The 144179-nt window shown below is 46.7% G+C and overlaps 1 protein-coding gene and 1 long non-coding RNA gene across 7 annotated transcripts; one reads left to right on the top strand and one right to left on the bottom strand.

The window, feature by feature from the left end:
* The first annotated feature begins 2350 nt into the window (after positions 1-2350).
* Positions 2351-46831, top strand: XPNPEP1 (X-prolyl aminopeptidase 1). 6 transcript variants are annotated; one of them, XM_043551141.1, is made up of 23 exons: positions 2602-2620; positions 6515-6614; positions 7534-7684; positions 10375-10499; positions 15177-15246; positions 15845-15908; positions 17620-17724; positions 18054-18146; positions 18544-18687; positions 19165-19260; positions 21644-21725; positions 23212-23422; positions 29022-29111; positions 33181-33231; positions 34754-34812; positions 35693-35770; positions 36678-36749; positions 39294-39354; positions 41565-41634; positions 43337-43510; positions 44440-44516; positions 45413-45511; positions 46278-46831. In XM_043551141.1, exons 4-23 carry the CDS (start codon positions 10447-10449, stop codon positions 46404-46406), a joined length of 1878 nt encoding a protein of 625 aa, XP_043407076.1. In that variant the 5' UTR covers positions 2602-2620; positions 6515-6614; positions 7534-7684; positions 10375-10446; the 3' UTR covers positions 46407-46831. The 6 variants fall into 6 exon arrangements, with proteins under 6 accessions (XP_037760025.2, XP_043407076.1, XP_043407077.1 ...); XM_043551140.1 differs by lacking the exon at positions 2602-2620 and adding an exon at positions 2652-2690; XM_043551143.1 differs by lacking the exons at positions 2602-2620; positions 15177-15246 and adding an exon at positions 2645-2690.
* Positions 46487-58178, bottom strand: LOC122466562. The gene is made up of 3 exons (XR_006292180.1): positions 58097-58178; positions 57092-57228; positions 46487-47638 (listed from the first exon to the last, which is right to left on the bottom strand). It is a non-coding gene; the product is annotated as an uncharacterized LOC122466562 (long non-coding RNA).
* Positions 58179-144179: the final 86001 nt, after the last annotated feature.

Here is a 144179-nt window from a genome sequence, read left to right on the forward strand (position 1 = left end):
GGTACAGATAGCCTTGGCCTAACTTGTTAACCCATAAGCCTTACCTCTGTTTATAGGACTGCAACAGAGGGAGGAGATGAGAGGAAAGGCAGAGAGTAGACACAGTAGCCTGTCATGGGCTGACAGATTTAGAAGAGAGGGGTGAACAGCCATGGGGCACCAATTTCATCAATCCACCTCCTCTGCTTCCCCCACACTAGGAGGTTCTTGCTATTCATCTCCCCTCCCCATGGCTCTTTGTCCTCCCTCAACCCTTCTTTCTGCCTGTCTAATAAAGTCAAAGCAGCTGCATGGCCACTGCCAACAGCCCCAACACATCAGGGTGGTAAAGGCAGCATGGCCTAGTAGTGGATAGAGCACTTGATGGGGTTTCTGGTGACCTGGGTTCTATTCCTGGCTCTGCCATGAGCCTACTGGGTGACGCTGGGCAAGTCACTTCCCTCTCTGTGCCTTAGCATCCCCATTTGTAAAATGGGGAGAATGATACTGATCCCTTATTGGTTAAAGCTAGGTGCTTTGCTGGATCGGGACCAGGATGCTCTCAGGAACTGGCAGGATTGAGCACCTATTGAGAAAGCATTGGGGACACCTCCCACGAAGTCAGTGTGGCTCGAGACTTATTGGTATTGACTTCAGTGGAATTACTTGCATGTTTAAAGTGCCTTGAGAGCTACCAATGAAAGTGCTGTATGGGAACTAGGTATTGTTATCTGGCTGCCAGAAAGATGCCACAGACAAGGTAGTAAGCATTGTTTCCTGAGACTCAGAAATGATGAAGTCAGCAGTGGCTGTTACGGGCCCATGCAGCCTGTGTATCAGCATTCCCCTAACTGCTCCTGAGCATGGCTCTCCAGGGTACAGGTAAACAACAGCACAGCCAGGGTGTGCTCTCCATCCCAGGTGTGCATGCTCACTCCACCAGGCCGTGGCTGCAATGATGTACAGTTTATTTAGCAGCATGCAAACAAGGGGTTAAACCCTCCGGTGTGGCACAGAGATGCTTGCAGGTGTCTCGTTAAAAACATGCTAACTGTGTGCAACTAAAGGGAAGCACAGAGGACGGGGATGAGGTGCTTCTGGTAAGAAAACAGGTTGACACTGTTGAACTCAAGTGAAAGGGAACGAAGAGAAGCTGAAAGTTGGTTTGTTTGTTGTGGCTTTTGTTAACAACAGCTGCGGTGTGTTCCTCAGTCATTCGCATCCCCATGAAACAATCACTAGGGAGATCAGGCTGAGGGAGAGGGAGAATTCAGCTAACCCGAGGTTCTAGATCCAGTCGGTCCCTACTGATCTTATCCACTACATAGGATCAAGGCCAGAATGTGTACTCTTCGCTTACTTTCCAGCCGGCACTTGACTCAGAGTTCCTACTCTCTAATGGGACAAAACCCAGCCATCGTAATGTGGTCTATTCACAACACACAGCGAGAGGATGGTACTTCAGAGGTCCCCTAAGTGAGTTGAAGACCCAAGCATGAGGTTGTCCTGTTAAAATCCAGATGGCCCTGGAAACTCTGACATGGATGGCCAGGATTGATTTAGGCATCAATCTAGCAAGGGTGCTGAGCTCTCAACCCACAGTGACTTTAGGGGACATGTCCCTTGCACTTTGTGAATAGGTGCTCAATTCTGCAAGTGGCTCACAGCATTCTGGTCCTGATCCAGCAAAGCACCCGAGCAAATGTCTTTAAGCAAGTGAATATTCACGTTGAGTACAAAGAGCCCTAAGGTAGGAACTTTGGGACCTGGACATGAGGTATGGTATAGGGACATGAATTCAGCCATAAATCAGTTAGAAACCCAGTTCCCAGTCCTTCACACACAACACTGCAGTTCACAACACTGCAGCACAGGGCCTCCAGGCTCCAAGAATTTACAGAATGGAGGCACAAGGGCTCAAGAGAAATTCAAGGCGCAGGCCGGGAGAAGCTGCATGGGGGAAAGAAGCTGAAGAGGCAGCAGGAGACAAGGGGTAGAAAGAAGGGTTTTCCGGGAGGATGGTCTGCCAGTCTTTCTAATGGCCCCCAAATTATGGTGACTCTGCTTTGACCTTAATCCACCCCTGCAACCATTGCTCATGGCAATTTCTCTGTGGATTGCTGTAACACTAAGTTTGGCAGAACTGGACATCTTTACTGAAAATTAACGTTCGTGATATTCTTGGATTTGGGGGGGGGGCGGGGCTGGGACCCCAGATTAACTCACAGCCACTATTTCTCTCCGCCCAGGACTAGCTGCATGCATGAAAATAATTTGAAGTACCAATACGGACGGCTGCTGGCCCTAACTCAACAGGTCTCTTTGGAACAGCCCTGCTGCTCTTTTTAGAGAGAGGGAGACGACCGCCATGAACAGCTGCACCGCCCAGGGGCGGCCTTGCTAACGCCGTCTTGTGCAAGCAGCTGGCCCAGCCCCGCGCCCTGCCTCGCGCCACGCCTCCCACGCCATGAATGGAGCCTGCCCGACGCCTCCTGACGTCAGCAGCGGGCAGAAAGCGGCGGCGGCTCTGGTGACGTCACTGCAAGGGGCTCGCTCCACCCCTGGCTTCCGCCCGGGCTGGCCACGTGGCCTGGGACGTCAATTTTGCAGGGCAGCCTCCAGGAAGCGGCGACAATCTCAGGTGGGGCAATTGCGGGGCACAAAGCCCAGCCGCATCCTGGGCACGCAGGAGGCAGGGCACCTTCCGCCAGGTGCACAGAGGGGGAGCTCCTTCACTGAGAGGGCTGCAGGGCTGGGCAGGGCAGGGCAGGGCAGGGCAGGGCAGGGGGGGAGAACCTGATGGTGCTAAATAGGGTGACAAAGGTAACAATCAGACAAGATCCAGTGCAGGGCGATGTGTGCAAAAAGCCCCAGGGGTGCTGCCCTGTGGGGGTGTTTTCGGCTTGTCAGGTTTGCCCAGCTGGCTAGATAAATCCAGCTTCTGGGTGTCTTGCCCAAACAGAGCCTACTTCAGACTGCTGCATTTCAGGCTCATTTGCCCAGACACCGAGGAACAGGAAAGCGGAGCCGAAGCATGAAGTCTAGATGTATGGGAGTCAGATCCTGCGGGGCTAAAGAAAGCAGACGCTGTGCCTCGGGAAGTCTGGACACCCTCTGTGTATAGGGTTTATGTGAGGGAGGGGAAGGGGGTGTTGTAACAGTTGCTGGTAACGTTGTCAGTTTCAGCTCTAGCCTTTTTTTTGGTTTAGCAACGTCCTGTAGACCAGAAAAGGGGTTTCAGATTTTTGTCTTTTAAAAGAGATTGCTACATTTTATTAATATATAGCCCCTTTTAATAGCAAAGTTTTAGACAGCACGTCTGCGTATCGGTATGAAAGTATATTTTAGGCGTAGTTGGGCAATCTGGCACCAATGACCACACATCGCTGATATGTATATTTTGTAAGCTTAGTGCTAGATATCGATTTTCTCTAAAGGGCTATAGTCAGTGCAGATCCCAGGTATGTCCTGCCCCCATGGAAGAATAGCAGCCTTCCATTTAGATTATGACAAACACTATCCCTGAGGCTCAGCTATCATGAGGATGAATGTGGTGTGAATTATTAATTATTATTATTTATTTACTATTTGTATTGCCATAATGCCTCGGAACCCCAGTCATGGAGCAAGGCTGTACACAGAACAAAAAAACAGAATATCTAGGGCAGGGGTGGGCAAACATTTTGGCCCAAGGACCACACCTGGAGGGAAATTGCATGCGGGGTCATGAATGTAGGTCTGGGGCAGGGGATTGGGGTACAGGAGGGAGTGCAGGGTGTGGGAGGGGGTGCAGTGTGCAGGAAGGTGCTCAGGGCAAGGGGTTGTGATGCAGGAGGGGTGTGGCGTGTGAGAGGGGGCTCAGAGCATGGGGTTGGGGTGCGGAAGGGGTGCGGGCTCCAGCCCGGCACCGTTTACCTGGAGCGGCTCCGGGTTGGCAGCAACATGCACTGGGGCCTGGGGGAAGCAGGGCAGAGGGCCTGCAGGTACACCTCCCGCAGCTCCCATTGGGGGTGTACCCGCAAGTGAGGGCAGTGTGCGGAGTGGGGAACTGCGGCCAATGGGAGCTTCGGGGCAGGTACCCACAGGCGACAGCAGTGCACGGAGCCCTCTGCCCCTCCTCCCCCAGGGGCCGCAGGGACATGGTGCTGGCCGCTTCTGCGAGCGGCCCGGGGCCCGCGGCGCTATGGGAGTGGCAGTCCCGCAGGCCAGATCCAAAGCCCTGATGGGCTGGATCTGGCTCGCGGGTCGTAGTTTGCCCACCCCTCATCTAGGGCATGGAATAAATACACCATTTGAACTGACAATGGTAATAGTCCCAGAATTATTATTTTTAGACAGTGTCTGCCTTGGAATGTGAATGTCAATATTTTGTGTGCATTTCATTTTTTTATAACCCACAGATTATACCATGTCTTATCAACAATCCTAACCCTCTTCCATGTCCCAGCTACTCACAGCTATTCATTAACAGAATATTGCTACTCAGAAAAAAAATATGGTTTTTAAACTGGTAAAAGCAGGCTGTCATTTGTTTTTAATTTCATAGTCATTGGCATAAAACAATAATAAAAGGTAAATAGCATGGTGTACATTTTCAAAAGTGACTAGTGGTTTTGGGGTGCCTAAATTTTTGGGTGCACAACTTGGGATGGGGGGGGGCTGGAACAATTTTTACAGAGGGGGTGCTTGGAAGCCCTGCATTTGGTTGCTATTATTACTTCAAGCCAGGGTGGAGGGAAGTGCTGCACCCCTAGTTCCAGTGCCCCTGCTTGAGATGGTTTAAAGAAGCCTGGTTTTCAGAGGGCTGGTGGTCAGTGCTTTCTGAAAATCTGGCCCCTGTAAGGGGTCTTAAGCAGGGCACCCCAGAATCACTTATCACTTTTGAAAATTTAGGCTCACGTCTAACCTATGTGCTATCCTGTAGACACATGAACTTATCCTCTGCTTCTACAAACCTTTACTCATGGGCTCAACATTAAGCCTGTGAACAGTCACTGACTTCAATGAAATTACTTGCATGTTTAAAGTTGAGCCTGCACAAAACGTCTACAGGATCAGAGCCACAGTGACAGAACTTCCTGCTGTGTCATGTGCATTTGTGCAAACAGATACTGTTACGTTTTGTCTTGCACACAGAAAATACTTGGTAAATCAGAATTGCTGAATAGAAATTAAAAACAAATCTTCAGTAATATTAGATTTATTACATAACCCATATATTGGGGCTAGACATGCAAGATTGCAATCCAAACATTACCTGCTTAATGTGGTAGGATAAGTTATCTTGTCTCTCATTTTATGAATAGTGTCCTGGTGCTGTCAGTTGACAGAATGGGCTTAAGATAGGAAAAGTCTATAGATGACTTGACCAAGCATAATATTAGACTAAAATCTTTTATGACAGGAAAATATGATTTGTCCCAATTTTCTTTGTTCCTTTCATCCAAAATGAGTTATTTCCAAAATAAAGCTGTATGCTATAACCCTCTATAGAAGACAAGCATCGGATCTGCTATTTTTCTGCACAGAAACTTGCTTTGTATGTTTAAGCTGTCAGTGCATGTCTACACACACATTCTAAACAAGAGCAGGCTTCATAAAGAGAAATCTGCTGCTGAGCATAGATTAGAGATACAGGCTTAGTATTTTCATAAAAGAGGTGTGTCTATTTGATTATTTAAATTAGAAGAATGCACACTGCATTGGGCACTAGGAAGTCCTGAGATCTAGTCCTGACTGCCACTGACTCGCTGACTGGCCCTACTGAGGTTACTGCAACTCTGCCTCAGTTTCTCCACTGTAAAACGGGGAAGGGAACACTAATCTACCTCATGGGCTTGCTGTGAAGCTTAATGTCTATACAATGCTTTGAATGTGTAAAGCTCTATATGAATGCCGAGGATTAAACTATTATAGCTTGATGACTGAATACATTATCTGTGGGGTCACTGACATTACATGCTGCCCCAGCAGTATACTGTACAGTGTATCCATCAACAGATTAACACAAGAGAAGTATGAGAGAGCTAGCACAGGGTATGTCATACTTTTCATAGGGTCGAGACCATCTTAATAGAGCTCATGTGTCACGGATGTGAACTTCCTTCCTTCCTCACAGTCACATAACATCTACGTAATAACTACAGCAGTTACTTACGTGGAGAAAAGGAGTATTGAAAAAAGTGTTGAAGCTGAGACTGAAATTCAGTGGGTGTTGCGTGTCTTTGTTTCACTAAACTCCTTTGAAAATCCCAGTCTTAATGTATTTTTTAGCTGCTTTTCTTGCAGTATAATAGAAGCTGGATGTAAAGAGGATGCATCTTCTGAGCTTCCAACTGTCCATGGACCACCATTAAGTGCTATGCAGACCACCAGTGTGCATGGACCACAGTATGAGCATCTCTGGTCTAGAATCTTAGGTGGAAGTTTCCTGTACTGTGACATTCGTGCCTTCAAAGCTATGCATTGTGGGATAAGAAAGTTTACTGTGGCCAAAGTCTGGAAGACCATTAATGTTTGCCCTTTGCTTTCTCAGGCAACGCTGAGCTTATTAAGGGAGAGCAAAGGGCCAACTGGTATTTGTTCCATCAAAGGCAAGAGGAATCAGAACTTGAGGGGAAAGCTACAGAGAGCAGGTAATGTGGCTACAGTTATTTGATGGCTTTGAAATGTCAAGGCGGAGGATTCGGTTGCATCTTTCACTAGTGGGACAATTACTTTAATTTCAGTGCTGCTTGGTTTTAATCACTGAGTGAGTAAATAATTATAGAGAAGTGATTTTAACTTAACACATGATTATATTTACTGCTGAGGGGAAAGGTCAGCTATACTCTTAAAAATAGAGTGACCAGGTTAAGTGACCCCCCAAGGAAACAAAGAAAAGAATTCTACGGGAAACCTTGGGGATACTTTAAAATAGTTACTTAGAAAGCAGGAGTTACTGATGGCATCCTTAATATGGGTTTTACTGCTAATAGATCTCAGAGTTTCTAATATTGCAGTGCAGACTTTATTAGGGTCGTGCTTGGGGACAGTCCTTCCTGCCTTCTTCAGAATCTTTCGCTTGTCACTTTGGGGATTCATTAGCAGTTAATCAAACCCTTGTTCTTTGCTTCTGTAATCAGTGTACCACATCAGTTTCTATTTCAGGCTCGTGGGGACAAAGCACATTCCTAGAAAGGGAACTGTGTCCTTACGAGTTAAGGGAAGGGTTTTCTTTCTTTTTCTAACTGACCGTCAGATAGATGTCCACAAGAAGACAGAAACAATCATCAGTGAAGGGAAATGATCAGCTCATTACATGAGACAGAAAAGAGTGATCAGAATAAGATCGCTGTACACCACCGCGTAGAAACAGTATATAGCTTTGGAAGCTTGCTGTGGAAATAGCTAGAGGGTGAAATTCTGGCCCCATTGAAAGTCAGTAGGGTTTTTGCCATTGGCTTTGTTGGGGCCAGGATTTCACCCATGGTGCGTATTAGCATTTGGGGTTTGTTTTCTCCTTTTTTCTTCAGAAATATATTTGTAGAATAAAAATACTATGCTCTGCTGCAGACAGGCAGAAGAACAGCTCATAAGGACCACATGTGGCTTGTCCCTATTGGTTAGGAGAGCAAGGATGATCATGTGATTAAGACGTTGGAGTGAGTTCAGAAGTTCTTGGGTCAAGTCCTGACTCAGCCACAGACTTCCTGTGTGACCTCTGGTAAATTACTGAATCTCAAATCTCTCTCTGTAAAGTGGAGATGATACTATTTTATTTCTCCCACCCTTTTTTTCCCTGTCTTTCTATGTAGCCTGTAAGCTCTTTAGGGCAGGGACTATCTCCTCTTATGTGTTTGTGCCGTGACAAGCATGGGTCCCCGAACTCAGCTGGGGCTTCTAAGTGCTACTGCAGTAGAAATTGTACATTAAAATAATAAGTGTTTGGGACTTTTAAAAGTAGATCGGGTAGACAAAAATGTGACTAACTAAGACCCATCTCTTGTGTGCCATTATTTTCCACTACCGGCCCTAGGGAGATGCACTGTGTGAACTAACTGAAGTTCGAGACAGAAATGTCCTATGCAGAATTCTACGTCTGTGTCTGTTTCATAGGTCAGGTCTACACTACCCACTCACTTCTCTATAACTACGTTGCTCAGTGGTGTAAAAAATCCACACCTCGAAGCAATGTAGTTATACCAACCTTAACCCCCTGCCCTGTGTAGACAAAGCTATGTCGGTCGGAGAGTTTCTCCCACTTGGGCTGCCATTGTCCGGTTTTCGACCAGAACACCCGGTCGAAAAGGGACCCTAGGAGCTCTGGTCAGCACCGCTGATTGGGCCGTTAAAAGTCCAGTTAGGTGGTGCAGTGGGGCTGGTAGGCAAGTCCCTACCTGACTCTGCGCAGGTCCTTGGAAACAGCGACATGTCCCTCCGGCTCGGGGATGGTCACGGGGGTTCTGCGTGCTGACCCTGCCCTGAGCGCTGGCTCCGCAGCTCCCATTGGTTGGGAACCATGGCCAATGGGAGCTGAGGGGGTTGTGCCTGTGGGAGGGGGCAGCACACAGAGCCACCTGGCCACCCCTGAGCTGGAGGGACATGACACTGCTTCCCAGGATCCACCTGAGGTAAACGCTGGGCTCACCCCCTCCTAACCCCGTGACCCAGCCCTGAGGCTCCTCCTGTACCCAAACTCTGTCCCGGAGCCCACACCTCTCTCCCCACTGCGCCCCAACCCCTTACCCCAGCTCTGAGTCCCCTTCCACACTCCGAACCCCTCAGCCCCAGCCTGGAGCCCCCTCTTGCATCCCAAACCCCTTATCCCTGGCCCCACCCCAGAGCCTGCACCCCCGACTGGAGCCCTCACCCCCTCCCAAACCCGTGCCCCATCACTGGAGCCCCCTCCCACACCTCAAACCCCTCATCCTTGGCCCCAGTCCAGAGCCCACACCCCCGACCGAACCCCAACCCCCTACCTCAGCCTGGTGAAAATGAGCAAGTGAGTGAAGGTGGGGGAGAGCGAGCCACAGAGGGATGGAGTGAGCGGGGAGCAGGGCCTTGGGGCGGGGGGCGGGGCAAGGATGTTCAGTTTTCTGTGATTCGAAAATTGGAAACCCTACCTCCTGCCCACGTAGCTACTGCCTCTCGTGGAGGTGGACTTATTAAGCTGACGGGAGAGCTCTTCACCAGAAGTGCTGCAGCGTCACCGATGCAAGCCTATAGTGTGGACCTGCCCACAGGTTTCAAGGCCAGAAAGGACCCTTATGATCACCGGGTCTCACCTTTTGCCTAACACAGGCCAGAGAACCTCACCCAGGAATCTCGGCATCAAGCCCGTAACTTCTGCCTGAGCTATGTTTGTTTTTGCTAACAATAAAACAGGTGGGGATTCACGGCATGACAAATGCTCAAGACAAGTTGGCAATGGGGCCTTCTGGGCCAGAAGGGATGGGTGCCCACGGTACAAAAAAATCCTGAGCTATTTGTTTATTGGATGATAAATCTTCTTTTCAAAATGTCCTTTAATAGGGATGCCCGAAATAGAATGTGAGGGTAAATAACGCACCAACGTGAGTGCCTTGGCGGATAACCTTTTCATATTGAATGGTCTGTACCCTCATCTGCTTCTTGACTGGGACCGTCAAGACATCGTCTCCCATCCCCCCCTTTGCCCCTTTCTTGTCCTGTTATCCCCATTTGAGACCTTGTATGGCAGCCACTGTGCTTCTGGTTAAGGAAAGACTAGACAGGATTTCCTTCACGGTCCAATGCCATGCGAACTGTGATGATCACCACTGCGCTGCAGCTCAAGCCAGAAAACTGCACTCTTAAGGGTATGGTTATAGCTAATGGGCAGAGCAACTCAGGGCAGTCAGTGCTCCTGTAGAATATAAACTACAGTGTCTGTGCACAGCAGAGTGAGGTAAGGACTAAGGGCTCATTCCTGCATATGTAACAAACCGTGGCTGCGTGCAGACACCACGACCCACAATGGGAATTGAACCTGGGAACTTTGACATCAGAACTGCAGAAGTCTACCACTGGAGCTAAAGGAGAAGCTAAAAAGGGCTTGGTGCCAGCCGCTAGGCGTGCAGATCATACATGCTAGGCCAGTGTATCGCACAATTACACATGAGTAACTTAATGATGTGAGAAAAAATTTGCATAAGTGTTTGCAAGATCTGCCCTAATGGATTAAGCCTCATCTCTCAACCTTAACATTTCCCCAAATGGGAAACAACAAGGAAAACAAGAGGGCAAGAAGCTGGAAACCAGAATTCTGGGGCCTTATCCTTGCCCTGTTGACACCAAAGTTTTGCCACTGAGTTCAATGGGAAATGGATCAGGCCCTTACAATCCACAGGGGCTGGTGCAGACATATTAACACAGGGTGCTGAATTTGTATTGCAGGTAGGAATATGAGTCCCAAGATTACTACAGAGCTGCTCAGGCAGCTGCGACAGGTGATGAAGACCTCCAAGTATGTCACAGAGCCCATCCAAGCCTATATCGTGCCATCTGGAGATGCACACCAGGTAGAGATTTCAGTATTAAGGATGTTTCCTTCTAGAGGAAAAGTAAAAGTCCGTAGATGGCTGTGGTTACTTTTTGGTTTGCTTGTTTCAATAATTCCAATATAAAAGCTTTGGTGAGCTGGGGAATGATGCAAAGGGGTGCTGTAGGCGGGGTTTCTAGAGTCTTTTTTTCTGATGGTCAGTGTTTATTTTCCTGTAGGAAGTCAACATTGCTGGTTCTACTTTCTCCAGGGAAGCCCATGGCCTACAGAGGGGAGAGTACCAGAGAAATGGCTGCTCCCATCCTGGCCCTTCTAATATATTTTCCAGAGCTAGAGAGCCCTAACCTGCAGCCCTCACATGGAGGGGCTTCTGGGGTGGCCGTGGGGAGGGCAGCATGCTGCAGAGGCCCAGGTCCCCTCCCATCTGCAGACCTGGGATCCCTGTGTGCCCAGAGTTACTCCTCTCTGCGCCAGTCAGAGAAGGTGACCCTAGGGCCCGCTGCGTGGGCGTTTAATTATCATGCTTGCTGCAATCCTTGGCTCTCTCCAGAATATTAAGATTGTCTTGATCTGCTGTAGTTGTTTAGCCCAAGGCAACTTTAAAATGTTGAACCCCCTCTTGCCTGCATAAATGTGTGTATGCGGTATCCTCAGTCTTCACCCAAGCTCTGCTTAGAGGACGTCAGAGTTCCTGGGGGACAGAGGGGATCGTCTTCCCTCAGCCATTTTCAGAGGTAGAGGGCCTGACCTCTCTCACCTTCCCACAGTTGGGGTTGGAATTTACCCCTGTGCAAAGTGGGTGTGAAATGCTCCCACATCAAAGTGTTTCACACCCTTTTTGCACAGGTGCACGTGACGACACAAGGTGCAAGGCAGTGGTGAACGTGGCCGTGCCCTGGGAAAACGCGCTTCACACGTTTCCCTTCAAATAGATCAGCTCCGCAGTTCTGTGCGGTGGGTGAGGGGCTCCCCTGCAGCTGCAACAGTTTGCGCCGTTCGTGCCTGAAGCTACCTCTCTGTCCGTATGTAACTCCAGTTACATTTTGCTACCCTGGAACTGTGGTCACGTGAGTTAAGGAATGTGACCTGCAGGATTCCAGATTTTTTTTTTCCTTCTCTTTTGGTCTTTGCTACAGTGAATGCAGTAATGCAAACAACCCTGCATCCCTGCTTCCTGTTGGGCAAGTTCATCAGGTTTCTACAGAGAATGAAACAGTCTGAATGGAATTGATTAATGAAAATGGCTAATTATACAGCTTCATGACTCACATGTGTCATGGTGGGCTGCCTCTGCCAAGGTCTTGTCAGCAGTGGGGAATTGCCCCAATTTCAGCCATTGGTGAGCTTCACCAGTACAAACCCCCAGGATAGACCAGGTAAACCACCATGAGGTACAATTTCCAACAGCACGGTATATCCTGACATTAAGCAGGGGTTCACAACATCCATGCAACTACTAGCTTTGCTATTCTACATTCGGGACTCACACCTGTGCAGCACCACCAGTGACTGAAATAGAAGCAAATCAGTAATTTGGACAAGGCCTAAGATGGGGGGGAATTTTATTCCATTTCTTGGTTGCTCAAAGTACCTGCATTTTGCTGACGTTTTAGGGCCCTGATACTGTGACATGCTGAATGCCCTAACTCTCCTGGGCGTTAGTGTGAATCGAGGTCTCTCAGTAGGTTGCAGCAACTCGTCCATGTAAGCTCTAAGATCCCTGCAGGGCTTTTAATGTCAGGTTCCCTGCCAAGGCTAAAATGTTTTCTTTTCCCCCATTGTATTATAGACCTAATCAGAATCCCTAGCTTTCCAGGTTTATTTGTCCTTTCAGTTCCATAGACGTAGAAGCACAGAAGCATATAAACAGAGGGCTGGAAGGAACCTCAAGTCCATCCACCTGCACTGGTCCCCCCTAGACTACCCCGGACGTGTTTGTCTAACCTATGCTTAAAAACGTCCAACACCAGGGATTCCACAGCCTGTTCCAGCGCTTAACTATTTTATAGTTAGAAAGCATTTTTTTAATATTGAACCTAAATCTCCTTTGCAGCAAACTAAGCTGATTATTTCTTGTCCTACCTCCATGGACTTGGTGAACAATTGATAACCATCCTCTTTATAAGAATCTTTTATGTATTTGAAGACTGTTATCCAATCTCCACTCAGCTTTCTCTTCTCTAGACTAAACTTGCCCAGTTCTTTCAACCTTTCCTTGTAAGTCATATTTTCCAAACCTGTTATAACATTTATTGCTCTTTTGGGCTGTCTTCAGTTTACTCATCTCTTTCTTAAAGTGTGGTGCCCAAAACTGGACACAGTACTCCAGCTGAGGCCTCACCAGTGCCGAATAGAGCACAGTTACCTCCTGTGTTTTACACACGATACTCCTGTTAATACATCCCAGAATGCTATTTGCCTTTTTCACAACAGCATCACATTGCAGAGCTCTTAAACAGAACCATCTTTTCCTAGAATCTTGGAATCCAATTTATATCCTTTCCAGAGACTGCCAATATCCTGGATTGGTGTCTGTTTTAGTCAGTGCTGAATAATGGCTGCGCTACTTACATTGATTTCCTACAGTGTATTACACACTGAGCCTGATTTGTATCTCTAAACCAGTGATAGGAAGTCAGAGGGAATGGAAGGGCATCTTGTGAGCAAGGTAGCACAGTGAGGTCCAATCACTTCAGAGGGGTCTCCCACAGCTAGTAAATGTCTGCCCAGCTCATACCCGCACATTTGGGTTGACTGGATCGCCACCCTCTGCTCCGGACTGGAACAGCATGTGTGGTTGTTTAGGACTGATGAATGGGCAGAATTGTGGAGCAATGGAGGAGAGGAATTTTACACAGCATCCACCTGACCTATTCCAGCTCTGACCAGTGCAGGTATTATTACTGATGTGGGTCCTGATGCACCTGCCAAGTAAGTGGCAGGGTTTGTTTGAAATGCTCAGAGGATCAAGGTCACCCCTGTAAAATCAGTGGGCCACCCACCTAATTGCTGCTGTACATTACAGCTGGAATGCACCTGCAGTGCTGCTGAATGCACTCAGCACAATAGATCTGAGTGTTAAAGGGCCCGACCTTGCAAACATTTATTCAGGTGAGTAACACCATTAACTTCAAAGAAGTTAAGCAAAGAAGGCTCACTTGATTGAGGGCTTGCAGGATGGGGCCCTAAAATTCCACAGGTTTGGACAGCAGCCCAGCAGATGTGGTGGGGAGCAGCTTTAGGGTCTGCACGGGGATAAAATCCAGTCCAGTTGCAAGAGGAGCTCCAATTAGATGGGTTGTTTCGACCGTGCAGTGGCTCAGCATTCACAGGTGCACAGTGCTAATTTCAGCACATGATTGATTATCACAAAACACTGGGTAATCTTAGCACAGTAGGGATTGCTGTACGGAACAGGAGATGAACTGCTGCTCAGATACTGTGATGATGTGGCTCTGTAAGAACCTAAACAGATAGCTACAAAGGGCTTTTGCTTAAGTCATCTTCCTTCCCATGCTGCTCAAAGCCACTAATTGTACTTTAAGGCCCTTCTATCCCTTTGCTTAGTTTCAACTCTCCCCCGCTTTAAATGTTTCCTGCATGTTTCCCTGTATGGGACGCTGTCAGGGAAGATTTTTTCCTCAAATTAAGATTCTTATTTTTTTAAATAAGGTTTTACCAAAGCTAAGACCAAGAGAAATATTCCCATGGGTGAGGGGTTTTAGAAAAATCACTGTTGTTTTTTATAAAGCCATTAAATCTCCCTCTGTTGTGTTTGTCACCCAGACATTGCAGTATTATGTTAGTGCGTAAGACCCTGAAATTGAAATTAACTAGATAATACCTGCCCATGTAAGTGAAACAGACTCACGTCTTTCCTCATTGTGGGAGCTGAGAGAAAGGGAAGAGAAGTAAACTAAAAATGGGTGGGATCTTCAGAAGTGTGTCTGACTTAAAAGCACTGCAAGTAAGGGGATGGATGCTTCTAAATCACTCAGGTGGCTTTGGAGCTGCCCCATATGAATAGAGAGGAATATATCCAGATTTTTAAAAAATCTTTTCTGTTTAATAACTAATGTTTGAAGCATAGTACAGGATTTAAAAAAATAAACATATGGGCAGATTCCAGCCAGCTCACTGATCACCTTCCATTCTGCTGCACGCTCTGGAAGCTAGACACAATAGAGGATCGGGCCCATGACATTTAGTTTGACAATAACCCTTCAGTGTTTCTGATTTGTTCATGGCTATTCAATGCTACAGCAGAATCAAGGAGGCAGGGAATAATCCCATGCTGATTTGCAGACTTTTTTCTTGGATCATTTGCCTGGTACTCTGTTGAGCCAAGGCTATTTAGGCTGGCCAGGATTAAGCTGATTTGCTGACTTGTGCTGATAATTAGAGGCAAGTTTAGCAATCCTGACCTTCGATCTTGGTTGAACAAGATCCCAGAACAGGGCGTGTTGGCCATTTCAAAACGCAGGGACACCTTGGCTAACAATTTTTCTTCTTCCATTTTTGGCAACAGATTGTGGACGTTGGGAGTTTCTGTGTCCCCAGCCTATTCAGTCATTTAGGGTTTTTGTTGAGACTGACAACAAAGGTGCTTATTAAGATGGTTTTATGATATGGATACTTTGATCTTGACAGAAGTTACCCATCTCTCTCCCTTCCCCCTCCCAATTGTTTCACGTAGGGAAGTAAGCATTCATCCAATGGTAACCAATAACTTCTGGTTACGTCTGACCTGGGCTGGATTTGAACAGGTAAAGTAGAAGTAAAAGACTTGGTATCTAATTACAAAATCTCCTAAAGGCTTATAAGTTTTATGGCCTAACAACCTTGACAGTCTCCTTTTTAATGGCATTGTTGTAGAGGAGAAATTCTAAATGGGCTTCTTGTAAACTCCAGTTGGAGGACATCAATAAATATCGTGGCATTTAAAGATTTAATGGACCGTATACTTTAGTTTCCAAGATCAAGGAATGCCTGTGTGTTCTCTTCTTCTCACTTTGCAGCTTCAAAGGCAGGATCTGTTTGTTGCCAAATGGGAAGCTGAGTGTGAAATAAATATCAGCAAATTGCAGCACTTCACTGTTTACAGAAGTTGGTGGGAGAAAAGTTCTGGAGGTTTAAAAAAAACAGGCAGATATAAATACAAAATAATCACATATACTTAAATGTCCCAAAGGAACAATTTTTAAACACTTGTTAGGACTTCCAAAGGAGCACAGCCCGATCTTATAACTTGTTTGTTTCTCTTGACAGCGTCCTTCAAGAGAAACAAAGCTTTTCAATGTACTTGTCATCAGTTGCTTTTGTTGTTGCTGATGTAAATAATTAGCTGCGTCTTCTGTATTCCAGAGCGAGAACATCGCGCCCTGTGATTGCAGACGGGCATTCATCTCTGGATTTGATGGCTCTGCAGGTACTGTTGTCTGAACGCATATTTCCCCTGAAAAGAAGTGATCTGATTCGCAACGTGTATGCTGGATGGAATGAGAAACCTAACCAAAATGTTTGGACTGTTCCCTTCCCATTTCAGCATCTGCAGAATTATGTGGTGGCTGCCAGCTGAAAATTATGTAAGATCGATGTAGTAACGGGCTTTCACAAATGACTGACCCCTGAACAAACCTCCCATAAAGCAAAATCCTGTTAACTGTTTAATGCGGTGCTCGCAGCCTACTTTTATGTCGTCTAACGTGAGGCCACTATGAACAGATTGTACGTTGCCCAACAGAGCTGGGATTAATGGTAAACAATGTTTGTCAGCCGCTTTCAATCATCTTAGAATGAAGCCAGTGCCAAAAATACTGAACTGTGAAGCTGAGTTTATGGAAAAGTTTGCTTATCTCACAGAGGCACGGGATGTTCTTTTGGCTGAAGCAGAGGACTGGAAGTTGGGAAGGCAGATTTCTGTCCCAGGCTCTGCAACATACTTGCTGTGAAATTGCGGACGAGTCACTCAGCCTTCCTATGCCTCCCATCTCCCACCTGGAAATCAGGGTTAATGTCAAATACTGACTTCCCCACAGGATGCTGTGAGGCTTCGTGGGTCAATTGCTGTAAAGTGCCTTGAGAGCCTCCTGTGGAAAACACTCTATTCGGAAATGCAGAGCAGCGCTGTTCTAGAACACGAATGCTGCATTCCAGCCTTCCTTTCTTCAGCCTGGCGCCTCACCCTGCGGTCAGAAGAGCGGTGGTTCCACCGTCAGACCTTGGCAGGATTTGCCCTGGCTTGGGCTCAAGCGGTGTTTGCTGAATACAAGCTCTGTTTTTAAATGGGTTCTGGCTCCGACAGCGTCAGCGTGTGTTTGGCCAGTGGAGATGAGGCTGAACCGGAGTTTGTGAGCTGTGCTGCAGTAAGATAGACCGCAGTCATTGTAAGAGAGAAAATAGGTCATGTGGTATGACGCTGGGACTCAGGAGATCTGGGTTCAATTCTTGGCTCTGCCACAGACACCCTAGGTGGCCTTGTGCAAATCACTAGATCCCTCTGGTCCTGAGTCAGCAAGTTACGTAAGCACATGCCTGACTTAACCATGTGAGTAGTCCCACTGATGTCAGTTCCCACTGCTTATGTAGCTGGCTGAACCAGGGCCGGTGTGCCTCAGTTTCCCACTGTAAAATGGGGATAATAATGCTTCCCTTCTCTGACGCTGTCTTTTCTGTTTAGATTGTAAACTCCTTGGGGCAGGGACTGACTCTGTTGTGCAGTTCCCAGTGCAATGGGGCCCTGGTCTCAGTTGGGGCTTCTGTGTGTTTCTCTAGTAATGATAATTTGTAAGCCAGGCTTCAGCTCCTCCACGCTGACTGGCTGAGCTGTGTTTAAACTGAGTTAGTCTGAGGAGATTTAAAAGCAAGTTCAGCAAACCTGGTTCCTGGTGTAGAATGGCCTGGCCAGAACTGCAAAGGAGTTTGCCTCTTAGTTGTGGGGAACAATTAGTATCTCCATTAACACCCAAGTGACGTTAGAACTGTGACCTGAGCCTTCATACGGACTGTCCGGCATCTGTGTATATTTCAGCCAAACCCTGTGCCATCCATGTAACTGTGATGCATCCAATACCTCTGTATCTGCCCCTCTGTGTTCCGATGAACTACAAACCTACTTATCCCTTTTGCTTCCTGGCCAGGTACTGCCATTATAACCGAGCAAAAAGCAGCTATGTGGACGGATGGACGCTACTTCCTGCAGGCAGCACAGCAAATGGATAGCAACTGGACGCTCATGAAAATGGGTGGGTGGCCGCCCAAGATATTGCTCCACTAATATACAGAGAACTAAATAGCAGGGTATGGGAGTGCTCTATGCACTCAGGTTAATTGACTGCCAGGGCCTGGGAATGAACTAAGATCACTATAGTGCCTTTTAAAAGGAAAACCAAAAAGGAATAGGAGGATCGGCATCTGCACAAGATGCTGCTGCTTTAAGATACGTCAGGGCACTTGCATTTGAGTGTGACTTATATGTTAGTGTGTGCTGTAATTTAAGGGTCTGTGTGAAACCTCTTCTGCATGGTTTTTTCTTTGCTCTTGGAACTACATTTTACCCCTTTTCCACATCCAGGTCTGAAGGATACGCCAACGCAGGAGGACTGGCTAGTGAGTGTGCTCCCAGAGGGCTCGAAAGTTGGAGTGGACCCTTTCATTATTCCAGCTGGTTAGTTTATTTTATGCTTTCCAGGTTGGGTGATGAGATTCTGCCTACCCAAATTCCCCACGCTGTTTCAAATAGGCTTTCCATGTTACAGCCTATTACTGCTACACGGCTAAGAGAGTTCCTCTTTAGCTCAAGCATTAGAGGCCTGTGCTTTTGGTGCTGTAGATCTCTGGGTCATTTCCCACTGGTGACTGTGATACCTCTGTTGGAGTGTCACTATGGCTTGTTACATCTGGATGTTGCTTTTTTTCTTCTTCTCCTTCCCATCTTTGAGACCAAGTGGAAAGGGGCAGGGGTGGAGGAGAAAGCTTAGACTTTTCCAGCATCCCCAGCACAGAGGGAATTCCTGGTTTCAGACATTTGTGGCCAGTGCTCTTAGCTCTCTCCCCTTTGGCAGATCAATGGAAGAGGATGTCTAAAGCACTGAAAAGTGCCGGCCATGTTCTTGTGCCAGTCAAAGAGAACCTGATCGATGCAATCTGGGTAGATCGCCCCCAGCGACCCTGCAAACCTCTAATGACCCTGGACCTGAGTTACACAGGTTAGTGGGATCTGGTCCTGAATTGAGTGGATTCATTTTCATGCCTCTCTTCTTTCTTCCTTTCCCTTACATAGTGACAGGAGAAATATAACTGCAGCCCAGCATTATGTGCTGTTTGATTAAATTAAGGATCTAATTAGCCTCTGCTTATTCTCTTCAATGATTTTTTTGTTTTGGAAACCAGATATAAGCATTGATTGTGCCTAGATACTACAGTGATGGGTTTGTAATAAATACACAGATGTATGTTCCTGGAAAAAGGAGAAAAAGCCTGAAGCTGGTGGTGTATGTCATAAAGGAGCAGTAAGGAAGACAAGCCAGAGATTGCGTGTTTGGCTTCAAGGAAATTCTAGCCTCATTACATTAGGGCTTCATGGCTGTACATCTCTGCTGTTAGTCACTAAATTAGGCGGTGATAGCATTTGCAACTAAAGAATCAAACCCATCCACAGTCAGCAAATGTATTGTATTTCACAGGGATTGGCTGGAAAGAGAAGATTGCAGCTCTGCGTGCAAAAATGGTTGAGAGAAAAGTCCTCTGGTTTGTGGTTACAGCCCTGGATGAGGTAGCTTGTAAGTATCCTGGCTGGGTGGGTTGTCAGAACTCCCTGTCAGTACAATAGAACTTTCTCTCGTGGCTGGGAAATGGGAAATCTACCCCGTGCCAAGAGGCACGTGGTACACCCGAGGGGTTTGTTATAAGTCGATTAACTTGTATCAGAAGCAGCTATGGGACAGGGTCAGGAGCAGTCTCCATTCTTTACTAAGAGCCAGATTTTGGTCTCATTTACACCTGTGTAAATCCAGAGCAATAGACCAGATTTAGGCCCAGTGTATACAACAAATCACAACACTTGAAAAACAGAAGAAGAGAAGGAAAAGGAAGGCGATGTATAAAACCGAGGCAGCTTGAGGAAAGAATTGACAGACGAAATGTTCTAGCGTATAATATCCTTACACCACCAGCTCCAGGAAGCTGAAGGTTGTTTTAAGCTGTGATGCCTTGCCATCACTGAAGCAGTACTGTATGTGGCTCTGGGTACACAAATAGACACAACACCGTTTCGTATGCAGCATTTGTGGTTTCTAAGCACGTACGTGTGTGTGCTCGTGATTTCCACAAGCCTAGTTCTAGTTTTCATACTTATTAAAAGGAGCCCCCCGATCTCCTTTCCCCACAGTCTGCAAACTCCCGTCGTAAAACAAGACTGCAATGGACCTCATCCTAGTCCCCACCTGTTTCCATTTGCACTGGACAGGCAGCCAAGGGAGCTTAAAGAACCCGCAGGGGAGTCTCCAAGTAGCAAAACCAATGTAGCCAGCTCTAAGCCCTGTGATTCTGGCCTCCTGCCCCAGCATAGTAGGCATTCCCAGGGTGGGTGCAGGTCAGGCGAGAGCTAATGGAATGGCCCCAGGGCGCTGTTGGTCTGGCTCAAGATAGATATTATCTGGATTGCTCTAAACCTCAGAGTAGGTCCAGATGACCCATTGTTGACCATACCAGAGGTGCTGCATCAGTGGGGCTGCGCCTGTGTAGGAGAGCAGGCCAGGCTTGGGTGTGTGATTAGGGTAGGCTGTAGAATCCGCATCACCTGCTCCAGAGTGTAAATGATCTTGACAAATTCCCAGCTTCAGTTTGGAAATCAGTAACTTGGCGCCAGCAACGTGGCATAGTCAGGGCCCTTTGTATTCACTCCTAGCATTGTGAAACCAAGCGCAGAGCTACGAAAGGAATACATCCAATAGCAGCAAACGGGGACTCTTCTCTGGCGAGACCTGCATTAGCAGAGATGGCGGCCTTCTGTCCTTATCTGTACAGACACCAAGGCGTGCACGCCACTTTACAGACACAATGCTTGTTCCCGGCTCTCAGGTGGTTACAGTCTAAGTACACCTACCAGTGCAAGGGGTGACCATGAACAAAGGGCTGAGGAGGGGCTAAGGACAGCGAGAGAGATGCTTATTGCTAGGTGTACATCTGGTGCCCCTTTCCTTTACTATAGAAGGAAAAACCCTTTCATCTTATATTTAGCCACTAGATGTTGCTCTATTAAAATCTGAAGGGGCATCTGGAGGGAGGGTTGAAGAGGAGGCCACGGTATGGAGACCCTAATTTTGCTCAGCAGGCAGATTTCTACAGCCCCTTCCTGGAAGCCCCGTATGGGTCCTTGTAGCTTGGGAGAAGCAGGGTCTTTCCCAGGAAGTGTGCACGTACCCCACGACTGTCTTGCCTGATGTCACGTGGCCCAGTGGACCCAGCCCCAGACTGAAATGCCAGCATTGCAGGTCGCGCTTCCACCTCCGCGGCTGGCTCGCCGCATCACCGGGAGCCGCTCTTCCACCCGAATGTTTCCAAGAGTGAGTCCCTGGGTTTCGGAGGGCTCAGCTTGACTCCTGAAACCTGGCGCTCAGAGAGGCCCAGCGCCCGCTGCGCCGCTTGGCGTCCTCCTGAGTTGTGAGCGACCTGCGCGTTTGACAAGCAAGGCCACGAGCCGAGGAGCCACAACCAAAGGCCGTTTTGTAATGTTTTGGCCTTAGCTTCTCTGTGCCTCCCTTCCCCCAGGGGTCCCATGGCTGACAGGGCTCTGTGAGAGCAAAGTACGAAAACTTGAGCACTCTGTGGAGAGCGAGAGGTGATCTGCTGTCCCGCTGCAGAGACTGGGAAAGTCACTGCCTTGCCATTCTGGCGTCCCCATGGTAGTCTAGCTACGGAGCCCGAGCCCGAAGAGATTTTTCTGGCACCATTGAGTACTCACAGGTTTGGTGCCATCTTGTGGAGAAAGCAAATTACTGCCAGTAAAGCTCTGGGGAATTGCAACAGCTGGACTCTGGCTTAAAGCCCTGGTGTGAACCTGCTTTCGAGCCAACTGAATTTGGTTTTGTTTTTCTTTTCTAATACTGTTGAATTTAAATGATGAAACAAGACTGTGATTCTGGGCTCTCTTTTCTTTCCTAGGGCTGTTGAACCTCCGAGGCTCAGACGTTGAATACAATCCAGTATTTTTTGCTTACGCTGTCATAGGAACCGACACAATCAGGTCTTTACCTTGCCCCTTCTTTATCGTTACCAAGTGTTGCACTGACTTTCCAGGCATGTTTCCTGCCAGAGACTGGCTCTTGCATTGTTTGTGTCCTTTTAAACTGCATGTACCTCGGCCATATTAATGTCCTTTCCTAGCATTTTGGTATTCCATGATAATCCATTTCTCTCCCCCCGCTCTCATCATTGTGGTGGTGGAGTCAAGAGCTTTCGGTTCTGTTCCCAGCTCTGCTACTGTGTGACCTTGGGCAAGTCCTTTCACCTCTTCGTGCTTCAGTTTGCCCCTTTGTAAAATTGGGACCATGTAAAATGCTTTGAGATCTTTGTACCAAAGGTGCTATACGGAGCTGCTGATGAATTTGCATCAGCAGTGGGGCAGACGCTGGAGAACTTTATCCATTGAGGGATTTTTGAGGGGTTAACTTAGCTGAAGATTCACTTCGAAACCACAAGTGACGGTTGCTGCTGTGCTCTGGGATTTTGGGGCTTTGGGTGCCAAAGATCCTTCTCTTTTTGTTTAGTGCAACAAGCTTTGGTAGGGTACAAGAATCGAGGCACATGAAGGTACTAGCCAAACGTGTGTGACCTAGTGGGTAGAACACAGGCCTGGGAGTTCTGTTCTCAGCTGTGTGATGACTAAGGGTAATATCTGTCATGGATATTTTTAGTAAAAGTCACGGACAGGTCACGGGCAATAAAGAAAAATTCACGGAAGCCGTGACCTGTCCCTGACTTTTACTAAAAATATCTAGGACAAAATGGGGATCTGTGGGTCCCCACCCCCCCTGCAGCGGGGCAGCTGTGCAGTGGCTAGGAGTTCCGGAGGCCCCTCCGGGGGTTGGGTGTTAGAGCTCCAGGGTCCCCCGCCACCCATGGCTGGGAGCTGCGGGGCTACCCGCCACCTGCAGCAGCTAGGGGATTGTGGGGTACTCCTGCTGCATGCAGCTCAGGGGGTCCCCTGCCACTTACAGGGGACGGGAGCCACGGGGTACACCCACTGCCATTAGCAGCTGGGGGGTTGCGGGGTACCCCTGCTGCCTGTGGCTCTGGGGGTCCCCTGTGGGGGATGGGAGCTGTGGGGTACCCCCATCACTTACAGCAACTTGGAGCTCTGGGGGCTGCCAGAGGTGGCAGGGGACCCTGCAGCTCCCGAGCACCACAGGCTGAAGTCACGGAGGTGGTTGGAAGTCACGGATTCCGTGACCTCCGTGACTAAATTGTAGCCTTAGTGATGACATGCCCCCTTCTGTATAACTGAGGGTAACTACCTCCCAGGGTGGTTGTGAGGCTTAATTTCAATGCAGGGTACAAAGTGCAGGGAGATCCTTGGATAAAACGGTCTGGATCAGTGCACAGTGTTGTTCTTAATAATATCCTCTCTCCTTTAAATGTGATTAGAACAGTGTGATTTCCACCCCTTCCCACTTCCGTCAGGCGGAAACACAAGTCACACCCACGTGCTCTCTGCTGATACATTTCTGCAGGCTGTTTATCAGTGGCGACCGCATGGCAGACCCGTCCACGAGGGAACATCTGCTGCTTGATTCCGCCCTGGAGGCTGAGTTTAAAATCCAGGTGGTGCCGTACGAATCTGTCCTGACGGAGCTGCAGGCCATCTGTGCGGGTCTCTCCCCCAAGGAGAAAGTGTGGCTCAGTGACAAAGCCAGCTATGCCCTGACGGAGGCCGTCCCCAAGGTTGGTGTGTCCTGGCAGGGAAAAGGACTCCTCCTTCAAACCCAGTCCTGTGATGAGTGTTTTTAATTAGGGTACCTGCTCAGCTTCCCATCAGTGCTGGGTGCTGCAGGGTGGCTTTGACGAGAATGCCAGACTATCAGAGCGTTGTTTAATGGGGGGGTAGCTGTCCCCAGGGCAAGCATTCCAGCTTGTTAAGCCGATTTACCCTAAGAATTCTCGGATTCAGGGTAAGACAAGAACAGGGGAGGCAGAGGGCTGGGGAGATATGCGTAAACTAGGGTCACTGCGCGTGGATCTTGAGCATGTCCCATGCATGGCATAGATTAAATACACCCAATTGTTCAGGTGTAGATAGAACCCGGGGGGTGGGGGGGGCTGTGCTTGGTGGGAGGATCTGAAGATGGCTCCCCTTATTTGTTTCAGTGGCTTGTGGTAGAGGGGCAAAAAGCAGATAGTCAGGAGATGCAAGAGCCAAGGTAGACCACGTTCGTGTCCACTCGGCGAGGAATATTATGAGGACGCAGATTGCATGAAATGGCTGCTTATCCCTGTGATGGGTTAGCATGACTGCACAGGGACACTGTTGATATCAGAATTGTTTTGTTTCCTTTGTACTTGACACACCTCAGTATTGTGCTTGTAAATGTGTTTTCTGGGACTCCTTAAGAAGGCCCTATCCCACACTGCCCACTGTTCTGATACAGAGTATAACAGTCCTTTCTAAACAGGAGGCACTTATTCAAAGCAAACATACCTAAAATATGCTCTAGGGATTATTTTTGGGAAGTTCTATGGCCTGTGTTATACAGGAGGTCAAACTAGCTGATTACAGTGGTTCCTTCTGGCCTCGGAATCTATGAAAAAAAGCTATAACTACAGACAAATTAGCAGGCTTCCACACATCTTGAGTTCCAGCTGTGTCTCCCTAGTTCACCAATCTGTGCACACTCTGGAACTCCACCACAGAGAGACATCTAATGGCTAAATAATACACTGCAAGTAAACATTACACTCAGCACTGTTGTTGAGAGCAAGGACTTTTGGGCAATTTCCAAATCTGAATGTGCCACAAGGGATGGGGTTAGGAGGACCAGATGTATTAATGCAGTCACAATGGTTCTGGCTTCTCGTTCGCAGAGGAGAAGTGGTTGCACTCTGTCCCAGTTCAGCTGGACCTCAGCTGAAGGACCTTGTCACAGATGTCATAACCAACCAGTACAAAGAGTGGATGTAAAAAGCTCGGGAGAACACATGAATCAGGGATAGAATGGGACATGTTTTGTAGCTTTACCCGGTTGGATTAATTACAGTAAGGGACCTTTGGGGCCTAAGCTACTGGGTGAAGATTTAAAGAAGAGTAATTTTCATGATGGTGACAGATATCAATATAGGACATCTAGGACCTGGATCTTCAGAGAGGCTGAGCACCTACATTTCCACAGAGCTAGGGCAGCTTCCTCCACTCCACCCTTTGGAGGTGTTTCAAACCTGTCAGAGGGTACTTCAGTCCTCTACAGGCCCAAGAAATCCTTGGTCCCCTTTCCTGAGTCTGCAAGCAAGGGTGCCTATGGGGAAGGGCAATTTGCCATGTAGGCTTTTGCCCATCAGTACTGGAAGACACCCGCAGCTCACTGCACATAGGCCACCAAACAGCCACTAATGGCAACAGTGAGGAGCCATTATGGATTTGTGCTAGTGACCAAGAGTGGAAAAGTCTCCATTGCCACCCCATCCCAACCTTTGCGTTCCTTTAAAACGACCGTTCTCATGCTGTCCCTTATTAAGGCTGTCACTGGGGCAGGCTGTGGCCCTGTCCACGTCAGATTAAGAGGTGCTAGAATAATCAGCTGGGTGGAAGGGTCACTCGTGGAGGGCTTGGGTGAAACCTGGGATGGGGTTTTCGGAAGTGCTCCGTGCTGGCCTCTCTCTGCTCCCATTGAAGTCAATGGTAAAACTCCCCTTGTTTCCCAGCACTTCAGAACAGGCTTGGGACACAGCAGCAGAGTGGTCAGGGAAGCTGTCGCTGTTGTGTGGCTAGAGAGGTGCTCAGAATCACTGAGGTGGGCCCTACGCTGGGCATCGTTCACCAGCATAATCACTTGATTTTAAAAACCAATTGTGTAGTCGTCTAGGTCCTAGCCACCCCCTTCCTGTAACTAATCCCACGGGATAATCTACAAGGCAGCTCTACACTGACCACTGTGTCGCTGAGCCGTTGTGCTCAACAACTACCATTTTGGATGGAGGTCATTTTTAATCCTTGTCCTGCAGCCGCTCTCTGCTGTGGGTAGTTCCTAGTGACTCTAAAGGGACTACCCAGTGTAGTGAGCATTTGCAGGGTAGGGCTTAAAGTTGCAGTTTGGCTGAGAGACCAGGGTTGAAGGCCCTTTTCCTGCAAAAAGTGCCATGGGATTTTTAAGAACGGCCTAGGTTTTATGTCTTCCGAAAGAAACCTCTCCAGCTGCAAAGGCCGTTTATATATCCCCCTGTTGTCTATTTAGTTATATAGACAAGCTAATATCTGCCCTGTTCAACATGCCAGTTACCGCGGCCAAGAGAACAGGTATTGTGTATTATTTTTTCTCTAACAATGACGTTTGATTATGTATGTTGGCTGCCTCTCTGCTCCTCGTGCATTAGGACAGATGGGGAGATTGTAAAGCTTTATCATTTACACAGCAACAAATCTCTTCGATATATGATGGAGCTCTTTGTATCTTTCTGCCAACTCTTAAGAAACATGTGTGCTTTGCCTGATACAAAAACAAATCATCGGGATGTAGAACATGTGTAACCCAGATAAATCTCTCTGCCTCTTTCCTTAGTCAAACCTGGCCTCCCGACAGCATCAGATGCATTGTTCTGTGCCTGTTGCTGCTGCCCTGAAAAACTGCTGCAAAGTACTAAAACTCACTCCAACACCTCTTCTTAGAATAATTGGGGCTATTCATTTTGGGCATGAGAAGCAAGGGGTCAGCTCTTCATCTGGGGCAAACCAGGGTAGCTCTGTTGACTTCAGTGAAAATATCTTCTGCCAAATAGGGGAGCAGAACCTCAGCGTGGATAAATTGAAATGGCTCAGTTGAAATCTGTAGCAGGGTGCCATCCCAGAGCACCTCCCCAGGGCCTGGCATGGCCCTGCAGGCAGCTTGCCTTCAGTTTCCCCCTTTAGTTCTTTGCAATGATTGAGACTCAGGCCACAGTATGCAGGCCTTTTCGTGGGGCTTTCATTCGTTCTCTTCCAAATACAGAGACTTTAACCCCTTTGGGCCCATCCCTCTTCTCCTTCGGTCAGGAGTCCCATAGCCCTCCTTCTGGGGCCTGGGTGATCGTTTAGGCAGGCTTCTCCTCCTGGGCTGAGGAGTCCCACAGCGTCCCTTCTCGGGGATGTTCTCATTCCAGTCAGCTGCAGCCTTAAACCAGCTGGCCTCTTTTTCTCACTGGGTTGGAAGCGGTCAGTAGGCAGCACTGGTTCCCCTGCCGGTGTCTCCCCTGTTATCAGAGAGGAGGCAGCATATATATGCTGCCCTCCTTCCCAGGGCTTGTCCTGGTTGGCTGGGAGAGAGGGGATCCTTGCCCCACCCTGCACTACAAGGGTCCTGGTCCCTTAAAGAAACAGTATCCTGGATTTTCCCTTAGCATTAGCTGTTCCCGTAGGACAAACCACCTCTCTCCCAGTACCTGCCTCTGCCCTTCCATAGGCCTTTGTCCACTCCAAAATCCCAGGAACCTTAAAGGGACATGCCTTGGAACAGGGGTTGGCTGAACCCTAATCTGTACTCCACTTAAAGGGAACAGCCCCCTGTTGGAAAGGCAGTGCAGTTATGGTACTTTATACAGCTCAGGCTCTGGCCCGTAATAAGTAATTTAGGATGATTATTATTGATTATTAACTTACATTATCTTAGCGCCTAGAGGCCTCAGCTGAGATCAGGGCCCCGTTGTGCTAGGCGCAGCGCAAACGTATAGTGAGAGACAGCCCCTGCCCTGAAGAGCGTACAGGCAAAGAGTGGGAAGGGGAAAAAGAGTTAAGTGACTTGCTCAAGGTCAGTCTTCAGGTGTCTGGCAGAACTGGCCATAGAAACCAGGCCTCCTGAGTCCCAGTCCTATATGACTTATATCAGCCGAACGTCCAAGCAAGGGTACGGTAAAGCTCACTTGTGCACTGTGTAGATTTATCCCGCTCCTCTATCAAAGCCACATATTGCTGGTGTAGGCCGGAGTCCAACATAGTATATAACAAAGACCCTGCAAACCCTGTATTGATTTGCTTGCAAACGTGCATAAATATACTTTTATAGGAAGATAAATATACCCCGACGACATATCTAAAAATGTCAGCTGACGTACTGCATAGATTGGAGACTCTCCTGACTGATAAATGTAATTTCAGAGGAGCATTCGGCACTTTATTTCCTCAGAATGCAGCAGTCGTTCTCCTGCTACTGTAAAGTGTTCGGAAATGGTAAATCATCTAGTGGTCAGAGCAGAGGACTGGGAGTCAGGAGACCTGGGTTTTATTCTTAGCTCTGCTACTGGCTTGCTGTGAGACTTCAGGCAAGTCAGAATTTTTTAAAGGCTCCATTAGTCCCGGGTGCCCAGCTAGACTCTTATTTTCTACTATGTCCAAGCATAGATCTGACACAGTGGAGACTGGCAGTGGGAGGGAACTGGTTGTGGATCCCTGATTCAGAGCCATCCAGCCCTGGCACAAGTGAGATCTGCAGAGGGGCCGTCTTTACTTGGCATCAGTGTAAAGTCCCTTGGGGTCGTTGTGCCAGTGGAGGATTGATCAAAACAGAGCTCTCCTCTGCCACATCACCTCTGGGGTTGCCAGCGCTCCAGGACTGTCCTACCGTCTCCAGGTATCAAAGATTAATCTTGAGTTAAACATGATGTTGTGATGAAATCTCCAGGAATATGCCCAACCAAAATTGGCAACCCTAACCCCCTCTCTCTTCTAGTCTCCCTCAACATGCCTTCCCCTTCCCTTTCTCTGAGGATGGGTGGCGGCTGGGCTAGGAGGCGATGGAGCCACCTCCATCAGTCTTATGCCAGTGGAAAGTTCTGCCCAAGGGGGATTCTCCAGTGGCCACCTCTGTCTGCTTTAAGGCCACTTTATGGCACATGACCAGAGAGTCGAACTGTTAGGGCCTGATTTTTAGGAAATGCAACTCACCATAGACTTCAGTTAGAGCAGCGAGTGCTCAGCCCCTCTGAAAATCAACTCCTACCTGTCTCAACTGGCGCACCCCAGATTATAGGCGATCGTTGAAAATTTGGGCCTAAACCTCTTTGTGCCTTAGTTTTCCAGTGTGCAGCTCCAGGCTAACCGTTCTGACATACTGCATGTGGCCATCATGGCTCTTAGTTCGTTCCCTGAGTTATAATGAAGGCGGTAAACTCAGAACAGGGACCATTCCTCTGCTGTGTTCTGGCCAGCGCCTAGCAAACCAGCAGCAGTCGGCACAGAACAAGACCGTTCGCCGAAGGCTATTGTGGAAGTACAAACTGTGGTGATGTGAAAGTCCAAGATGTTCAACATGCAAGATCGTGCAGTTTGTATAATCAGGATGTAACCCCTGCCTCTGTGCTCTAGGCTCACCGCTACCTCACCCCGTATACGCCCATATGCATCGCGAAAGCCGTGAAGAACACAGCCGAAGCAGAAGGCATGAGACGAGCACATGTAAGTGACGCACCGAGTGCATTTCAGATAATCTCCCAGAGCTGGGGATTATGTTTCCCTTTCAGGGTTGGGGGAGTGTTTCAATTGGACTCATGTCTCGGATTAAGAAGCAAATAATACTTTGGATGTTTTCTTTCCTAAGCAGACCTTCTGTCACACACCTGCTGCTATTAACTGGGTCTTCTGCCTATTTGGTGCTCCCTTTAAAGATTTCTGAATCCTTCCTGTGCGCTCAGACATTGCTTGGGGCACAAACAAGGCTTTGCCACCCCTTTCTATCATGCTCTTTGCTGCAATGGCTGCCTTGGTGCATTTCTATACCCTGACTTTTTACAAGGACCGGGTGTTGGCTGATCGCCCAACCCCCAGCTCGGAAGAGCAGTGCACTGCTTGTTGTCTGCTCCCTTCCCTTTGGCCTGGGGCACCCTACCAGCTGTTGAAATCCCCACGGGATAGCTCGCAGGGTCATTGGAACACACAAGCCTTCCCTCCACATTTAAAGCCCCAGTGAAGGCTTTAAAGCTATGAATAACATGTATAGTGGTGTTAGTCACCATACATGTTCTCAGGGGGAAATATACAGCGTTCCAAACCCATATTTAGCAGGTGAGCCTGCAAAGCAGAGATTGTCCCTTTGCTAGGTCTATACTATGCCAGTGCAATGTGGCCCTGATCTGTACTGGGGTCTTAAGGGACTGCTGCTGTATAACCAGAAACTACTAATATCATGGGGTAGAAATAAGGAACCAAAAGTATATCCCTAAACCATAGTAGTGAATACCCTGGCTGAGAGTTTTATAAGGGACTAATCATTTTGGATGCCTCCATTTTTGGGTGGCCAAGTTGACGCACCTGAAATGGGGCTGATTGTCCGAAAGTGCTGGGTTCCCCGCCTTGGAAAAAATGAGGCCCCCTTTAAGGTGTCTCATGCTGGGCCCTTAAAATTGCAGGAGCTGCTTTGGAAAATCGTGGGCTCTTGTTTCTCCAGTTCGCCCTCTCATCTATAACCATCAGGCATCGGGCATCAATCTACTTTATTTTATGCCACTTTGGGCTCCGGGACCCCAAGCTGTCATGCCATCCAGGATGGACTTGGAGCATCCATGCCCATTGTATTATTCTTATTTCCAGCAGTGTCCACAATGTGCTAGGCACCCTCCAGACATAGCTATACTTGCTGTACACACTGCCAGGCAGTCCCACGGCCTTCACATCTATTTCACATTTGCAAACAGGGTATAGTATTCCGATGTAACTCTTCATGGGTTTGGTCTGTCAAGGTGCTAATATCTTCCTGAGAGGTAGGGAGCCCTCATCTCTCAGCTCAGAAGGGGTGCTCAACACCTGACAGAAGCAGGCCATGTAAGCATGTGGAACCTGCTAACACAAAATGGCTCTCGATCCCCCTCCAGTGGCTAATCCATCTATGCAGGTTTATGAATCTGCTACTGCCTTTGAGCTACAGCATGTGACTCCTTTCTCTCAGGCAACAGAAGACCATTTTAGATCCAGAGGTCCTCTGTTATATCCTTGCTACTGATAAACTATCCAGGGTGGTTGCAAAGGGACTCAGAATGCAGTCACTTCAATGGGAAGAGCAGGAGTGGGGTGACATATACCCGAACATCAAAAGAGAACAATAAAGGAGCATCTAGAGCAGGGGCATGAGACCAAGAACACCTGTGTTCTAGTCACATCATTGCCGCTGACTCCTCTTGCTAGTCTTGCATGTATCACTTCATCTCTCTGTGCCTCATCTTACCTATCAGAAAATGGGGATAAATATACTCAGGCCCATACTTCACAGCACGCATGTTGCACGGCATAGGTAGTATTTGCCAAAGGCTTCACAATCCTTGGCAATAAGACCCTATCCAGCTGCAAAGCTTTATTAACGTTTATTTTACTGATCTGGCATATTTAATCAAAGAATGTAATCAGAAAAATGTGAATTATAATTGTGAATTGTTTAAGAACCACTTTGCCAGATGCCCAAAAAGCCACAATTGAGGAAGAAGGTTGTATTGGTTAAAAATTTGACCTGGTTTAGAGGGGAAGTGAAGGCAGCTATACAAAAAATAATATGTAACAAATGGAATAAAGAGGAAGTTGATAGTAATGATAATAAATCAGAAGTAGGAATTATAGAAAATTGATAAGGGGAGCAATGGGATACAAAAGAGACACCTGTGGCCAGCAGAGTTAAGGACAATAATAATGAGTTTAATTACATTAGAAACAAAAATAATCCTATCAATTGTATTGGTCCAATACTGGAAAAAATGGTAGAATTATTATAATCATGCAGAAAAGTTAGATGTGCTCAATAAGTATTTCTATTCTATACTTAAAAAAAAAGATGTTGTAGTCATATTATATGATAACACGCTTTCCATTACACTAATATCTCAGGAGGATGTTAAACAGTAGCTAATAAAGTTAGATATTTTTAAATCAGCAGGTCTGGCTGTCTAGCATCCAAGAGTTTTAGAAGAGCTGCCAGAGGAGCTCACTGGACCATTAATGTTGATTTTCAATAAGTCTTGGAACACTGGAGAAGTTCCAGAAGACTGTGAGAAAGCTAATGTGCCAATATTTTAAAACCTGGGTAATTATAGGCCTGTCAGTCTGACATCGATCCCGGGCAAGATACTAGAGTGGCTGATATGGGACTCAATTAATAGAGAATTAAGGGAGAATAACATAATTAATGCCAATCAACATGCATTTATGCAAAATAGATCCTGTTTAACTTATCTTTTTTTGATGAGATTACAATTTTGGTTGATAAAAATAATAGAGTAGATGTAATGTACTTAGACACCTGTAATGCATTTAACTTGGTATCACACGATATTTTGATTAAAAAACTAGAAAAATATACAATTAATAAGGTACTTATTAAAAGGATTAAAAGTTGGCTAACTGATAAGTCTCAAAATGTAATTGTAAATGGGGAATCATTGACAAAGGGGTGTGTCTGTAGTGTGGTCCTATAGGGATCAGTTCTTGGCCCTCTGCAATTTACATTTTTTTTAATGACTTGGAAGAAAACATAAAATCATCACTGATAAAATTTGCAGATGACCCAAAAATTGGAGGCGTGGTAAATAATGAAGAGGACAGGTCACTGATACAGAGTGATCTGGATCACTTGGGAAACTGGGCACAAGCAAACAATATGCATTGTAATATGGCTGAATGTAAATGTATACATCTAGGATCAAAGAATGTAAGCCATATTTACAGGACGGGGAACTCTAGCCTCGGAACAAATGACTCTGAAAAAGATTTGGGGGTTGTGGTGAGTAATAAACTGAACCTAAGCACCCAATGCAATGCTGTGGCCAAAAGGGGTAATATGATCCTGGGATGCATAAACACCCTTGAGTGGGTGTAGAGAGGTTATTTTCCCTCTGCATTTGGCATTGGTGTGACCGCTGCTGGAATACTGTATCCACAGTTCAAGAAGGATTTTGAGAAATTGGAGAGGGTTCAGAGAAGAGCCATGAGACTGATTAAAGGATTAGAAAATATGCCTTACTGCAATAGACTCAGGAAGCTCCGTCTGTTTAGCTTAACAACATAACGGGCTCTTCAGTCTGACAGAGAAAGGTATAACGTGTTCCAATGGCTTTAAAATTCAGACTGGAAATAAGGTGTAAATTTTTAACAGAGTGCGTAATTAACCATTGGAACAATTTACCAAGGATCATGGTGGATTCTTCATTGCTGACAATTTTCAAATCAAGATTGGATGGTTTTCTACAAGATCTGCTCTAGGAATTATTTTGGGGAAGCTCTATGGCCTGTGTTATACAGGAGGTCAGACTAGATAATCACAGTGGTCTCTTCTGGCCTTGGAATCTATGAATGAATTTCTGGTGCTTGCATTAATCAGAGAAGTTAGAGGCTAGACAGACTGCTTAGATCTCTTACCTCATCTCCCTGCCAGTGTGCCCTGTGTTAATATCTGCTTGTCTTTGAATAAAAAAGACTGTTTCCATTGCAGCTTTATAAATCTTACGTGCACTCAATTACTTTTTCTTTTTTACCCATTTTAATATAGATTAAAGATGCTGTCGCTCTGTGTGAGCTCTTTAATTGGCTAGAGAAAGAGGTATAGTATTGATTTTTCATGTTTTAATGTAGAGATTTTATTGCATAATAACATTTTTCATTAGCATAAGCTTTTCAATACTATGAATATTCTCTTGATCAGTTCTGCTAGGAGAGGAAGAAAAAGCGCCCATTTTTCTCTGATTTTGAGGCTGTGGTTTGGATTCTGGTTTCCATCAAAGGAATGAGCTTTGTGAATCATGCTCACATTTATTAAATGCGGTCAAAAGGCAGATTAAGCAAACTCGCCTGAGGGGGTGAGGAAGGATCTGTCCAGGTCTAATATTGGAGGTACTATCTGCCTGCTGACTTGGTGTAGTAGATCGTAGAATAGTGTTGTATGTTACCATGCAGTGCTACAGAGACATGCTGAAGATAATCTGTATTGCCCAGTGGCTAGGGCAGTTTAGGTGTCTAAGTCCCACTGACTTAACCTGTCTGGGTGCTTTTGTGAATCCTACTAGGTGCCTCTCTGCATCTTTAGATACCTAAGGACCTTTGTAAACCTGGCCCTAGGTCATGTGACTGGTTTCCTGCTCTGCCATTTGCCCACGGTGTGACCTTCGGCAAATCTCTGCATCTGTGTCTCCATTTCCCCCTCACCAAAATGGTTAAAATAAAAGTGACCTTATTTTTTGTGAAGTGCTTTGAGATCTGTGTCTAAAGGCACTATCTGAGCATGGGTAGCTTTTATATATAAGTATTGTATGTTTTAATAATATTTCCATATGTGTTTTATTAGCACCTTAGATGCAAATAAGTATTAGTGCTAAAAATACAGATTATGGAAATGGAAAGAACTGGTTAAATCTGGTTTGATTTTCACCATTATTTGTTCTGAATTTGTACTTTTCAGCAGAGTGTCCGATCCCGGAAAGGGCTGCTGCCATGTGTGGCATTATTCCTATGCATAGTCTCATTGAAGTCAAGACATGCTGCAGTAGCTGTTTGCACATCTGGGGCCTAAAACTCTCTGATTCTGCACTGGTCAGTTTCACTTCCTGGCTCTGGCACTCTTAACACAATGCTGCTGAGTTTGGGTTTCTATCACTGCAGGGGGACAGTGAAATAAAACCCCAAAATGTGAATGTCCCTGTAAGATAAGGTTGTGTAAAGGCTAAAGATAGAGCCTCTTTCATAGCTTACTGGTTTCCTTTGCTAGTTGGCTTCCGAGGCGCCAACTTCTCCAGTTCCTGGGAGGTGCTTGATCCCTGCTCTGCCCTTTCCCCCAGGACCCCACCTCCACCCCGCCTCTTCCTGGCCCTGCTCCTCCCCCTCCTGTCCCCAGTGCCTCCTGCATGCCACTGAACAGCTGATCGTGGCGGGCGGGAAGTGCTGGGAGGGAGGGGGATGAGCTGATTGGCAGGGCTGCTGGCAGGTGGGAGGAGCTGATCTGCGGGGCTCCGATGGGTGCTGAGCACCCACTGTTTTTTTTTTTTTCTGTGGGTCCTTCAGCCCTGGAGCACCCACTGAGTCGGGGCCTATGGTTGGCCTGATAACTTAGCCCAGATCTTGTCCATTAGGTTGTGAAGGGATCTGTTACTGAAATATCAGCTGCGGACAAAGCAGAGGAGTTTCGCAGGTAAAAAAATAAAACCAAAACCTCCATCAGGGCGTTTTCTGGGTGGCTTTTTGATTCATATTCTGTGTTAATTTACCCTTTCCCCGATGCATGTTATCTGAGAACAAGCCGCTTTCCTAGGGTTGTATTTGGGCACTAGAAAAAGAGGGTTTGTGTCTGCTGGGTTAGGATCTCTTGGGAGGAGCAACTCTTGTCTTGCTGGATCCCATTCGCCACCTCTCCCGGCCTTCCTCTGCTGCTGGTTACAGGCTTTTCCCTTTGGCGGGCTGATCATGACACTTGCATGGGGAGGCAGGAGGCTCTTGTGAACTTGCAAGATGGAGATGATGATGCTTCCCCAATTCACAGGGGAGTTGTGAAGGGAAATTCATTAGGGCTGGATTCTCCATGCTCCTAAGGCCAAGTTGTGCCTCATAAGCAAGATGAGCATAGTGGAGAATCGGGGCCATTAATGTCTGCAAGGTGCTTGGATACTGCAGGGATGGTGCTATACAAATGTCTGAAAATAAATAACGAGTAAGAAGCGGGTGTGGTGTCTGAGGGCAGAGATTTGGAGCTGGTGAGGATGTTGGCTCCCTAGAAGGTGTGGAGGCCAGGCGATTTGGGAGAAGGCAGGACTCCAGCTAGATGGGAGGATAGGGCTGAACTTACTTGACTCCTGTCTCACGCTAAATCCACCTCTAAGCTTGTCCTGATGGCTGCGGGACTGAACTGATCTTTCTGTGGAGTGGAAGGGTTTGGGTGAGGTGAAATGGAGGCAGGGAAGAGGTTGGGAGGCTAACTAGAGACTGTTTTATTATCTGAGCTGTGCTGGTGACACCCACCTGCTCTGGTGCGTGTCTCTCGCTCACATGTGCGTGTTCACGGTGTTTCCTTTCAGCCAACAGAACGGTTTTGTCGACTTGAGCTTTGCTACGATTTCGAGTACGGGTCCAAACGGTGCCATCATTCACTACAAGTAAGAGAAGCGCAGCCCCTGTGCTCTTCAGCAAACGCATATACATTGCTTCCCCACGGAGCTACAGCCGAGGACAGAAGACTGAGATTATTTGGTTTAGACAAGGAAAAATATATCCCTTTCGCTCACCTTTTTGCTTTATATTGGCCCAGCTTCCTTCCCCAGCAGATACGAATCCCAGTGCACCACTTGGGATGCTGGCGCTTTGATGCCAATGTTGTACCAGGACTTCATGGCCAGCAGAGGACCATCCCATGTGGTGGCTGGTTCAGCCTATACAGCTGACTCCACTCCAGTGTTGGAGTTGGAATAGGAGGTGAAGGCAATCGATAATTTAACCGAGAGCCTGGATCAGTCGTCATGGCTGTGCTGGGGCAGTGAAGAGGTTCTCTGCTTCCACCATAGCATCTCCCAAACCTCAGTCTGCAGAGTTTCTTCTGAGGGGAGAATGGGTTGGCCCATCCTGGCTGCCTCCTCCCGGTGGATGATTTGGATTTCTTGTGTTATGAGGAAATTGCTAGTTATTTTGCAGCCCGGGATGGTTCCTGACGGCAGACAGGGAAGAAGTGGTGTGTGTGTGCGTGTGGTTCATTCTGACTACTCAGGAGTGTGGGGAGATGGGTTACCTGAAGTGTCTAGGAACTTCTTCCTTCTGAAGAGGGGAAGGAATGGGGGAGGCAGGGGAACTGTGCTGAAATGGGGCCGGGGGCGTATGTTGAAGAATGGGCAGAGTGGAGGAATACGCTCATCCACATCCCACGGCTCAGGCGCTGTGCAAATTCCAGCATTCAGGGAAGAAGTTGGAGCCGACCGATCTGAACTTGCGCTTGCTGTTGTCGTTCAACAGCCGCATTGGGCCAGAAGTGTTAAAATGACAGAACAAACAATTTTTCATTTAATTCAATAGGCCGGTTCCTGAGACCAACAGGGCTTTGTCTGGGAATGAGATCTACCTCCTGGATTCTGGCGCTCAGTACAAGTAAGTGGAAGGAGGGTTGCTGTAATTCTTGTTTCAATTAGAATAAAAAAACTTTTAGGGTGTAATCTGTAGGGCGGGAATCTCCATTGCTTTGGTGAAGCTTCCAAAGGGCTAGATTTGGTGCTGACTAAACAACTTGATGAGCTCTTATTTTTAAAGAACACCTGTCATGCAGGTCTTGTCTCTGTGTCCTGAGCATAGCAGTTGGTGGGAAATTGCACAAGAATGTTTAAAAATAAAATAGTTTCTAGGCCACACACTTTGACTTTAGCTGGGGTCACTGGACTGTGACAGGAATAGGTGGCTTTGCTGGCATTCGTAAAGGGGCAAAGGTTTCAGTGGGCTGTTATCATTATTAGGGCTCACTGATATGACAGTTTACAGAACTGTCATCAGGTTGCCGCCCCCTGGGCACCGCGTCAAGGCTGGGCCCAGTGCTGCTGATGCTCTGCCTCCGTGTCCCTGATGCTCTGGTGGCTTATGGCTCGGCCCTCTGGCTGGGTCACTGTGAAAGTTCAGCCCTCCCCTCCCTTTCTGGATAGCAGAGTTTAATGTCACATTCCCCAGAGGAGTTAGAATCCCAGCTGGGGAGACCCCCTGAGGTTATCCATCCACCTGACCTCTGGGCTCAGCTTTCAGACCCCTCCCTTCCCCTCAGATGGGGCACCTCTGCCCTGACCTAGCTTAACAACCATCGGCAGGTCCCTGATGAACCCAAACAGTGCGATGTCTGGCCTGTCTTCTCTCCAGGGAGGTTCTGACTGGCCACAGCCCCACTCAGTTCTTGGCTTCAGTAGACTCTTCTCCCCAGGTGAGAGTGGCTGGACTGCCCTCTTTCCTAGCCAGCAGCAACCGAGCAAGCTCTCCCCTTTCCAGCCCCTTTCTGCAGCGCAGGTCGGGTGGATTGTGCTCTCCACAGCTCGTTAACCCTCCCCAGTCCATGTGGGATTTATGTACCCCATCACAAGAATGGACAAAGAGGGATTCCCTGCCCAGAAGATCTTGCAATTGAAAGGCAGGATGGTGCCTGAACAAGCTGGCTGTGCCAGGTCAGGAGCAGACCAGGGAGGGAGATGTGACTCATAGTTACAACTAATCTTTGATTCCCCTGTAGGCCCAGCGAGGATGTCATCTACTAATGCTCTTGGCCAGCAGCAGGTTACTTCACCCTCCAAGCTGTCTCAGCTCAGCTAGCTGGTGCCCTGGGGTCAGAATCAAATCCCTGTCCATTCCCCACTCCCATGCGTGGGAGGGTGGGGTTACAGCCCTGCCCACCTGCCCCTACACTTCAACTAGTGATACAGATAGCCTGCGCAACAGAGTAAGGACATGCTGGGCAAGTAACCATGCTGCCCACTGTTAAGATGATGCCAACAGAGGGCTGTGTCCAGGACAAGGGCAGTACTATTGTGTATTCACTTTGAAACCTAGTGTTTGCCTCTCGATGACCCATGGAGTCATGGAGATTGAATTCCTGTCTGATCCCTAGAGGTAGCTCAGGTATGAGCCATACTATTGGGGAAGCTTAGTGCATGCTGTACTTGTTTGATAGATCAAATTGGTGGCCTACGGCTCTGTGGCTGTTACACCAGGACCTTTCACAAGCCCTAACTAAATACATTAAAGGCGTTTTGTTCAGCAAGGGAGTGGGGTGGACCTGATCTCTCCTTTGAGAGGAATTGTCTCTTTGGCGCTTTGGCTATTGTTAGCAGTCATTTATAAAGGGCTTTGAAAAGGAAGCACGTGAACATACTTTGATATGATTTTTACAAGTTCTTCTCTCCCCCCCGCCCCCGCAGCAGACTAATTAAAAATTCCTTTAGAGTCACAGTGAAAAGCAGCCCCTTGAATAAAATATGAGTTAGACATTGATGATATTTCGCACGGTACTGGGGCAGAGATGCTGAGTTTGCCACTGCTGAGAAGTTAAATTCTGAATGCTTTAGGAGTCCGACCTTTGTGGGCCAGGGTCAAATGTATGCGTACGGATTGACAGTTCAGAAATAACTAGTGACTTGGGGTTGAATGCCAAACTGGAGATACCTTATGGGGTCTCATATTCAGAGAGCAGGACTTCAGTGCTTTCTGAAAGATCAGGGTCCTTTGAGGGTCTCAAACTGGGCAGCCCCAATCATTACTCACTTCCGAGTATTTATCCCGGGGTTAAAGGGGATTTACGTGTCTTTTTGCAGCCATTAGCTATCACTTATGCATCTGTTTTTGCATGCAGTTGTGGATTTAGTCTGCTTCAAAACCACCCTTGATACCAATGACATGTAATGGTTCCTTCTCAGTACTACTGAGCAGCATTTGAATGTCCATCAACACTGTTCCATACCGGGCATCAGTATGTTCAGGAACTCATTGATAAGGTCAGATGGGACCACTATGATCATCTAGTGTGACCTCCTGCATAAATCGGGGTGTAGAACGCTTTGATTCAGTTACTGGAAGTGACTAGCATTGCAGCTTTATTGTTGGGGTAAGATGTATTCTCTACATTTGAGCTTGCGTTCTGTGACTTCATTTGCTCTTGTTTCGAAGGGATGGTACGACGGATGTGACTCGGACCATGCATTTCGGCACCCCGTCGGCTTACGAAAAGGTAATTGGACATCTTGTGTTTCGAGAGCAGGCTCAGGGCATTAGAGATATTTTAATGATCGTTACTTTTTGAGGAAAAAGAAAAAGGTAAAAATGATACGAGTGGTAGAAAGCTACCTAGTAACTGTGGAATCAAAGTAGCTCACTTGGTACCATCCATTTGCTAAAAAAATCGGTGAGGATTCTTAGATTCCAAGGCCAGAAAGGACCATTGTGATCATCTCATCTGACCTCCTGTATAGGCCAGAGGACTCCCCCGAAACAATCCCTGGTTAAAAAGGAAGCTGTCAGGATTCAGAGCTCCAAAATGTAACCTAAGAAAATATAAAGAATAGCACCTTCCCCATCTCAGAATCCACACTTCCCACCTGGAAAACGATCTGGCTTCCCCCGTAAAAGTTCAGTGGCAATGTGCCGAAAGCTCAAACCACCTTGCTGGGTAACAGAGCCTACTATCACAAAGCTCACATGGTAAGGCAGGGCATCAAGGGCTTGTCTAACAAAGGAGTCGCACTGGTTTCACTTACATCGGTTTAAAAATCAGCTCTCTGTGTGGATGCTGTTACAGCACATCCTCAGCAGAGCACCCCCTTTCAGCATGGTGTGGCCCAGTAGCCACGCAGCCTCAGGTTCCTAGCGGGGCTTCCCCTGCTCCGCCCAGCCTCCAGCGCCTTTTGGGGTGCAGAGATTTAGGCCTGGCCTATACCGGAAAATGAGGTCAATTTAACGACGTCGCTCAGAGGTGTGAAAAATCCACGCCCCTGAGCGGTGTAGGTAAGCCGACCTAAGTCCCCGGGGAGACAGCTCTAGGTACAAGTGCCTGGCCTTAGCCAGCCTTCTGTCCCACATCTGCTCTCTCTCTCTGCCTGTTCCTTCCCCAGCTGAGCCTGGCTCTAAACCCCTCTCTGGAAGCCTGACTCCTGCCCCAGGTGTCTCCATTTGGGCTGCCTAAGTTTTCTGGAGCTCATTAACCCCTTCCTGCCATCCATGGAGGCTTGGGTCCCCCATTGCAGAGGCTCTTATATTGGTTTCAAACTGGCATACGCTGTTATGAGCCAGTTTTAAACTGATATCAGAGAATTCACAGTGGGATTTCAGCGATGCCACTAAATCTGTTTAAAATCCCATCGTTAGTTAAAATGAATGCAATTTTGCATTTATACCAGGCCTGTCTGTCTAGGTACTTTCAGTAGAGCTCCTGTTTTATGAACTATTGAGACGTTCATATAATCAAAAAGTTCATAAAATAGAACATCTTAAAATTACAGTGGGTACGGTGCATAAATTGCCATATGGGTGCAATGCATCACATCTTGCCTTTCAAACCACTAGAAAGCTATTTCCAACAGGCTGAAGGCATAGGACTGTCAAGGGATGTCGACTTGTTCTTGGACATCATTTTCTGTTATGAGGTTTATTTTTTGCCTGCTGTTGGGAAAAATGGTTTGTATAACTGGTGGTTCGTAAGACTGGTGTCCACCTGGCATTCGGTTTAGAAGGCTTCAGTCCAGTCATTATTGGGGCCCTACGAAATTCACGGTCGTGAAAAATGCGTCACGGACCGTGAAATCGGATTTCTCCTGTGAAATCTGGTCTTCTGTATAGGGTAAAAGTATACAAAAGTACACAGTATTTCTGAAACTGGAGGTCTTGACCCAAAAGGGGGTCACAAGGCTATTGTGGTGCGGTTATGGTACTGCCACCCTTACTTTTGCGATGCTGCTGGTGACGGTGCTGCCTTCAGAGCGTGGCACCTGTCCAGCAGCCACGGCTCTCCAGCTGCCCAGCTCTGAAAGCAGCGCGGAAGTAAGGTCAGCAATACTGCAACCCCACCACAATAGCCTTGCGACCCTCTTTTGGGTTGGGACCCTCCGTATGAGAAACCCTGAGTCTTAACGGCTTTACATGTTTATATTTTACATTTACATTTGCCATTTTATATTTGTTACAACACCGTGAAATTTAAGATTTTTAAAATGCGATGTCCGTGCAATTTACAAAAATGGACCATAAATTTGGTAGGGCCCTCGTCATTATTGATTCTCTCAGTCTGTATCTTTGTTCTCATGCTTTGCTTTAGCATCACCTACTTTATGGGTCTTAGCTGAGCCTCCGTAACGCTCTGCTGACCTAGAACATGCAATCCTGTTTTCAAAGCGAAGAAGGAGGTTGCTTTTTATCTTCACGTTACTCGGTGCTTTTCATTGGCAGGAATGCTTCACCTACGTCCTGAAAGGTCATATCGCTGTGAGTGCAGCCGTCTTCCCTAACGGAACCAAAGGTTGGTCGCTTGCTTTGTCTCACTTCGTTCTGCAGCAGATGGCTCAGACGACTGAGGTGTTTAGAGAATCATGTGACCATTTACAAGAATATTATGCTTGACAGATACAAATGAAGTCGGCAGACATGGAAGTTTTGTCTTTAATTGTGTTTCTTTGTATAACCATTACACTGCGTCATATTTATTGATCCTGCTCCTTTAACACCATTTGGCAATGAAACTCTTGGACTGGAGTGAAGGGAATTTGTATTTCTCTCTCACTCCAGTTCCACGGGTGTAATATTTTTATTGCTGAGTTGGATAGCAACAAATCACTGGCCACCTAGAACTTTACAGTTGTCTGGGTACTGTATAACGTGGCCACAGCCTGAGCAAGCAGAGATCTCACATCGCCTGCATCAAAAGCAGAGGTGTTCATCTCAAGCTAAAGGAGAATCTCTTGTGGGTGTTAGCAGTATAGGGCCAATGACACACAAATAAGATATTCTGATTCCATCCTGTAGAGGGCAGTGGCACACACACATAGCAGCCAGTTCCTTGCAGTGTTGTTCTGTCCCACATAAGATACTCAACAAAGATGTCTCTTTTTCAGTTAGGCTCAGTTTGCATTTCTGATGCATTGCAAATACAGGCCAGATTTTCACACCTGGATGCTGACATTGGGCAGTCAAGCCCCAGATTCTGGTGCTCTAGGGAACTATTAGGCATGTGTGTACCAGGGTGAGGGAAGGCCATTTTGTCCTCTTAATCCCATCCCCAATTCTTCTGCCTCCAGTATACCTACAGTAACCACCTCTGCAGATGAGCATTCTGCAGGGGCATTCAGTCTCTGGATACTCTACTGAGAGAGCCAGGGGCTGGTGCGGGTTGTTTTTATGAGGCAGACACTGTTCTGAAAGGCCAGAGGATGTCGACCCTGGAATTCTGTAGCTGGGAAGAGACTTGGCTTGCTACCCTTGATGCTGTGGGTGGTGGTCTCACTGCCCTGAGACACTCTCTCCTAGTTCACAGTAGGCTCTTTATATATACCTGGTCCAGCTCCCACTGGGCTGCCGCAAAGATCTTTCACAATTAAATTACCTCAAATGCAAAAAGCCTTGATTGCAAAAGTCCTTCCTCCCAGTGTTCTTTTGGGGGTAGTTTCTAGCTATCTTCCCAAGCCTGGGAAGGGCACTCCGGGTCACCCCTTTTCCTCCCAGTATTGAAGGTCTATGGCAGACATGCCCTTTGTATTGTCACCTCCGCATAATGAGAACAGGGAACATTTTGTCTCCCTCTCCAGGGTTTTTGTCTTGATTGGTTGGGTGACTGATTGACTGGGAGAGAGGGGAGCCTTACCCGACCCCGCCAGTAAAAGCTCACCTCGGGCTCTTAAGTAAATAGTCATCTCTTCTCCCCAAGACTCAGTCTTCCTCCAGGACCATTTCCTTTCTCCTCACATCAGCTGTCCCACAGGGTCTTTGTTTGGTTGAGTCTACTGTATTTGGAACGGGATAGCCTGGACCCCCATTCCTCTTTTTCCTTAAAGAGCCACTATACCCCATTACAGGTCTGTTTTATAACTTGCACCAAGCCGGTGACTTGGTTCTCCCTTTCATTTATGCTCTGGTGTCCCGTGGTAAGATCTGCAGGTGCGATCGTCAAAGACTGACTTTGTGCAGCTGGAGCCCTCTCTAAATGTCTCTCTTTCGCCGGCTTGCAGGTCACCTTCTGGATTCCTTTGCCCGCTCTGCATTGTGGGACTGTGGTTTGGATTATCTTCATGGCACAGGACATGGAGTTGGGTGTTTCCTTAATGTGCATGAGGGTCCGTGTGGCATCAGCTACAAAACCTTTGCCGATGAACCCCTAGAAGCCGGCATGATCATTTCTGATGGTATTTAGTGTCCTTGGCTATATTCTGTAGTCAGATGAAGACCGCTGTGTTAACAAGCTGCTTATGGAACAAATCTGAAAAGCGATGAGGGTGGGGGGATGTTTCCTGCCTTTCCATTTGCCAAGTAATTCCTTGTTTAAGATATCTAGAGAGAGACCAAATCCCATTATACCTGGAGTCAGGTGTCTTAAGACCCCATCTTTCTATTGTGATACTACAGGCCTAATTCTGCTCTCACTTCCTCCTGGTTTACACCAATGTAACTGTTAAAGTCAATGGAGCTATTGCTGGCAAAGCAGGTCGAGAGGCAAACCAGAGCCTCAGACATATTTTCCCATTCTTCAGCGGAAGGATGGTCTTATAGCGACCACATAGGAATGGGCAGCAGGACTTGTAGGACCTAATCCACGGACTGTCTGTATGTCCTTGGGGCAATTGTTTAACCTTTCTATGCCTCAGTTTCCCCCGTGGGAAAATATGGGGATAATAATACTTAGCTACCCTGTGTACGGGGGCGGGGGCGGGGGGTTTGTGAGACTAAATTCATTCAAGTTTGTGAAGTTGAGATCCTTACATGGAGGGCACTGTGTACAATGGGCACCCCTTAAAACAGACTGGGATGTTTTGGCCTGTGGTAACTGGATTAGTAGTGTTGGCAGAATTCCGGTGATTCAAACAGATGTGACACACAGTTTGTATTCTTCTCTTGAGGTTGGAAGGTGACTCCCTAAACTGGGGCAGCCTGTCACCTTGCTTGGGCTGTGCATGCAGATTAGACGGAATGGGAAATTTGTTGCCCTCCGTGGGTGCCAGATGTCCAGACTATTTAGCTATGCAGATGAACTAAAGCCCCAGGAGGAAATTCACCTGCTGTGTTAAGTGGCTGTGCTACCTGGCAGGGATTGACTGATTATTGTCTGTCTCTGCAGAGCCTGGGTATTATGAAGATGAGTCTTTTGGGATCCGCATAGAAAATGTGGTACTCGTGGTCCCTGCCAAAACCAAGGTGAGTGACTTCTGAGCATGCTCAAGAAGCACCTTATCATTTCTTGGTGAGCTGGTGGTTGTAAAAACACGAATGTCTAATGGATTTTGAATGAAAAGCCTGGAACTGGAAGCAGGTCAATATTGCAGGCAGTTGTATCCACAGGTCTAGTTTTCCCACGGGGCTGGGTTACTGCACTTGCAAATGTTTCACTCAGGGAAAACGTATGAGGACTTTTCTCTGAAAGGAGACTGAGTCCCAATCTCTTCCTGTAAACAGATATAATGAGGACAATGCTGGTGCTGCTGTGATCTGCACAGCTCACTAGAAAAGATCAGGCAAGGTTAAAATCTGTGCAGCAGAATCCTCCTAAGTGTCCTCTCTCTGCTCTGGAGATCCAGGGCTCGAGTCTCTGCATTCCAGCCTCTTTGTGTCACTGCGGGGTTGTAAAGCTAATGGGTCCCTCCGCAGCTGGATTTTCCTAGGCATGGCAGGGTCTCCAGCTGGAGTAGAGCCAATATAGTCGCTTCAACACCCACACCTGCCTGTTTGGGGGGATTATGCGTTCATTAAACACAGGTGCTTTCAAAAAGGAACATTTAATTGTCTGCTAAATATCTTAGGGTGAAATGTCACTAGAATGCCAAAATAAGCAATTCCAGGTAGCTGCCCCTCTACAAGACGATCTCAGATTTGGGCTTCAGGGATCTGATCTGAAGCCCAAATGTGGACTTCCATTGACTTCAGTGGACTTTACGTCAGGCCCTTCCACATTTGGAACGCCAGCCAAATGTTTTCCCTTCTGAACCATGCGTAAGCCATGCCAAGCACCGGGGTTGCACATGTTGTACAGAACACTCCTATCCAGCTGGAGCAGTTTCCAATGACTAAGGATGTCTTTCCTCGTTCCTTTGCAGTACAACTTCTGTAACAGAGGGAGCCTGACTTTTGAGCCACTAACCCTGGTTCCGATCCAGACTAAAATGATCAGTGTCCCTTTACTGACACAAAAAGAGGTAAGGGAAGTAGCGATGGAGGGGAGTGGACTCATTCTAAAGGGCCAAAGGATCCTGATCTCCCCTTCATCTCTCAGTAGGGCTACCTTCCTGCTGGTGGTGATTTCACTTTGGCAGCTCACCTAAACTAATCTCTGCTTGACTCTCCTCTTATTCCCTACGCTACCAGCCCTATCATGTTGCTACCTACTTCGTTTCCTTTGCTTCGTCCTTCTATCATGTTGCCCCCCCACCTAGAGTAGCCCTCCCCATCTCTTTTCCAATACTTGCCCTCTCTCCTCTTCCTTCCTACCCTCTCCTGACCAATAGCCCCACCCACGTTCCCTTTTCTGCATGCATGTTGCATGCAGTATCTTCATTGGCTGTCAGGCCCAAAATGGTAGCCCATATCTAGGTGTATAGTCCCGTTCAGGGCAGTGTATGTAATGACTCCAGGGCTCTCAGGCCCAAGTATTAAAAAGTGGCCACTGACTTTGTTGGAGACACTCATTTTTAGAGATGCTAAAGTAGCCACGAATCCAACTGAAGGCAAAGAGCATCAGCACCTCTGAAAATCAGGTCCTAGGTGCCTCAGTTTTGACACCCACAATTACAAGCCATTCCTGAATATATGGGCCTGGCCCTTTTCCCTTCTGCTCTCATGGCCCGGTCAGTTCCCCACTGAGAGCTGACGATGTTGCCCATGCAAAGTGCAGGATGAACAGATCAACCTCCGCTCCCCCTCTTCTTGATTTGCATTAAACGTTGCTCCTGTCCCTTTCTCTAGTGCGACTGGGTGAACGATTACCACCGGAAATGCAGGGAGGTGATTGGAGCAGAACTGAAGAGCCAAGGACGACACGAGGCTCTCCAATGGCTCATCAGGGAGACAGAACCCATCACAAAAATGCATTAAAACCAACTTTTTACATGGTGACAGAATCATTCAACCGTAAAATCCTCTATTCCCCCGCCCCTCGTTTTGAAAAATGAATGTGGATTGAGGAAGAGCCTTTGAGAACCATTTGGAAATAGGGGAGGAAGGGGGCTTTTTGTTTAGCTTTTCTTTTATGGGGGGACAGGAGCGTTCCATCTGTGAACAAATTTTCTGATAATGAGCAAATCTCAAAAGTGAAGTCTTCTGCTTTTGCAATCTGGGCCTTGCTGAAACAATCACTCGAGGAGACAATAACTGGAGTGTTTTATACATTTTGATTTATCACTGTGAAAACCCAGTGGTTTTACATTCTTGGGTTCCAGTTGCCAATACACTGCTGATGTTAACTGTTATGCTTATGAGCCTGTGTTTCTGATCAGCTAATAAAAGCTTCAGAGCCCTGATTTGGTCTGTTGCCTTCAGTCTCTCTGGTCTGTCAGTGATGTAATGGATTTAATTGGCCTTTAAACTCAGAGCCAACCCCAGTCCTCACCCACCACGGGCACACCTGGCTTGAAATACATAGACACACCTTTCCCTTGGAGTTGGGGCAGGTGTTAAGAAACATCATAGGAGTATTCTACTTTGTGGCAGATCTCTGCACAGCATTGCAAACAAAACCCTATGGAGGTGTGTGAATGCAAAAGGCCACAGCTGAACCGCCTGCCCGTAGGCTATAGTATTGGTCTGTCTACTTATATGGTGCCAATCAATGCAGTATATAAGAGCAGAGTGTCATGGAATCATAGCCCTTCCTGTGGTAGGTGTTTAAAGCAAACAGCTAAGGTGGACACAAACCAAACAGGCTTTCACAATACGTTGTGTTCCTAGCTCAAGTTCCAGCTCAGTCTGCCTTTGTTTACCAGGGACTTGCTCTGTCTGGATCTCAGTACAACACACAGACATTTAGTGGCTAAACAATAGACTGCAAATAAACATTATGCACAAGTGCCCTGCACCCTGCCTCAGTGATGGAGAAAAAAATCCCATTGCTCAGTGTTTCTTCCAATGAAAGCAGAGTTAGGCTCATAATGTGTAATGATATTGTCACACCGTCTTCACTAAAGCACTTGAATTAACAGTCCAGCCTCTCGATGGAAACAAATTCTGAAACCTCTTAGAAACTGCAGGAAAACCAAGAGTTTTTCCAGCCAAGCCGTAGGTCTGATGTTGACGAGATGCTGCCAAGCCCTTGTAGCGCAAATGTATTTCTGTAATTTTTTTAAAAGTGAAAACAGTAATTAAGCCACATTAAATGACATAAGGTTGTTTAAATATTCCTCAGCAGTGCTGGAAACCTAAATGCGGTGCAGGTGCCTGAGAACCTGCAAGTGAAACTGACTAGAAATAGGCAATGAAACCAACCAGTCTCATCATTACACAATCCAAGCTGAGGAAAAAAACCCAAAGTGAAAAACATTAAAAATCTGAGTGGCTGGCTTTTTCAAATTCACTTTATCCAAGGCATAAAAACTCAGATGCGTGGTTTTTTTTTCAAGTATTACTTTTATCTTGATTGTATCCCTGTAAGGTTGTGATAATATTTCAGTGCAAATCAGTGTTGTTTTTTTCTTGTGTGCACAGTTTTAGTGGCATTATAATCCTGGGTGAGAAATGTCTTGCTTGCCTTTACTGGGTGCTTCTTTGCCAAATACCTGACATGTGATAGGACATGTTCAAAGTTCATACAAGTGCTTTCTCAACAAATCATCACATGGAAACGAATCTGTGTTAATTGCCATCCAAATTAACTTGTGCACAGCTGGGAATGAATGATGAGAGAGGTACCTGTTCCATGCCTGCAGCCATACTGCCTCGGGTTGTGATCTTGTCTGATCTCAGAAACTAAGCAGGGTCAATAATTGGATGAGACACTTTTAGGGAAATCCCAGCTGTGGAAAGCAATGACCTTGCTAGCTGAATTAGGTATCATGTATGGAGACAGGCTGCTGCTGAATGACTAAAGACTGAGATGTAAAATGAAGATCCTAGGCACTTGTAATTGTTAAACCTCCCAAAAATAAGGCAGTTCAAGGCCTTGGAGTCCTGCTCAGATTCCAATCTGCATTAGCTACTTCCTGCCAACTCCTTGGCTTCAATTGATCACACTCTTCTTCTTTACTTTGTCTCTTATGCTCCACGAGTAGAAAGACAGACACAGGAGCCCTGATAGCAGACTACCAAAGGTTAAATATAGTAGCCAAGAGTGAGGCATGTCCCCTGTCCTGCATTGATGGGAAGCTGTCCCTCTTGCGTGGTTGCTGTTAGATACCAAACGTAGGGGACAGCAGGGAGAAGTGAAGTCTTCTAGCTGGAGCTGGCAGAAAAATGCCAATTGGCTTTTCATGGGGAAATTTTTAAATACTTCAGGGTTTTTTCCTTAAAGTTCCCACAATTTCCCCCCAGTTTTCAGAGAAAACTCAAAAATGAATTTTTTTTCTGGTTTTTGCTTTTCAGTTTCTGCTCCTCCCCCCTTTTCCAGTGTCACAATGTAAAAGGGGAAAAAAGGAAGAGCAGGGAGTGGGAAACAGAGGGAAGGAAGAGAAAAGGCAAGAACCTTCCCCCAAACTCTGAAAAACAATTAAATAGTTTTGTTTGTCTATCAAAAAACCTCCCCAAAAAGGAAAATTTCACATGGAAATTTCATTGCAAATTTTCCTTGGGGAGGTACGAAAAAGGCTAATTTTGGTAGAAAAATTTGAGGGCAAATTTTCAACCAGCTCTATTTCTGAATGCATTTTCTACCACTTTGGGCATATGATCATTTAAGATCATGCCACAAGGCCAACTTCTGTTATAGTCGAGCATGTTACTGCAAGAGTTATGGTGGGAATAAACCTGCTGTTCTGATGATATCATTATATTGACTCCCCGCTGTGACATCAATCTCAGGACGCCCAGAACTGTGGGCCTCTGTGTTACCCTCTGCCATCTCAAGGGAGCGCTTTGTTGCTGCTAAGCTCTAAGTCAGCTTCCTGTCTGCCTTGCCAGCAAACTCTTCAAGACTCTGTCAGTCTAAAGGTGGCCTTCCTGGTAACAATCAGTGAGCCAGAGTTCCCCAGAGACATCTCCCTGCTGCGTCTAGTCCTTCTCACTGGCTGTGCACAGAAATGATGATTAAGTTTGCTGCATCCAAAGAGACCGAGCACTTGTCAGCCTATAAGGTTAGCTGAAGGCTTGCATGTTCTAATACACAACATTGAGACGGTTTTGTAATAAAACAAGAATCAGTTTGTTAACAAAGAATAGAGATTTAGGTGATATTAAGCAAGAATAAAAGACAGGTATGGTTAAAAATCAACCAAAGCACACTCTCTAGTGACTAAAATTTTATCTTAGAAAGTTGCAATCTTTGCCTAAAGAGTTTTCTTACTGACATCAAGTTACCAGTATCCCTAGCTCGTCAGACTAGGGGATCCAACTTTCATAGGCTCAGTGTCCCCTCAGTGCTGCATAACTAAAAGGTCCTTTTGTTCCCCTTATTTTACCCAAAATCAAATGTCTCTGCTGCAAGTGTCAGTAAGGCTTCCTAGGGTGCAGATTCTGTCCCCTAGAGTGAGTGTTAAGCTGTCTTCGCTGTAACCTATAGGTATAAATAGGTAAGTTATAGGTACAGATTAAGGCAGTAATGCAAAAAGCCTATGGGTCCCAAGCCTGTAAAGACAATAGCTTAGCCAAACTAACTAAGGACAAAGGCCTAATGACTTGACATGAGTCACTCATGTATGACTCTAGAGCACGCCGTGAGGTTATAAGTCAGTGTTGCTAAACTGCTGACCGGTAACCACAAGTTGTCATCTGGTATCAGCTTTAGCTGAGTTAAGTTAGGAACCTCAGCAGATGTCTGACCCCAAGCATACCATAGTAACTAACTGCCGTATATGCTAATAAGCTTGAGGTGAAAGGCCCAGTGACCTGTGGGTAAGGTTAAGATTCTGTCATGGGTATTTTTAGTAAAAGTCAGGGACAGGTCGTGGGCAATAAACAAAAATTCACAGAAGCTTGTAATCTGTCCCCAATTTTTACTAAAAATAGCCTGGGAACGGGGGGAAACAAATAGAGCCCTGCCGGGGGCTTGCAGCTGCTCCTACGGCGGAGGCTGGCCACTGCTGCTCCAGCCCCAGGAGTGCTGACCCAACCCCAGCTGCTGCTTGAGCCCTGGGGTCAGTGCTCTGGCAGCCCCAGGGCTGACAGCTGCTCCTGCCCTGCCCCAGAAGAAGTCATGGAGGGCCTGGAAAGGCACGGAATCCATGACCTCCATGACAGAATCGTATCCTTACCTATGGGAGAAGGTCACCCCAACACAAGTTGGGTGATGAAATGAAGAAAAGGAAAAGGGGCTGAACCCCCTGCTGACTATGCATTTGGCATAGTGGGGGTCAGTGTAACACATTATAAAAGCTGTGTCCTAGCCTGCGTGCCTGGGGAGACGCCAGGATGCCGACCACTGGTGGTAATGAGAACGATGATTAACACATCAGGTTTTTCCACAAGGGATGGTGTGAGTACATGGATGCTCAGATGCGGGACATTTTGACCATTCTGTATTATCTGTCTACTTTTCTGGGTTGGTATGTTTGTGCTTTTGCTACCTGTGATAATAAAACTATTACAAGGCCAGAACACCTTGCCTAAGTGTGATTGTCTCTCTTGTGCACACGGGGTCCTTGTCATAACTCGAATACTGCTGGGTCTCATCACGAGACAGAACCCTGCCAAACTACGGAGTGTTAATTAGCCTTTCTAATTCATCACGATAACTAGTACACAACCAGTATATTAGCCAGCATCTTCCCCATGTGTTTAGCTTGATGGCTTTACGTAAGGGCACTTTCATTGTCCTCTGCCAGTAGTCAAGCTGGTCGGACAGGTGCATACACCTTCCTTTGTCTAGGGCCGGCTGGCTTTATGCACCGCTGCTCACACCCATTTCCAGCACACATCTAGAGGTCTTCGTACACAACCAGCACATATAGACCACAACGATGTCTGGGACCAGCGTGTCCCCAGTTTACACATGGTACCTTACATGACACCTTGGAGCTACATATGATGACAAGAGCGTGTTGGGGCTATGAGTGTGTTGGGCCTGATGTGAGTTACAGTACTGGGGCGGGGGGACGCTCTGCCAGCTGGCATTGAGGGGATCTCAGTGTCACACCCATTGAAGTCAGTGGGTAGTTTTGCTTAGCCACTGATAGGACCAAAAGGCTCAAGCTTTTGGGGCCAGCTCCTCAGCCGGTGTAAACTGGGGCAACACCATCTCAATGGTGCAATCCCAGTTGACATCATCTGAGGCGCTGGCGCCCTGTGCGTACAAGTAGTGCTACTGGAATAGTAAGAGTATGAGCAAGCTGGAGGCATTCTCCAACTGCATTTGGGGGCTGTCAAGTTTTTTGTTGCCCTTCCCGTAAAAATGTTACACGAGGAGCCGGTGCTTATTTTTCCCCTAGGAAAATCCTCAATCAAAAATCATGACCGGAGCTTGGGCACTGAATAGTGGCAGCATGCCCATCGCTAGCCAAGGTTTTCCAGACAAATAGACCATTTCTCCTTGAGTGGGAAGCTTCGTGTTCATTTATCACAGGCAGAGAGCTCCGACAGCCTGGAAGTGTTTGAGTAGCTGTCTCCTATGAAATCCTGCCCTCTGCTCACTCTTATCTTAAGTGTTCCTGGCAGTGGCGAAATTCAGTTGTTTTGGAGCTTAAATGGCTCAGAACTCGTCTGCAATGGGAACTCCAATATTTGCTCACGTGACTATTAAATCTGTCACGTCCCAAGGCAGCAGTTGGCCCTACTTTTGATTTAAGCAGACCAGGCCTCAAAAAACCAAATGCGTCCAAGAATAGTGGGATTTAGGAGCTCCTTGGCAAATCCACCTAAGTCAGTTTGGCATTTAGGCTGAAAAAGATAAATTAGCTGAGAACACCCTATACAGTTGGAGAGCCAGGCTACAAAATGGCAGCATCCCAAAGAACAGGAAAGATGGAGAGGCTGGCTTCCCCACTTTATATACAATAGTTGCTCTGCCTGACCAGTTTACTGACTAGTGAACCTCTTATAGGGACTAGCCCAAAGGCGATCATAACTTGTTGCCTTCATATGGGGCAAATTCCTTCTCTAAATTACATGGAGCTGTGAGGGGCTTCCCATATACAGGGCATACCACAGGGACTGTTTTTGAAGCATCCCAGGGGTTGTTAGCAGGGGGTTGAATGAGGAGGTGCTGATGCACAGGGTTTCCATGGAACTGGGAGAGTGGGGCACCACTGGATAACAGGAGAGCTGTAGACTTGAGCAGGGTGGTTTCAGTTTTTTTTAATTTAAATGCACTAATGAACTCAGTATAACGAGCAGTGGTACATTCCAGCTTGGTGCTTACATGGCCCCATTCACCATAGTACATGAGCACCTCATAATCATTAAAGGCTGTTTATCCTCACAATTCCCCCACCAAGACCATTACCTCCATCTTACAAACAGGGAACCAAAGCAGAGGGTGACTTGACCAGGGCCATACAGTGAGTCTGCAGCTGAGCCAGGAATTGAACCCAACTCTCTTGAGGCCTGGACCAGGGTTCTTTCCATGAGCTGATCCTTCCTACTCTAATGTAATCTCCTCTAATGCCTTTCTATGCAGACGGCAACAAAGGGAAGTGATAGGCTTCTGGGGGATCTAAGGGCAACACTGTGTAGTGCTGTATATGAGATCAGGCACATTTCCTTGCTCTCAGGGCATGAAGAGGCTGGGGAATCTGCTGAGGTACTTAAATGAAGATGCCCATTGGTAGCTCCTAAGCATGTTTTACATGATAAGGACAAAACTCCCCATGGCTTTGGTTTTAATAGAAGTTACTGTAGTAATAAGAGAAAAATGAAATAAGAGGGCATAAAAATGAACTGTGTTGATGTTTAATTAAGTTGCCTATTAACAGTTGTGTACTGGCCTGGAAGGATTTTAATGCAACAATTAAAATAAGGAGCTATTTTCTCGGCTTTCCGTCTTCTCTGGGGATGCCCGCAAGAACAGCAGGCTGCTCAGATCAAGAAGCATTTGTTTTCTTCTATCCAGCTTGTTAAAATTATTCTAAATTTGGCATGCAGCAGATGCACACAGATAAAAGCCAGCCAAGACATTTCTCTCCTGCAAATTTAGGCATAAAAACAAGGACTCATTTTATCGTAGTCTAGGAGGCAAGAGTTTAATGCAGTCCTGGCTCTTTAAAATGCCTCCTGTTTTTACAGGAACTCAGTGTTATTCAGTGGAATTCACCCTGCAAGATGAAAGGAATTTTAAAGGGCCAGGACCGTAAGATGCACAGTGAAGAACACCATCAACCTCAGCCTGGTCCAGTCCACACAAGAGATCCACTTCCTGGACACTACAGTGCTAATAAACGATGGTCACATAAACACCACCCTATACCGGAAACCTACTGACCGCTATTCCTACCTACATGCCTCCAACTTTCACCCTGACCACGCCACACGATCCATTGTCTACAGCCAACCTCTGCGATACAACCGCATTTGCTCCAACCCCTCAGACAGAGACAGACACCTACAAGATCTCTATCAAGCATTCTTACAACTACAATACCCACCTGCGGAAGTGAAGAAACAGATTGATAGAGGCAGAAGAGTTCCCAGAAGTCACCTACTACAGGATAGGCCTAACAAAGAAAATAACAGAACGCCACTAGCCGTCACCTTCAGCCCCCAACTAAAACCCCTCCAACGCATTATTAAGGATCTACAACCTATCCTGAAGGATGACCCAACACTCTCACAAATCTTGGGAGACAGGACAGTCCTTGCCTACAGACAGCCCCCCAACCTGAGCAAATACTCACCAGCAACCACATACCACACAACAGAACCACTAACCCAGGAACCTATCCTTGCAACAAAGCCCATTGCCAACCGTGTCCACATATCTATTCAGGGGACACCATCACAGGGCCTAATAACATCAGCCACACTATCAGAGGCTCGTTCACCTGCACATCCACCATTGTGATCTATGCCATCATGTGCCAGCAATGCCCCTCTGCCATGTACATTGGTCAAACTGGACAGTCTCTACATAAAAGAGTAAATGGACACAAATCAGATGTCAAGAATTATAACATTCATAAACCAGTTGGAGAACACTTCAATCTCTCTGGTCACGCGATTACAGACATGAAAGTCGCTATTTTACAACAAAAAAAACTACAAATCCAGACTCCAGCGAGAAACTGCTGAATTGGAATTCATTTGCAAATTGGATACAATTAACTTAGGCTTGAATAGAGACTGGGAGTGGCTTAGTCATTATGCAAGGTAGCCTATTTCCCCTTGTTTTTTCCTACCCCCCGCCCCCAGACGTTCTTGTTAAACCCTGGATTTGTGCTGGAAATGGCCCATCTTGATTATCATACACAATGTAAGGAGAGTGGTCACTTTGGATAAGCTATTACCAGCAGGAGAGTGAGTTTGTGTGTGTGTGGGGAGGGGGGGGGGCGGGTTAGAGAAAACCTGGATTTGTGCTGGAAATGGCCCACCTTGATTATCATACACATTGTAAGGAGAGTGATCACTTTAGATAAGCTATTACCAGCAGGAGAGTGGGGTGGGAGGAGGTATTTTTTCATGCTTTTTGTGTGTATATAATAAGATCTTCTATACTTTCCACAGTATGCATCCGATGAAGTGAGCTGTAGCTCACGAAAGCTTATGCTCAAATAAATTGGTTAGTCTCTAAGGTGCCACAAGTCCTCCTTTTCTTTTTGTAGGGAAAATTGTTAAGGATTTTGAAAAAAACCCAAAACACTGTAGATGGGAAAAATCAAGGCCGCATCATAGGCATGTTAATGAAGAATTAAGACTTTAATTGACGGTTGGGATATGGTGATATCTAGGACATTGCAATGAACTGGGGTGTGTGTGTGTTTAGTCATGTGCACCATTCCTCTCTGTTGAATGGAATGTCAAAAGTGTGGCTATGCAGGATTGTTGTAGCTGTGTCAGTCCCAGGATATTAGAGCGACCAGGTGAGGGGGAGGTAATATCTATTTGTGGGCCAACTTCTGTTGGTTAGAGAGACAAGGTTTCAAGCTTACACAGAGCTCGTCTTCAGGCTGTCAGCGCCCCCATTAAAAGTGGAGTAGAGCTGCAACCTTATCTCATTTGGTTAAAGGACTGTGGGGTTTTTTTTGGAGCCAAAGGTCAATTTTGATCCTTATTTTTATTTATTGATCATGGACCAGGATCCCATGGTGCTAGGTGCTGTACAAACACAAGGAGCTTGCCTAAGTGTTATAATATTACATGTATGCAGTTCACCAACGAGCTTACGTACACGGCTATGGCTTAGTAAGGACATACTGTGTGACTGCATTGAGACATCAGTAATGATCGATAATGCAGGGACGCAGTCTATGTCTAGCCAGGCACTTGTAATGCACGGTGATGGCACGGTGCTGATAGAATGACTTTTGAAAGACAGTCCCAGGCCTCCTCACCCACTTGACGGAACCAGAAGTGTGGCTTTGGCCTTGTCGGTGGAGTAGATTAGCTCAGATTTCGGCAGCTGGGGGCGCTGCAAAGGGGCACAACACAAGTGTAGACAAGGAACACTGCGATGTGTAATGGTGGCAATTCCCCTGGGCTCTGGCAGAGGAAACTCATCCTTACATTAGGGGTCTGAACTGAAGCAGTTACACAAGTAGCTGATCACCGATGACTGAAATCAGGGCTAAACCATGGTATAGACAAGACTTGAGCTTGTAAACCATTTTCTTGTGTTACAACCATATACACGTAAAAAACCAGAATATAAGGACCTGTAACTTTATGACAACCTAGACAAATTAGAGGATTGGGCCAAAAGAAATCTGATGAGGTTCAACAAAGACAAGTGCAGAGTCCTGCACTTAGGACGGAAGAATCCTAGGCACTGCTACAGGCTGGGGATTGACTGGCTAAGCAGCAGTTCTGCAGAAAAGGACCTGGGGGTTCCAGTGGACAAGAAGCTGGATATGAGTCAACAGTGTGCCCTTGTTGCCAAGAAGGCTAATGGCATTTTGGGCTGTATAAGTAGGAGCATTGCCAGCAGATTGAGGGACGTGATCATTCCCCTCTATTCGGCATTGGGGAGGCCTCATGTGGAGTACTGTGTCCAGTTTTGGGCCCTACACTACAAGAAGGATGTGGAAAAATTGGAAAGAGTCCAGCGGAGGGCAACAAAAATGACTAGGGGGCTGGAGCACCTGATTTATGAAGGCTCAGGGAACTGGGATTATTTAGTCTGCAGAAGAGAAAAATGAGGGGGGATTTGATAGCAGCTTTCAACTACCTGAAAGAGGGTTCCAAAGAGGATGGATCTAGACTGTTCTCAGTGGTAGCAGATGACAGAACAAGGATTAATGGTCTCAAGTTGCAGTGGGGGAGGTTTAGGCTTGATATTAGGAAAAACTTTTTCACTAGGAGGGTGGTGAAGCACTGGAATGGGTTACCTAGGGAGGTGGTAGAATCTCCTTCCTTCGAGGTTTTTACAGTCAGGCTTGACAAAGGCCTGGCTGGGATGATTTAGTTGGTCTTGGTCCTGCTTTGAGCAGGGGATTGGATTAGATGGCCTCCTGAGGTCCCTCCCAACCCTGATATTCTATGACAACACTCACCTCACTCATGTTACAGAAGAACAAAAATAAACAAATATTTGTTTTTGGAGGAACCTTTGTGCTGATTTGATTTTCTGAGTTAGCGTTGGACTTTGCAATCTTACTCCATTAAAAAACGGGAACTTCAGTCAGGTGATCTGTTTAAAATGAACACAGAAGCCATACAATCATTCTCAACCCAAGAAGAGAAAAATATCCACAGTCTCAATTCACGCATCTGTGAGCCATGCCTTCCCCATTTGCTTAAAAAGGCAAAGCATCTAACACTATAACTCCCTAAATATTCTATAGCCCAAGATCCTTCTGATGTTTGAATTACTCCAGAAATGAAACTAGCAAATGGAATTTTTTAAAAAAATGTGACAGAGCACAATGATTTCTGAATCACGCTTTATAAATAGCCAGCACTCTCGCCTGGGTCTGAACTAGATAATGAAGTAATTTAGTCAGCAGATGGCACTCTTTGTTTCAATGTTAACTGCAGATGGGCTTTGATAAGAAAGTGGGTCAGCTGTTGAAATGTGTTTTTCTACCTTAAATCCTAGAGCACGGATCCGCTTTCAGGGGATTTGCTGGCAGTCATTAGTACCAAGTGAACTCTTAGGCGTGCGCCCTCTCTATGGGCCCACCTGCCCAGTCCTACAGACATGTCCTGCTTTTCACCATACCACTGAAGTCTCATGGTAGTGAGTGAGCACTGTGCTGGGTAAGGGGGGTGTTGTGGGACCGGGCCGCACATTGTATATCTGGGCCATGATGTCCTAACCTACCCTCACACTACAATGCGGTTTCACTCCAGGACCTCGGAACATTGTTGTAACAGGGTAACAGTGGCTGGGGTGGCTCCCTGCCTCAGCTGTCCCTATTCAGGATTCCTTCAATAAATTCCATCAGCCCAGAGTCCTTAAAACATTTCCCTTCCGCGTCAAAGGTATTTATAGACTTCAAACCAAAAGCTGTCCTGGGGATTCCTCCCTGCGTTTGGCCAGCCACTCCCTGCCCTACCTGGCTGGAGTCTTCTGGGCCGTGAAGTCTCAAACTCTCCTGCAGCCTTCTGCTTTCTGTAGCTCCCTTTGCTACAGCTTCCCCTCTGGCTCTTTACAGAGATCATCTGGCCTCTACGAGGCCTCATCACAAGGCAATTAATGAGGCACAGGTGGGCTGGACCATTCCCTCTTAAAGGGAACTGACTAGTCCACCCTCTGACAGTCAGGATACAAAAGGCCTAACACAACGACATTGCACCAGCGCTGATGTTAATCGTGGTATACTTTATGTTTCACAAGTGTTCCCTGCAGGATACTGGAAATGGCTCATCCAAGCTTGGACAAGATACAAGGTAGAAGGTGATCCTAGCCCTGGTAAAAAGTCCATGGTCCAGCCAAGGAGGCCTCTGTATATATGTGGAAACAATCAGCACATGCTGAGAAAGACTCTTTGTGTTTGTGTGAGTACATAACACATAAACTGTCTTAACTAACCAGGCAAGGGCCCAGCAAAATTGGTTCCTCAATAGGGATGGTCTTTTAAGAGCAAAGGAGCAGATCAGAATAGAGTACGGGTGGGGATATTTTAGAGTGGTCTCAAGACAGTATGTTGCCTAATAAAAGTGCTCCCGTGTGGTCACTGTATATGGTTGTGCTGCTCCAATAAATAGCTGTCATGTTCCACTGCAGAGGTGGCTGCTTTTCAGTGCTGAATGAAGTGAAATCTGTGCATGGCTATCTATCCACCCAAGGGTCTAAGATCTGCAGTTGTTCCTCTCCACGGAGCAGAAGAGGTTAGCTGAATGAAAGCCTTATACAAAATGTACAGCACACGGCTGTAAAACTAACGAGCTACATGTCCACAAGTCTGTAACCTGACTGTACATGTGAAATGTAACTGGGGTGTCTGTTGGAAAACAAATGTGAGCTCCTACCTACTTCTTGCCTTCTGAGGTTTCCAGCTCTCCTGATTTTATCACAGGACTTGTGATATTTAGTTTTCCTTAAAGTTGCAGGTGCAGAAATCAAGAACTTGTGTGAAAATAATCTCAGTTTTTATCAGACAAAGAGAGAAACTAAGTTTCGAACCCTGGTTGCAGAGAAAAACTTGAAATCTTGAAGCAAATACATCCTAAAGGCTCAGAAACTGGAAGGCAAAGAAAAAGAGCCCAATCATTATTATTTTAAAAATAATCTCATGATTGTTAAAGCAATCTCATGATTGCTGAGGCCCTGATTCATGATTTTTGAGTGCAGTACTGCTTATGAATATGCGGTTCACTAGCCAAGTTATAATTACAGATAAGATGCAGCTTTGAGCCTTGAATTAGCTTCTTGGTAGAAGAAATGTAACACAGGTCTATAGGTATGTTCAACTGTTATTGAACAGGTGGGTGTTGTGTGTTTGATTTGGATGAACCTAGCTAATCAGTTACAACCCAGTGTCCTCCAGGAAGGCAAGACTGAGCGGTAGTAGCTGCTAGGAGGAGTGGTGGTGGTGGTGGGTTAAGCTATGGAGCTAGGACTTTGAGGGCACTTGCACCAATAGCTGTTCCCTTCCCAGGAGGACCATGTGGTCGGAATCTCTCTCTGGAATTCTCTGAGGAGAGATGGGCCCAGCACGCTGAAGAGACTCTGCAGCCGCAGTAGTAGCCACTGCCAGAATCACGGCGGGCAGGGCAGTAGCCAGTTTCTCCCCAGTCCTGCTGTTCACCAAACAAGGACTTGGAGATCACATAGCCTCAGCGGACTCCCTCCCTTCTCACCAGCACCAAGGGCAGTACGCTGACTGCCTCAGAAGCCACAATGTTGTCAGTTGTTCTGGACTCTGCCAGAGGTCTTGTGGGATTGGGGACTGACTGTGGGATTATGGGAAACGGGGGTGAATGAGTAGGGAGATGGGCAGACCCTCGTGAGGGGGCTAGGTAATGGACAGGCCCTTCATGGCCTGTTCCTACTCTACCTGCCATCCCTCCTACACTGTTGTTATACGAGCCCCATAGGGCTGACTGCTCTGAATGACAGAGGGAGCAGCTGTAGGCAGATGGATCTCGGTTTAGTGTGATTTGCGCAAACTGCCGGCAGTTCTTCCAGCTGGACTCCTGCTGCACCGATCCCCCTGGAGTGAGGCCTTTCCGATTAATCACGTTGCAAGGCGGCGGCCAATGCAAAACTTGCTGATCTCTCCACACCCAACGTATGAATTTAATAAGAAAACGCTCGACCTTCTGCAAAACCTTAGGCCATGGGTCAGGTCCAGGCCTAGTTCACCGAGCTACAGCCCACATCACTGTACAGAAATGTCAGACTCTGCAGAGGCAGAATCGGCCTGGTTCAGCTTAACCTAACAGTTTCTGCTCTACAGGGTGTCCGCCATTGCTGAGAGTTTGAAGGGAGTTACTTATTAAAGTGATACTCAACACTGTTTAGGCCACAAATATTGTTTTTCTTCTCTTCCCGCATCAGGATGGTAGAAAACTAAATGTAACATGCTGGCCAAGTGTGCTGAAGCCCCAGCTAGTTCTCGGTCAACATAGATGATAAGAAACGATTACGGCTACCAGCTAATAGAATTACTCCCTTTGTTCAAGTGGTGAAAGTCTCTGCTTCGGAGCTGGAGAGTCCAGGTGTAACCCCTGTTCATGGAAGCTCCTTAAGCAGATGTGAATAGAGGTGTATTAATAAAAATAACAGTGGTAACCTTTCTTATATTATCTGAGTAAAGATTCCCCTCTAAAGCTGGGAACCCCGCCCCAAGAACACTATATTCTAATTCTTATTAGCATTACAAACATACATAGAAACTTCAGCTGAGATCAGCACTGTCTTATAAGTGCTGTATAAACACACAGTAAGAGACAGTCCCTGCCCTGAAGAGCTGACAATCTACAGGCAGAGACATGGTGGAAGAAGAAACAGAGGCAAAGAGAAATGGAGTGACTTACACAGGGTCACACAGCAGGTTAGTAGCGGTGTCAAGATTAGACCTCCGATGTCCTGACTCCTAGCTCAGTGCTCTGTCTCTTGGACCATGCTGCTAATAGATGTTAAATAGGAAGTCAGCCTGAATGTAGAGAGAGATGAAATTGACTCGCCTGGTGTCATGGTACCAACAGGATGAAATACAAATAGTAAACAAACAGCATACAGGGATTATAAAGAAAACTAGCTTTTATAAAAACGATTTCTTTCATGTTAATGGTCTAAAGTGCTGTTAAAATGCAGAGGAGGAATTTTTTGTTTCAACAAGTGATTTTTCTTTTGACTGTTTCCCCTTTTACTGTGCAGACTAGATTGAGTGGTCTCAGGCTGGGTTACTTTGCAGAGAGTTTGAAATACTGTTTTAACAATAAGCAGGCTCATTGTAAATGTAACCAACCCAGATTTGGCTGACAGTGGCATCCGAACCCTGTGCTTTCAGAACCAAAAGCAGATACTGCTCCGGTTTGAGCTGAAACAATAAATGCCCTAAAGTAGAATCTGAAGCAGATACCTAGACCGGGTAGGTGGACCAGCCACTTGGGGAAAAAAAAGACCCACATTCTCCCAGTTCTGGGTTACACACCCACTTTGGGCCCTATCATGCACTCAATTGCAAAGGGAAGCCTGCTTAACAACTGATGCCATGAGATGGCCCATTGGATTAATTTTGTCTTCACACTCTCTAGAGATGGAGACTGGAGGAGTTAAATTGTGGGCACTTACTAATAACACGCAGCATCCCCTCAGCTCCCTCTTAATTACCCCCAGCAGCAGCATCTGTGCAGTCCACATCTCTTTGGTTATACAAATGAACTCAGTGGTTTTTCATAAGGATGCCACGATAAACAGCTTTGCTGCAGATGCCAAGTGGCTGAATTTCACTGCATCTAGCACTGTGGCTTCCACGTCCCAGACTCTCTGCTAAAGTTTCTAGCTTCCTTTCACCAACACTGATTGGTCTGTGTTTTGTATGCGGCAGGGGACGCAGAGAGCGTCCTGAGCTGCCATTTGGATTGGGATCACGTCTCACTGTCAAGCGTCAGCGTTGCTGTTGAGGTTTGAATAGAAAATTAGTGAAGCAGTGGTTTTGAGAACGCACACATTTTTCAGGGCAGGTTTAAAGAGCTCATCTAGTGGGCGTGAGTGTCTCCCTTACAATCCAGGCAGTCAGCTCGGTTAAGTGCAAAGCTAAAGAAAGTATCCACTTCTCCTTGTATCTTATTAATATTTAGGGTCTGCCTTCAATTATTCATTTCTCTAGGGTGTGCTTTTCTCATCTCAGTGCCGCAGGATTGACTTGTGTAACTCCCCCAGGCATTGAGATAAGAACTTTCCCCTGCATCTGCCAAGTTTCAGCTCCAAGTGCACTTTTACAGGCAAGCTATAAACTAGGGAGCTGAGGATCAGGATAGGAAAGTAGTGGCAGCCCCACTCCCTAGCTCATTTAAAATCGGTCTGGATAAAACACTAGTAAACGAACACTAGGGAATGATCCTATTCTGGTTGGAGGAGATAGGCTAGATCCGTGGCTTCCAAATGTCACTGGTTCTTGTACCACTCTCCTAAAAAATTCTTGGGAAATGAATGGATCAACTCATGTTTGGAAACCCCTGGAGTGGCTCATTTATTAGATCTTTATTGTATGAAATAAAGGCACAAGTCCAAATCTTGAACCTCATTTAAGATTTGGGAGGCAGGATGGGGATCTTGTGGTTAAAGCACCCAATGAGGCCATAGGAGATCTGGGTTCTGTGGGCTCCACCACCGACTCTCTTAAGCGAGTTACTTAATCACGATCTCAGTGCACCAGTAGAAGGTGCTCAGTACTACGGTGATGACCGAACATGGTATAAGAGCCGAAATAGAAATAGAAATCTCCCTGTCTTAGACTGAGAACTTTCAGGGCAGGGAGTGACCCTCACGATCTGCACATTGTCTAGCTCAATGGGATCCTGATCTCAGGGTTAGCGTAATACAAACCACCAATATAATTAAAACAATAAAATATCCTCTCTTCTCCTAATCCTCAGTCTAGGCCCTTCCCCATCATCTGCTCTGTCTGTAAATCCATATCAGCTGTTCTGGACATCTCTATGGGAGCTCCCTGCTCTTTTCATCTCTGCCAAGTTCCAAGGCCTATGTATTCTGAGAGGATTATCCGTAGAAGACATGGGACAAACGGAGTCCAGAGGAGAGGGTGTCTGACGTTGGAACAGTTTCCTGGGGAAATATCCCTATGGAGTGGGTGGGGCTGGTTGTAGAAGAGGTGCTGAAGGCTAGAGAGGAACAGATGGAACTGAGGTCTAGGGTAATCAGTAATGAAGCTAGATGAAATTGGTTTGGGAAGAGGAAAGGAGGTGGAGAAGCTGGAGGGAGGATAGATGCTTGATAGGGAGATAGTATGCTCTTTGAACATACTGGGACTTGTTCACACTGAACCTCGACCCTTTGGGGGCCAGCAGCCAGTGTTACAATCCTGGGAAAATTGTGTTTATACTGGAAACCCTGACACACTCCTCATTGTCGTGGTAACAGGCAGGCAGGACTTCCCCTCTCACGCAGCTAGTGAGAGGTTCCAAGACTAACAGATCTCCCCCCCCGCCCCTTTTTAATTTATTCTTCCAAAAGACTGTAACTAAATCCCCAGCGACAGAAAAATAAGCTTGAGTTTGTTTTGGCTGGAAGCAAGGATAATACAGCCTGTCCACACAAAGGAAGAGCTGGCCAGTCAGAGGACACTTGAAATCCAAGTGCATGTTCTTAAGAGATCACTTCAGAAAACAGCTATTCCAAGATGTCTGGTGGGAGGTGGAGTGTGTTGTTTATGCACTGGAAGGTGAATAAGTTTCCATGCTAACAAAACCCAGTGACCCTCCATCATCTTGAAAGCAGCAGTAATAAAAGAGAGACTTGCTGAGTGAGATGAGAAGAGAATTTAGACTCCTTCCATTTCCCTTGTGTCACTGCTGTAACCTGTTCCATACGAGGGGCACAGAGAGCAGGGCCTTGGGGCGGCATTTAGATTGGGGCATTTAGAATGGGGCGGCAGTCCGTGTCCTGTGGCGGCAATTCGGCGGCAGTTCTGCCGCTCTTCCCGCCGTGGCGGCTTTTGGCGGCAGCTCCGCCGCAATTGTGGCCGCGGCATTTCGGCGGCGACTGCTTGGGGCGGCAAAATTGGTAGAGCCGCCCCTGACAGAGGGGCTGACTTTTGGAAGGTTAGGTGCACAAATACATGTCCATTATAATTGCTCAGGCCATCAGAGCAACCACGCATGCAAAGGACCAGCTGTGCCACAAATTAATTGTGTGCATGCACAACTCCTGAGGTGACACACACACAATTGGGGTAATTTTGCATTCTAATTAGATGCACACTTATTCTTCTGAAGATCAGCCTTAGGTCGTCCTAGGTATCGGGCGGTCAGCATGGAAAATACCAATGTTCATTGTCAAATATACAAAATAGCTTTTCTAAAAAGAAAACTGGACACCTTTGATCAAGCATTATTATTAGTTTTTCTATTACAGCTGCTCCAACCGAGACCAAGGCCCTCTCGCACTAGGCACTGTACAGAGCCATAGCTAGAAACCGTCTAGGCCCTGGGGGGCTTATAGTTTGAATGGATGAGATATAGGAAGGGAAACAGAGGCAAAGTGACTTGTAAAAGGTCACCCAGCATATCAGAGCCAGAGCCAGGAAGAGAACTTAGCTCTCTCCTAAAGCCACATCTGGCTCTGGCGAGATACCCTGGCCACCTTCCAACAACTTCCTTTCATCTGGAGCTCAGATAGGAAGGTGGAGTCCCTGCCACGCTTTGCTGGCCAGCCCTCAATACCAATCCCACGTACCTACCAAAAGCAGAAGGCAGTTCAGAGTGTAACCTCATCCCCTTCCCTTTGCTCCTGACCTATCTGATTTCACGAGGGGGACTGGAGTTGCCTGGCTCCACGCTCTCTGACGGCCCAGTTTTCCCTTGCAGAGGCCAGGAGACAGATCTGAAAACAATCCGGTCTGAAATGGGAACAGGATGTGCTGCTTTCTGGTTTGGCTCTATCTGTTGTTTCCCTTCTGATTGCTTCTGTTATGCCAGGTACATGTCCAGAAGAAGTCTCCTGGAAGCAGGGAATAAACTGACTGAACTCTGTGCTCCTGGGGGCCAGCACTACATGCCCCCAGCCGCTAGAGATGCATTAGTCCTTCTCTCACATTAATTAGTAGAGTAACACAGTAACACACTCTCCAACCCACTTCTAGGAAAGTGCAGGCCTTTGTTTCCCTTGAGCGGCTGGTCCACGGGGAGGCTGGTAAGTGTACTACTGCCAGCCCCCAGGAGACTTGGTCTGTTAGCTTGAGTGATACAGGCTTGTGCTTTTAGCGCTGAAGGGCCAGGTTTGAATCCCACCATTGGCCCAAGATGGGTTGCTATGCACCCCCAAGTGGAGGGTACTCTGGCTGAACCCACGGCAGGGTGCGGAAGGAAGGAGGGAGCTGTGTGGCAACCACTGGACTCTTGATCCTGTGGTAGCCTGTATACCGGGATGGCCAAACTACTGATCCTCCGAGCCGCATACAATAATCTCCAGAAGTCCGAGAGCCGAGCGCACCTCCTGGGGCTTGGGGCTTCAGCCCTGCGGCAGGGTGATGGGGCTATAGTCTTCTGCCTGCTGGGAGGGGCGGGTCTTGGGGCTTCAGCCCCGTGGCAGGCACCTGCTGGGGCTTGGGGCTTCAGCCCACTCTCGCTGAAGCCTCCAGCCCCAGCATATATGCCCTGCGGGGCTAAAGCCCTGAGCCCAGGCAGGCACCTCCCACAGAGGGCTGAAGTCCCTAGTTCCCACTCCACTCTGGGCAGAAGCCCTTAGCCCCACCACCGTGCTCAGGGCAGAAGCCCTGACCTCCCCCCACCAACCTGGTAGGAGGAGAATGTGGGGCATGGGGAATGGGCATGAGGGGCTCCGTGAGTCGCACTTTAACTGTAAAAGAGCCGCGGTTTGGTCACATCCCACAGAGTCTTGGGTGTGGGGCCTGGGTGTGGGGGCTGGGAGTTAGGGCCAGGGAATAGCTCCTTTCTGTGCTGTGCTCCCCACTCTGTGTCTCATGGGTACCCAAAGGGGGGGAATGCTGCTCCAAGGAGCACTAACTCCTGCTGGGTTACCCACCAGCCACGTAGGGAGGTCTGGGTCCTGCAGAAACTCCGTGGCTCACTCCGTGGCGGTCTGTCCATCGTCGGGGTTGACGCTGCTGCCCATCCCCTTAGTATTGGAGCGCCTTTCACGTAAAATTGGTAGCGATAGCAAAGTCCCGAGAGGACTTTTTTCCCGACACGCCCTGTGCTGTTATAGCACCGCATGGTGGAATGCTTCATACGGCGTGTGAGTTACGTGCTTATTTCCACCTACTGGTGGCCAGGCCTTTAGGCAGCTCTGTTCCCTGTTAACAGGCATGTTTGAGGCTGAAGGTGGCACATGCCCATGAGGAAAGCTTAATGCCAGCCAACCTTGTAGCTCCTTTATCTCAGTTCTGGGCAGAGAAGCCGATGGGCTTGCTGCTTGTCCTGCTTTTTGCAGTACCGCATGAAGGGACTTGCTGATCCCCGAGGGAGACGGTCTGCAGGGCTATAGCTCTCTCGCCCGTTGTGTGAATGCCAGTGCTTTGAATCCCGCTGGCTTAGTGTGGCTGGCCAGGGGGCTACTCGGCTCTCTAGCAGATTGTGGTCCTCTGAGTTACTCATTGCACAATGAAGGGGGAATGTTTTGCATTGAATGTTGTCGCGACCTTGTCTGATCCCAAACATCACCATGTGCCTGGTGATGTTAAGAGCTCCATCCCTGCCTGGTACCAAAGGAGGGTCTGTCAGAGGGATATAAGGAGAAAATATGCCACAAGGCGATGCTGCATCCACCAAACCTCCACTTCCACGTTTGGCTTGGTCCCCAAAGAGACACCAAATCTGTGTCTCTTTGGTGAAACACTGGAAAGTGGTGAAACACTGGAATGCGTTACCTAGGGAGGTGGTAGAATCTCCTTCCTTAGAGGTTTTTAAGGTCAGGCTTGACAAAGCCCTGGCTGGGATGATTTAACTGGGAATTGGTCCTGCTTTGAGCAGGGGGTTGGACTAGATGACCTCCTGAGGTCCCTTCCAACCCCGATATTCTATGATTCTATGATTCTATGAAATGCTACTGGGCAACTAGACAAAAATAAAAGAACATCATGTGCCTTGGGGAAAGCACTGGTATTTGTTCTCCTCTACACTCGCTATCTACTCCTCGCTCACGGAGTAACCCCCCAAACGAGTGAGTTAAGACATGCACTAAAGGTAACATTGGACAATCCAGGATTCCATGCAGTGATCTGAAGCCTTCAGTCAGTGGTTTGGTATCACGCTAACTAGAATGTGGTTTGGTCTTCAGTCACCTTCTTGGTAACATCAGACAGAGAGAAGATTATTTTAGGTAATTCATTCACTGTTTAGTGGCGGGACAGTTGTGTAGTGGTTAGAATGAACGGGATGGGCAAGCCAGATTTTGTTTCTGTCACTGATTTGTAACTGCTCTACGCCTCAGTTTACCCATCTGTGAAATGGGGATCAACACCCCCACCTGTTTTTCTCACTGGTCTGACAAGCAGCTTACTTCATTATTTGAGATGTCGGGCAGAAAGGTGCCATCTAGGGTGAGGCTGCATCTTCAAAAGGGAAAATGGCAACATTTCCAGTCTACAAAATAAAAGTGTTACCGTTGGACAGGAAATGAGGGTCCACACAGGAACTGTACCCTCCAGCTGGCTGAAAGAAAGCCTGCCAGGTCTGAGAGACCCTTTGCCCCGCCTCCACTCTGCAGGTGAGCAGAGACCTGTGTCTTGCCCCAGCTCATTTCCATTCACTGAGCAATAACCCACAGAAACCCAGTGTGTGCACAGCCTTTGCAGGGAGAGCAGCGTTGATACAGGGGTTAACAGTGAAAGGGATGATAAAAATGGACTGCTGTGTTCAGATAAGTAGCTGAGCTCATGGAGCTGCAATTCGCTTACAAGTTATTCCAAAAATGTTATGGCATTATAGGGTGCTTTGCACCCAGAATTTCTCTGTCACTCACCTTCCTAACTGATGATAGGCTGTACAGCCTGCTTTAATGTTCTTCCGGAGGTTGGTTTGCCCAGTTGCACGGTATAGTGGAGTGAGTTGCAGCACAGAAAGCTACATGCTTGAGTTGGCCATGGGTCTCTTTAAGTCACTGCCTGCCAACAGCAAGGGTCACGAAAGGTCTGTGTCCTGTGCTGATGCGGACCCGAGCGCAGGCTGCAAACTCAGCAAGAGATGGCGTGAGGGGTGGGCGCGGTGGGGAGAGGACAGAGTCGGTTAACTGAAGAAATGCTGCTGGGAGCCGTGGCTGAACCCTGGCTGGCAGATGCAAGACAAGTGTGGTGTGTCCACTGGCTGACTGCAGCTAGTCCATTGCAAACCTACTGCTTTAAAACACAGCCAGCCATTTGCTGTTTCTTAGCCGATAGCATCATATATTACCGTGCATAGATACACGGCTCCAACCTTCCCAAAGGGGTGCATGAAATCTCACCTTTCTGCACTGACCCTCACACACAGCCATAGCTGGGGTGGGTGGTGGCAACCACTAGAACTGCCCTCCACAACTACACAGCAGTTTAGGACAGGAAGTGATGCAGAATACTGCATCCAGTTGGAACTAGGGCTGGAATGTAACGAACCAAATGGAATAGGGCCAGGACACACTGACTGCGTGCGGTGGAGTGAACCACACAGTGTTTAAAGCCAGAAGGGGCCACCAGATCAGCTATTCTGACCTCCTGCATATCATCAGACACCAACCCCATCCAGCACCTGCACACCAAGCCAGCGATCAGAATTAGACCAAAGCATTACAGCCCATAGGAGAACAGACCATGGCGGATGAGGGACCGAGATGCATTAGTGTCTGAGGCCCCTGGAGCCAGGGAAATGATTAAGTGAGATATACCCAGATGATCCATGTGAAAAGTGTGGTGGGATCTCTAATGACTAAAAGAGCACCTCGGGCTTGCATGCCATAGACAGTACCCCCAGCTGCACAGCGCCCCCTAGCACCACATTGGGGCGCTGGCTGGATCCTGGCTCAGAGGGAAGAGCACCACCGACCGCTTTAACACCCCCCACTTGCTGCTCACTGGAGGTCTTCCATCCTGTAACAGTGCCCAGAGGAGCTCTGCTTAGCCGACACCACTCGGATGAAATCCCAGCTCCAGGTGGTCCAGCTTACAGAAGGCTGAGCAAACAGATCATGAGGAACAAAAGATCTGTTTTTTAAGAACACAGGCTCGGCTTTTTTTCTCTTTTCTCACATCGGCTAATAGCGCTGCATGGTGTCTTTGATGTGTGCATCCCAAGGAGCCATCCTTTCGATGTGCTCCCACAGACGAGCGGCTGCATGGTAACGGTTCCGCGACGGTGGCTTCGCAAAAGCCCCCCCTGGGAAGAGAGAATGCTGTTGCTTTTATTGATATTATGCAAACTGAAAACATGAGCGGGGTGTTTTTGGAGTGGAGGTGGGGCACATGTGGAATATGCATTATTCCTTTTCTTTTAGCCTTCAGGAAACAAGAGATCAGTGCAGCGGGACTCTTCAGGCTTCACTCACTCCACAGGCACCTTGCTCCAGTCCCCAGCATCCCTGTTTTGTATTCCATATCCATTCTTATGCAAATAGGGGGCAGGGTGGGTGTTAATCAGATGGCCTGCAGGCTGGGACATGCAGGTAGGATTTTTAATTTGGCATTTATTTATTGCTTAGTAAATTGCCTGGTGAGTTTACTCATCCTATTTTGCTGTGCTCCAGGTTTGCAGGCCAAAACAAAGGGCATCATCTTAGCAAAAGCACTGGACCAGCTCCATTGACTTCACCCCTTCTGGCACCTGCCTTGATTTTAGGCCAATCAGAATAGGAGCTGATCAAGATCTTCTGGGAAGCTTGTATTCTTTTGGCATTTGTACAGGAGTTTTGCTAAAATAAGGGCGTTCCAGTGTCATGCTTCAGGGCATACATTGATTATGCAGGGTCAGGAAGGGATCCTTTCCTCTTTGCCCCAATATTTTCTAGTTAGCTAGATGAGCCATTGCGGGTTATCACCTTTATTTATCTTTCTAGCTATGTCTAGCAGTACAGGGTGTCTTCACTAGCAATGAGGCTTGACCTTATATGTATAGAACACAATATCTATCTAGGAATCTATGCAGCATCCATCACTGATCAGCTCCTAACACTCTGTGAGATTGGGAAGTATTATTATCTCCATTAGATGGGTAGGAATGGAGGTACAGGGAGAGATTAAGCCCTGGTCTATGCTACAGAGTTAGGTTGATGCAAGACAGCTTATGTTGGCCTAACTCTGTAAATCTCGACACTAACATTTTGCTCCCGCTGATGTAACTCGCCTGCTGCACCGACTTAATAACTTCACCTCCATGAGAGGCGTAGAGTATATGTTGATGTAGTGAGGTTGACACAGCGTCAGTGTAGACACCGCATTGCTTACATGGACTGTTGCTGGCTTTCAGAAGCCATCCCACAATGCCTCACACTCACAGTTCAATCAGTGCAAGCACCCTTGGTGAGGATGCGCACTGCTGATACAGGGAGCATAGTGTAGACACACACAAGCAATGCAATTACTGCAGCGGCTGTATGCTGACGTACATTAGGTTGATTTAATTTTTTAGTGTAGACTTGTTCTAAGGGGCTTGCCCAAGCTCACATGGGAAAGTCTGGCACAGAGCAGGGAACTGAACCCAGCTCTTCTACGTCCCAAGCCAGTGTTGCAACCACACAGTAGTGACAGATAAATCCTGAGTTAGCTTTAGCCAATGTTCCCTTATGTCCAGACTCACTGACTCTAACGACACACAGTACTCAGGTATCCAGGCACCAGTTGAAACACTTGGCTCCATTTCCCTCTGGATAAGTAGGTGTTGGATATTTCTGGAGACAGGATACAGCCTAGGTGTGCCAATGGTCTAATCCAGTGGAACAATTCTTGGACAAAGACACATGACTGCAGTCTGCCATTTCGGACTCCTTGCCAATGCTCATATCTACAGTGGCATCCATGAGAACCACCGTCCAGCATCTCTGATTGGCTGGGAGGCTGCATCCCATCCTTGCTAATGCTGACCTAGCTCCGGTAATGCGAGCTTTTCTCACCTCCCATTGAGATTATGGCAATGCAGTGGGATGGGGTTTGCCGCCTGGGTTGGAAATGTCGGGGGATGTTACCATCTTCGGTTGATCTTGAGGAGTAAGGAGAGCCACTTTCCGCTTGATAATACAAATAACCCCTGGCTTTGAAGCTTTACAACCCCTTTACTTTAAGGCCACGGATAATTGCACCTGACTGCCTTACGAGTCCACGTGATGTGATAGAAGTGTTTTTCCAGGTTAGGTGTGCACTCTTGCTGGTTAGCCGAACTGAATTGCCCCCTGTTCTGTTACAGAGCTGAACTGACAGGTATTGGTAGCAGGGCCATTGCTGAAAACACAGCTCGTCTTCAACTTAGTGTCTGCTTAAGGTGAGGTTATTGTTTATTCCCCAAGCACAAAAATAACTGCTCCTAGAATCCTGCTTGGCACGTCTGCTCTACAGCATAAACCATACCAGACAGTCAAACAGCTCTGTGAGAGGGATGTATTCACAGCCCTGTCACAGGGGGAGCTGCATCCTGAGACCACCCTTGGAGATAGAGGTCATGCTGCAGCAAAGCCTCTGTTTCCCCCTCTTTAGGGCCCTTTAGGAACCCACCCAATTCAAAAGAAGTTCAAAACAATCCCCACAAAGGATCCCCTTTGTTTAGTCTTCTGGGTATACACTGGCCCTCCAGGCCCTGACCCCAGTTCTGTCTCTCAGCCAATGGTCCAACATAACACTAGATCTTAGAACAGAGAATACATCTCAGACAGTCTTTATCCCAGTTTCACCAGGCACAGCCCTCTCCTCCTGAGGCGCCGTCTGTCACACTTTCCCCTCCTTCTTGGGGCAGAGTCTCCCCCAGGCGGCCCTACATGGAGAGATTTGTCAGGCTTCCTGCCTCTGGCAGTCTCAGATCCCTCCTTAGCCAGCTACCTGCTGCCCTTTATAGGGAATTTACTTTCTCAGGTGGGGCTTAGCCTGTAATCAGGGCTGGCTTAATGTCAGGCTGTCCAGCTCCTAGGAAAGCCACTCTGTTACAAGCTCCCTTTTGCATATGGGGAAACTGAGGCACAAAGAAGTGAAATAACTGGCCCAAGCTCACACGGTGAGTCAGTGGCAGAGCTGGGAATGGACCCCCCACCCCAACTGCCTTGCCTCCCATCCTGGGCTCTAACCACTAGGTAAGAGTTCCTCCTCCTCTGTAGCTAGAGGTCGGAGAGATCTGAATTTCCATTCAGTTCATTTGGCACATTGTGGACTGAGGGTTTTGTGCTGTTGTTTGGGTGAATTTAGCACCCAAGTACGAAGGTCTAGCACCGGTCTGAGCCAGGCTTAGTGCTGGCTGGTACCACGTATGCTCCCTTGCCCAGCACAGGTACTCTTCCATCACCCTTTGCTCCACTCAGCCCTGATCTACAGCACCTTCTGCTGCCCCAGCCCTTGGGCCTGCCCCCGTGCTGCCATTCGGCCTTAATTCTGCCAGCACAACCTCTGCTAAAACACTCATGCCATCCATCTTGCCCAGGGCATTTGGGACATGGCAGGCTCTCTGTTATTCCTGTCCTGGTGCCTGACACAGCTTGACTCTGGCATCTCACGGTGAGACTCTGTCAGTTGGGCCAACCCGTTCCCTGCGTTTTCTATTGTGAAGCGGATGAACCCAAAGTCCTGCTGGGGCCCGCTTCTGAGGGTCAGCAAAGCCCGTGGAGTCACACAGGTGCCAGAGGAGAGTTGGGAGGCGCTAACCCGGACGGCTCAGGCACTAAGTCTGGGTCTAAGACACAAGGGCCGAAGACTTCTGACATTAACCGCAGAAATGGCATGTATACATATACAGGGGAACACACTCTGCATTTTCATGGCATTGCAAGCCATTATGAACCCCCCCGGGCAAAAGCCATACGATGCACACTAATGGCTTTTGGCTGGGGGTGGGGCAGTCTGATTCGGTAACTCCAGACTGTCCTTGGCCGCGAGCTAACCCGAAACGCCAGTCATTTGCAGATCTCCCTTCCCTGGAAACATCAAAGGTAAAGGACCGCCAGGCACTTGTGAGAATGGGCTTTATTACTGACACAGGGGCAGGAACGGCCAGGGAAGGATTTTATTTTCCTATGGACATATCATGAAGCAGATTATGTAGCTCTGTATTCAGACTGGTGTCAGGCCTGTCATGCCACAAAGACGCACAGGCGCATTGAAATTCTTATCAACAGAGAACCTACCAAGCCTGGCTTAGTGGCCAGGTTTCACACACCTCGATTTCTTTATTTAGCAAATGCCTGAGGCCTGACCTTCGGAAGATCTCGTGTTGTACTTGCCAGGGAGGTCATGGCTGCCGCGCCCCAGCGTGAGGGTATGCATGGGAACAGGAAGTTTATGTACATGGCCTATTTCTCAGCAATGAAAGTACGTCTCAAGCGCTTGATGACCCCTTCCTTTAACTGTAAGAGGGCAGGACAATATAGGGGCAAAGCATGGGTGTGTCTCATGGGCATAAGCAATGTCTTCATCACGCAGATCAGGCACTTGGCTACAGCTTCCCTAATATGGTCAGATTGTATTTAGCCCTGGCTAAAATTCATGAGGGCATAAGCAACCTTCCATTGGCCACCTACGGTATGATTACACTGCAATAAAAGGCCCACAGCTGACCTGGGTCAGCTGACTCAGGCTCATGGGGCTCAGGCTGAGTGGAATAGACCAGGGGTCGGCAACTTGCGAGCACGCGTACCAAAGGCTGCCAGCCGGGGTTCCTGCCGCCGCCCCCGTTCAGCTCACTGCCAGCCTGGGTGAATGGAACCCCGGGCAGGCAACGGGCTGAGCGGGGCCGGCGGGCGGGACCCCGGCTGGCAGGAGCCAGCGGACGGAACCCCGGGCAGGCAGCGGGCTGAGCGGGGCCGGCGGGCGGGACCCCAGCTGGCAGGAGCCAGCGGACGGAACCCCGGGCAGGCAGCGGGCTGAGCGGGGCCGGCGGGCGGGACCCCAGGCAGGCAGCGGGCTGAGCGGGGCCGGCGGGCGGGACCCCGGCTGGCAGGAGCCAGCGGACGGAACCCCGGGCAGGCAGCGGGCTGAGCGGGGCCGGCGGGCGGGACCCCGGCTGGCAGGAGCCAGCGGACGGAACCCCGGGCAGGCAGCGGGCTGAGCGGGGCCGGCGGGCGGGACCCCAGGCAGGCAGCGGGCTGAGCGGGGACGGCGGGCGGGACCCCGGCTGGCAGGAGCCAGCGGACGGAACCCCGGGCAGGCAGCGGGCTGAGCGGGGCCGGCGGGCGGGACCCCGGCTGGCAGGAGCCAGGGGACGGAACCCCAGGCAGGCAGCGGGCTGAGCGGGGCCGGCGGGCGGGACCCCGGCTGGCAGGAGCCAGCGGACAGAACCCCGGGCAGGCAGCGGGCTGAGCGGGGCCGGCGGGCGGGACCCCAGCTGGCAGGAGCCAGCGGACAGAACCCCGGGCAGGCAGCGGGCTGAGCGGGGCCGGCGGGCGGGACCCCGGCTGGCAGGAGCCAGCGGACGGAACCCCGGGCAGGCAGCGGGCTGAGCGGGGCCGGCGGGCGGGACCCCGGCTGGCAGGAGCCAGCGGACGGAACCCCGGGCAGGCAGCGGGCTGAGGGTTCCTGCCTGGGGTTCTGTCCTCCGGTGTCGTGTATTAAATTTCTCCCCGTAGGAATGTGCTTCTTGCGAAGCACCAGGACTGGCAGCGGTAAGTAGTACACTGTAAGTAGCACATTTCTACGGGGAGAAATTTAATACACTACACTGGGGTAGGGAAAGCTGTGCCTCCCCAAACAGCCAGCCCACTTCCCACCCCCCCTAACTGCCCCCCCTCATAACCCGTAACTCATCCAACCCACCCTGCTCCTTGTCCCCTGACCACCTCCTCCCGGGACACCCCACCCCTATCTGTCCCCCCGGAACCCCACCCCTCCATCCAAGCTCCCCTGCTCCCTGTCCCCTGACTGCCCCATCCCTATCCACACCCCTGACCCTTGACAGGCCCCCCGGGACTCTCACGCCTATCCAACAACCCCTGTTCCCCATCCCCTTACCATGCCGCTCAGAGCATCAGGACTGGCAGCCGTAAGTAGTACACTGTAAGTGTAAGCACAATCCTTTGGGGAGCAATTTAATACACTACACCTGGCCCTGCTCATCCCGCTGATGGTCTGGAGTTCTTAAAATATGTTCTCTCACCCCTTATCAAAACTTACACTTCAATTAGCTTAAAAACTTGAAAACTTAAAAACTTATTTTGTATATGACAGTAATCGTTAAAAATGTATAATGTTAATAAATACGTAGGTTTGATGAAACAAAGTAGTTGTACTTATGTGCTTGTGCTTAATTTGTGTTTTTGATGATTTACCTTCTAAAAAAATCTCGCATGTCTCGCACCCCCAGAAAGGGCATCTCACACCCCCAGGGGGTGCCTGCACCCTAGGTTAAGAAGCACTGCACTAAACTGATAAGATCTGCTTCAGTTTAATTGAATTTTAAATGAAGCTTCTTAAACATTTTAAAAACCTTGTTTACGTTACATACAACAATAGTTTAGTTACATAATATAGACTTATAGAGAGAGACCTTCTAAAAACGTTAAAATGTATCACTGGCATGCGAAACCTTAAATTAGAGTGAATAAATGAAGACTCGGCACACCACTTCTGAAAGGTTGCCGACCCCTCGTATAGACAGTTGGGCTCGGGCCAACAGTTGCAGTGTAGACCTTTGGGCTTGGGCCCAAGAGCCAAAACCCTGCAAGGTGGAAGGGTCTCAGATCCTGGGCCTCAGCCCAAATGTCTACATTGTAAATTTTAGACCTGCAGCCCCGAGTCCTGTGAGCCTGAGTCAGCTGACCTGGGTTCGGAAACTTGGTGCTGTGGGTTTTTTTATCATAGTGTAGCCATGGAGACAGCGGCCAAGCACAACTGCGGTCCTTGTGCTCAGCACTGCTCCATCCCGGGGACAAGACTATTGACCTCTGTGTTCTTAACAGCTGTCATGTGACACTGTATTTCATAATCAGATCGTTTGCAGCATGAGCCCTGATGTTAATAGTAATCTGTCTGGCTTTAAAAAATATGGTACTGCAGGTGCACAGTACCCATTTTGAATTGTCAGCGAGTGCAGCTTTAATACACTGTATGACTGGAAATAGTCACTTTACATTAATTTTTTATTGCTACGTGTGCTGATCTGAAAAATCAACACAAACTGATGTACAATGATTAATTCAAGCAGGAGTATGCAAATGCAGAGGCTGGGTGAAAGCACAAAAAGGATGCATTGCAAATTTATGGCCAGCCTCCTTGGCGCTGCAATAAACACGTGCTACAAAGGAGAGTTTTACAGTGCACTGTTCTAACAAAAGGGTCTGCAGAGCCCCGGGCTCATCAGCCTACAGCCACAAGTGAGCGCGCAGAACGATGGGGAATAAAATGCCACCAAGGGTCCTGAAGATCAGGTGCAAGTGAACAAGGTGCTAGTAATAAGTCCAAGCTCTTATACGGTGCTTTTCATCAGCAGGCCTCAAAGCATTTTATAAAAGAGGCCACGATCATTAGCACCATTTTAGAGCGGGGAGGTGAAGCAACATGCTCAGAGTCACCCAGCAGCAGAGCCACAAATAGAATCCAGGTCTCTTGAGTTCCAGGCTAATGCCATACTCATTAGGTGACACTGACACCCTAGTATGGAGGAGCGAACCTTGAAGGGTAGAGTTTGTTTGGTCAAGGGCCCAGCCATCAGAAGGGAGAAACATAGGCAGAAAGAGACCTAAGGTTGACAGCAGACAGCAAATTAGACATGAGGTGGCTGGAACAAAAGCCAATGAAATTTTGGGTTTCATGCACAAGGGGCCTGAGACTAACTCCAGTTTTTTTGCCAGGCAGCGTAGCAGAGTGAAGTTTGTTTTCTTGCTTTCTTTTCTAATAAAACCTAGGAAATTCTGTACAAAGCCATGTTAAGAGATTTAGTTGGTGTTGGTCCTGCTTTGAGCAGGGGGTTGGACTAGATGACCTCCTGAGGTCTCTTCCAACCCTAATCTTCTATGATTCTAACATTGAAGTTGCCTGGTCAAGAAATCAGGAAATAATTGCACTAAGGTTGCACAAGCAGTCTTTAACTACATGATCACCTACTGTTTCTCAAATAATCCATTATAGTATCATACGTTTCCCCTATGACCTTGGATACACATACATAGTATCTTCTAGCATAGCTTTATGTTTGACATCCAAGCAGAATCCATGAAAATCTTTTACAAGAACAATGCACAATAAAATGTTTTTGCAATGTGGACTAAACATTGGGTTTGATTCGCAGCTTCACAAGGGTCCCTTTATCCCACTCCGGCAGTGTATAAGTGCCATAAATGGGAGAAAACAGCCCTTTGCGAACAGCCAGTGCTTATGGGCCTCCCTACCTGGGGCAGGACTGGAATAAGAGCTCTACATCAACTCTACACAGTACCCCTGGGGGAGCGGCGAGAATCAGGGGCATGTCAAGGACATGGCTGGGGTGCATTGCACTACAATATTCTCTGCTTCCCAGGGCTCACAGGGGACTATGAGAAGCAGAGCATAAGCGAGAGCAGCCCCAAGACTGCTCTACCACGTACTGGGGGCTCTGCACAGCCACAGAATATGGGAAATGCAAAGGTAGTTCAGGTCCCCAGTGCATAGCTGCGGGGAAAGTTTTTAAAGTAGAGAGAAGATAGCTTATTATATAAAAGCTCCTATCTGATAAAGATAAACTAGCCCATTAAGACAATGAAAACTGTGGGAGTATAAGGGAAAGAAAAAAATACTACAAGACGCTACCCAGTATGCAAACCCCTAAAGTTGTTGATGCCCCCATATTAAATGATGTTATTTGATAAATAGTATGCTAATTTAGTTAAAGACTGCATCAAGGGATGCATGCACAAGCGGGCAGAGTTGAGGTTGTGCCGCCAACCCTGATTTTGTCTGATTTTGGGGCACTTAAACCATGCAGTCTTGCTGTGCCCTTAGCGTATTTGTTAAGTTTGGAATTATTATTTCACCATTGAGAATCTCCAGGTCAAATTTGCAAAAAGAAAAGGAGTACTTGTGGCACCTTAGAAACTAACCAATTTATTTGAGCCTAAGCTTTCATGAGCTACAGCTCACTTCATCGGATGCATTCAGCCTTGGAGTTGCTCATGCCAAGCCACTGGCCAGGTAGCCTGGACATGAGGAGGGAGCAGGGCCTTGTCAGATGCTCATCGATACTCATTGCACAGATTCTGCAAACCAACTTCCAGGAGCATATCGATGAGCATCTGACAAGGCCCTCCTCCCTCCTCATGTCCAGGCTACCTGGCCAGTGGCTTGGCATGAGCAACTCCAAGGCTGTATGCATCCGATGAAGTGAGCTGTAGCTCACGAAAGCTTATGCTCAAATAAATTGGTTAGTCTCTAAGGTGCCACAAGTACTCCTTTTCTTTTTGCGAATACAGACGAATACGGCTGTTACTCTGAAACAGGTCAAATTTGGCACTTAGCAGCACCGACCCTGACTCAAGATGTTGCAGGCACAATATGGAATGGCATCTCTGTGGGGAACTTGCTGACGTGCTGAGGTGCCAGGAGATTTGGGGATCACCCTTCAGCGTTGCACATCTTTGATTTAGGTCATAATTTCGGTGCGGAGCTTTTTTGAAAATCTGGTCATCAGTGTCATCACTTTTGAAGATCTGGCCTCAATGGGAGCTGAGCTCTTTTGAAAATTTGTGCCTAGCAGGGAAAAGACGCATGCCAATCTGGGGATTGTAATAGCTGGAGCCATCCATCCATCCAACTAACCATTCAAGGCATTTATAACTCTCAGTGGTGTGTATTATAACGGACCCCTTATCATCATGATGGGAAATCCCAAAAGGACATGGCCTTCCTGCAGCTCAAGTGCCATGTAGATCTACCCTTTAAGAAGGCCACATTCCTGACTAATTATTATTTATTATTATTATAGTACGGGGGGGCATGGATCGGTGTTCATATTGCACATCCCATCAGTACCCAGCCCCGGCCGGGGATGCTAATGATCCAACCAGTGGACCAAATTCGGTGATGAATCCTGGTCACGTGCACCTGAGGCATGTTGCATGTATGTTAAGAGAAAGAGTATATTATTTGTATCACAGTAAAGCATAGAGGCCATAGGCAGGGATCTGGGCCCCATTGTGCTAGGTGCATATAAAGCAGAAATGGTCCCTGCCCCAAATTGCTCATTATCTTACCATGAGAGACAACTAATTTCCATGTACACTGACACAAAAGAGTTAACAGTGGAGCTGCATTGCTCTTCCCATGCCTCATAAACCTTCCTGCTCACCCAAGAAATCATGACTTTCAAAGTCTTCCATTTCCTCCCTTTCCCCCTTTTGCACCAACAGAAATCCTGGTATGTCTCTGACCAGGCTGTGAGACCTCCTCTGTCACATTGTGGGAGGATGTTCCTTCCTGACAAGCCTTATTGAATTGATCCTTCAGTAGAGGGGAGGAAGAACTGGCATCTCGGAGTCTTGCTTTTAAGTGCCTCTCTCCTGTTGACATCCATGAGTATTTCATGCAGCCTGGCAGCTGTGTTACAGCAGAGTGGTTATGATTGTATTCAGAAGTAATTGGTGAAACAACAATTGACAGGAAGGCTTTTTGAGTATCACATTTCCTTTGTGTTCGGCGTCGCCTACAATAAAAGCTCCATTAGCCCCTGAAGGATAGAGATGGAGCTTTTTTCATGTACTGTAGTTTGGTCTAGACACACATTTCCAGTTTCAACGTCCTCTTTGATTGGTGAGCCGTTCAGGGGACGTCGCGTTGTTCCTCAAGGGCTCGTCAGAAGTGTTTGTCTCATCAAGCGTCTATTCTCGGCTTACGTATCTGCAACGTTTCTGATCTCTGCAACTTCTTCAGACTAGGAACAAAAAACCCATCCCCTTATGTGGGGTGTCTTGTAGGAAACCTGGAATGGATGCTTTGGGGAGCGGGTATAGGCTTGTTCCAAGTTAATGGGAGCATTTCCATGGTCTTCATTGAGTTTTGGATCCGATTCTATTTATATTTATATTCTATATTTTGGTTGTTCCAAAGTCCAGGGCTTAAGTCCCATCGCCTCTTGACTTAAGTGCTGGGGGGGGGGGGGATACTTTCCTGAGTCAAGGTCCAAATCAGGAGTGTAAAGGGACTCTGCATGCCACGGCCACTTGGGGTTTCATGGTGGTAGCAGGGATCCAGCTCAGATCCTCCTGCTCCAAAAGCACAGGTCCCTGCTACTTGAGCATTGACAGTATAGGGCCTATGACTCACAGCCAAGCAGTTCTGGTTCTGTATGGCCCAGCTGGGCTGTGAAGGGACTGTGAAGAACCTGGGATCGCTAAGAAAAAAATAATCAGTGACTGGCCCTAGTGCTAGGTTTGCACTGGTTACATCTTCAAGGCTCCTTGCAAGGAAAAGGGCTCGACCAGGGGTAGGCAACCTAGGGCACGCGTGCCAAAGGCGGCACACGAGCTGATTTTCAGTGGCACTCACACTGCCCGGGTCCTGGCCACCAGTCCGGGGGGCTCTGCATTTTAATTTAATTTTAAATGGAGCTTCTTAAACATTTTAAAAACCTTATTTACTTTACATACGACAATAGTTTAGTTAGATGTTATAGACTTATAGAAAGAGACCTTCTAAAAACGTTAAAATGTATTACTGCCATGCAAAACCTTAAATTCGAGTGGGTAAATGAAGACACGGAACACCACGGCTGAAGGGTTGTGACCCCAGGGCTAGATGCTTGTTTGGGTTTTTAATGGAAGCTTCTCCTTTACGTTCCGTGGGCCCACGAAGTAGGATCATAGAGACTGGATCTGTTCTCAGTAGGGACTGAGTCTACACTAATGAAGTGTTTCCCTTTACTTCAACGGGCGTTAGATTTGTGTAGGGAGCACTTTGAGGCTTTAGGACCAGGGTACTGTGCGTGGGCAAAGCCTAGTTGTTACTTTGCAATAATCAAGTTGGCAAGTGGAACTCTGACGGTGTGGAGCTTGCAGGACAGCGGTGGGCAGATGCCTTAATGTAAAGGAAGTAAAGGGAAACGGGAACAAACTGCAGCCTAATTGCTTTTTAATGTTTCTTTTTTCTGCCTGAGAGAGAGAGAGAGAGTGGGGCAGAAATGAGCAAGTGCCCAGTTCACCGTCTCAACCATCTTTCTGTTTGTGTAACTACGAGTGACCCCTTTTTACAGTAAATAATAAAGAGAAAGAAAGTTCTCAGGGTGGATCCTGTGATTGATTATTATTAATGTGTCATTTGTATGTAGAGCACACAAGGCACTTTTCAAATGAATGATGCCAAGGTCCCTTTCCTACGGGGCATGCCGCCAAACAGAGAATAGACACACAAAGTGGGGGAAAGCGTCATTTGGGCTGACTTGGAATACAGGTTTTCTCTATGTGTATGGAGAACTGGGGACAAAAAGCCCATCTGCTTCTGGGGTAAAGATGTTGTTTTGACAGTGACTAACACAGATTGCCAGCACCATGCCCTCAAACAGCAGCAACAAGAATAGACAGACTAGAAAACATATGTGAGATTTTAATGTGTCTGATTTTTGTTGCCGGAGGGCCTGCAGACATGGACTCCCTTTAAAACTTTCCTGGTGGCTGATCTCATTTGCAAATATGAGTTCAGCTATCATCTCTTTGCCAAAGGTGCCCCGTTCTACCTCGCTACTCCAGACTTGTCTCCTTCTGTTCTGACTACAATCACAGCCGGTTTCTCTGACATCTTCTTCTGGATGTCCAGCCATCAGTTTAAACTCACCGTGACCAAAACACAGCTCTGAATCTCCTCACCCCGCCATATGAGCCCTCCCCCCTCTGTGATACCACCACTACCCTGACTGTCACTTAGGTCTGTAATCTGGACATTGTTTTGGACTCCGCCCTCTTCCTAGGTCCTCACATCCAGGCTGCCTGTCAATCCTCCTCTTTTTCTTCCTGCAAATCATCTCTAAGATTTGACCTTTCCTTGCCATCCCTGCAACCAAATTTCTCATCCAGGCCCTCATCATCTCCCATATTGACTCCTGCAGCCGCCTCCTCTCCGGCCTTGACAAATGCAGTCTCGCCCCCACGTGCAAGCAAAGATAATTTTCCTGGCTCATCATGGCACATCTCTTTCAGTCCCCTCAGCTCATTTTTAGAAAGAAAAACAGGCTAGACCCCCTTCTAAGTTACACTAGGTGTAGCACATGTAATGCCACTGGGCTCAATCGAATCACTTCTGGTTTACATCAGTGGGAGAGGAGAATCAGGCCCAATTTTGTTTGCATTCCATTTTTGTCTCATGCGGTTGAGTTGCTGTGTGCTATTTCTGCCACTTGGGGGCTGTAGAAAGGCATGATCTCGAAGGAAGCCATACGTGGCCAGCTACATCCCTACCATACTGTAGGACAGTTTGTTACATGAAGTGAAACAAACATAACCTCAATCTAACATTCTGGTGACAATTGAAACTAATCCTGTGGCTGGATTTTTATTTTCAAAGGGGTGATGAAGAATATTTTATAACACGTGTCGCTATGCCAGCTAGGATGCTGCTCTAAAGAGGATGTAACCCCAAGCGTGGGCATTAACTGATGGCTTGCAGTGGCCAAGAAATAATTTCGCCTTCTCTCTCTTTCCATTGCAGTAAAACTAAGTAGCCACATTATTTTTGTTTGCTTCTTTCCCCTCTTCCACTCAAGGATCGGAGACTAGCCCTAATGGAGCTAGGGCATTAGATGTAACATGGGCTGACAATCAGCCAGTATGGAATCCTACGTTGCCACTACCTATATGAATCTTACCATAGAGTATCACATGAGCAATATCTCGGCAATAGGGGGGATCCTCAGTTGCCCTTTTATGGTAGCTCTCTGGCTGCCCGAGAGCCAGGGTTCAGGAACGCCCCCCCCTCCCGTTTTCTTGGTGTACAACCGTGACACCCTGCCATGCTAAATCCATGGAGATGTTTCTATGGCAGAAGTATTGGGAATTGCAAAGGCTGGATGTGAATCCAGCCCAGGGCTTTCCAGAGCTGGTGATTTGGTTTCTACCCATCTAATCAAATCAATCAGTTTCTTATATGCCCATCCCCACAGCAGTGAATTTAAGTGTCCAGGAGAAAATGAAGGGTTATATTATCCATATCAGATTCTGTTCCACTCCTTAAGCTGCTACAGCTGCTGTAACTTGAAGAATCTCTTCCTCCTCGGGAATGACACCGGCCATGCTCCAGCCTTTGTCACTGAGTGGTGCAATGTATCTGTCACCTTTGCTAGATGCCATCACTTCGATGTGCTCAGTGGCAAAGTGAGCAAACCCTGACTATATCTGGGCCTCTTGGGCAGTACTCAAACAGTTAATAACAGGGTGGGAAGCCTCTCTAAGCTCCACCGTATATATTGCGAGGAGTTGAATTTGCTCCTGCTGGAAGGAGAGAAACCACAAACTCTTTCAACTTCATGAATAAATTTTTTTTAATTTGTTAGTCTCTAAGGTGCCACAAGTACTCCTTTTCTTTTTGCGAAACTCTTTCTAGCATTTCTCAGATTTATGTATTTTACTTATGACCACAAGGGGACCTCCCTATACCAGCCATCTGCTCCTTCCTTCATATCAACATTCACCTGCAGCCCTGCAATGGTAACAAATGCACTCTGCTCCTGATTATCCATGGGATGCGGTTAAGACTGAGGGGCCTTCACGAATCCGAGTGCAAATCCTTTGTTACGCTCCTTGGAAAATCCCCCTCGGGTTGAAAAAGAATAAGGACAGCAACACGTGAGCAGACGGACGACCCTGGCCGGGCAGGAAGATGTCGATAGAGCAGCGTGGCTGCTTCCTTCTCCAGTCGCTTGATCCAAAGCGGACGCGTGGCAGTGACTAAAATTTGCTTCTGATTATTCAGAGCTGCATTGTGCCTGAGGTGGTGTCTACACGTATGATGGCGTGCAGGGTACAGACGCTACGCGCTGCAGTGAAAGGCAGCCACATTGGTCACTGCGGCATATAGCTACCATCACACTGAAAGGCTGCAGCAGCGGGGAGCCAGCCGGACATGACACTGCTAAAACTAGCAGACAGATGGGGGTGGCACTCTTGGGCATGGAGAAACCATGCGTAAGGTACTTTATTTCCCTAAGCGGTGCCTCACCGGCTACATGGCTATTTATGGCCGTGCTAGTTGGAGTTGCAGTGTCGGTACTCTACACGCCGCCCAAATAGTCTGAAAGTGTCACTGTGACCTGCTATTACTCGCCCACTGTCTCTGTGACCGGCTAGCCTGCACAAGCCCCAGTGCTGAGGGGCAGGGAAGGAATAATATCGTTCTCGACTCCTGTGGTTCGCTTGACCCCGTGTATTGCTGGGTGGTATTTGAAGTCACAAAGGTTAGAGGATGCAGGAAAAGAAAACCCTCGGTGATCCTAATATTGCACTGCAGTAACCCCTTCCATCCAGCAATCCCAAGGAGTCCTACAAACATGAATTCATTCCGCCTCCCAGTCTCTTTGTGGGCTAGCTCGCTATTCATTTACTCAGCTCACACAAAGGCACCGAGGGGTGGAGCAACCTGCTGAAGCCACACACTGAATCTGTGGCTCGATTTAACATCTCAAATGCAAGTGACTATAAAACTGAATTGGGGCAGGGGAGGGAAGTTTGGTACCTTCTCTTGGGGGAACCTGTGTTTCTAAATATACACAATGCTGCCTCATCGCTAAAGGGTATCTCTTCCAAAACCGGGAACTGAAAGCTTCTAACAGCCAAGATTCTCAGAAATGACCAGTGATTTGATGCCTCAAATTTTTGGGCATACACATTGCGATCCCTGAAAGGGGCCTATCTTCTGCTCTCTGAAAATCAGACCCCTTGACCTTGGCCTTAAATTGCTATTGAAAAGACTTAAGTAAGTGGCCTCATCTCCAGGGCTGTGGAGAACCTGAAACTGTGGAGAACCTGTGGAGAACCCAAAGCTCCTCCTTGATTTCAACCAGTGTTTAGGGTGTCAGCAGTTCTAAAAATTAGACCACTTTGTTAGGTGCCTAAATATGGATTTAGGAGCCTAATGTTCAACAAGCAAATTTTAAAAGTTGTGGCCTGTGTTTGTAAATACTTTTGAAGTGATTATAACAACCACCATGAACTGGGACTCCCAACTCCAATAATAGACCAAGATCCCTTCAGGAGGCCCCATCAGTCACTGATCCTCTAAATAAACAGCTCAGCTAGGGAGTGAGACATCTGAACTCAGCCACTGTGTTGCTAGCTCTATCCCTCCACTGCCCTTTTGCTGTTGGAAAGTTTATACTTCCCTTCTTGAAATAGTGTTTGACAGGACTTCTGCTCTCAGTTAGCAGAGCCCGTTTCTGTTCTGCTCTAGTGGGGTGTAGCAAAGTTGCTGTGCCAGGATGCCCCCTTGTGGCCAGATGTAATGATACAGCAACTCTGCCTCAGTTTCCCCCCCTGATCTGTGGCCTACTCCGGCATAGACGTGACCTGGCCATCCAGTCACACCCCTTTGCAGAGTTCAGCCTCTTCTGGTGCCGGAGTCCTTTGCCAAAGTCCAACAGAAATGTATTGTACACAATTAAACCAGCTGCCTGGCTGGGCTCAACTGGCCACTACCTTCTCCCAGGTATGCCGGTGCTACTATAGACTGTCCTCTTGTCTAACTACAGGGTTCTGTGCTTCAATCAAGCCCACAGCCCAGGGGCTGCCACACTCTTCCCCTAACTCAGGGGCTCAGGCAGGCTGCAGCTCCTCTGGGCCTCTGTCTCTAGTCAGGCTTCCAGCTCATCTCCGGAGAAGCCCATCTACTCTTCTCCCCTTCCTCCTCCCAACTGCTGGGCTTCCTCTTTTTACAATCCTGCACCGAGGCCTAACAGTTAGTGCACCCAGGGAGGGGCTGGCTGCAAGTTAACCCCTTCCAGACTAGGACAGGGTTTATATATCCCATCCCATGGGGTTAAAAAATAATAATCAAACACAGTTTTTGACAGAAGAATAATGCAAGATTCTAGCCTGAGGACAACTCTTCCCTTATTGTTCAGAGGGGTGGAAAGGTTACATTGTGCTGGACACATCCGTGTTTATTGTTTTCCACTTTCAAAGGTTCTGCTGATACACAATAGAAATGAACGCGAGGAAGTACTAAGTTCATACTGGAATGTTCTGGCTATTGTGCATAGGCACCCTGCAAAAAACCGGATGGAACAGAAGCCACAAATCAGTGGATGGGTGGAGAATTTGGTGGGACACATCAGGACTCCTGCATACCCTTCAAACCTCTCCAGATGCCCACCAGCTCATGGCCTCTGTTCTATCAGGTTAATTTTTTGAAGGATGCCCTTTCACTTAGATCACTTATTTATCAGTTCTGGGGTCATTCAATCTTAATTTGCCAGGCTCAGCTTCATGCTAAACGAAGCCCCATTTTCCAATGGAAGCAGCTTCCTCGAGGCAAAAGAGGGATGGTGGTTTTTGGGAAGTAAAATCCAACATTCTTGGCCTGGCTTTACTTTAAATGCAAAATTTTTATCCAGTGCTTTGCATGTGATCCTGGCAAACTTATTGAAAAAAACCTCCCGCTTGCTCAGCAGGTAGTTTTTCTTCAAGGGCTCCCACCAGCGGTGGGATGGACTGGTTAATCTTGAAAGAAGAGGTAGCTCCACTTTTACAGCGCCCATGGAGACACCTCCCCTCTCTGCAGCGAATGCAAACGCTGCACCTTTGTGTATAATGACCCGCTGCTCCCCCTAGTGCGAATTTCAAGGATTAGAAAGGTCCCACAGCAGCAGCTAACCACAAGAGAAATACTTTTTAAAAAAGCCCCATGGATTTTTTTTGACAAAGGTGATAATAAATTAGTAGAAACAAAAGGAAGGAAGCCGTTCAACTAAACAGTGTTTGTTACATCCATGGACACAGCCAGGCTCCAGTAGTCTAGAAGTTACAATTATTAACATGTCAGAGGGGACTGGGGCTGAACCCAAAGCCTAGTTAAATCAACTGGAGTTTTTCCATTGACTTCAGTGGGCTTTGGATCAGGCCCTTCCAGAGACTGCAGGTTTCTTACCACATGCTTAGCCCCCTGGTCTTGAGTCAGAACATTCACACCCAAAATATTGGTTCTCTAAAAAGTGTTCTGTTCCAGACATGTCCTGTCATGGAATATTAGTTTCTTTGCTACTTTGCCCCATCTGGTCCGTCGGGGTGTTGCATCATTAGTTCATAGCACAGATACCAATGTTACGATTTAAAACTCTACGAAAAAACAAATGTGTTTTCATTTCCTTCCGCAAGATGTGGTGCCCACTGGACGAGCATAAAGGGACTGCACTACTGGACTACTCAGTATGCAGACAAGGCTACTCTGTGGACTATCAGGCTTTTTCCGAGATGAGACTAGATCCCTTTCTTATACTTTTCATATTTTATTCCACACAATCAGCCTCCCTGCATTGAGTCTCCAGCTGCACATCAGGGCCTCTTAGTGCAAGGCGCTGTACAGACAACAGCTGGGGATTATGTGACGAGACTATTCATAATTTACTCATTAATTCCTCCAGTAAAACCAATCTTATGTCTTCGGCTGTGTGACTAACTCATAAGTACTCATTTATTTGGAGAATTTCACTTCTTTGCATGTTACTAGTTGGCCCATAGCAGTATATTTTAAGAGGACTGATCGAAGCAAAATACCCTCAAAGGTGTCTGATGGAGTGGTCTGTCCCCTTTAAAGGCAATGGGGCACACCAACCCCAGGTGCCGTCCTGGGGTCTCACCACACAGTCCAAGGCATGGCAGGGACTGTGTGGTGAGACCCCAGGACGGCGCCCTGTGACAGGCATTACATGGATAAGCCTTCTGACGAGTTTCCTGCACTTGCTGCTTCCAATCAGGCTGGAAATACTTTTGCTTACGATGCTGGCTGGGACCCAAACGTGCAGAGTCATAGGAGAGGAGGCAGATGAGACCCATGTGTTCTGAATCTCAGCCAGGGTTCGACCTTTGACTCAGTTTGAGTCTGGCGCCAAGGTTCTGCTGCAGGTTGCTGAGTTTTCGAACAATCTTTTCTAGAAATGGGCCCAAACTAGAACAATGGAGCCAAACATTGAGGGCTCAGTTCCGCTCCAAGCCCTTTGCACCACTCTGCTAGGACAATGGGGTCAGAAAGCTGGTAGATCTCCCCAGGTGGGGTTCTCCCTGGTGTAAGTGAATCCCTGGGGGGCTGTGGCAGGGCACTGCAGGGGAAGCCCTAATCGGCTCCTGCCACTCCAGCCCCAACCAGGGGAAATGGGTTGGGGCTGGGCCACTAGCTAAGACGGGCCTGGAAACTGGCCACACCTGCCAGCCTCATTAACGGGGGCTAAAAGTTTGGGAGAAAGTGAGTCTGGGGGTGGGTGGGGTGGAGCCTGGGGGTGAGGGGCCTGGGCGGAGACCCAGGGGAAGAGTAGGCTGGCCAGAAGCCTGCGACTCTGTTGCCACTGAGGCCCGTGCTAAGCCAAACCTGTAAATAATCTGTACATAGCTGGAGTTTGGTGGTGGGGACCAGACACAGGAATAAAGAGCACGGGTGTTGCACCAGCTTGAAGTGGTCCTGACTCATTGGGGAGCGGGGCCAGGAGGCTGAACCCAGCGGGTTGCGGTGAGACCCCATTACAGGGGCACTGAGTCGACATAGCCAGCTTCCGCCCGCCCCCTCGTGGTCCCTGGGCAGGGGGCAAGGCATGGGTAGGAAGGTTGCTTCCAGAGCCAACTGCACTTTGGTAATCTGCAGTTGGTGCACTGGCCCCTTAAGAGCCATACCCAGCCTGGAGCTGTTTAGAGCAGCCCTGAGACTGGGTTATAGTACACTGCCAGGATCACAGCTGCAAACTGTTCCTCCTCAGATACTCCCAGTGCATGCTGGGTACTACAGAGAATGGCAGTTTGGGGAGGTTCAGATCCTGGTCCAGATCCAACCCAAACATTTCAACTCAGGGCTCAAGCCAAACACAACCTCAGTTCTAACCAGCCCTGAACTTTGGCGTGGTTTCCGTTTGGATCGGGATCTAGAACCAAACATTGCACCTCAAATGTGTCATTTCATCCCATCTGGTTCACTCCCCCACTATTTTGGGCCTGATTTTGATCTCACTCTGGTTTCATACTGATTTTGACACCTTTGCTCCAGAAACTCTCTGCTAAGATTGAAGAGGATGCTGCCCACAAGTTGTATTCTAGACCAGTGGTTCTCAAAGCCAGTCCGCCGATTGTTCAGGGAAAGCCCCTGGCGGGCTGGACCGGTTTGTTTACCTGCCGCGTCCGCAGGTTTGGCCAATCGTGGCTCCCACTGGCTGTGGTTCGCCGCTCCAGGCCAACAGGGGCTGCGGGAAGGGCGGCCAGCATGTCCCTTGGCCCGCACCGCTTCCCGCAGCCCCCATTGGCCTGGAGCGGCGAACCCCTGAACAAGCAGCAGACCGGCTGTGAGAACCACTGCTCTAGACCACGCTCCGGGCCGTCTCCCTGGGCTACATAACAAGGTAAAGTTTGATTCATCAGCACAGCTTGAACTTTCCATCAGAATTGTACCGCCGTGAAAATTCCGCCTGTCACAGGATCGGTTGCTTTGACCCTTTGTGGATCTGCTTAACAGGCGCAACTGATGCAAGAATAACCTCCATTTCGCTGTGTGACCAGTTCAAGCTTTGTCACAAGAATGCTTCATGTTGGCCATGAATATGTATGCAGATCACCAGCTAGACGCTCTGTTCATCCAATGGCAATGGAGGCTAAGATGGCTCCTTTGGGACGACCCTGAGGTCATTGCATCCTTCAAAGCCATAGTTTAAAAATATAAAAGCTATTTGGTAGCTCGCTGTGCACATGCTACCTATAGCAATGGTAATACCTTGCATTTGCATTTCAGCTTAGAGACGTGAAATAGCTGGGGTGACAAATTGAAGCAGTCAGTTTGGGAGAAAATCCTTCCTACTCAGAGCCGAATGATTTCTCCAAAATTAAAGGAAGGCTGGGTTAGTTTTCCTTCCCATGTAAAGAAGTCAAGCTGGGCAAAATCAGACAGGCTGAGGGCATGGTACTATCCCTCTTATTGGCACGTGAAGGTTGGTTGTGGGATGGAAGGAGAGTTGCCACTTACATAGGCACCGACTTTCCAGTGTGCCCCCGGCTCTGCCCCAGGCCCCGCCCCACTCCACCTCTTCCCCCAAGTCCCCACCTCTTCCTGCCCCCACCCCACCTCTTCCCGCCCCATTCTGCCCCCTCCCCCAAGCACACTGTGTCCTCACTTCTCCTCTCTCCTCCCCAGAGGACTCCTGCATGCCGCGAAACAGCTGATCATGGCAGGTGGGAGGCAGGGAGAGGGAGGGGGAGGTGCTGATCAGTGGGGTCGCCGGCAGACAGGAGGTGCTGGGGGAGGGAGGAGTCGCTGATGGGGGGCTGCCGGTGGGTGCTCAGCACCCACCATTTTTCCCCTGTGGGAGCTCCAGCCCCAGAGCACCCATGGAGTAGGCACCTATGCACTATTCAATGCTCTCCATCAGGGCCCTTCAAGCACTCCTGGAGGCGTTCTGTTGCCCCCTGGCTGGCCACCTCTCACTCCAGGATGTGAGTGGCAGACCTGGGAAGTTGGAGGACAGATCTTTGGCTGGTGTGAATTGTCATATCTCTATCCCTCCAGCTGAGCATGTACCCAGGGATGTTTATTATAGTGATTTGCACTGCAGCAATGGCTAGAAACCCCAGTCACGGATCACAACCTTATTGTGCTTGGCACTGTAAACACATGTAATGAAAAGATGGCTCTAACAGGTTGGCTTGCCCCTGGGATGTGGAACCTTGGGCAGAGCCAACCTTGATTACAGGATAAGTCCCACCTGAGTCAGGAAAATTCCTTCTAAAGGGCAGCAGGTGGCTGCAGTAAGGGGGGACTGGACTGACGGACAGATGGATGAAACGTCAGGTAATAAGAAAGGCTCCTACAGGGAAGAGCTTGATACCAGAGGGTACGCTGGAGGCCAGAGCCAGAAACCTGAGACTCCAGCCAAGCAGGGCCTGGGAGTTGCCTGCCAAAGCAGGAAAACTCTCAGGCAAGAAGGCCTGGGAGTAGGGTGAATTCCAGCAGGCTCCAACAGAAAGCCCTAGGATGAGGGATTTCCCTGCAGATAACCCAAGGAGGAAAAGTCTGTGAGTGACCCAACAAGAGGGTAAAACTGATGGTCTGTGGTTTGAGACTCTACATTTTGTTTTGGAGCTTTATTTCTGTGACTGAACTTAGACCCCTGAGAAGGGGTGGTGAATGGATCAGAAAAGTCGGTGAGTTTGTGTACAGAGCCCTCTGAGGGAGAGGTTATTGGCAGGGCTCTGGAGATTGACCTCTAGCCCCTAGGCAGTGTTCAGGAGGGAGCTGCCCCGGTGACAATGGCCCTTGCTTCAAAGAGCTTACGGTCCAGGTCCAGGTCCAGGGGAAGAGACCAAAAATGTGGATAGTACAAACAGATGGCGAGTCCGAGGGGAGGCGTTTATGATCAGTGCAAGAAGCAGAGCTCGTACCAGCTGCTTGGCCGTTGTCCAGTGTTTCAGAGGCCTTGGCAGAAGTGAGTTCTAAGGAGTGGCTTTGTGGGTTTTGAACTGGGTCCGGCTTCGATGCATAAGAGGGAGGGGAGGGTCTTGGGAGAAAACAGGGAGGTGATTGTTGGAAAATGTGACTCGCCCCCAATAAAGGCGGGCATTGCTGCTGGAGTGGAGGTGGGCATCGACAGCTCTGTACCACTCAGGCCATGCTAAGGAGGTTTAAAGTGGGTCACTCAAGTCACCCCCACTTGAAGGCCCCTTTACATTGGCACAGAGCTGTAAAGGGGGGCGGTGGAGGGTCAATGAGAATCCAAGCCCTTCTCTGCCTTGGAAGGGAAGAGGCGTCATTTGTGTTTGGTGCAGTGGGGCATGGGGAGCTACCGGAGGGGTGATGGACTCAGAGCAACGAGCCAGGCAGATGCTTTTCAGCTGCATTGTTGGATGCATTTAGTGGGATCAAGGAAGGAGGGTGTTTCTTTAAGAAATTGTAAGGAACTCACTTATATCCTACAGATACCCGGCTTGGATTTGCATTGGCCCCACCACCCCATTTACACTGCTCTGCCAATGCAAAGGGGCCTTGCGTGGCCCTCTTTAAATCTCTGTACCATTGCCAGAGTGGTGGAAAAGGGACTCAGGCCCTATATGTTTGTTGCCATAGAAACTCACATATAACAGGTACAAATTTAATTACTTAATGTTGACTTTTCATCCTGGTTTGAACCATCAGCTCATCTAGTCTGGCATCCTGTCTGCCTGGGAAGGATCAGTACCTGATGCAAGGAAAGAAGGGATAAACCTCAAACCCTATTGTACACCCTGTACATTCAAGTCATTGTCACATCACTTCTCTCACACTAGTTTAGTAGTAACTTAAAATACAATACCCAAAATAACAGCACCGGGTTATGGTTTTTCCATGATGCTCCCTGTCTGGCCCTAGGTGCTAAGACTTCATTTTGCAGCGTCTTCTGTTAAAAACTAGCTCAGTGGGGTCATTGACATTACACGACTCAATTACTTTCCTCAGCTGTTGCTACCTAGCTTTGGCTTCTGCACTTGAACTAAATTAACTGCTAGCAACATGAGTCAGTGCACAGGGTTGACACAGCCTCACTCACACAGGTCTTGGGACCTCGAGAGATTATGAAGTCCAGTTCCCTGCTCCGAGGCAGGACCAAGTAGATCTAGACCATCCCTGACAAGTGTTTGTCCAACTTGTTCTTAAAAACTTCCAGTGATGCGGATTCCACAACCTCCCTTGGGAGCCTATTCCAGAACATAATCCTTATAGTTAGAAAGTTTTTCCTACTATCTAACCTAAATCTTTCTAGCTGCAGATTAATCCCATTACTTGTTGTCCTACTTTAAGTAGACACGGAGAACAGTTTATCACCTTCCTCTTTAAAACGGCCACATACTTCCACACACCTTGGTCATCAACAGGAATAAAACTTGAGACCATCAGGATCACAAGCAGAAGCCCTATTACTTCACTAAAGAAACAACTCAGCTAGCCATTAGCAAGCAAGAGGCACATCTTCCCTGGGGCCAGCCACTAGAAGGAGACATGATTACATGCGTTAAGCCAGGTTTCAGAGTAACAGCCGTGTTAGTCTGTATTCGCAAAAAGAAAAGGAGTACTTGTGGCACCTTAGAGACTAACCAATTTATTTGAGCATGAGCTTTCGTGAGCTACAGCTCACTTCATCGGATGCATACTGTGGAAACTGCAGAAGACATTATATACACAGAGACCATGAAACAATACCTCCTCCCACCCCACTCTCCTGCTGGTAATAGCTTATCTAAAGTGATCATCAAGTTGGGCCATTTCCAGCACAAATCCAGGTTTTCTCACCCTCCGCCCCCCGCCACACAAACTCACTCTCCTGCTGGTAATAGCCCATCCAAAGTGACCACTCTCTTCACAATGTGTATGATAATCAAGGTGGGTCATTTCCAGCACAAATCCAGGTTCTCTCACCCTCTCACCCCCCTCCAAAAACCACACACACAAACTCACTCTCCTGCTGGTAATAGCCTATCCAAAGTGACCACTCTCCTTACAACGTGCATGAAAATCAAGGTGGGCCATTTCCAGCACAAATCCAGGTTTTCTCACCCCCCCACCGCCATACACACACAAACTCACTCTCCTGCTGGTAATAGCTCATCCAAAGTGACCACTCTCCTTACAACGTGCATGATAATCAAGGTGGGCCACTTCCAGCACAAATCCAAGACACGCTCTGCCCCAAAGAGCATGCAATCTAAAAGGAGACATGATGCAGCAAGCAAATAAAAATAGTAAAGGTGGTAGGTGAAGGAAGGGAGGAAAGGAATTAACACAAGTCGTGGTTACTTCAGCATTTCTCAAACTGGGGGTCCCTGACCCAAAAGGGGGTCGAAAGGCAATTGTAGGGGGTGGCTGCTGGCTGGGCGCTCAGGTCTAATGGCAGTGCTGCGGCCAGCGGCAGTGGAGAAATAAGGGTGGCCTGGTATGGTATTGTCACCCTTACTTCTGTGCTGCTGCTCGTGGCAGCGCTGCCTTCAGAGCTGGGCAGCCGGAGAGCGAATGTGGAGGATGGTTTAAGGGTCTGCCTCAGTTCCCTGGAGCTGCGATTGAAAAAATGGCGTGTTTCAAAACAGCAGCACCTCTTGCTGTAAGTGTCCAGTTATTTGTTTGTACATAGGTGTGTATAAAGCCACAATCCTTGGACAATGCTATAATTATTCCCACAAATTGGACAATGTTATGATCATTGCGCAATCACTGGAAAAGGCTTCCAGCTCCCCAAACGGTATCCTTTTGTCTATTTTTTTCCCAGAAAACGTGTTTCTTAAATGTCCACATATTTATTCCTGAAAACTGTTGCTTTACACTCTTGGAAAGGCTTCAGCACCTTTGACTGCAGGGGTAATGATTACATGCTTCCTTTAGTGTTCCCATGAGTATGTACAATAATTTGCTCTCACTTTTTTTGGGGGAGGGGTCGTCACAGCCTGAAATATTTTCAAAGGGGGGCCCAGAAAAAAAATTTGGAGAACCCCTGACTTAGACAGCTAAGCATGCATCTTAACAGGGTTTTATATTGGGTATGCATGTACTTTAAGGAGGAGAGGGAACTTTAGGGCTTGCCCTAGTGCCTGCCTTCTTTCCTCGGTTACAACTCCCATTGCAGTTTCTTCTTCTTTTCCTACAGAACTATTATTATCTTTATTATAGTGAGAGTTTAATAGATTCTAAGGGCAGAAGGGACCACTGTGATCATCTAGTCTGACCTCCTGTATGTCACTGGCCGTAGAACTTCCCCGAAATAATTCCTGTTTGAATTAGAGCAGATCTTTTAGAAAATACATCCAGTCTTGATTTAAAAATGGCCTGAGATGGAGATTTATCAAGATGTATCAGAGCTGCATATTTTCGACACTACTTTATAGTGCAGAATGCTGGGGAATGAGGAAGTATGACGGGTCCAAACTGTCTTCATTCCATACAACCTGCCTCAGAAAAATCCTCTGTATCTTTTGGCCCAGAACAATCTCAAACCAAGATCTATTGACACAGTGCAGCCAAGAGGATCTGAGCACCATCGTTGCCAGGAGGTGTTGGAGAGGGATGGGTCATGTGCTTCGGATGGAAACTGATTCCATCACCAGAGTAGCAATAAGATGGACACCTGAAAGCAAGCGAAAACGAGGCTGCCCGAAAGCAACAAGGTGAAGAGCTGTGGAAGCCGAGCTGAAAAACCTGGGGCACAGCTGGGAAACCATTGGAAGACTTGCCAGAAACAGACAGGAGTGGAGGAGCTTTGTCACAGCCCTTATCGGCAGAGGTATAATAGGAACATGATGATGATGATGAGATGGAGAATCCGCCACGACCCTTGGTAAATAGTTCCAATGGTTAATTACCCTGACTGTTAAAATTTTACACCTTATTTCCAGTCTGAATTTGTCTAGCTTCAACTTCCAGCTGTTAATCCCACTAAGGTCAGGACACCACTGGACTAGGCACTATGTCAATGTAGTATGGGAATAGAGGTCATAGTTACATAGTAATAGACAGCTACTGCCCTGAAGAACTGCCAGTCCAAACAGGCAAGACAGACAGGGAAAGAGGCAGAGAGAGATGAGGTGACTTGCTCAAGGTCACAGCTGGGACTAGAGTCCAGGTCTCCTGACTCCCAGTCCTCACCCTGCCCCCTAGAATACCCTGCCTCTTAATATAAAGGCAGGGGTGAACAGTGCAGGTTACTCAGGGCAGGCATTGCTTAGTGCTAATTTGTATTGAGTCAGACACAGTGGCCTTCTTCCCTTGCTGCTGTCAACTATCTCTGACGTATCAGTCCTGCCTACCTAGCTTTGGATGCTACCAGCCTCCAGCTTGAAGCTGAGCAACCTCCAGTACATTCTTCCTCCTGGTCAGGTCCTGAGGATGCGGGGTGAGTATATGAGTAGCTTCCCCCTTTCCAACCGGTGCTGGGACTATCCTGTGTATAAACAGAGGACTTCCATCTCCAGGGCCGTTAAGACAACATCTCCTACCATTGCCAGTGAAATACATTTCAACACCAACGTTCCCTCTCTGAAGTTTCCACTGATGCAGGCACCTCTTTCAGCTGAGACCACGTTTCACGCTGATCAGTAGCAGGCATCAAATATCAACGGACCCGTCAACATTCTGGGTCCAACTGTGCAGCATCAGTTAGTCTCGGGCTTGCTTTCCTTTTGATGTCTTTCAAATGCTTATGATTATTACATCTGAGCAAACCTACAGCCGTCGACTGTTGGCATTTGTTTCTCCTTCATCTCCTGTGACTGCGGCTGCAGCGGTAGCACTGTTTAGAGCTGCTTTCTAATAGCATCGTTATAGCCTTTTGCTGATTGAAGGCAGCGACATGCAGGCTGAGATAAGTAGCGGGGGAAATGTGGTTTGTTAGAGATAACTAGAACTGTCTGTCAGATAAAAGACTATTGAATCTAATAGATAGCAGGATCGATTCAGCAGTTCTCTATTGGAACTTCTAATGAGGTTCTGATTTAAAAAAAGCCCTCACTTTAAAGGGCTCATTCTGGGATGGCTACCAAAAAAGTAATGGGTGGTACTATCTCTTCCAACTTTTATGAGAAATTGTGGTCATGTAAGGCAACATGGTCTTTGTTTGCTCTTAATGAAGGCTTATCAAAACTCAGGAACATCTCTTATAGAAAAGGACTGGAGAACTCAATATTAAATTGAATATTAAATATTGCAAAAAGTGTGTGGTAGGAATTACTCAACCAACAAACAACCCCCCTTGTAGGCTGTGAAAGAAACGTCTCTTTTCCACAGCCCTGTAAGCAAGACTATAGAGTTTAACAGGGAATTATATGCCTGTTACACAATTATATGGGTTGGCTGAAAAATCCTGTTGAATAATGACTTGCTATTAAAGTCTGCAGGGCTATGCCCTGATGGGGAAGATTTCCCATAGTGTAGCAGGCTAGCAAAGCAACTACATTAAAAAACTGGAAAAGGGAAGTGGATCAAGAGTGGAAAAATGGATGAATCCTGCTTGTGTGCTGAGGAGGCCACCGGGTTGCTGGCCTGTCTCCCTAGCCCAGGAAGGATTCAACACTAAACCCAGAGTCTGTTCTGGCCCTTCCTTTACAAGGTAACGTCAAAACAAAGCTATTTCCTGGACCTCAGCAGGCTGCAGGGATGATGGCTTTTGCCGTGGCCTTTCCCTTCCCTCCACAGCCTGTCATGGTAGCCAGGCTGCTTCCTGCAACTCTCCTCCGACTGAGCTCTCTCAGCTCTTTATAGGCATCACCTGACCCATTCCCAGCTGGGGCTGAGAGACAGCATGCCCTTCAGGGGGCAGACCACTCTGTTATAGGGGCCATCAAATGGCTAGCAAGAACTTGCGGGGACTGTGTCCCCCTCATTCTCTCCCCCACTGGTTGTGTTTATAGCTGGTTGAATACAAAGTAAAAACCATTTTTGGGTGAAAGTATTTTGCAATTCTCCACATTGTTCCCCCCCCCCCCCGCACATTTTTTTTTTAATTTGCAGGATTTTGAACCGCTTTCTGGTTGGTCGACAACCATGGATGAAATATTTGTAAATTGTTTTCCAACTTGCCCCCTGTTTTTTCCCTCCTCATTTTGGAATATCATTGAGATTACAAAATCCAGCCACATTTTGACCAGCTCAAACTGTGCCTATCACAGCCCATTAGCCCATCAAGTCTCTGGCACCGAACCAGTATTTGGGACAATGCTGTTAAATACCCATAGACAATCTTTCCCTTCTACCCCTTTTCCAAAAGTCTCAAGCAATTTTTAATTATCTTACTGTAGTGAGGTTATTTTACTTATCTGGTGTTTTATTTAATGCAACCCCCCAGCCCCCACCTGTCTCCTAGCCCAAGGGGAATAAGATGGATGGAGTCCAGTGCCGTCAGTACCTATCAGGCTCACGTGCAAAGGCCTTATAAGAATCCACTCCTCAGTTCTAGCCACTAGATGGCAAAAGCCGCTGTAGTGTTATCATGGCTGACCTGGGAATATTTGAATTCTGCACGGCATCCTTTCTGAAGGTGCTGTAACCAAATGAGGCTTAGCTGTAGAGCAGCTCAGACTTCTCTTTCATCCTATGGGCAGTTAGCACATTATACCCTAGACTCAAAAATCTTTAACTGGCAGCGAAATTTTTTTGGATCATGGGGCTTTAAGGGATTATTCCCAGGCATTACTCTAATGTATTAATATCCACATTGTGCTTCTTAAATGATTCAGGGAAGGAGGCAGCATGCCAACTGCACCTGTGACATCTGGTCACCGGGCACCAGCTCTCTTCCTTTGATCTCTAACCTGGAGTTTAAAAAGAAAAATGGGCTCCCATGTTAAAAATTCAGGCTCCTTCTGAAATCTTTTCACTCTGTCTCCCGAGGGGGTCAATTAAGGCATCTCTCTCTTTCCTGCCGTCCTGGCCAAAGAAAAGCTCTTCCGCTCCTCTTGTTTTGATTAACTATGTTGTTATAAACAGGCGAGGCAGCACAAGTGAGGGAACCTAATCTACTTTCTCCCCTTGCCGAGGCCCCTGTAAATGAGTCAATTAATTTGAACCAGTCCATCCCGGTGCTTGAAAAGGTGCAAAGCCAGCACATCTCTTGACTCCTGCTGAGGCCTCATGATGGGGAACACAATCGGATGTGGGGGAAACACACACACCTGCCCATACACGAAGGCAAAGGGCTCGCAAAGGCTGTGAGAATCTTGCAGATATCCCCAGTTTACGAGATTTCCCTGGCTTCTTATTTCCATGTCAGGCATGCTCTGAAGCAGGCATTTAAATTTTTATGAAGTGCCTGCATTATTATCTTAATAAATCCTCGTTTGGTTTGCTGAATGCATCCCCATTGATGCTAAGAGTTTGTGAAAATTAAACTGGCAGTATATCTTCTTAATCAGACAAATGTATAGATAAAAAGAAACAAATGTCAGCTGGAAATGGGGATTTGCTGTGAAGAGATCTTCTTCCAAAGTTGTCTTAAAAGGTTAATTTGGGTGCTACTGGTATTCAAAGGAAGAGACGAATCATACCTTATCATTAGTTAAAACAAGGGATGGCTCGCACTGCTGTGTTTTGCATCTCATCCCTGTTGAATTATTTATACCTGAAAATGAGTTGCATAATTATTGCAAAATATAAAAGTTAAGCTGATTTCACATTTCATAGGTGACCAGCCGAGGCTGGGACCATCATATCTTTGATCTGGCCTGTCCTTTAAGGTACACTAATTTACAAGCTTAATTGGTGGTGGATTTATAAGGTGACAGGGCAATGATGATTAATGAATTTTTTATTCAGAACAGCTTTTGGCTTTCAAAACCAAGATGTTTGCTGGGTGGATTTTTTTTCTTTCTCATTCAAATCATGGCTTCAAAGCAGGGGGGCTCATTTGATGTGCTGTGCAAAGGGGTGCTAAAGGAATCGTTCGAAGGGCCAGAAAGCTAAATGTAGCTTGACCTGTTGGAATGCTCTAGTGAGAGGCAACAAGGTCTAGTGGATAGGCCACCCGAGTGACTCCAGACTGTACAAGGCTCACATTTGCTCTCTTATCCACTGTATCACAGCGTGAGTTCCTGTCCAGTTGATTAGTCTTCAGAACTCCTAAGCCCCTTGCTGGGTCATGGTTTTCCAAAATACTGTTCCCCATCCTGCAGGTTTGGCCCACATTTTTGGGTTCTAGATCATAGAATCATAGAAGATTAGGGTTGGAAGAGACCTCAGCAGGTCATCTAGTCCAATCCCCTGCTCAAAGCAGGACCAATCCCCAACTAAATCATCCCAGCCAGGGCTTTGTCAAGCCAGGCCTTAAAAACCTCCAAGGATGGAGATTCTACCACCTTGCTTGGTAACCCATTCCAATGTTTCACCACCCTCCTAGTGAAATAGTGTTTCCTAATAGCCAACCTAGACCTTCCCCACTGCAACTTGAGACCATTGCTCCTTGTTCTGTCATCTGCCACCGCTGAGAACAGCCTCGCTCCATCCTCTTTGGAACCCCCCTTCAGGTAGTTGAAAGCAGCTATCAAATCCCCCCTCATTCTTCTCTTCTGCAGACTAAACAAGCTCAGTTCCCTCAGCCTCTCCTCATAAGTCATGTGCCTGAGCCCCTATATTATTTTCGTTGCCCTCCACTGGACTCGCTCCAATTTGTCCACATCCTTTCTGTGTGTGTGTGTTGGGTGTGTGGGGGGCGGGGGGGGGGGCAAAAAACTGGATGCAATACTCCAGATGTGGGCTCACCAGTGCCGAATAGAGGGGAATAATCACTTGCCTCGATCTGCTGGCAATGTAGCCCAATATACTGTTAGCCTTCTTGGCAACGAGGGCACATTGCTGACTCATATTCAGCTTCTCATCCACTGTAATCCCCAGGTCCTTTTCTGCAGAACCGCTGCTTAGCCAGTCGGTCCCCAGCCTGTAGCGGTGCATGGGATTCTTCCGTCCTAAGTGCAGGGCTCTGCACTTGTCCTTGTTGAACCTCATCAGATTTCTTTTGGCCCAATCCTCCAATTTGCCTCTGTCACTCTGGACCTTACCTCTGTCTTCCAGCGTATGACCAGCGTATGTATGACCTTGCATTTCACTGTACTCAAACACCGCTTACCATGCAATCCTGGTTGCTCTCTAGAACTGACCTGCCCTTGTCTTACCTACAGACTCCACCAATGTTAGTGTCCCCTGCAAAATTTACCAGCAATGATTTTATATTTTTTTCCAGATCATAGATATTCATGCCAGGTCCCTGGTGGGCAGAGGCAGAGGCTGTCAGACCCATTCTACCACTAGCCTGACACAGGGGCTGAGATGTAGTCGCAGCCCTGACATTGGGGCAGAATGGCATTGAGACCCACTGGTCCTGACACGAGTGGTGGGAGGAGAAGATGTCCCCGACAATGGGGTGTGATGACGGCTCATCGATTCGCAGGAGTTCACTATAACCAGCCAGCCTGACAACCTGCAGAACACATGCCGTAGAATCTCAACCAGCAGATCCTGCAGTGGAATGGATGGTTCTTCTGTTCTTCTACATATGAAGATGTGCAGCCCCTGGTCCTGATACCGGGATGTTAGCAGGTGGCCCCACCAGCCTGGAATTACTTTCCAGGAATTACTGGAATTACAGCTACAGACTAGGGACCGAATGGCTAGGCAGCAGTTCTGCGGAAAAGGACCTAGGAGTTACAGTGGACGAGAAGCTGGATATGAGTCAGCAGTGTGCCCTTGTTGCCAAGAAGGCCAATGGCATTTTGGGATGTATACGTAGGGGCATAGCGAGCAGATTGAGGGACGTGATCGTTCCCCTCTATTCGACATTGGTGAGGCCTCACATCTGGAGTACTGTGTCCAGTTTTGGGCCCCACACTACAAGAAGGATGTGGATAAATTGGAGAGAGTCCAGCGAAGGGCAACAAAAATGATTAGGGGTCTGGAACACATGACTTATGAGGAGAGGCTGAGGGAACTGGGATTGTTTAGTCTGCGGAAGAGAAGAATGAGGGGGGATTTGATAGCTGCTTTCAACTACCTGAGAGGTGGTTCCAGAGAGGATGGTTCTAGACTATTCTCAGTGGTAGAAGAGGACAGGACAAGGAGTAATGGTCTCAAGTTGCAGTGGGGGAGGTTTAGGTTGGATATTAGGAAAAACTTTTTCACTAAGAGGGTGGCGAAACACTGGAATGCGTTACCTAGGGAGGTGGTAGAATCTCCTTCCTTGGAAGTTTTTAAGGTCAGGCTTGACAAAGCCTTGGCTGGGATGATTTGATTAGGGATTGGTCCTGCTTTGAGCAGGGGGTTGGACTAGATGACCTCCTGAGGTCCCTTCCAACCCTGATATTCTATGATTCTATGATTCCTGGCATGGGGAGCTTCAGCATAGCAAAACTGGAGACTCCACAGAGAAAATCATGGCTCTGACAGATTATTACAGCTTTCACTCACATCTGATCTTTACACCAAACCCTGCCTTTCCTGAGGTGCCTGGTGGGGTTATAAGAAAGCCCCGAGCTCTCGGCAAAGTTCTATATCTCCCGACAAAGAACTTTGATCAACAAGATCTTGGGAGGTGCTATTTTTTGTTGGTGTTGTAGCACGGAGCCTTAGAGCAGCTCCCCCCGCCCACCCCTCCCCCCCCTTTTTTAACAGACCAGTGCACATGAGAAAGTGCCTGCTTGGAATTTGCAAGGAAAATGCCAGTTATGAAAACATTACCTGAAATAAGACAAAGTGAGTCCTTGCAGAGCTGTCACTGCAGAGGCAGGAATGGGGGGAGGTAGAAACAGGGGGAAAGAAAAATCGAAGCTCTAAAAAGTCTAAATGTTTGTCTCTTCTCAAGGCTGATCTGTGAGTCCTGGATGCTCCATGCTTACAGCACTGTTCAAACGAACACTGCCTAATGGCTTTTCACTGGGGGCCCTATACGTCTTGCCGTACCATGTATTTATCAGGACACCAGTGTTGCTCTTAACAGGAACATGACGAACTCGAGATGACTCACGCATTGAATGAGTGGAAACGAGGTCATTACGCCAGAATCCTCTCCCCACGGTAGTGGTGTCAGGGATGGCTGCGTGTCTGAAGGACACCAGTGCCAGTTGGTTCAACACAGTGCCCCCTGTAGGAAGACCTGTGCCAGCCCACAATACCCACCCCCCCTCCAACCTGAGGTTGCCCAAACTTTGCAGCATGAAGGGAGGTGCTGGGAACTTGTGAACAGCCTGTAAACCTTGGATTAACTTCTAAATACAATTGCGTTCGAGATTGGCCAGCGATCCAAATTAGGTAACCTGTGTTGCATTGTCACCTGCACTGGTAAAGATTTCAACTGATGCAAACCACCCAGTTGATCATAGTTAGTTGTCCTTGGTGCTGCTGCAAACCGGCATAATCCCATTGACTTCAGTGGAGCTACAGAACATTGACACCAGCTGAGGAGGAAGCCTGTTGTTTTATGCTTGCATATGCAGACAAGTGCTGCTTCCTCCAGCTCAGAAAACCTGAGAGAAGCTGTAGTCCACATCCTGACATGTTCTCTTAAATGTCTCTTTGGAACTTGTATTAAAAGAAGAACAATCCTACCACTTAAAGCCCCCTATATTATTACAGTGGACCGCACCCGTTGCCATGTGGGTGAGGTACTGGGGAAGGCAGGCTGGAGAGTTCTAGTTTGCATTCAGCTACTAGGCCTTTCCTAAGGGGGAACAAGATTTGGGGTTTAATGGGTCCTAACGCTTTTTGCAACCAGTTCCCAATTTTTGGCCCCTTTTCGAGTTTGGTGTAGTACAAAGCTATAGAGGGTGTTTGAATGACCCCACTCACCCCATTTAGCCTGTCCCAGGGACTCTGTCTCCTCTAATTATTTTCCTTTAGTACTACAAAAAGCACTGGGGGGAAAAACAGGATTGAAAAATAAAAAAAAAACCAGGTAAAGCACAGCAGAAAGCCGCTGTGATCACCCAATTTAAGTCCTTGCTTTTCCTGTTTTCTGATGCTCAGTGTTTGAAAATGATTCTTTGCCTGTGAGCTACAGAAACTTTTTATTTGATCCTTTTTCTATCAAGGGATCCCAGCTGCGGCTGTCTCAGTGCACTCTGCCTGCAAACAAATGTATCTAACATAGAGAGGGCTTTGAAAGAAAGAATGTATCAATGTGCTGAATAAAGCTGTTGAAAGGGAGGACAAAAGGAGGTCCCAGAGCTTGCAGGGGAACTGCTCCATTCAAACGTTAAAGGTGAAAGTGATACTGATTAAAAGGACTGATCCCTGGAGGTGCTGAGCAGTTGGTTTCACTGACTACCATGGATGCTGGGACTGGTTAGACCATCATACAGAGCCGCTCTTGGGCAGCTGTATTGGAGAATTCACATTCAGTGCACCCAGGGTTGGAGAGGAGGAGTTCAATAGCCATCACCACGAGGACAGCTTTTACAGAGAGAATTCCCTTCCTGTGCAGCTGATGGCAACCCGCATCAATGATGTTCCCAGTGTAGCTTGCAAATGCAGAAATCAGTTTTGAATATTTTATGGTTTTAATTATGTTCCCCTGTGGGTGCAGCTGGGGAGGTGATTATTAGGCTCAAGGATGTTTGTTTCATAAAAATCCAGGACTGGAAGGGATCTTGACAGATATCTAGTCCAGTCCCCTGCACTGAGGCAGGACTAAGTATTATCTAGAGTCTAGAGTCTAGACCATCCCTGACAGGTGTTTGTCTAGCCTGTTCTTAAAAACCTCCAGTGTCGGATATTCTACAACCCCCTCCCCCAGGTAATTTGTTCTGGTGCTTACCTACCCTGATGGTTAGGAAGTCTAACAAAAATCTCCCTTTCTGCAATTTAAGCCTATTAGTTCTTGTCCTTTCCTCAGTGTCCTGTCCTTTCCTTCTAGGAAGGTTTCTTCCTCTTTCCCTGCTTTGCATACCAGAATTTTTCATAGTAGAAGGTAACACACAGGTCATTGTAGCACTTAAGTGAATCAGCAGTTACTCTCAGCATGGTGTTTTCCAGTGCTTTCCGACACAGACTTAATAGCTGGATGACAGGTTTCAGAGTAGCAGCCGTGTTAGTCTGTATCCGCAAAAAGAACAGGAGTACTTGTGGCACCTTAGAGACTAACACATTTATTTGGGCATAAGCTTTCGTGGGCTAAAACCCGCTTCATCAGATGCATGCCTGGATGGTCTGTCTTAATGACTCAATTATCAGCAGCATATAGATTTTACAAGGCTGCAAGGAGGAGGATCTTCTTCATGGGAGAGAAGAGGCGTATGAACATCTACTATGATGTCTTCTGGTACATCTAAATTACTGCACTTCAGCCTGATCTCAAGCCCATTGAAATCAAGGCCCTCAGGGCTTAGATGGGGGTGTTCTCGAAATAGGTAACAGTGGCAAAATGTGTTGTATCCCTTTCCAGTGTGGCCCACAGAGGGGATAAAAGCCTACTAATGCTAACTGCTATCAGATCTGCTCCTTTAGCTCAAGTGGTAAAGGCTATTGGAGTTGAATATCTTGGGTTCAAGACTGTGTGCTGATGAAGCAGTGTGGGGATAGAGACAGATAGAGTTTAATTAAATGGGGGAGGAGATTAGAATTGCTGTCGAAATCTATTCATATCTTTTAGGTTCACCTACATTTTCTATTCAGGTAAAATATCTGCAGCACTTATGTCTAACGAAAGCAGCAAGGACAACAACAGCACAAATCAGAGCCTTGAGGCAGAATAAGCTTGTTGCTTCTAAACTGTCCTTTCCCCCCAGCTCTGTATCTGTTACTAGTATTGATCCTTTGAAGTCATCTATTTAGCCAGTTCTGTGGAATGACATGATATAGTGGGCGCCGTCTGTTCCAGGGATCAATGTCTTCAAAAGTTTTGCTTCTTATATGCAGCTGTAAGACCTTGGGCTGTGATCCCATCAGATTTCACAAACTAAACAGGATTGAACCAGCTCAGCCTGGGAGACTCCCAAGAAGCACTCGGGTGCCGTAGGCAGCAGTGGGGCTGGTGATTGAATGAGCTGTATGCTGCCCTCTGAATCAGTATTCAATGTCCCAGCTGGGTAGGGCATGCTAGGGAGACACCACCCTTTCTTTGCATTTGTTCTAACACCTGGGGTCAATAAAAATCCCATGTGTCTTTTTGCAAGCCCAGGGGATGTTAATATCCTGGCTAGTTTCCAACTGGGTAAGATGATTTTCTGTCTCTCTGCAATCAAGTATTTGACAGCACTTTCTGCCCTGAATAGTTTTGCACCACCGCAACTATGCGGTTTAAAAGAAGCTACCTTGCACCACAGAGCAGGCTGCATTGCAGAGATAAGTGACTTGAAACATGTATATAACGGCCCGTTGAATTCAGTGGGGATTGAGGTTGCTCAGAATCTGGCCAGATCAGCCCTATAATTTATGAATGGAATGGCGCTGCATAAATGTCAGTCATTATTACTACTTTCTTAGGGCCCAGTCCCAAACCCAGTAAAATAAGTAGGAGTCTTTCCAATGACTTCAATGGGCTTTGGATCAGTTGCTTAGTCACCCTCTAGTTTTGTAAATGCATATTGCTTTCTCTGTGTAGTGAAATCCTGTTAAATGAATAATCCTATTACACCAACATTTTACTCTGCTAAATGGTCTATATCCCTTTTAAGGGTCTCCATTTCCCAGGGCCCTGCTGTCTCAGGAAAGGCATTTTGATAGAGTGCTGACAAAATGTCTTCATTGAATAGATCTATTCTTTTCCAAATGGCTTCTCAATTTCATTTTACACTTTATCTTGGTGCATTAGAAGGCTTAACACCTTCTCCCCCCATCCCTTTAGCGGGTTTTATGGTGTGGTGCAAGGAGAATGCACCTTTTTAACAGCTCTGTTCCTTTGATGGGGATTCATTCTCAGTGCTGAGTTTCCCCCAGTGAGCCCCCCATGTGTCTTTGAACCTTCACAAACCTTCTCAAATGATCAGTGGAAATCAACAACTTTTCATTTGCTGCTTAAATTTGCAGCTTCTTCCAAATGGTCGTTTCATGACAGTTTGACACACTGTGCAAATTCACCATGTATTTTGAAGAAAAACGTTTAGCAAATACATCTCAAACAAACCCAATCTGAGATCCCTTTGCAGTAATTCTATGTGGGTGGCATCCAGCAAAAGGTCAGATAGTAAGGTAAAGGTTGCTAAAAGATGCCTCTGAAAGCTTAACACACCTGAGCTTTAGAAGAAGTCTCCATGACATGAGTAGGAGACCCATAATGCTCACAACAACCCTTCAAAGTATTATTATTGTTATTTTACTGATGTGGAAACTGAGGCAGAAAGTTAACAGACAGCTACTCAGGGCACAGATGTGGTTAGGACTCAGGAGTTCCTGAATCACAATGCTATGCATTCATCCTTCCATGTATTACTCTGTCACCATGGCAGAGCAGTGGGAGACCACCACTTTGACCCATATGCATCTAGCTCATCATTTCATACCCATCATGTTTTTCCATTCCTCTTGGCTTGAAGATGCCTCTTCTCTTACCACATCCACACGCCCTGATACATTTCCATTAAGGCTTCCCAATGCTTATCTTGCAGTAATTTAGAACAAGACTGCAACCTATGTATAATAATGTACTCTCGTGTCTGAAAGGTGGGTCTGAAAGGAACAAAGAAGGAAAGATAAGAAGCTGGTATTGCCATGGCATCAGAATTAAGGTTGTTTAGAAGCCTTCACTGTGCATTGTCATCGCTTCATAAGTTTGAGATTCTTTTAAGTTTAACTTTCACTCTGAATTTCCTGTGTTTTAATGGGTATTTATATTGTTTGATCTTCTAATGGCTTTATTCTTAAGTTATTTATATGTACTCTTTATCTTAATATTTTTGGTCCAGGAATTATATTTAGAATATTACCAGTCAGGTCTTCCTAGTGATTTTTGAGTCAAAAGCACATTTAAAGCATTCCTACTTTTTTAAAGATAAGCTCATAAAAAATGGGCTAGAGTTTATTGTTTTTACCCTTTCTATAAACACAGTCAGAATAAAATAGTAGTTTGGAAATTATAGCCTAGATACAGCAGACAACTACGTCTCATACTAAACATGGCCATTAGACCATCTTACATGACTGGTTCAGATATATGGACAACTATATGTTTATGAGTTTCATAAATATGATTGTTAAGATTAAAAAGAACATCTCAGAGCTAGATAATGATCTAAAATGGTTACACCCGCATCTAGATTAGTGTAAGAGATTCAAAAGGATATTAAATATGAGTTGTCATGATTTATGCTTTTATATATATGCATCTTTCCACTTCAAGAGGCCTGCTTCTCAGTTTGCATGGAAACAAACATTTAGCTGCCATAGAAATGAGAAATTGTGAAAGTTAATAGCAAGATAAATCTCCATCACGCTGAGTTTTAAAATCACGACTGAATGCCTTTCTTAAAGGTAAGGAGTACTTGTGGCACCTTAGAGACTAACAAATTTATTTGAGCATAAGCTTTCGTGAGCTACAGCTCACTTCATCGGATGCATTCAGTGCTCACTTCATCGGATGCATTCAGTGGCTACTGAATGCATCCGACGAAGTGAGCTGTAGCTCACGAAAGCTTATGCTCAAATAAATTTGTTCGTCTCTAAGGTGCCACAAGTACTCCTTTTCTTTTTGCGAATACAGACTAACCCGGCTGCTACTCTGAAACCTTTCTTAAAGGTATGCTCCAGTTTACCCAGGCAGGAATCACTGAGTTAAGTTCTCTGGCCTGTGCTGTGCAGGAGGTCAAACAATGATCATAATGGTCCTTCTGGCCTTAAAATTTTATAAATATGTGATAGAAAATGGCTGTGGTGTGGGCTCAGTCTTGCCTGATCCTCAGAGCTCTCGCTTCCCACTGAGGGTGCTAACCATCTCCCTAGGACGGGGGTGGGCAAACTTTTTGGCCCGAGGGCCACATCAGGGTGTGAAACTGTATGAAGGGCCGGGTAGGGAAGGCTGTGCCTCCCCAAACAGCCTGGCCCCCGCCCCCTATCGGACCCCTCCCACTTCCCGTCCCCTGACTGCCCCCCTCAGAATCCCCCACCCATCCAACCCCCCTGCTCCTTGTCCCCTGACCACCCCCTCCCGACCCATCCAACCCCCCCCACCTGCTCCTTGTCCCCTGACGGCCCCCTCCCGGGACCCCTGCCCCTAACCACCCCCTGGGACCCCACCCCCTATCTAAAACCCCCCACTTCCCTCCTGAATCTCTTCCCCATCCAACCGCCCCCTGCTCTCTGTCCCCTGACTGCCCCCAGGGACCCCCTGCCCCTTATCCAACCCCTCAGCCCCGGCCCCCTTATCATGCCACTCAGAGCAGCATGTCTGGCAATTGTGCCGCCTGGCCAGAGCCAGACATGCTGCCGCGCTGCCCTACATGAGCGTGCAGCCCCACTGCTCAGAGCTGCCCATAGGGCAGCATAGCTGCGGGGGAGGGGGAACAGCAGGGGAGGGGCCGGGGGCTAACCTCCCCAGCCGGGAGCTCCGGGGCCAGGCAGGATGGTCTCATGGGCCAGATGTGGCCTGCGGGCCGTAGTTTGTCCACCTGTGCCCTAGGAACACTCTGCATCTTGGAGGATTGGGCCCAGTATAAGCTGGGCTCTTGATTGCTCACAGAACTGATACAAGGTTTCAGAGTGGTAGTCGTGTTAGGCTATCAGCAAAAACAACGAGGAGTCCTTCTGGCATCTTAGAGACTAACAAATTTATTTGGGCATAAGCTTTCATGGGCTAAAACCCACTTCATCAGATGCCTGGAGTGGAAAATACAGTAGAGAGGTATAAATACACAGCATATGAAAAGATTGGAGTTGCCTTACCAAGTGTGTGTGGGGAGGGGCGGCAGTGCTATGCCCAAAAGCTTATGCCCAAATAAATTTGTCAGTCTCTAAGGTGCCACAAGGACTCCTCATTGTTAGAACTGATACAGATTTCCACTCCCAACTTTCAGATGCTTTGCTGTCCTCCTTGCTGCAAATTCTCTAGGGCTTTTAGACACTTAAGAACACCTTTTGTCCCTTATTCATGTCTTTTCTATGGCTCATGCTCTCTTTCATTCTGTCCTATATTTCTCATTGTGATGTGCTTTCCCCACACTCTTCCAGTAGTCCTTAGGGGACATGAACCATGTAATTAACACCAAAGTTCTTCCCAAGGCACCAGTACAGGTCAAGGCCCAATGGACATTCCAGTGCCTCCCAGAAAAACTAAGTAAGTTCCATTCTTTCCTGGGATTACAGAACCACTCTGAGTCCTTTGTTCCTCATCTGGCTACCAGACTGAATCCACTTCATAATGTAGGGCAAGGAAAAACCTGGATTTAGACAGATCGATATGACAAAGCTTTTCAAAAGGGTAAGGACTTGTTACTTAATGTGGCCTCAGAGGCATTAACCCACTTTGATCTTGATTTGCCTGCATGATGCCTCAATGTTTGGGGTAGGATGAGTTATCTCTCACAGTATGTCCAGAAGAAAAGCCAATTGACTTTGCTTCAAATGAAACAGAAAGCAACTATGCACAAACTGAAAAGGAAGCATCAGGAATTATTTTTGAGCATTCTTCTGTTGACCTATCTGCGACTAGACGCCAGACCTTAGGTCAGATTAGCTTCGGTGCTCGGGGTGTCACTATTTCACACCCCTCAGCAATGTAGCTATGTTAATCTAAATTTTAAGTGTAGACTAAGCCTTAAAATTAGTAGTGTTGCTATCAGCATTCCCACAGTCGATTGCTCATCTAACAAAATCTCCCAGGTCTCATTTTGTACCGCAAGAAGCCTCAGTTCTTTAGTTGCTCAGACAGTCTATCAGCCCTGCTTTACGAAATTCAGCAATGCTGCTGTCCAAGAGCATTAGTGAAAAGACAAAGCAATCTCAGAAAAAGTTGTAAATGTAAATTGCCATGAATTATTTTTCATTTAAGCATGTTGGTGAAGTGTGTGTATAGATTAAACCACACATAGATTAAGTGTCAGTTGGTTTATCTACTGATGTCTTTCTTCATGTCACTTCAATTTTAAGGAGTGGGTTTGAGGATGGAACATCCCTTTGTCTGCTACTAGCTAACCTGCTACAATGCTGAGGGTTAAAATAAAAACTAACAGGCCAAAGAAAAGCAGGGGATGGGTGTGAGTCATTCGGACTTTGATGTTAAAATGCTGTCATTTTAATGCAAGTGATCTGAAAAAGTCTAATGAGCAGTAGTCCTTCAAAAGAGATGTCACTGACCACAGATTTAATTATTGAGCTGAGTCTGACATCTCACTTCTCTGATCACACTCAGCTTTATAAACACAACCACCTCTCTTTGCTGGGATGAGATAATCCTTCTTGGAGGGGTGTTATCACACCCGGGCACACGCACACACACACGCGCGCACACACACACACACACACACACACACACATCCTGTCTATGTCAAAATGCTTTGTCCATTGCTTGTTTTCTCCTTTACTCTTTTGAAGTTTTGTTCAGCGTACATTTTGAATACCATTCCCCCAAAGACCTATCATAATTAACCTTGAAATGATCAATAGCCTATTATAGTTACTTTGGGGTAATTTCATAGGGTTCACATATCCCAGCAAGCGAAGTCTCACATTCCTACCTTATCCTTAGAATCTGATCATCAAGGCAAAGAATTTGAAACTAGCCTTCTAAACTCAGAGCCTTGGGCTCCAAAGCCCGTATGTTGGCTTGTTTTGCTTCCATCTGATATTTAAAAAATCAGATTGTAAACTCTTTGGGGTAGATGCTAACTTTCTGCTTCGTGTTTCTCCAGTTCCTAGCACAATGGGGCTCCAACCCTGATTGCGGCCTATTGTATTAATTTTGATGGAATAAAGGGGCCCTTCACCTACCCTGTGGGCACCGCTGCCTCGTTTGTTCTTGTGGTCCCCTAGCTACAAACGCACGTAGGCCCTTTCCTTTTCACCACGTGTGCATTTAATCTTCAGTTTCAAAGCATAACAGGGGAAATCATAGGTATATAGCAGGTGGAGACTTCCACACAGCTTTCTTTCCTCTCCCTGACTCCCTTGCTTCCCAGTTCCTGCCAAATATATCCTCCCAATTACTGAGCCAATTGCCTAATTAGCCCCACAATTACCACTCCAGTGTCAGAATCCCCCTGAGAAGCTATTTAATTAACTTCAGTAAAGCCTGAGATCTTCCCAGTGCTGCAACAACCTCAGTGAAAAAGGTGTTAGAGATGGTGAGCTGTCACCGACCCAAAGAGTCCAAGCTGTTACCAGGCCCCTGTCACTGTCCGACATTAAACAGTTTGAAACATGGTTTGGTTTGGTATATGAGACCTCAGCCTGCTTAATACCTATGCAAAAACACCATTAAAAATCCTTGTAACCTTGTAACCAGTCTTGCCAGCCATGCCGAGACGTGGCAAGCTTGTACCAACACTGGGTTTTCTAGAGCTTTGCTTTTATGTAAGGGGACTGTTGGGTCCTTACTAAAACTCAGTCGGTTTTTTTTGGTTGGCTAGCTCCCAGTACCGAAAGAAAGGGGAAGGGTCGATGGGAAATCAGGACCCTGAGTCTGACAGTCCCCAGGAACAACCGGGAGAGGCCAGTGCTCCAGGTCAGCCTGATTGACAGGCAGGCTAATGAGGGAGTCAGGAGGCCGGGGGCGGGGGTCGGAGGGTGGTCCCGACCTCGGTGTGAGCTGGAATTGCCTGGGTCAGACAGAGCGGGGCCGAGCTAAGGAGAGAGCAGGAGCCTGAGCGTAGCTCCTTTGCCCTATCACCCTTCCCCTTGATTTCCACAGCTTTTCGCATCCACTTCTGTAACGGCAGTGGAACTGGACATCATAGGATGGGATTTTACCGCGGATTCCAATGGAAGCAGAGTTAGACCAGTGCTGAGAGTGTCTGAAAATTCCACCCGTAACATGCCAGTCCGTGCTGATGTGCACCACTGCCCTCTGCTGGGTGGAACCAGGCCTGCTCAGCTGTGTGCCAGGAGCTGTTGTCCTTTAAGTTAAGTCGGAGAAGGCCTGTGTTTTACAAAGCAGAAAGATCTAAGTCTTGATTGGCCAGAAGATGATCGTGGCGTCCTAAGTGGCCATAAATCTGTTACAAAATATGCAAATAAATTTTAGACATGGGGGGAGGCGGGTAATTTAAGTGAGGACACCGAATCCCCTGGAACCTGTGGGCAGCAGAAAGAAGATAACGCTATTGCTCAAATGATACTGGCACAGATGCACTATGCAAGCAATAACTAACTTTCAAAAGAGGCCAAAAGAGTTTTCCATGCTTCGATAAAACAGCCATTTCATAATGTATAAATATGGCCAGTATTTGCCGACAGCAGGAGAAATATCACCAGGCCCTCAAGGCAGGTGTGAAATGAAACCTTTCTTCTAGCAGATGATACATTCTCCTTATTAGTTACAGCCCAGTGGCCATTGTTCACCATGTATTAATTATTCCCTTTTTTTTGTTTGTAGCATCTGTGAGAAGCTTTTGCTTTCCATAAACAGCTCTTTATTGACCAGTGGTATAATATAGATTTCTGCATTCAATAAAAAGTGCAGTAAATGGGGACATTAAAGTACTCTGAAGCTCTACTTAAAAAAAAGAAAAGAAAAATAGGACATCAAGATGTGTTTTGTTAAGATGCAGTACGTGACATCCTCCACGTTTCAAAGGAAAAAAAGGCCCGAGAGTAAACATTATGAAAGAGGAGAGAACGTATTTAAGGAGCTAGAAGTAAACGGTAGTTAGGATAAAATACAAAATGGTTTTACAAAAGGTAGATAATGCCAGTCCAACCTGATCTCCTTCCTTGAGAAGATAACTGATTTTTTAGACAAAGGAAATTCAGTAGATCTATTCATGGAGCATGGTACTACTAAACGTGAGTAAGGGTAGCGTAATCTGGCTCTGAATGAATTTAGTTTGGGTTTAGACAGGAGAGGTTTGCACCAGGTAGTGGACATGTTGCTCTCTGCATCGCAGGCCCCTTCTATGTAGTCCCTCCAACCCTCCTATAAAAGTCAATCCATCATGCTCACGCATGCCGTGGCGGTCTGGGTGTGCACACAGAGCAAATGTTCCAATACACATTGTAGGGTGAGTTTTCCAGAAGCACCAAGTCTTGGCCTAACTCTGCTCCCACCGAAGTCAGCATCACTGAAAATCCCTCCCAAAACTCTTGACAGTGCCTTTCAGCCAGAGATTTCAAAGGGGTCTACCAACAAACATGACTGATCTTGCCTAAGAACCGGTTCCTTCCCCCTACATCCTGAGAGGTAGGTAAGTATTTATTTCCCCATTGTAAAATGGGGGAATATGAGACAGTTCTGTCCTTGGGGCTTCCCCTTAATGGAGTTACAGAGAGTTCAGAAATGATTTATTCTGTATAAAGCATTCCTGTGTGTAGTTAGGCTTTGGTTGGGTTGGGTTTTCCAAAGGATTTTGTATCCCTTTCAGGAAGGGAACTGAAAAGTAGGCCAGCTAATATAAATGGAACTAGACAAGCTTGATCAATGGGGAAAGTCAGCTGCAGAAGAAGGCATGATGGTAATTTGGGTCCCTGGAGGCTTCTAGATATGTATGTCACCAATACTTTTTGGCTGGGGGGATAAAAAGTGCTACTTTATTGTCTGCCTCGTTTATTCCCTTTTGTGAGATTATAATAAATATACATGCAACTTCTCCTCTGAGTGGGAGAGGAGAACGTCAGGAGTAACCCTGCTGAACTCAATGGGGTTACATCAGGTTTACGCTGGTGTAAATGAGACTCAAGCCCTGATCTTCCGATGGTTTATTTTCTGTCTTCTTTAGTTTGGTGAAAAGTTCCCGACACTGGCAGTGCTAATAATTATTCAAGTTTCTGGGCTTACTGGAGCAGTGAGATTTTGTCTTCAGAGGCTCTGAGGAGCAGCAAACTTTTTGGGGTGGACTATAGAACAAGGAACATCTAGGTCACTTAGCTTTGCTGCTCCTGTTTGGCTGAGAGCCAGCGCTGCAATTGTCACGACTGAACAAGTGGCTTGCCATCCAACAGCATGTGTTCCTGATAGGGAGCGCATGCTTCAGATATATTGGTATTTTTAAATAGGTGTAAATGGTGCAAGACCTTTGATCAGTGAGCAATGCAGGGCAACCATCCCTCTGTGAACGCATGGATATGACCCCAATCAAATGAACAATGATGGTAAGAATCTGTTCCATTTTTAAGAGCTAGACTCAGGAAGCCATTCACATGCATAAACAACAACAACTGCAAAGAGCCTATTAACCTAAGAATAATTCTACATGTTCTTATGGACCAGTAGATGTACTCTATTAACTATCTACATACACAAGTAAAAACTCGTACATCTCTTTTTGCACAGCACTCCTGTAACACCTTTTCTCTCTGTCTGGCTGTATTTCCTCTATAGGTCAGTGGTTTTTAAACAGTGGGCTGTGGAGCACATGCTGTTGATCTGTGCCAGGGTGCTGGCTCCCCATCTTCACATTTCCAGCTGCTGTATTGTATCCAAAGGCCTCATATACCTGAAACACTTTCCTATTACAATAGTTCCATGTAAGCAATGGCTGCTGTTGCTGTGAGGCCATGATGCAGTAGCAAATGGGAGGGGAGATGAACTATGGGATCAAGAGGGGGATGGGGTCCTTTGGCCAATCTATCTATCAGGATATGGTCCACACCATGAAGTAGAATGAGGCTCCCTTCTCTAAGCATGTGAGTTTGTCCTTCTGAAGCAGTAAAGACCAAACCCAGCAGAGACTTCAAAGGGGGAAAATTGACAGGCCATCCCTTTAACACAAATAAGAATACCGTGGGTACCACTGGGACTTAGCTGCACTCGTAGCAGCTCTTGAAAGCTAAGTTGGCCCTGGCTGGCAACTGCATTTGGGGCGTGAGATAACTGGGAAGAAATGGAGGTAGCGTGCCAATGCTCCATGCCCACCTCACCACCAAAGTAGCAGCCTGGGATCCTGAAGTGGCCATGTGCAAAGGAAGCACTGGACCTAACCTGGTAGTGATGCTTGTGGCCTGGCCAGGGCTGGAACCCCATTAAATAAAAGGAGAAGTGGATGCATTACTGATGCTCTCCTACTGACCGGGGCAGAAGAAAGGGGTAGACAGTTATGTGCAGTCTGCTAACCCAGTTGTTGGTATTTTCATTTTGTGTATGGTGTAGGATTTTGGTTCCTTACTCTGGGGAGAATGAGAGGATGTGCTGGTGCCACTTCATCTGTCCACTACCACATACAAAAGGTACGGAGACATTTAGGATCAAATCCTCACGTTTACTTCAGGTGGACTCAGAGGAAGACTTGGGTGGGAGAAAGGAAAGGGGGGATTTTAGCCTCTGCAATCCTGGTGCTAAATTGGCCCCAGTGCTTAGAGCAACCTCAAGAAGCTTGCACAGCACAGCTCCTTCTTTGCTGAATCAACAGGGGCCTTGAGTCTTTGGGGCCGTTAATATGACACTTTTTATGAGCACTACAAGTCAGTTAAAATCCCACCGCCCACACCATCTCATTTGGTCCATTTAGTTGATGGCTGCACTCTCCTGGTAGTGCGCTGTTATACGATTAGTAGCTCTCCCGAACAGACTAGTTTAATACAATGGAAAGAATTTTTGACACAGGTGCCTGGAAAGCCAGGAAATTCAAAAGCTCAGGATGAAGCTCTGCCCCTGGTCTCTGAGCTCACAAATTAAATAAAAAGATTGACGGTGGAGATTTCTGGTGTGTGTCTCTGCATTAAAATTAGTTAAACATTTTTTTAAAGTTAATTATATTTTGATGATTGTGCCTAGCTACGGGCAGAGCAGCTTTGTATATAATACATGCACTCAAGTAATTACCTAGGCTGTTTAAAGAGATCTTACATAGACATGAATTTTCCTTTTTTTTTTTTGAGTGGCTGATCGGAGAGCTGAGTGAAGAATAAATGGATCTTATAGGGGCTCTAATTCAAATGTACATCCCTCTCAGGTCTGGATCATTCATCCACAATCCAGCTGTGTGCTGAGTTCTATCATCCATGACTTCACCATCTCCATCTTCAACTGTGGTAAGTAACAGCAAAATCTTTCCATGGGTTATGCTCCATGGCTTCCTGATATGAGCCCATCAGGGTCCATTTGGTCCCCACACATGCTGCCCTGTTTTACAGCCTTTAGATGCCTTGGGTGAGAAAAGCTCATGTTGGTTTTTCACTCAGACAGCAAAACAATTTCCTTTTCTCTCTCTTCTTCCCTCGCCTAAGGAGGTTTGGCCAGTTGGGAATGGGTCAGTAGTGTGGTGCAGGTGACATGAAACACTGCAATGTGCAAGTCTTCTGGCTACATCTCAGCTTCCTGCTGAATGTGATGGGGATATAGGGAACCAGGTTTGTGGAAATCTAGAGGGGTCAGGCTATACTGTGTAGCTGCTTAAACCACCTGTCCTGCTGTAGAGTGCCTGACATTGTCGTGTGGCATAGCGGTTTTGGATGAGACTTTAAAAGGAGCTAGATATCCCCTTCTCATTGAAAGTTCATGGGAATCCAGTGCCTAATTCCCATAGGTTTCCTCTGGAAATCCCAGCATTTATCACCATGAGTTTGGGACTGGTCACAAGACACTGCTGAGCTACATAGGCCATTCCAAACAAATGCCAAGGAAACTTTTTGACTTTACTACGCCATCATGTGTTCTGGATGTGACACATATATCATCCCTCTGCCTGTAGAACCTTTAATACCCTTATTCCGAAGTCCTTATTCTGGCAAACTCCCAGATGAATGAAGGCAACATTTTTAGATTGGTTCCTAGGGTTGCCAACTTCAGGCAGGCTGAAAAGGAAACTAAACACTGCTGCTGGCCCTTCCCGCAAAGCCACATTCCTTTTGTTACGGGATAGCCCCTTCCCAAATCCCAGAACTCGGCTACTTAGTTCTCCCCCTCTCGACGGCTGGGTGAAGGAGGTTACTTGACTTCTCTCTCCTCTTGGCTGTTGGTGAGACAGGTTGTGGCATAAGAAGCCTAGGCACTGCCATACTGGATCACACCAGTGATGACCAGTAGCAGCTGTGTCAGAGGAAGGTGCAAGAAACCCTGAAGTGGGCAATTAAGGGAGGACCTCCCCCTCTAGAACATTTCTCCCTAACCCCAGTTAGAGATTGGCTTGTACCCTGAGGCAGGGAGGTTTCAATCCCTTCCAAACTGCTTTTAAAATCAGATCTCTGAAGTTGCCTTCAGGATCAGCAAGCTGAGTGCCAATCAGTGCACTTAACAGCCAGGAATGGCACTCTCATAGGGTGACCCCTGCCTGGAGCACACTTCTGAGGCAGGCTGCCGAATGACAGTCACATTTGCCTCAGTTTCTCCTTTCAGAGTTCCCTGAAACCATCCCAACTGTCTATCTTAGTGCAAATAGCCTGTGTGGAGTTAATTTATTATAGAAGAAAACCCTGTGCACATAACCAATCTCAGACACCATAATCCAGGCAATACAGCTCCGCCAACTCTCACCCCACCCTGGCTCTCCAGCATAGCCTCAGCATTCCTCAGTAGGCCCCAGCTAGCCCCATCCACTGGCTTACTAGCCCTCTGTCCTGTTCAACCTCCTGTCACTAGTTCTGGATCTTACAGGGCAGCAGGCTAGCCTCTCCACTATTTCCTCCCCATTTCCCAGGAGGACCTGCAGCAAGCTTTCTGCTCTCTACAGCTTTCCCCAGAGACTTCCTTCAGTCTCCTGACTTTTCCTGATTAACTTTCACCAGGTCTTCCCGATCCTTTATAGCCTCAGGTGCTGCCACACCCTCTTAATTGGCCAAATGGGAGCACCTTTATTTGTTTATTTATTTTATGTTTATATATTATTCTATTTATATATTTATTCCTACTTTATTTACCTACTTTATTTACAGGGACTGGCCTACTGACCCTGCTGGCCTATGTTAGGATATAGATATTCAGGCCTGTCTATAAAGGCCTATACTTTAAGAATTTAGGTGTATTCTTATCACTTAGCTAGTTATAGAGGTATAAAAGAAAGAATCAAAATCACTGTCTGCCAGTGTAAGGGCCTTCTCTTACTGTGACAGTCTGAGGCCCTGTTCGTAGGCTAAGGCCTTTGGCTAAGCAGCAGAGGCAGCCAAAAGCAGGGAAGCGAATGGTCACGTCCTCACCAGTCACACTGAAAGAAGGTGCTATTGGGCTGTTAGGAATACAATCCTGTCCTGATAATGCCGATCACCTCCAGAGAAAGGGAAGAGCCTAGAAGATTTAAAGAAAACTTAGTTTGATAGCATCCTGTCTGGCAAAAACTCAATTATCAATAGCAGGAGTGTGAAATCCTCATTTCTTTGTTGTTCTATCATTGTAGTCTCCACTTCCCTGTTGTTTGTGTGTATAATCTCTGTCTGGTTCTGTGATTGTTTCTGTCTGCTGTATAATTAATTTTGCTGGGTGTAAACTAATTAAGGTGGTGGGGTATAATTGGTTAGATAATCATGTTACAATATGGTAGGATTGGTTAGTTAAATTTCAGTAAAATGATTGGTTAAGGTATAGCTAAGCGGAACTCAAGTTTTACTATATAGTCTGCAGTCAATCAGGAAGTAAGTGGGGGAATGGGAACAGGGGTGGGGGAATTGGAATTATGTTTTGCTAAGGGTGGGAATGGGAACAGGGACACAGGCAAGGCTCTGTGGCATCAGAGCTGGGAAGGGGGACACAAAGGAAGGAAACTGGAATCATTGCTTGCTGGAAGTTCACCCCAATAAACATTGAATTGTTTGTACCTTCGGACTTCGGGTATTGTTGCTCTCTGTTCATGCGAGAAGGACCACGGAAGTAAGAAGGTGAAGGAATAAGCCCTCTAACAGTCTACTGGCCTACTGGCCCTGCTGGCCTACTTTATTTACAGGGGCCAGTCACCCTGTGACAGGTATGTTGCCACAGCCTCTGGATCAAACTGGGCTCTGATAAAAATGAGGCCAGATCCTAAGCTGGTATATGTCCACATAGTTCCATTGAGTTCAGTGAAGCTGCCCCCAGTTTATGCCTGCTGAGGCTCTGACACATGCATTCTAGGCTTGAAGATCAGGCCTGGAGGTCAAAAAAATTGGTTCACTGGGTTTGCCCAAGGTAGCTGGCAGTGCTAAGTAAACCTGATAGAAAAGAATAATCTTCTTTTAACTTGTCTAAGAAGGGATTCAGTATCTGTGGTCTCCTTAGTCCTTGATTTATCAGCTGAGAGTGTCTATAAGGATCCCAAAGGAGAGACGCTTTTTGGGGTGTGGACAACCCACCCAGACAGATCCAACTGCAAAGTCTGGAATCAATCAGAACTTCCTCCGAGATCAGGAGTCTCATCATTACTAGGGACTGGTCTTGACAACCAACCAACTCCCCCATTTCTCACCGGCCACACCAAAGAGCTGAGCTGTGGTGACATTAGCACTTAGTATGTTGCTAGAAACCTTTCAGTGCCGTGGAGTGTGCTTCATGTACAGTACACATCTATTTGGCATGGGCAGAAAAATCTTTGTGTTACGCAAAGGAAAAAAATAGCTTTTTGTAGTTACACTGGGAAAATATTTTGTTCTGATAGAGATTTCCCCTAGTGAGCACCCTAGGAATCAGTAGACCTGTACAATTCAAGCTTTCAAAATTCCTACCAAACGAAGCAAAGACCAGTACTTCAAAGTTTGCTCCTGCTTGAGTGTTAACATCTCATCTAATGGGGAAAGATTTTCACACAGAGATCCTGGTTTTGAGTTCAAAAGCAACAGATGGATGAGCTGTAGCATGTTCCTTTCAGCCAGAGGGGGCAAAAGAAAGAATCCCAAGCCTTGCAGCAGTTGAAGGAAGTCATTTGCATATCGTTTTTTACTTATAGTAGGAGCATTTGTGCACAGCTTAACTTACAGCTTCAGACAACAAAGTGCTAAAAACTTTTCAGTTTGAGAGACATGAAAGGCGCAGTCTCAAATGTTCCTTAGGGCTCAGTGCAGCTTCTGCTTTTCTTGTAAGGGATCATAAGAGGGGAGGAAGTAACACCGAAGAAAACTCTCTCTATTACGGTTCCTTTTGATACACTGAAGGTCAAATCATTGGCTGGTGTAAATCAGTATATCCCTGATGATTTCAGTCAAGCCACACGGATTTACACCAGTTGAGGATCTGGCCCTGCTTCTTTAACTTCAGTGCTTAGAATACAAAAAGTCAAAGTCTGTTTTTCTGTTGCTGTTATTGGAAGTTGAGCTAGGAAGCGTGCAAAGACTGCTGGGAAGCAAGCCCTCTCTTTGCTCATCTCTTCATTGAGTTTCTTCTCCAAGCAAGGGATGTTGTGAAGGCCAAAAGTATAACTGGGTTCAGAAAAGAATTAGATAAATTCATGGAGGATAGGTCCATTGCTGGCTATTAGTCAAGATGGTCAGGGATGCAATGCCATGCTTTGGATGTCCCTAAACCTCTGACTGCCAGAAGTTGGGACTGGACGACAGGGAATGGATCACTCAATACATTGCCCTGTTCTGTTCATTCCTTCTGCAGCATCTGGTATAGGCCACTCTTGGAAGACAGGATGCTGGGCTAAATGGACCATTGGTTTCACCCACTATGGCTGTTCTTATGTAAGGAAAACCCCAGAGTCTAAATTCATCCCTTTATGGAGTTACACCAAAGATGAATTTGGCCCAAGAAATCTCAATGTACAAATCAAAAGATTCTGGACTTTGGGGACACAGTCAACCTATTTAGCGGAATCAAAATGAAACATGAAAGGAAGGATGGTCTTGTGGTTAAGACACTGGACTGAGACTCAGGAGATTGTGATTCACCTCTTGGCTCTGCCAGTGATTTTTCTGGGTTACCTTGGGCAAGTAATTTGAACTGAGTCACAGAGAGTTTCCCATCTGTAAAAGGGGGATAATCAGGCTCCCTTTTATATGTCTTGTCTGTTAGAATGCAAGCTCAGGGACTCTCTCTTATCTTTGCAGCTTCCAGCCTAATGGGGTCCCAGTTACATTTGAGGTGGCTAGCCACTACTGTAATGTAAATAGTAAAAATGGTGACAGTCTGAGTGCCCAGATTTCTCTGTTTATTCCCAAAACAGGTACAGCTCAGGCAGTGGGAGTGCATATTTCTCCCACGGCAAACCATCAGTGTGCCCCAGCTCTCATCTGGAGAAACCAGCCTCCTAGCCAATCTCCAAGAGTAACGAGGAGATCTTGCTCCTCACCTTCCTTACACTAAGCAGACTAGTTTGGGGACTATTCTGCTAACAGTGGAAGGAAAGCAATGTCCTTGTCCTATTGGTTAATAGATTTCAGCACAAAGCTAGTCCATGATTCCAGACAGACCAGGGTGAATTCTCTTTACTCCAGAAGTAAAGTTTTACAAGGACACATTTAAAAAATCTTGGATCAGTCATGCCGGACCGCTGAGAGTTTAAGATTTCCATCTTATCCTGGCATTTTCCCCATCAGCCTGGAACATATATATTCAAGTGCCCTGGGCTTGCAAAGAAGCATCATTTGGAGGAAGGTCTTGGATAAGAGGAGTGGACTATTAAACTCAAAGAGCCAAATTCATTCCCTGAGATGAATGGAGTTATACCCGAAATTAGGAGCCTGATCCAAAGACTATTCAAGTCAATGGAGTCATTCTATGTACTAGGAAACATGATACATTTCTATACATTTTGTAAAGAAGATACTACAGTGATGGGCAGCAATATAAAATGCTAAGGGCTTGTCTACATGGCTACATCCAGGAAAGTGGTGACTTCTAAAGTGAATTAAGCTAAACTGAATTAAGGTCACTTGAATTCTGAACAACAGCATCCACACAGGGATTTAATGCAATTTAACCAATTCACTTCAACTTCACACTTTTAGTAAATACATATTAATTTCCCTGCAGTCCTGGAGCCCAGTACACAAGCCCTAAAATTCATAGGTAGACAGACAGCATGGATGAACCCAAACCAAAGCTCCAGCTCTTAATGTGTTGGCTTCTGGAGAATTTGGAATTGGTTCTGAACTTTTTTCAGAGTAACAGCCGTGTTAGTCTGTATTCGCAAAAAGAAAAGGAGGACTTGTGGCACCTTAGAGACTAACCAATTTATTTGAGCATGAGCTTTCGTGAGCTACAGCTCACTTCATCGGATGCATACTGTGGAAATTGCAGAAGACATTATATACACAGACACCATGAAACAATACCTCCTCTCACCCCACTCTCCTGCTGGTAATAGCTTATCTAAAGTGATCATCAAGTTGGGCCATTTCCAGCACAAATCCAGGTTTTCTCACCCTCCGCCCCCCCACAGACTCTCTTGCTGGTAATAGCCCATCCAAAGTGACCACTCTCTTCACAATGTGTACGATAATCAAGGTGGGCCATTTCCTGCAGAAATCCAGGTTCTCTCACCCCCTCACCCTCCTCCAAAAACCACACACACAAACTCACTCTCCTGCTGGTAATAGCCTATCCAAAGTGACCATTCTCCTTACAACCTGCATGAAAATCAAAGTGGGCCATTTCCAGCACAAATCCAGGTTTTCTCACTCCCCCACCCCTATACACACAAACTCACTCTCCTGCTGGTAATAGCTCATCCGAAGTGACCACTCTCCCTACAATGTGCATGATAATCAAGGTGGGCCATTTCCAGCACAAATCCAGGTTTTCTCACCCCCCCCCCCACACACAAACTCATTCTCCTGCTGACAGTAGTCACTTTGGATGGGCTATTACCAGCAAGAGAGTGAGTTTGTCTGTGGGGGGGCGGAGGGTGAGAAAACCTGGATTTGTGCTGGAAATGGCCCACCTTGATGATCACTTTAGATAAGCTATTACCAGCAGGAGAGTGGGGTGGGAAGAGGTAATGTTTCATGGTCCTTTGTATATAATGTCTTCTGCAATTTCCACAGTATGCATCCGATGAAGTGAGCTGTAGCTCAAGAAAGCTCATGCTCAAATAAATTGGTTAGTCTCCAAGGTGCCACAAGTACTCCTTTTCTTTTTGTTCTGAACTTTGCAGCTCTAACATTCAGCTCTAAGCGGACACGTTTTGAAATCTGGAGCTGTTTGTTTAGGACATGTAGTCAGAAAATTATTTTAATCTAGAAGAAAAATAATCTCTAAAGATTAGATGGAACAAACCAAGAAAGCTCTGCCCCTTTTCTTCCTTTTGCCTTGATATTTTTTCTTGATCCTTGTTTTTGTTTTCCCTCCCTGTAATGTATATTTTGCATAAATTAAGGAATATTAGCCTGCATAAAGAATGCTTTCTAAAAGGCATGCTTGGTTTTAACCACCCCACTTTCATGGAAGGAAATGGAGTCTAACCCCAGGATATATATATATATATATATACACACACACACACACACTCTGATGAATTTTTTAGTCTATACTACACGAACTATCCTGATTATTTTCTCATCTGTCATGCGCTAGATGAGAACACTGAATGGGAATTTTCTGACAAAATGTTCTGATTCATCGACACCAAAACTTTTCATGGAAATGTATTGGTGTCATCGGGAAGGTTTCTCAGGTCCATGATAGATTAGGACACTATTCTGGGATATGGGAGACACAGGTTCAAAGCCCTGCTTCAAATCAGGGAATTTCCTACATCCTAGAAGAGTTTCTCTTTGGCTCAATGACTAATTATTTATACAAAGTGGAACAGCTCCTACAGGAAAGAGTGACTTTCATTGGTTCAACTGCATGGGCATGAAGACAGTCTTGAAAGTGTGACCTGAATGCATACAAAGCTGCAATATTTGCCTGAGTTTGAAGACAACTTGATACAATATCTCTGAGAGGGGTGGACTGCTCCATGAATTTTCATGGGTATTAACGCCAAGACCAATGCTCTGTGGATCCCTGCCAGCACAGAGTTATGTGTGTGGCAGATTGAGAACACCGCAGCAGGCCCAACCCCCACCCCTAAGCCAACCAATTGCACCATGGCTACTGGGGTGAATAAGAGGGTGAGGTTGCTGCCAGCTAGTATTTCTAGTTGGGAGAGGAGACCACTGGCTGCTCCTGAGAGGAAGTGGACTCTGCTGTCACCCATGGGGGAGAAGGGGACCACTGTCCCTGCTTGTCATGGAGGTGAGTAGGGACAAGGGAGATTGCCACTGTAAATGGAAGGGGCAGGGTCATGGTGCATCATGGAGTGTTGGAATTGCAGTGTAGCACATTAAGAGTGTTTGTCAGGGGGTGGGGGAGTCCCTGGTCCAGCTTGAGGGCTAGGGGACTCTATAGCAAAGAGAGCTTCAGCAGAGTCATTTTGAAAAGAGCCACCCTAGAATGCATCCGATGAAGTGAGCTGTAGCTCACGAAAGCTTATGCTCAAATAAATTGGTTAGTCTCTAAGGTGCCGCAAGTACTCCTTTTCTTTTTGCAGATACAGACTAACACGGCTGCTACTCTGAAACCTAGAAAGTGAGTGGTACTCTCTGCTTTAGGAGCAGACTGCTTTCTCTCTCTTTTTTTTGGGTTCTTGTGTATTATTGTTCCAAATCATACACAATATAGTGATACCTAGCAACCTTCCAGCGGGTATATTAATGTTTGTATCTAACTTCCGTGTGTGGATGCTGTGAACATAATAATATGCCTAGGGCACGATATTGCTTTAATCTGATCCTAGGAGAGGTGGTTTAGGACTGGGGTCTAAAGTGTTAAAGTCCCTCTGAAGTCTCTTGTGTTAGGGAAATTAAAAATTCTTCTTAGTCAGCTCAATATGAATTGCTTTGGCAGCTTTATTTGGTTCTGCCATGGAAGCTAACTTGTTGCTCTCTAACTTACTGATTGCCCCACTTATGATGCAGAAGTCAGAGGCTAAGCCACTGGACCATTAGCCAAAGTCAATTAGTCAGATAAGACCAGCAGCCCGGGGGGAAATCTGCAGTGCTAAATACAACAGAGAGAAACTACTTAGACAAATTGCTGAATCTGCACGCATTAACACATAGCAAAAATGCTTAAAAGGAAGTTTAGCCATACTATGTTAGAGTGGCGTTAGCTAACTTAGTAGCTGGCAAGGCATGGGTTTCTCTCCTTTAAACAGAGATAACAACTAATATATCAATATATATATCAATAGAGGTATATAAAATATACCAATATATATATCTATATCTATAGAGGTATATCAATAGAGGTATATAAAATCATGACTGGTGTGGAGAAAGTGAATAAGGAAAAGTTATTTACTTGTTCCCATAATATAAGAACTAGGGGCCACCAAATGAAATTAATGGGCAGTAGGTTTAAAACAAATAAAAGGAAGTTCTTCTTTACGCAGCGCATAGTCGACCTGTGGAACTCCTTGCCTGAGGAGGTTGTGAAGGCTAGGACTATAACAGGGTTTAAAAAAGAACTGGATAAATTCATGGAGGTTAAGTCCATTAATGGCTATTAGCCAGGATTGGTAAGGAATGGTGTCCCAATCCTCTGTTTGTCAGAGGGTGGAGATGGATGGCAGGAGAGAGATCACTTGATCATTATCTGTCAGGTTCACTCCCTCTGGGGCACCTGGCATTGGCCACTGTCGGCAGACAGGATACTGGGCTGGATGGACCTTTGGTCTGACCCAGTATGGCCATTCTTATGCTCTTAAATAGGCAATAGTATTCAAGTTCATTTGTTGCTTAGTCAGGCTTGCATTGGTGGGGCCATTTCTGGGGATGAGAGAGAGATTTCAGGAGCATTTGTTTCTGATTTTCATAGTTCAAAGGGTTGTCCAAGACAAGGTTTGCCTTTAGAAGAAAAGGAAATAGACCCACACCAAAAATTCATGGCTATGGCCAAACTTGACCACCTGGCCATAAGCCTCGAGATGTTCTGATAGAAGTTTCCTCAGGAGGAGTATCCACATGGAGTCCAACCTCGAGTGATAACCCAGTGTCTGTGGGACCACTGCTGGCACTGGCTAAACCACAAGAGACAGACCGGGGTACAGTAGCAGAGAGGACTGTGCTAGAACCGTTCACCCAGATTCTCCCAGCCGGAGGAAGGGAGTGGGTGAAGCACCAGTGGTTGTTGAACCTGTCAGAGGCAGTGTTGCTCATGCAGGATTACATGGCTGGTGAGGACCCGGCTCCTCAGACACTGAGACCAGGAAGCTCCAGAAGTAAGGTCCAGAATTGCAGCTGAGGCTGGGTGAGGAAAGAAGAATGGGGACCGCTGATCTGACCAACTCTGCGGGAAGTATCCCCAGGCAAAGGGAAGAACCTGAGTACCGACGCGATACGAAGCGGGAGACCAAGAACACTGAGGAGAGGAATACATACCACTGGAAGTCCCACCATCCCAGGAAGTAGTCTGCTGATGGGACTCTGATGGACCAATGCTTCGAGCATGGACGGGAGGGGCATTTCAGGTGGGAGCGTCCCTTATGAACTGTAGCCATGGACTACAGGCCCCTAAACTCAGAAATGGGGCCTGGCCAAGCTACTGCTCCCAGTGTGGGTCAAGAGCACCCAGGTAACGGGCCTAGTGGACTCCAAGTGCAGCCAGACTATTGTGCGGACGTATCTGGTGGAGTCCCTGGATACGGCGGGGGGCCCCCACCTACCTCCAATGTATCCACAGGGATTTATGGCCTTACCTGGCTGCCAAGATACAGCTCAAAGTGGAGGACCATGCGAAAACATGCCATGTGCCTGGTAATCACCCTAGCCTACTCTGTAATCCTGGGGCGGGACTGGAGATGGTTTGGGGAGATCCTGAAGCCCAGGAGCAGCAACCATCCCCCAGAAACCAAAGCAGGCCGGGTTTGCTGTCAGTACTGCCTCCCATAGGTGCTGGAACTAGGAGTGCAGGGGGTGCTGCAGCATCCCCTGCCTTGAAGTGGTTTCCATTATATCCAGGGTTGACAGTTTGGTTCAATGTCTCTCAGCACCCCCACTCTAAAAATGGTTCTAGCACCCCTGCTGCCTCCTTGAGGGCTGGAAGTACTCTCCCTGCAACCATATGATTTTCAAGTACTCCCATGTTTAGGGAAGGCACACATCAATGCCGATTTCTTATCATGAGTGGGAGGGAGAGAACCGGAGGATGGACCACTGCCAGGTCCTAGCCTGAGGGGGAGGGTATGTGACAGGGTGTATCAATCCCGCACTGGTGAGGCGAGGGTTAAGGAGCAGCTCTGGACCCAGGAGGAGCCATGCCCCCTCGCCTTGGCTGGGCATGCTCCCAGTGGCGGGAGCATTCAAAGGGTGCAGCTCAACTCAGCCAGGGCTGACTGAGGAGGGGAGCTGTTGTGTGCAGCAGCCTGCGCTGAGAAGCTGCCAGAACTCCAACCCCCTGGGCCTGAACCTCCTAGCCAGGCCACTGGAAGCCCTTTGATCGTGGGAGCTCAGGGCGACGCCTCGCTGTCACCGGGCAAGGGGCTCCGGAGATGAATCTAGGAGGAAGCCAGGGGGGATCCCAAGACTGAGCTGGGCAGAGCAGCCCTGGACACTTGCCACCGGCGGTACTGCTGGCCTGGGGCACACAGGCACCCCCCAACGCTTACACAGAAGATTCAGCTGGCCCCAGCTGGTCCCAAGATTAAGGGTCCATAAAAATAAATCAGACCCACCCGTGCTCACTCCCCCTGCCAGAATTGCACCAAGTGCATCTTGACAGAACTTGGGAATCTGGGGCCAAAATGCAGTACAAACTGGTTATCAAGTGTGAGGAATGTACGTTAGGAGAACCATTCTGTTCTACAAAGCAAGAAGGTTATGAGGGGGCAAGAACCATGCAGTGCAGAAGAACCCGGAACTGCTAGAAGATTAGCTCTTAATTTCCACCTTGATAATGATAATCATGCCGTCCTATTTTCAGGACTGGAGGGACAACTTACAATGCTTTCATTGGGCTGGGGGAGAGCCTTAATTCTTACCTCCTCCTGTAAGGCAGAGGAGGAATGTCAAACAATTTAATAGGACCTTTGAAGGCTCCAAACAATGAGTTCTTAGCAGTTGTGTCCTTGTTTTTAATTTTCAGTTTTGCTTTGTGACTGGCTGCTGGCAGCATAAAATGGAATATATTTTTCTGAGATAAAAGAGGAAAAAAGAAGAACCCAGTCTTCAGACAAACAAACAAACCAACCACAACTATTCACAGGAAAACTCATTTGTCCAGTTCTCTCCAGGGTTATCTGATGTCCTCTTGTATGTTTATTTAGCTTGTATTATTCCCCGTTTCACCTTTGCTGTGTAAGTGATAAAAAGGCGATGGAAGATTTATTCAAAAATGAGTACTGAGCAACCGTGGGAATTAACATCAGACTCTCACCCCGATGATAGATTGCTGCTTGGAAGGGCTATATACAAACAGTAAAATGCAGAGAAGTGGGTGACATTATTTTTCTATTTGAGATAAATACAACTTGTATGGAATAGAAGAGTTTATCGGCCTTTGCTTTTATGTTACATCTCACAATCCTCCTTTCTATCACACCAGTTTTTATATGAGTGATGAGGGAAAAAAAGCACTGTATAACTAAGGAAAATGGTAACATACTTGGATATTTTATGGCAGGTGGCAAAACGTCACTAGATGGGTTATGCTTAAATAGAATGGTGATATAATAAATATATTGGAAGCCCTAATATGTGTCTATACAAATAGGTGCTTGTGCATTTATTTGTAGAGTTGAGTGACTAATTAGTAACTAGAAAAGGAGGACTTGTGGCACCTTAGAGACTAACCAATTTATTTGAGCATCATAGCTTTCGTGAGCTACAGCTCACTTCATCGGATGCATACTGTGGAGAATACAGAAGATGTTTTTATACACACAAACCATGAAAAAATGGTTCTCTCTCCCCACCCCACTCTCCTGCTGGTAATAGCTTATCTAAAGTGATTACTCACCTTACAATGTGTATGATAATCACGGTGGGCCACTTCCAGCACAAATCCAGGTTTTCTCCCCCCCACACCCTCTCCTGTTGGTAATAGCTTATCTAAAGTGATCACTTTCCTTACAATGTGTATGATAATCAAGGTGGGCCATTTACAGCACAAATCCAGGGTTTAATAAGAACGTCTGAGGAACAGTGGGGGGGGGGGGGGAAGGAATAAGCAAGGGGAAATAGGTTACTTTTTATAATGAATCAACCATTCCCAGTGTCTATTCAAGCCTAAGTTAATTGTATCCAATTTGCAAATTAATTCCAATTCAGCAGTCTCTCGTTGGAGTCTGTTTTTGAAGTTTTTTTGTTGAAGGATAGTCACTTTGAGATCAGAAATTGAGTGACCAGAGAGATTGAAGTGTTCTCCGGCTGGTTTATGCATGTTATAATTCTTGACATCTGATTTGTGTCCATTTATTCTTTTACGTAGAGACCGTCCAGTTTGCCCAATGTACATGGCAGAGGGGCATTGCTGGCACATGATGGCATATATCACATTGGTAGATGTGCAGTAATTTATTCAACACACTTTTCTTGAAATAAATCTACACTGAAATCCAGCGCAAAAGGGACCATCAAGGAGTTGCTTAGTCTGGAGGACTCATAAATAAGATCGGGGGAATATTTTCCGATTTCTTGATGAAAAATAACCTTTTGTAATATACATTTTCAAGGAAAAAAGTTATTTTCCATTTTTTCAGCTTTTATTTTTTGGTAGAAAAATCAATTTCTGGAAAAAAAAATTAATGGCAAATACCCTGCCCCAAACCTTAGAGTAAAGCTGGCTGAGAAAACGATCTCCTGCAATAAGTAATGTAATTCCCAAACTGCATATGGTACCCAAGCAAAACCCCAGAGCCAACCACCCCACAAAGCAGTGGGGAAAAATCACATCAGAATTTGGATCCTGCTTCACAGCTGCCCTTATAATGATCTGATCCCATACCAGAGATACAGTGGGAAAGTTGCACACTTGGGTTGGTCACAGTAATACAGCTCTGGCCCATCTCTAGCAAAACAATTTTGCCATTACAAAAATAAAAATCCCTTTCTGTGAAGGCTCCTCCCCAAGCACGGAGGCTTTGTCTACACTAGCACTTTTGTCGATAAAACTTCGGTCGGTCAGGGGTGTGACACCCTCCCCCCCATGACCGACATGTTTCAGTTCATGCTGGTGTGAACAGCATTACGTTGGCGGGAGTTGCTCTCAAGCCGACATAGCTACTGCCGCTCATTGGGGGTGGTTTAATTATGCCGACAGGAGAGCTCTCGCCCGCCGGCATAGAGCGGCTACACAGGAGACCTCAAAGAGGTCCAGCTGCAGTGGTACAGCTGTAAGCTCTGTAGTATAGACATAGCCTAAGTGAATTACAGGCCTCGCGTTGCAGCACCAAGGAGGAATCTGCTTCAACACAGTGTTACAACACTGTTTCAGAATGACTTGACAAAGGCAGCTGATCATTTGCTGCTCTTTTCAGCTCCACTGGATCATTTTGCTCTGGGAATTAAGAACTACCTGTCCGATACACCAACAAACATCTGCTGTTCATTGATAGCTGGACCCATTGCTTACTTCATCTGCTGAAACTTCCTGTGGGAGTTGCTGGCTGTACGGGCTCACATAGATATTTATTGTGGAACTATGTGCTTGGTGCACAGAGCAAAGAGCATTGCTAATTCCGTATTTTCCTTGTGCTTGAGGTAGCTCCATGCCTCCTTCACCTGGTCATGGTCTTTTTCGTCTAAAGTATATCAGTCCATTGCAATAGGGATAATACATATTAATGTGGTTAGCAAGTAGCTCAGCACTGAATGTGTTTTCCGCATCTCAACTTCATTTCTGAAAAATTTATTTGGAGGGATGATTATGATAATGCCTTCCAGGCTGCATCTATCATTTATGCTTCTGAAGTGAGTCTTATGACAAAAAATGGCTGGCATATTTGTTTCCCTGTTCAATTAGAAGCTTTTGAAATATTGATCTTCCTAGTCAAGTTGCAGAAGAGTTTCGGGGGCTAGCCCAGAGCTCCAGATGAAGCACCGGGAGGGCTCTTTGTTATCATGCTACTGTAACAGCAAATATGGGGCATTCCTACAGTGCCTGGCTCTCAAGTCATTTCACAAACGTTAGTTCATTCATTCTCACCTCCTTCCCCTGTGAGATTGGTGCTATTATTCACCAGTTTATAGGTGGGGAAACTGAGGTCTAGATAGATTAACTGACTTGCCCAAAGTCATCTAGTGAGTCAATGACAGAGCTGAGAACAGACCCTCACACCCAGTCCCCTACTTTAGCACAGGACTGACCTTCCTTCTACACCCTGATTTGTTACCCACAAATATTTCTACCTTCTAATTTCATCCCCACCTTGGCTTATCCCTTCACATGTATGACATTGTGGCCAGCTTGCTCATTCACCTCTTTAGATGGTGATTAGGGGCCAAAGTTTTCAAGCCTGAGGCACCCAAATATGAATTTAGCCACCTCAATCAGTGGCATGATCACCGGAGCATCTACAAATCCTACGTACATAACTGTACAAACACATACTGAGGGACAGCCTGCACCCTGAAGAGCATACAGTCCAAGTAGACAAGGCAAACAAATAGTAGGAAGGGAAACAGTGAAGCACAGGGATTTGCCCAAATTCACACATCTGATTAGTGGCAGTGCTGGGATTAGAACCCAGCTCTTCTTAGTCCCGGCCCAATAATGTGCCCACCAGAACTCATCACCATCCCTGAAAAAAATCAGGCCACTGATTTTGGTGGCTAAATAAAAGCCTGCAAATTTGGCGGGACACCCTTTCTTAAGGCATTTTAACACAGAATTTTCCAGCAGAGGTGGTAAAAGTGAGGCAGTTCAGAGAGCTATGATATGGGGTAACTTCAGGATCCTACCAAAGTGAAGCACTGTATCATCGTGCATGAGTGTGAAGTATCCTGAACTTGATGTAGAGAATTCCAAGGATGCTTTAAGTCAATCACGGTCTCTTTTATGAACCTCCTTACATCTCCCTTTATGATGATTCCAAGGGAGATTGTCAGGTAAGGCTGAAAGTCTAGCTGACTTCTAGTAGCAGTGATACTAAAACAGGTATAATGCAGAGTATCATATCATATCATATCATAATGCAGAGTATCATATCATATCATAATGCAGAGTATCACTCAGCTGTGGTTCTCCCTCTAATAAGAGGGAGAACCACAGCTGAGTGATACTCTGCATTATGATATATGTTAAGAATAGAGGGTAATCAGATAGCAGTGAGAAGTAATGGCTTTGACATCTGGCTGACATACTAATAACTAAGTACAGCGCAGGGTAACAAAATGATTAGGGGTAAGGAACAGCTTCCATATCAAATCATAGAATCATAGAAGATTAGGGTTGGAAGAGACTTCAGGAGGTCATCTAGTCCAACCCCCAGCTCAAAGCAGGACCAATCCCCAACTAAATCATCCCAGCCAGCGAGATGAGGACAGCTTAAAATGACTAGGACTTTTCAGCTTAGAAAAGAGACAACTAAGGGGGGATATGATATAGGGCTACAAAATCGTGAATGGTGTGGAGACAGTGAAAAAGGAAGTGTTATTTACCCCTTCACTTAATACAGGAACCGAGAGGTACCCAATGAAATTAATAGGCAGCAGGTTTAAAAAAAACATAAGGAAGTACTTCTTCACGCAACACCTAGTCAATCTGTGGAACTCATTGCCAGGGGATGTTGTGAGTGCCAAAAGCATAACTGGGTTCAAAAAAGAATGAGATAAAGTTCATGGAGGATTGGTCCATCAATGGCTGTAGCCAAGATGGCCAGGGGTGCAACCCCGTGCTCCAGTCTAAGCCTCTGACTCCAGTCTAAGCTGGGACTGAACAACAGGGGATAGATCACTTGATAATTGCCCTGTTCTGTTCATTCCCTCAGAAGCATCTGACATAGCCATTGTTGAGCTAGAGGGACCATTAGTCTGACCTAGTATGGCCATTCTTATGTAATGGCTCAGATCTCTCAAGATGTGTGCAATTCCCTGAGCTACATTGTGGAAAGACCTCCATGTTTTGATAGATCCATGTTACTTGCAGGTGCATATTTGTTTCCCTGAAATGGATACATGAGTACCACTAATCACCTCATTGGACCATTGGAAAAAAATCCAGTGTGGTGATAATATTTAGGGCCAGATTGCTGTGCACTATTACACCAAAGGTTTATGCACACAAATGCATGCTCAAGCTGCTGTTCAAAAATGAAATGGGAGCAATCCTCAAAACACCATTACAAACCAGCCACATGCTAAGCAAATAAACCAGTCAGGAATCTCACCATCAAAATAACCACCCCAGAATAATAAATAATAGCAGAAAATACTATAACCCCCTTCAAGCCCTATCAGTCTCCAACCCAACACTTATCAGAAAGTGTGGGGGATATCTAAGGCTTGTGTCATGTCCTGAAGGTTAGGAGTTATGATCTTTGGCAGAATCCCAGAATCAAGGGTCCTTCAAGAACATGTGTTGCCAACAGCAGCCTCTTATTTATACTAAGGGGCTTCAGTTACAGCACCTTTGTTGCTTGCCTCTCCCACCCCAGGTACTTACAGTCTCTTAAATAGCAAGTCCCAGAGCATTTAGAATGCTGAGGACAGTATAAGGTGATCAGGGAGAGATCACTGGCAATCTGTCATACTTCTAAGGTATCCAAGTGTATGTGGATGGTGGTGAAATACGTAATGCTTGCAATCAATCTATGTATCATACTTCTAAGGTGCTATCATCATGGTATTTATTAGGGCTGAGTGAAAGTCAGAATCCATCCTGCAGAAAATTCTGATTTGTCAACATTTGTTTTTGTTCCCAAACAGGCATTTTGAAATTTTCCACGTAATGGATATTTTGAAAAAGTTTCATTTGGCCCTTTCAGAACATTTCACGGAGATATTTTCAATTCAGACAAAACATTTCAACATCCACAAAACTGAAATGTTTCATTTCAGTTTGTTGAAATAACCCAAGATGGTTTGTTTGCCTCATGGAATTTGTAGCTCGGGAGCCAGAAGACCCCATTCTGCCCTAGTGGCCAGGTTCCCTGGCTGGAATACATCTCCCATAATACACCCAGAGTCATGTGACTCCCATGATGCACCATGAAGCTCAATCAGAATGAAATCAGTGCATTACCTTATCAGATATGTAGTCCTCTAGGAAGCCTGAACACTAGGAGAGACTGTGGGCCAGAACTACAACTCCCATAAGAAAATGCAATTAATGTTTTACGGAACTGATTTGAAACTAAGCCAATATTCTGACAGGGGTCGAACCAACCCAAAATGAAGTGTCATTTTGATTTTTCTGACAGAAAAATAATAATTTTTCAGCAAAATCAAGATTTTCCCAGGAAAAATGTTGATGTTGCAGAAATTGCATTTTCCATTGGAAAAATCATTCCTACAGAAGATTCCCAACCACCTCTAGTGTTTAGCTTTGAGGGGTAGGAACAGTCTCTTACAATATTTGGATACAGCACCTACCACAATGGTGTCCTGATCTCTTTTGGGGCCTGCAGCTGCAACCATAATACACACAATAAACAATAGGTATACAAGTGTAGGGGGATCAGGAAGAGACTGTTGTTGATCTCTCCATCCATCCTATCCCAAGGTGCCCATTCCCAGGTAGTCCAAGTGCACAGTGATGTAGAGAATTCTGGGAAGCTGGGTGAAGCAACATTTGCTCCCACTCTATGTTGCCTGCTGGGCTATATGGGATGAAAGAGTAGCAGCTTTCCATCTCAGGTAGAACTTCCACTTCAGTGCCTATACTGTTTCAAAAATGGATCATAATGCCTCTCCACCACATATCTGCATACTTGCAGATGACACTAAACTGGGAGGAGAGGTAGATACACTGGAGGGTAGGGATAGGATACAAAGGGCCCTAGACAAATTAGAGGATTGGGCCAAAAGAAATCTGATGAGGTTCAACAAGGACAAGTGCAGAGTCCTGCACTTAGGATGGAAGAATCCCATGCACCGGTACAGACTAGGGACCGAGTGGCTAGGCAGCAGTTCTGCAGAAAAGGACCTAGGGGTTACAGTGGATGAAAAGCTGGATATGAGTCAACAGTGTACCCTTGTTGCCAAGAAGGCCAATGGCATTTTGGGATGTAGACGTAGGGGCATTGCCAGCAGATCGAGGGACGTGATCGTTCCCCTCTATTCGACATTGTGTGGCCTCATCTGGAGTACTGTGTCCAGTTTTGGGCCCCACACTAAAAGAAGGATGTGGAAAAATTGGAAAGAGTCCAGCGGAGGGCAACAAAAATGATTAGGGGACTGGAACACATGACTTACGAGGAGAGGCTGAGGGAACTGGGATTGTTTAGTCTACGGAAGAGAAGAATGAGGGGGGATTTGATAGCTGCTTTCAACTACCTGAAAGGGGGTTCCAAAGAGGATGGCTCTAGACTGTTCTCAGTGGTAGCAGATGACAGAACAAGGAGTAATGGTCTCAAGTTGCAGTGGGGGAGGTTTAGGTTGGATATTAGGAAAACCTTTTTCACTAGGAGGGTGGTGAAACACTGGAATGTGTTACCTAGGGAGGTGGTGGAATCTCCATCCTTAAGAGGTTTTTAAGGCCCAGCTTGACAAAGCCCTGGCTGGGATGATTTAGTTGAGGATTGGTCCTGCTTTGAGCAGGGGGTTGGACTAGATGACCTCCTGAGGTCCCTTCCAACCCTGATATTCTATGATTCTATGATATCTGCTAATGAGCATTCATAATTTTTCTTGATGTAAATCTCCTTGCATCCCTCCTTAAGGATCCTGGGTTTGTTATCATCTTTGTTCTTCTGACATCCCATCTATTATGGCACCAGTTATTCAGAGAAGGCTTTTTTAAAAAAATAATTATTCCACTCCGTTCTTGTTCCAGATGGCTTCCATAATTAGTTTATTACTTTTGCAGATGTTGTACGGAAACTTCAGGAAATAAGCCAACAATGGACAGACGAAGCTAATGAAAGTGAGCTTTTCAGTTGATTATTCACTGTGGTAAAATAAATATATTCTGTATGTCAACTAAATGCACTCTGGAATGCAAAAGTTATATGTGGAGCATTAGACTCCAAATGGTGAGTATAGGGCACAGTGATAGTCTTGCTGTATTTTCAAAGATCTGGGGGTCAGATTTGGGAAACAAATTAGGTGATCTCACCCTAGCCCTTCCATTTATGCATGCTGCAAAACCACGGTGTCAGAGTGGCAAAGCTGACCCGAGTTTTCAGACAGCAAGTTTCCAAGATAGAACGATGGATGGCGCAAATAAGGATTGAAGTGCACTGGTAAGTTATACAGAGTCAGCTTGTATAGTTCTTGTCCACACTACCTCTGGCTGTAGTTGGTGCTATTAGTCCTTCACTTTCCTGGATACTAAAGACACTCCAGACTTCAGAGGAATAAACATGGTCTTGCCTTGAAGCACCCGCTTCCTGCCCTAAAGATGAACAGAGAAAGCAATTTGTATACCTGAGACACTGATGACGACAATTAACATCATTGCAAATAAGAGCGCATGAAACCAAATTCAGTTCTATGTTCACATTGAAGCTATTTTCCCTGGAGATAAAATCTCTGGGGCACAGCATTTACTGCAAAACCCTGCAGGCTCTGTCTCCGCTGGAATTCTGAAATAGCCTGTGGTACAAGGTAAAGAGTAAACTTAGACAAAATAAGGGAAAAATTGCACCACTGAATGACTACTCAAAGAGTCACACTGGCACAGCCATAGCGGATGCAAACAGCTGTTTGTTACCTCAGCCTCTTTCTATAATTTGATGATAATAATATCTAGCTCCTATGTAGCACTTTTCATCAGTAAGTCTTAAAGCACTTTACAAGGGAGATCAATATCCTTATCCCCCATTTTACAGATGGGGAAACTGAGGCACAGGGCGGGGCAGGGACTTGCCCCAAGTCACCCAGGAGCAGAGCTAGGCATAGAACCCAGGTCTCCTCAGCTCTAGGCTGGTGCTTTATCTAGTAGACCATAAAGCCTTTTTTAAAAAAAAACACAGTGGGAGGGAGCAACACTCGTGAGCAGAGGAGGGCAAAACATTTGTAGCCATAGTTTATCGATTTAGTCCTTTTTTCCTGTTCTTAAGTTGGTTGTGAACAAACCATGAATTCTATCAATTTGTTCCTTCTTCCAAGGATCTCAAAGCACTTTAAAGACATGAATTAAACTTCACATCAACCTTGTGATAAGTATTATTATACCCATTTTACAGAGAGGGAAACCAGAGGCAGAAAGAGACTAGTACCCAGATCCTCAAAATGTGTTCAGGGGCCTAACCTCCACTGGAATCAACATCACCCAGGGAATCGGGGCAGAGCGAGGAAGAGAACCATAGAATGCTGGTTTTCAGTCCCATTAGACAAACCTTCCTGATGCATCCTGATATATTTATTTCCTGCAATAATGATTTCATTCCTGGTGTCTTACCAGCTTTCCCCTCTTCAACACAGTGACAGACCTTCTGCCCTCTGCTCATCTGCTAATTCGATGATCACATATTTTCTAATCATCTGAAATCATGGTGATTTCACTGAGGGCAATTATTCCCCTTTTGCCATTAAAAAAAAAAAAAGAAAGTCTTAAAAAATCCTCCCTTGAATTGCAGAGCTTTATCTACGTTTGAAGAACATCATTACCCATTTATGTGCCCTTCCGGATGAGTTTCTATGTTAATATCCTTGGCTGAAAATGCCAGGTGATTAATGGCATTGATGGCTTATTTAAATGTATGATCAACCTGGGAGTAATCATGCTTCCCAAGTAACAGTAATTGACACAATGTTCAGCAAATAAAACCAGCTTAATACCATGCTAATATATAATTAAAATATCTGCAGCTCTGCACCAGGGTGGGAACACATCTCTATTATATTTTTTGATGCAGCAGTTTATAAATGATGTTGACCTTAGAAGGCCTGATTTTTAAACCTCCCTGTTTGCATCTGTAAGTAACTGCTGTGGTGAGTTTCCAGGCAGTCATCTTTAGAGATGCAAATGAACACATGTAAATAATGTCAAGCTAAAACTGCACCCACGCATCAGTTGTTGCACAATTGATGGTGCCTGCAAATGGGTGGATACGTGTTGCTAAACAGCCATGTATCTGTGCTCTCATTTTTGCCTGCAAATAATTCCCCCTATAAAATGGTGGCATCAGTTCTTTGCAGTCAGTCAAAAATGGAAATCAAGCCTTAAGGGTTTAACTGGAAGTAAGAAAATTCAGCATCAAGCATGCCACTTCCACCCTATACCTACATGCATAGCAAGGCAGCAGTAGGCATAAGGGGTGGATTCATGAAACTCCACACGTAAGGGAGTACTAGAATGGCACAGTGACCATTATGATCCTTTTCAAAGATGGCAGCATCATACGTCTCCAATTAGAGACTTTCTGCCCATCCTGTTTGCCTCCAGCCACATCTGCTCATTCATGTACACCGGATACCTTTGGGTTTCAAGTGTGCTATAGAAATTGGGTCCATATCCTGAGCTGCCATTGAAGTCACTTTTCAGGAATGAGCCATATATGTGCATTATTGTGAGTCATAGTTAGAACTACCTTTAAAATGAAACTGGAATCTTCCTTTTGCTGAGTACAACAGAATTGCACAAGCACATAGGAACATAATCAGAAAGGCTAAGGCACAAAATGAGTTATACCTAGTAAGGGACATAAAAGGCAATAAGAAGAGATTCTTTAAATACATTTAGAGCAAGAGAAAGTGTAGGACCTCTACTTAGCAGGGAAGGAGAGCTAATAACTGATATCATCAAGATAGCTGAGGTGTTTAATGCCTATTGTAGTTCAGTCTCACTAAATTGGTGACCAGATCTCAACACAATTAATATGAACAACCAGGGGGGAAGAAACGCAAACCGAAATGGGGAAAGAACAGGTTAAAGAATATTTAGATAAATTAGATGTATTCAAGTCAGCAGGGCTCGAAGAAATTCATCCCAGGATACTTAAGGAGCTAGCTGAAGCAATCTCAGAACCATTAGCAATTAAAGAACTCCTGGAAGACAGATGAGGTCCCAGAACACTTGAGAAGGCCAAATGTAATACCTATCTTTAATATGGTAACAAAGAGGACCTGAGGAATTATAAAGCAATCAGACTAACTTTGATACCTGGAAAGATACGGAAACAAGTTATTAAATGGTCAATTTGTAAGCACCTGGAGGATAATAGGGTGAAAAGGAATAGCCAGCATGGATTTGTTAAGAACAAATCATGACAAATCATCCTAACTTCCTTCTTTGACAGGGTTACTGGCCTAGTGGATAGGTGCAAAGCAGTAGATGTGGTGAATCTTGATTTTATTAAGGTTTTTGACACATGACAGTCTTATAAGCAAACTAGGGAAATGTGGGCTAGATGAAATTATTATAAGGGGGATGCACAACTTGTTGAAAGACCATACTCAAAGAGTAGTTATTAATGGTTCACTATCAAACTGGAAGGGAGTATTCAGGGGAGGGTCCAGTAGTGGGTCAGTCCAGGGTCCAGCACTCTTCGATACTTTCATTAATTAGTGGAGACTATGCTTATCAAATTTGCAGATGACACCAAAGTGGGTTGTCTTCAAGCACTCTGGAGGACAGGCTTAGAATTCAAAATGACCTTGAAAAATTGGAGAATTGGTCTGAAGTCAACAAGACAAAATTCAATAAAAAAAAGTTCAAAGTATTTCACGTAGGGAGGAGGAAAAATCAAATGCACAATTACAAAATGAGGAATAACGGCTAGGCCAGTGGTGGGCAACCTACGGCCCGTGGGCTGCATGGGGCCCATCAGGGTAATCTGTAGACTGCAGGTTGCCCACCACTGGGCTAGGTGGTAATACTGCTGAGAAGGATCTGGGGGCTATGGTGGATCACAAATTGAATATGAGTCGACAATGTGATGCAGCTGCAAAAAAGGTTAATATTCTGGGGTGTATTAACAGGAGTGTTGCATATAAGACATGGGAAGTAATTGTTCCATTCTACTTGGCATTGATGAGGCCTCAGCTGGAGTACTGTGCCCACATCAGTAATTCCCATAAGAAGATTTCCTGGCTCCTACCTGAGTGCCTCAGCCTTTAAGGGCTCCCCCAGACACTCTCCCCCCAGCCCCATTTGGTTTTCGGGGACTGTTCCTCTTAGCAGTAACTCCAGAGGCAGTCCATTGGGAGCACCCCCGCCCCCCTGCAGGCATTTCCACTTCCTGGAGGATTTTGCAGTCCCCCTACTCCTGCTGTACTCTTTTATAAATAATAAAGATCCACCTATTTCCTCAGGTGCAAGGACAGTCTAAATAGATAGCCAGGCCAGCTCCAGGCCTCTGACCCAGAGGAATGTCATTCCTTACTCCTTTCGCAGGCACTGAGTAAATTGACTGAAATAAGTTCACATTTTTAAGATAAATTGCACATACCCTGTTAGAATGAGAAAAAAGAAAATGGTGGTGGGATTATTATTTCATAGTAGGTAGCACTCAAGGCCCCTGCTGAAATCAGAGTGCCACTCTGCCAGGCGCTGTACACATACATAGTAAGGAACAGTTCCTGCCCTAAAGGGTTTACAATCCCAAAAGACACAGGGTGAAATGGAAGCATCCCTGTCCCAGCTTTAGAAATGGGAAACCAAAGGACCAAAGAGGATTTGTCCAAGGTTACACAGAGAGTCTGTATCGCATTGAGGACTTCAATCCAGATTGCCTGAGTTGTAAATCTGGGCCTTAAACACAAGGCCCCTCCATCCTCCCTGGGAAAAACAGAGTTATAAAAGAAACAACCAGTCCCTCTTGAACTGCAGCAGCATGGGGGTGGGAGGTGGGGGTATAGGTACAATGACAAAATATTGCCAGGATGCTGGAAAGTAAGTAATTTGATTTATTTTATAAAGTGATATGCACAGTCAGACCCTAGGATGTTAGGAAATAATAATAATACTAATAAAAACACATCCTCTGATATAAAATATTCCCCATTTTAGGGCAATTCCTATCTCTGAGCAGTTGCCATCTTTTCTCGCTCTTTATCATCATCATTCTCTGGCTGCCACTTTGCAGCACCATTACCGAGCTGATGTCAGTTGTGATGGCTCTCCCCTTATACTTTATAAATAGACCTCTCTGTTGTACCAGGCTGTGCTTGTAGTCACACAATTGTGTGTGTGACTGTGCATAGTCCGTCCCCCTCCCCACTACACACTATTTTTACTTTCTGACTTGGAAAAGGCAAAAAGAAATCAAGAGACTTTGTTGTTGATTTGCAAAGAATTTCATTATTTTTACGACTTGACATACATCTCAGCCTAGAGAAAGGGGCTCAAGATATACCCCAAATACCTTTATTCTCTAGTAATTTGTTATGATCTAAAGCAAACCATGGAACAAAGAAGACCGGGAACGATACAGTAAAGAGCCACTGTTCCAGCAATACCTTCAATAAAGCCAAAAATGTGGTTCGTCCAGCGAGGCTTTTGCCCTGTGGTTATAATGCTTTCCAGTTCTCATCAGAACTCCAGGGCCTTTGTGTCCATAGCTCTTCTGAATTGTTCCATCAACAGTCTTCCAGGCTGATGAATCTTTCATACACTTGAACGGGGCTGACATTCTGATCTGCTGCTCTGTATCCAACTTCTAGTTTAGATCTTATTGAAAATTGATTATTTAGCATTTTCCCAGCATGGCAGCAGAGACCTTTCTGCCCATTACTGTCTCTGGATGAGGAATCTTCTTAACACAATCTGTCAGACGCACCCGCGGTACAGCTGAAATATTGACAACCAATTAAATGCACGTCGTGGGGGCTGAAGATAACAGAGGTCATCATTGACACTCACCTTTGAGTCTGGCAAGTTGTGGAAGTTTAATTTGAAGAACTTTTCTCTCAGCTTAATATAAACCAGCATGATGAAATCTGGCCTTGGAGTCGCAAAGGCTGGACAAATTTATGAGTGCAATTGTATGATGGTAGGGGGCAGGGCTCTTCAGCCCTGGGGCTCGCTTCTGGTTTACATCTTATATTCTTAAAGCACATGCTTCAGGGTTTCAGCTGGCCACCTGCAGGGGTCAGGAAGGGATCTTTTCCCCCAGGGTATCCTGGGAAGTATTTTTTAATCTTCTTCCTCTGAGGCATGGGGGATGACCATGGCTGGATATGGGATATTGGATGGCAAGGGCTAGTGAGGTGGCACCAAACACTCTCTCCCTCAGCTGGCTGGTTCTTACTTACATGCTCAGAGTCTAACGAATTGCCATTTGCAGGGATAGGAAGGAATTTTCCCCCAGGTCAGATTGGCAGTGACCTTGGGATTTTTTCCACCTTCCTCTAGAGCATGTGAGTGCCAGGATTATCTGTGTAATATCTCAGTTAATAATTTCCCTGCCATTACCAGGGCCTCGGGCACTGGTTCACATTTGTCCCTCCTATTTTTTGCCTATAGCACATAATTGTCTAGTCTCTGGTGGGCATTTTAATATTATTGATTCATTTTGGCTGTTGGATTTACTGTGTAGGTGCTGGGTGGTGTTGGTGGCCTGGGACATACAGGAGGTCAGACTAGATGATCTGGTGGTCCCGTCTGGCCTTAAACTCTTTGGTTCTATGAGCTTTCGTTTTCCACGCCGACAAGTGTTTGATACTCAACATTGAACCCACTGCCCCTGCATTGTGAGTACTGGGGATGGTGTACCTTGCTAGTGTAAACCTTATCACTATAATGACACCTAGTGCTTATCTGGCATGTTTCATCCATAGATTCCCTGCCCCCCAGGAGCTGTGGTCAGGAGCCAGGGCTGGCAGTGGGCCCACAGTTGGGGCTGGAGCCACGGTCGGGCCGGGAGCCAGGGGCCAAGGCCGTAGCTGTGGGCAGGTCTGGAGCGGGGCTAGGGCCAGGAGCAGAGCTGAAGCTGGGGGTCAAGGCTTGGGGCAGGATTGGGGCTGCGGCCAGGGCCAGGAGTGGAGCTGTGGCTGGGGCCAGAGCAGAACTGGGGGCAGAACAGGGCTGGGTGTTGGGGGCTGGCCTGCACCCTGCTGCGCCCAGCCAAACGTTCCTCTGCATCCCCCTAGGTGGGTGCGCCCCACAGTTTGGGGACCACTGCCTTACAGCTTCTCTAAGAGCTACTTAGATCACTTCACTTACATTGTAAAATCCTTAGGGCAGGGACCTGGTGTCCTTATTAGCACCTAGGAAGCTTTGAGTGCCATTTAAATAATAAATTATTTGACCTAACTCCCCCATTAGCAC

The sequence above is a fragment of the Chelonia mydas genome, chromosome 7 (assembly GCF_015237465.2).
Source record: "Chelonia mydas isolate rCheMyd1 chromosome 7, rCheMyd1.pri.v2, whole genome shotgun sequence".
Classification (NCBI taxonomy): Eukaryota; Metazoa; Chordata; order Testudines; family Cheloniidae; genus Chelonia; species Chelonia mydas.

Coding starts and splice junctions, on each gene's coding strand:
- XPNPEP1 (XM_037904097.2), top strand. CDS start 2,447: ATGAATGGAGCCTGCCCGACGCCTCCTGACGTCAGCAGCGGGCAGAAA. Junction 18,688..19,164: donor CCTGGACCTGAGTTACACAG/GTTAGTGGGATC, acceptor TGTATTTCACAG/GGATTGGCTGGAAAGAGAAG. Junction 35,771..36,677: donor GGTGCCATCATTCACTACAA/GTAAGAGAAGCG, acceptor TTAATTCAATAG/GCCGGTTCCTGAGACCAACA.